The sequence below is a fragment of the Crocuta crocuta genome, unplaced genomic scaffold (assembly GCF_008692635.1).
Source record: "Crocuta crocuta isolate KB4526 unplaced genomic scaffold, BGI_CrCroc_1.0 scaffold433, whole genome shotgun sequence".
NCBI lineage: Eukaryota > Metazoa > Chordata > Mammalia > Carnivora > Hyaenidae > Crocuta > Crocuta crocuta.
The window spans coordinates 3,229,571-3,373,749 of NW_027530001.1; the positions used below are offsets into that span (position 1 = coordinate 3,229,571).

At 37.3% G+C, this 144,179-nt stretch overlaps 2 protein-coding genes across 2 annotated transcripts in view; one reads left to right on the forward strand and one right to left on the reverse strand.

Annotated features, from left to right (window-relative positions):
* NCEH1 (neutral cholesterol ester hydrolase 1) overlaps positions 1–12,187 on the reverse strand; it is a 53,871-nt gene extending 41,684 nt beyond the window's left edge. The window contains exon 1 of the mRNA XM_077763680.1: positions 11,976–12,187. Coding sequence (XP_077619806.1) covers positions 11,976–12,113 — 138 coding nt within the window. The 5' untranslated portion in view covers positions 12,114–12,187. The remainder of the gene's footprint in view (positions 1–11,975) is intronic.
* Positions 12,188–37,574: 25,387 nt separating this feature from the next.
* On the forward strand, positions 37,575–100,450 carry ECT2 (epithelial cell transforming 2). The gene is made up of 25 exons (XM_077763681.1): positions 37,575–37,688; positions 41,658–41,809; positions 43,501–43,580; positions 43,687–43,779; positions 45,325–45,507; positions 47,395–47,484; positions 48,386–48,493; positions 49,402–49,475; positions 51,468–51,598; positions 51,747–51,862; positions 52,725–52,787; positions 54,299–54,521; positions 58,508–58,644; positions 62,337–62,456; positions 66,831–66,899; positions 68,726–68,836; positions 69,790–69,886; positions 71,672–71,753; positions 77,284–77,362; positions 77,495–77,614; positions 80,562–80,700; positions 81,980–82,134; positions 93,919–94,026; positions 94,987–95,133; positions 98,334–100,450. The coding sequence occupies exons 2-25, from the start codon at positions 41,680–41,682 to the stop codon at positions 98,421–98,423; spliced, it is 2,745 nt and encodes a 914-aa protein (XP_077619807.1). The 5' UTR covers positions 37,575–37,688; positions 41,658–41,679; the 3' UTR covers positions 98,424–100,450.
* The last annotated feature ends 43,729 nt before the right edge of the window (positions 100,451–144,179 follow it).

Here is a 144,179-nt window from a genome sequence, read left to right on the forward strand (position 1 = left end):
TGGACTCACCTTTGCACGTACAGCCTGTCTTGCCCATATACTGTATATTCCTTCCTCAAAATACAGAAGGCTGAATGGCAGGGTTCCATCTACTACTGGAATTTCTTCTTCATCTCACAGCCAAACGCCTGTTCATCCTTCAGCATCCATCTCAAATGCCCCGGCCTGTGGCACCCTGCCTTACTCACCCCTCAGACAGTCACTCCTCCCTCCGTGCTCTCCAGGTCTTATTTCAAGCTTCTACTTATGATCCTTGTAGAAATGGATAGTGACAATAGAATACCTACCTCCTTCATCGTCGTTCTCCTAGGGCCGATGTACTATCTGGTACATCATTAGTGCACAAAAGAATTGTGAATGGATTACTATAGTGTAGGTTATGTTTCTCTTCATCGTTGCTTTTAAGTTCATGCCTTCTGAGAAGAGCAGGCAGCTTACCCCTTATCATTTTTCTACTTGGGCTCTTCATGGAAACGAACAGGACTCCGGGACAAAAGCAAGCACATTTTGCTGATCCTAGTGATGACACCTTATTTGAGAAGTGGGATGTATGGGGAAAACTTCCTGTCAGGACATTTTCACCACCCCCTCTTTACAGTAAAAGCTGCCCAGGAACTCTGGATCACTCAGCATTTATTACTCAGCAAATATGTGAGTGTTTAGTTCGTGCCAGGTACTTTTAGGAGTTGGGTACATGGTGATGAAACCCACAGACATGCTCCCTCCCCTCACAGAGCTTCCAGCTGGCCGGGAAGACACAGCTACTTAGGAGTAATTAAACAGGGCGCCTGGGTGGCTCAGTTGGTTAAGCATCTGACTTGGGCTCAGGTCATGATCTCATGGTCTGTGAGTTCGAGACTCACATCGGGCTCTGTGCTGACAGGGCACAGAGATTGCTTGGGGTTCTCGCCCCCTCTTCTCTCTCTGACCCTCTTTGGCTCCTGCTTTCTTTCTCTCTCTCAAAATAAATAAACTTTAAAAAATCCTTAAAAAGGAGTCATTAAACAAACAATTCCCAATAGCGTATGTTCTATGGAGGGAAAGAACAGGACGGAGCAAGACAGGGAAATAGGGAAGAGGGTGGTTAAAACAAGAGGTCTCTAAGCGTAGACGCACCTGCTTTGATGCACAGGAAGAAGTGTTTGTCTCAAGTAATGCACCACAGCTGTCAACAACTGCAGTGCTTGTTTTAAACTCTACACAAAGAAGAACTTTTCTGAAGCAGTGCACTGGGGACACGACAAGAAAGACTGATTTAAAGAAGTTTTTGTTTACGGGGCGCCTGGGTGGCTTAGTCGGTTAAGCATCTTTCACTTAGGTCATGACCTCGCGGTTCGTGGGTTCGAGCCCCGCGTCGGGCTCTGTGCTGACTGCCAGCTCAGAGCCTGGAGCCTGTTTCAGAGTCTGTGACTCCCTTTCTCTCTGACCCTCCCCTGCTCACCGCTGTCTCTCTCTCTCCTAGAAATAAAGAAAACATTAAAAAAAAAAAAAAGAAGTTTTTGTTTAAGACAAAAAAAAAACCTACTAAATCCACATAACAGTAGTAAAACAAATCATTTTCAATCAAATTATATATTTGGCTCCCCAAACTTAAATTTTGTCACAGAGAATATTTTTAGTAAGTAGTTTATAAAGCTTTTCTCACCAAGCAGTACTTATTCTTGAAAAACTCACACTTTTGTTATATGCTTTCATAATTCTACTATTAGCTTACCTGGAGTAAGCATCATTAAAACAGTGGAATATATCCTTACACAAGACTGGACCTGGTTCTACGTAAATTAAATATTAAATTAAATTAAATTAACAGTTCTATATAAATTACATAAATTACATTAATATCTCCTTCAAACTACTTATACCTTTCAGAAACAGCAAAGAAGGAACTCCCTGTGGGTGCCCCACTGCCTCACCTCAGAACAGTGCACCTGCTCTTTTCCTGGAATGCCCTTACTTCCCCACCTGTCTGGTGTGGTTCTTCATATCCTTGTTTTCAGCCTCAAAGATGGGTGGCAGAAGGGACGCCTGGGTGGCTTAGTCGGTTAAGCGTCCGACTTTCGCTTAGGTCATGATCTCGCGGNTTTTAAGGAGATGCCCAATTCCTTGCTAGAAACAGGCAGACAAATTCATTACAAATTCAAAAACAAGCATAAATCTGCAAAAATACTATGAGGAAGTTAGAAACCCAGAAAACAATGAGGCTTGCAAAAAAAAAAAAAGTTGCAAAGGGCAACAAAAATTGTTCTGGGGTAAGTTCAGAGTCACAGGCACATAAAAGCGTTAAGTCTGCCCTATGAGACAAATGATGTAACACAGAAGACTGAAAGAAAGCAGAACCAAGAATTCCTGTTTTCTCTATAACGAATGATCTTCAAACCACAAACTCTAAAACAAATAAAAGGGAAATTATGTCTAATATAGCTTAGAAAGGCTACAATATGGTGGGGAGCTTGTACATAAAGCAGCAACCTAAGGAAAGAAACACACAGGGAGGGACACACACACACACACACACACACACACAGAGAGAGAGAGAGAGAGAGAAATGCTAGCAGGGTGTTAAGGACAGAAAGATTAAGGCAGATTGGGGGAAAAGGTAAAGTTTTTGTAAGAGACCATTTCTCAGCAGGTGTTGAAAGATGAGTGGGGACCCCCTGGGCGGCTCAGTCGGTTGGGTGGCCGACTTCGGCTCAGGTCATGATCTCACGGTTTGTGGGTTCGAGCCCCATGTCGGGCTCTGTGCTGACAGCTAGCTCAGGGCCTGGAGCCTGTTTCAGATTGTGTCTCCCTCTCTCTCTGACCCTCCCCTGCTCATGCTGTCTCTCTCTCTCTCAGAAATAAATAAAACAAAACAAATTTTTTTAATTAAAAAAAAAAAGAAAGATGAGTGGAATGTTAGCCAAAGTCTGCATGTGGGAGGACATGAGAGGCAACAGTAACAGGAAGAAAGGTGTCATATATGAACATGCAGACTGTCATGGGAACGCAGACACTGGATTCATCAGTGTGGGACCAGGCTGTGGCAGGCTTTATGTGCCAATTAAGGAACGCAGTACTCTTATTCTGCCGCTATTGCAGGAGACAGGATGCCAGGGGTGGGGGAAGGGATGGGGGTGATGGGGTTCACTGGATGGCTAACAGTCAGGTTTGAGGAGAACGGGGAGTCCAGGAATCATTCTACAACTTTGACTTGATTATGCTGAATGTTGGCAAGCCAAATAAATGCAGACTGAGCATCTGTCCAGATTTGTCTGGGAATAATTCTGGTTTAAAACGGTTATCCAAGCGTGATTATTAACAGCAGCCTCTAGCACTCTCAAAAACGTCCTGGCTTGGACATAAGTTATAGGACTACCTAGATATATGTAACTTGGGGGACTATCTGTGTTTAATAGCAATAATAGTAAACTTGTATTCAAATAGTTACATCTGTAGAGAGGGGAGTTTCCCAATAGGTGTGACAGAAATGGATCACAGGTGGGCCATGGGCTACGAGACGCTGATACTGAAGTGTTTCATGGAGGTAAAAACTCAAAACCATTTTTCATAGCTATTCAAAATTTAGCAGAGTGCATATTCTGTTTGAGAATCATTTTATAATTTTCTATCTAAATCTTGTGAGTCCTAGCATTCAAGCCCATACAGACGGGTTCCCTCCTCGTTCTCCCCAGTTTCCTCTGGCATACTTGTACAAACATAATCAAGTCTATGGCAAGAAAACAGATTGGGAGACACTACTGTAGATTAATTTAACCGTGGGAGCTCAATAAAAGTCAGGATACCGTCAACCAGCATCAAGTTATCATGAACACTCCCACATGCATGGCCGCAGTCAGAAGGAGTTGGTCACACTGACAGAACCAGAGACAAAAAGGAGAAATCCATCACAGAGGACTTTGTTTTCAGGTCAGCCTGGCTCAGCTGTGAGAGTGTCAAAATAGGAGTTCAGGAAATTTGATTCCAGTCTCAGTTTAACTAATCATGTGATCTTGGGGGTGCCACGGACCCTTTCTGAGCCTCAGTTTCCTCACTTGATAAGTGGAAGTAATCTATGCCAGCCACTTATAAAAATAAAATGAGGGGTGAGGTAACTGTACTGGTTCAGTGGGTGGAACATATGACTCTTGATCTTGGGGCTGTGAGTTCAAACCCCACATTGGGCATCGATCCTACTTTAGGGAAAAAAAACTTAAAATACAGATTTTGTGGGCAAAAATGAGGCAACTGGAACCTTTAAAAAATCTAGACTGCCGGGGCGCCTCGGTGGCTTGGTCCGTTAAGCATCCAACTTCAGCTCAGGTCATGATTTCGGGGTTCATGGGTTCAAGCCCTGCACTGGGCTCTGTGCTGACAGCTCAGAGCCTGGACCCTGCCTCAGAATCTGTCTCCATCTCTCTCTGCCCACCCCTCTCTCCCTCCCCACCCCTCATCTCAAAAATAACTAAAAAAATTTGTTTTAAATTAAAAAAAGTCTAGCCTGCTATATAAATGTAAAATATAATAAAAAGTTATGTCTGTCACGATCTCATTTCTCCTAGGGCCGGCCTCCTCTTCCTGTTGCCACTGATGTCCCCTTGGGGTGTCCCCAGCAGGATCTATTACCTGGATTGCTTCCTAAGTGGATTCTTGCCTTCACCTGCTTTCTTTTCTTTTTTTTTAAATATTTTTATTTATTTCTAGGAAAGAGAGAGAGAGAGAGTGTGAGCAGGGGAGGGTCAGAGAGAGAGGGAGTCACAGACTGAAACAGGCTCCAGGCTCTGAGCTGGCAGTCAGCACAGAGCCTGACGCGGGGCTCGAACCCACGAACGATGAGATCATGACCTAAGCGAAAGTCGGACGCTCAACCGACTAAGCCACCCAGGTGCCCCACGCCTTCACCTGCTTTCTTAGACTCCCATGTCTCTACACTGCCACTGAGAAAGACTGTTCTAGAACACAGACTTGACTATAGGGTTTCAGTGGCTATTTTCTGGACCCACAGAGCCCTTCATTATCTGCCCTGTGCTTCCTTCCAGCCTTACCACTCTGAGGTCTAAGCGATTTTTAGTTCCTTAGCTCTATCATCCTCTTCCACTGGAATGTCCCTTCCGACTGGAATGCCCCTTCTTTCTCCCTCCTGTTCTCCTCCTCCACCTACTTCACTCAGGTCCTGTAGAAACGCAAGCTAGTGCAATGGTTATACTAGTGCAACAGCTGCTGGTGCAATGGTTCAGAGTGAGACAGGCAGGAGTTAAATCGTGATTCTGCCTCTTACAAATTATGTCATCTTGAGGAACTTACTTTTCTTTGCAAAGTTCCTTCCTTTGGAAGATAAGGAAGATAAGAATACCCACCTCAAAGAATCCTAGCACGGACTAAATGAATTGCATGCAAAGCACTTAGCACAGTATCTGGCACAGGGTGAATGCTCACTGTATGCTTAATAGAGGTTATTTTTACTGTTGACACACAACCTTGATGACTCAGATTAGATCCCCATGTGAAAGGGTCGTCAGTCACTGATCACCAGGTCTAAGTTACAGGTCCTTTTGAAGGCTCTTGCAGCAATCCACAAGGCCTCTCTCCTAACTCCATCATTCAATGCACACTCTGTAACTGCTCATCTCCCCTTCACCCCACTGGAAATTCCTCAAGATTAGGTGTGTGTCTTTCTCATTTTTGTTTTGCCAGTTGGTGTTTAGTCAATTTTTCTTCAATGAGTGATGACTTCCAAATGGTAGGATTTTAACTTTATATTGGAAATACTGAAAGGCAGACTGAAAATTTCCTAATATGACACAAATCAGTTAGAGAATATAGCTAGGTTTGCCACTTGGAAATTCATTTACATTTCTTAATTCTTTAAAAGCATAAAAAATGGAGAAAAAAGTAATACACATTTCCCACATCACTTCATTTGGCAATAATAATATATATTCAGTATTTTAAAAGAAGTAATTGTGTATTAACAGGTGCCTGGGTGGCTCAGTCAGTTGAGCATCTGACTTTGGTTCAGGCTATAATCTCAAGGTTCAGGAGTTTGAGCTCCAGATCAGGCTCCCTGCTATCAGCGTGTGGAACCTACTTCAATTCTCTGTCCCCCTCTCTCTGCACCTCCCCTGCTCACATGCGCTGTGCTCTCTCTCAAAAACATAAACAACAACAACAACAACAGACTGGTTAAGAACGATTACTGCACTTCTCCACCTCACAAAAATGTCTTTAGATCAAGCTCAAGACACGTTAGAAACAGAAGTCCCAATAAAATACAATAAAATAGCATTCCTGTGCTCAGGGCTATTTTGTAGGGTTCTCAGAAAAATAACAAGGAAAACTATAAATCAGGCATTATCTAACAAACCTGGTAGCTGACTCAGTCTGACTTTAATGTTTGTTTAGATCCACCAGAAGGTGTTGCCTACAGACCCCCAACTCAGACTGCTCACCTGTAAGGATTAATACCAATTAATATTATCTGCTGCTATGTGATTACAAAAATTCCATCAAGTCAACTAAACACTACTGAGTTGGTGAAATCTCTAATGTATATGAATAAATATGTATCACAGCAAGTCTAGAAAATGGCAGACAAAACTTAAATATTTATTAATGTTCTCGCATTAAATTTACCAGCCATTAGTAAACGTTCCAGTTCGTGAATGTCTATGGAAAAGGTTAACAAGTTGGAGTTCTACACAGCATGACAGTGGAGTGATCCTTTAAACCACGCTCACACAGCCCGAAGGTACATACATCGTGCACAGAACATCCAGGTGAAGTCACTTTGCATTCTGATGTTTGGGGACATTTTACAAGACGAAAAACCTTGTTCCACTTGTTCAAAAGCACTGTCATCCATAAGAAATAGAGGGAACATTAAGCAAAAATACCAATTTCAACAACCTGTTTTACATTATGTCATCAAAAAGATACATGCAGAACCAGCAAGCTGGGAGATGATCGAGGTAAGCCATGCTACGCCCCTGCTCTGAACTCCCTTCAGATACCTCATTGCCTTTAGCGGCCGTCTTTACCCTCCTCTAACCAGTATATAACCTCTCCCTCCTATGAGTTTCTGGAACTGTGCCTCTTTAGGAATGCCTGTCAACTCTTACCTTTTATTAGCTGCCTATTAACAGGTCTTCTCCATTCCACCACACCACAGGCTATACGTTCTTTTAGGTCATCTCCCGAGAACTGCACACAGTGGGCTTTCGATTGGTGTCACATCTAGCTGAGCACGAAGCATGGCACTGGGATAGCTATGTCAGCGGACCCAGGATGTTTTCTGTCAAGCAATTTGAATTTCTTACAGAACAGTTACTAAAATATTAATCACATTGGTATGTGTGTGCACATCAATTCCACTTTAGAAGTAGGAAACCTACTACAAATTTTTTTTAATAGTTTCTTATTACTACATGCTTATTGTAGAAAAACTAGAATATACAGATATGAAAATTGAAGCTATAACCTTACGGCCCAGAAAAAAAGAAACACATTTTAAATTAGATCCTTCTTCTCTTAGTTAGACAGATATACATAACTATGTTTTGGGATATAAATATTTCAAATGGGATAATGGCATGTATGCTGTTTAGTTGCTTTTTCCCACTTAACATACAGTACAAATCTTCTGTAGGTCATTGAACATTATTTTATAACCTACATGTTTTGAATGTATAGTATTCCAAATATATATGTACCATAATTAAGTAATCTCTTATATTTCTTGCTTTCATTCTTTTAAATAATGCTGCAAAAAAAAAAAAAGAAAAAGAAACACAAGTTGCTGAATGTTCCCCCATATTTCTCATAAAACAGCAGTGCTTTTTGACTAGTTGAACAAGGTTTTTGACTCTAAAATGTTTCCACCTCCACAGCTACAGTTTTGCCTATATCACTGATTACTTAAAAAAAATTCATACTGGGGCACTTGGGTGGCTCAGTTGGTTGAGCATCCTACAACTCTTGATCTCTGCTCAGGTTATAATCTCCCAAATGGGAGACTGAGCCCCACATCCAGCTGTGCTGACAGCACAAAGCCTGCTTGAGATTTGGTCTCTCTCCCTCTCTCTTTGCCACTTCCCCTCTCTTTAAATAAATAAACTTTAAAAAATTTTTTTAAATAAATCGATACTGAGAGACTGTTGCATCAAATAATAAATGTGCTTCCACTCCTTCCAATGAATTTGCCAAACTCAGCAATGTGAACTTCTCAGGATCTTCACCTTATCGGGAATACCATTTTAAAACACTTTTCCTTGGGGCACCCTTAAGCATCCAACTTCGGCTCAGGTCACGATCTCACAGTCCGTGGGTTTGAGCCCCCATGTCGGGCTCTGTGCTGACAGCTCAGAACCTGGAACCTGCTTCACATTCTGGGTCCCCCTCTCTCTGCCCCTCCCCTGCTTTCTGCCTCTCTCTGTCTCTCAAAATAAAATAAAGACATAAAAATTAAAACAAAACAAAACCCAAAAAAACCTTTCCTTGCACAGCATTCTGAGATCAGTCTCCAGAACCTGCCCAACTCCCTACTTGGTTCCTCTAGTCTCTTGCTGACCAATCTTCATCTACACTTCCCTCTCCCCTGCCTTTCCCAGACCTGTTGTTTGTGCTGGTCCGCTCACATCGTATGAAGGCTTTGCTGTAACACCGAAATCTGCCTAGTTAGTATTTTATCCCCTTAGATTCTTACAGCCAAAGTGTCAACCAACTAATCTGACAAGCTAATCCATGCTGATGTAAAAGGGTTCATCCCCCAGCAACATGTGCTCCGTATAAGGAATACATAGTATCTACATCTGCAATGCATTTTATTTACCTTAAAGAGCAGTGGTTCCCAAGTTTTACTGCATATTGAAATCACCTGGGGAGATTTTAAAACTACTGATGGCTGGGATGTACCTCCCAGAGATTCTGAAGAAATCTGGTATAGGATAGAACTTAAGCATCAGGATTTTTCAAAAAAAAATTTTTTTTTTAATGTTTATTTATGAGAGAGAGAGAGAGAAAGAGAGCAAGTGGGGGGCGGGGGGGGGCAGAGGGACAAGGAGACAGAATCTGAAGCAGGTTTCGAGCTGTCAGCAGAAAGCTCCTTGCAGGGCTAATGACCTGAACCACAGTCAGAAACTTGACAGACTGAGCCACCCAGGTGCCTCCAAGCATCAGGATTTTTAAAGCTCCCTAGGTGATTTTAAAGCAGCATCTGTGTTTGAGAAGATTTTAGAGAAAGATCTCCAGAGGCGCCTGGTGGCTCAGTTGGTTACGCGTCCGACTTCGGCTCAGGTCAGATCTCAGGGTTCATGGGCTAACAGCTCAGAGCCTGGAGCCTGTTTCAGATTCTGTGTCTTCCTCTCTCTCTACCCCTCCCCCACTCATGCTCTGTCTCTCTCTGTCTCAAAAATAAATAAACTAAAAAAAAAAAAAAGATTTCCAGTATCTTCTTCTTAGGTAATATTGGAGGACCCTCCCCCCCAGGAAAAAAAGTACAATGAACATAATCTCAATAATCTGACTCACCTGCACAGAGTAAAGGAGAGAAGAATGGGCATGAAGGGGTGAAGCATTTGCCAATGACACAGAATAAAAGTAGCATTCATATTTCTCGATGCTGGGCATATGCCTACTGTGTTAAGAAGTAGGCCACACTTCACTTCTGAAGTAGCTTCCATTGCTTTTGTAATTGAGCAAGTCAGCTCTAACTAAAATTATTTGGGTAACAAACTTCATGCCAAGCCATACACTGGTAGCTCACCAGGTTTCAATGAGATAAGTCACTTCCACTTCACATTTGCTTTATTGTTTCAACAAAGCTGGGCAATCCCACAGATTTTCGTAATCCACAGTGGGCCTCTCAAGCAGCTCTTAGAAGAAAACTACAAGTTCCAGGCACTTAAATGCATTGCTAAACCTCACAGCAACTTTGTAAGGTAGACATTAACCCTATTTTACAGGGAAAACTTGAGGACCAGTTAGTAAGGCCAGTAATAATTACCTGGCCTCGCTGCCAGTAAGTAGCCTGGCTGGGATGGGACTCTGGATGGGAGGCAGGACTCTACCTGTCATGCTCTTATTTGCTTACAATGTGTCAAGTCACATTGCCTTTTCCCCAGGACAATGTGAAGTGACGTTGGTAAAAGGCTTTACTGGGTAGAATCTGCTTCTGTGTGGTGTGAATGATCTTTCTAATATTTCACAATTTGGAAGAAAAGTGAGGACAGCCACTTCTGCGCAAACTCACGCTCAAGCCATAGTGTCAGGTGAGGATATTCAGTTACCTCATTTATCCTGTGACCTGGCTTTACACTCCTTATCATTCCCAAACACCAGCGAAGGGCACATTCTATATAGAGGACCATAGTGTCCAAAGGCCTTGCCCTTGATGTGGTGACAGCCTATAGTGGGGGAAGAAAGGCTTTTCTCCAAACCTGGCTTTTCCCAAATTATATTATGAGGAGGAAGACTTCTTTGGTGACCTGAAAACTAACCATCTCTGCAGGCAATATAACAGTTTTTCATGTTTTTCTTATTCTTCCTACTATTCTTATTGTTGAAGGCCATTATAACCCACCCAGCGTAAATGCCATTGTATACCAGGACCTTTGAAGGTTATCACTCCCAAATTACAGAATCTCTTAAGAGAGGGACTGTAGGGTTTCCTATGCGAAGACTGCCTCTCCTGAAACAAATGGTAGAGAAGGGGATGGTCGCTCTCCACCATGTCAACATTACAGCAGGCAGGCAGGCAGGCAGGGGATCTGTAACTGCAGAGACCATTCCTAAGGGACAACAGGGGACTCTGGGGTTGAAAACATGGCTGGATTTAAGAAAAACAAATCCCTGGTAGGAATGTGCTACCATACCCTACTTAAGGGGCTTTTTGATAGGACAAAGCCTCAGAGCCTCTGCGATCCTACACACAGAATTGACAGGGAGGAACATCAATCAGCCCTCTGTGGGGGGGGGGCGGGGGCGATAACCAATTTTTTTTCCCTCTTCCTTTAGTCACTCCTGAAAAAACGAGCTTACAAAAATAACCGGCGATTGAGGAAGGTTAGAATAATAAGGCTCAGCTTTGGCTGCGGATTGTGGTTCAGATTTTAGATTCTCTGGCACTGAAATGAATGTCTCTTACTAGAGAATAAACTACAGTTCTATTTTACGGTCTCTGGGGAAGAGATGCATCCCCACGATACAACAGACAGAAATGTGACCCACCAGGGTAAAGCAGGAGTATCCCGGCTCAGGCAAAGATTATGTCAACACCCTAGGACGTACAACAAATGCTGCAGGGCAGGCAGAAGAATGCATCGTGCAAGAACAGCGGCCGCCGCCCCCCTCCACCGCCTCTTCTCTAACCAGCCGGCCAGGCCTCCAGGCCTCCTTCTTGCGCTGAGCTGATAAGCACCAAGCTTGAAACGCGAGATCCCTGCGGTTACTCAGGTGCTTAGACGAGCCCAGCCTGGTGCCCTCGGGTACTGTGAGCTCCACTGACCGAGGCCGGCGGGAGGCCGCCCGTGCCCGCTTCTGCTTTTAAGGTGGCTGCATTACCAGAAAGCAGAGACTGTCCTTCCCACCCCCCACCCCANCCTTCCTAAAACATCTAACTCCCTCTCTCCTGGCCCCTACAAAAGAATGGAAATGGGGGAAGTGTGGTTTCTAAAATGCCCGTAAGGTGGTGTTTTGACGTTGCAAAGTAAGAAGGATGGGGACGCGTTCAGGACAGACGAAGGGTTAAACAGTTGTCAAATCCTATTCAAGAACTTCACCTTCTCGATCCCCAACGCAGGCGAGAAGACGCAGATCTAGCCCGCTGCTAGCGAGGAGGCTAATGCGACACCCTGAAAAAAAGCCCGACTGAACCACCTTAAAAATCGATCGCCTAAATGCTACAGAAAAATAGGCGTTCTCGTGGGACGCGGTCCGGAAATCTCGCTTCCCCCTCCAAATATTGCTTAAGAAGGAGAGAGAATCAGCCCGGGGCTGCGTCTCACCACTTGCTGTGCGCTCCGGAAAGTGGCGTCCAGCAGCATCAGCTTCCAGGGATCGGACACGGAGCTGGGCAGGGGGATGTAGATGTAATAGGCGGCCAGCGCCACCAGGGCGGTGAGCAGGACACAGGACGACCTCATCCTCCGCCGGCTCGGCTGGCCCGCGGGTGGACGAGGGAGGAAAGGTCTATGGCACCCGAACACCTCCAGCAAGTTTCTGCGAGGGTCAGCCGCTCATTCACCGGTTTCTTATACGCCCAGGAGCCAATCAGAGGCGGCGTAGGGAGGAAGTCGGAGCGCTGACGTGCCCCCTGTTGGGTGCCCTTGCACAGTTTTGCAGACGCTCCAGGTTGGAGAGAGCTCCGGGGCTGAGCTGGGCGAAGCATAGCGGGCTCTGGAGGACGCATGTCTGCACTGCACGCCTGTGACTAAGGGCTCCCTCCAGAAGGATCCCAAACTGAAAACGGGAATAGTTTCAGTGTGATGAGTCTCCTTGTGGGTGCAAAGCACGTGGGCTATTCTGACTCAAAATGGAGAGACTGAGAAAGAGAATAAAACCCCACGGTCTTCCAGAGCCACCCTTGCAACGGATACGTGATGAAAAAAGATAATACATTTCTGCAGCTCAGTGACAACCCTGCAGTACATCTAGCGTCCAAGTCTTGATTTCCAAATCTCATTCTCCAGTGAAAAGAACCACGACTCTGCTGGCTCTTTGGAGAAAGGCTGGGGCAGGTAAAGTACAAGATGAGTCTGTTGTGCTGGAAGATAAGGAAGGGCGCAAAAATGATGGAATTGGTCATAAGGGACACAAGCGATAGCTTGAAGGATCTCCCAATAGCTGGGTAATTTTAGCATCAAAATAAAATGATTAATGGATTATAAATAAGTGAATAAAATACAGGAGTCTATACTCATATACATGAACAAATGGGGAAATGCCACGTGAAAAAATTCTTTCATTGGGTCAAGGGTAACAGAAAATGCATTTGAATCCCGATTTCCAGTGGGGGAGAGGGTGGATATAGAATGGGGCAAAGAACTTCACCAGCAGAATTACAGCCAGAGATCCTGAAGCAAACGCTTCGGAAGAACTGTTTTAAGGAGATGCTAAGAGAACAACTTTATCCAAACTTATTGAAACTTAAATATCCATAAAACATCCCGTACATATAATTTTGCACCTTAATATAGTCTTTTAAATTGAATCTGATCCAAAGAAGCGATATAGTCATAAATTTGGGACTGATAATGAGACTATTAGGAGAAAATTTGTTTCTTGTTCAAAGTTGGAAGGAAACATTTATATAAAGGGAACACTTCGATAGTGTTTCAAGCATTCAAGTTTGAGATAAAGGTTTTGTGTCTTTTTTTTTTTTTCCTGTAGTTACTGGTTAAATAACTCCAAACAGAAAGAGATATATATGTTTGTGGGTGAAAATGTGTATATAAAGTTAGAAGCCAAGTCTTTATGGGTGATTAGAAATAATCCCAGAGATATGGATCAAACTGACTACTTACTTTCAGGCAATCTGTAAATTGACTCCAAGTTTTATCTCTCAGACTTCAATATTTTCTTCCTGGATTTTGATTGTGTTCATAAAACCATAGTTCTTAGAGCTGTTGACAAACCACAACCACCCTCCCCACATCTGACTCATCCTTCCATTGTCAGCAGTAGTAACGAGCTCAGTTTTAGAGATGAAACTCTCCAAGCCCAGGGCAGCTTGCCCATAGTCCTCTGGTGTGTAAGTGACGGAACCGATATTTACCTCTCCTGCCTCCTAGTGCTGTACAGCTTCCCTTAAGCAGTACACTAAGAGAACCCCGAAGGAACAGAGAAACTGCTATAAGTCTCAGTGCTTCTGTAAATCTCAGAGTTTTAAAAAATGAGACCAATCTGAGATAAACTTAAATGTCTTCGTTACTTGTATCCAGTACTTCATACATTCAACAAATATACCTGGCCCACCCTAGGAAGTAAAGGAGTGCGGCAGGGCAGGTGGTTCTCTATTCTTTTTGGTTTTACATGCTCGGTGGTGACAGCAGTGGTCTGGAGAATGTAAGGTACGGAAAGATGCTCTGCAATAAGATAGAAGTTGGGGTCTTGGACCAGAGGTAGTTATTGCTTAAAATCAGGAACATTCCATTTTCTAAAAACTTCTGTGCTCTCCAGGTAACTGAATGTTATTTTGGTATCCTTGGTAGATCTACCTACCAGAAAAGGTGTGGCCTATGCAGATAACTGGTCATACTTGTTGGTCCAGAGGTGTATTTGATGGAAAGTAGTGAACTGGTGGTAATCAGGGTTCCAGGCTGTGAATTTTAATGTCATCTTAAAATAAATTCCAAACTCCTTTCCAGACCTATCAACCTGGCTGGTTGCCTCTGCCTACCTCTGTAACTCTGGTCTTGGCCTCCCCAACTGTCTGCTATGCTGTAGCCGCACTGGCTTCTTTCCTATCAGATAAGCTAGGGCTTTCTGCCGCTGGGTCTTTATGCCTGTCATTTCAGGCTGTTTTGTCTGCCTGGCATTCTGCCTCCTACTTGGCTCACTCTTTTTTTTTTTTTAATGTTTTATTTATTTCTAGGAGAGAGAGAGAGAGACAGCGTGAGCAGGGGAGGGTCAGAGAGAGAGGGAGTGACAGACTGAAACAGGCTCCAGGCTCTGAGCTGGCAGTCAGCACAGAGCCCGACGCGGGGCTCGAACCCACGAACCGCGAGATCATGACCCAAGCGAAAGTCGGACGCTTAACCGACTAAGCCACCCAGGCGCCCCTACTTGGCTCACTCTTATTATTGGGATATCTGCTTAATGTCACTTCCTCAGAGTGACAGTATTTTATAAAGTTTAGCATGTAATTGGGCCCCAAAGCTTGTTAAGTGCCTTCTGTACCTGCTAACTGACGACCTAGCAATAGAATATTTGCCTGCTTAAAAGGCAATCTTTCGGGTGAGTTGTGGTTTAGTATCTTTTCTCCATTTTCCATTTTTTTTTTCAGATTTTCAAATGGAGTCAAATAAGTATGGGTACCATATTTAAGGTTTATATTCTTATAATCCCTGAGAAAGTGATTTCATAATTCTTGATATAAAATGGCTCCTTCCATTTTATGTGTGCATCCAAGAACCAGATATCTTTTCATGGTGTATGTATGAAACTATGTATCAAGGAATTGATAATATTCAAACTTATATACTATCACAATATGTTCTATTACCTTATCATCTTTGGGCATAGATGTCATTTATTTTCTAAAGTCTGCAGACATTTACCAATGACTTACTAAGTATTGAACATTGTATCATGCTCGGAGATAGGACAGTATCCCTGCATAGAAGGAGTTCTTAGCCTGGTAAGACAGAAGATAAATAGTAAACAAGAAAATTAAAGAAAACTTGCTAAGCGCTATAGTACAGGTATAAAAAGAATAGACTTCAAAGGTAAGTAGATGCATATTAGACAGACATGAGAAGAAAGGCATATGCTAGCATTCTGTGTAATCTAAGGTCTGGAGAATGTTCCATATACACTTGAGAAGAATGTGTATTCTGCTGTTGTTGGATGGAATGTTCTGTACATGTCTGTTAGGGCCATTGGTCTAAAGCATGGTTCAAATCCAATGGTTTTCGTATTGATTTTCTGTCTAGATGATCTATCCATTGTTGAAAGTGGGGTATTAAAGTCCCCAGCTATTTCTGTATTGTCTCTTTCTCCTTTCAGTCTGTTGGTATTTGCTTAATATATTTGAGTGCTCTGATGTTGGATCCATATATATATTTAGGATTATTACATCTTTTAAATGAATTGATCCCTTTATCATTAGGTATTAATATTACATTAGCACTGTTTTAGGATTTTTTTCCCCTGAAGTTTGTTACTCAGGTATGGAAATTTTATATACATAGTAAAAAAACAATATGGCAGAACTTTGATGCATTTAAATATTTTAAATATCTATTATTTAACATACCAATATAAAAATCCATTGACAAAAATAAATACAGTTTAACAATGTTCATGTTCATGAAGCAGAAAATACAGCTAGTAAAGAGATACATAGGAAAATGTTTAACCTTACAGAGTCAAGCAATGTAAAATAATTTTCAGGGTCCTGTTATTCCTCCAAAAAATTATGAAGATAGAATAGATCATAGATGAGAATAGATGTTATAAGAGGTAGGTAAATGCACAGTATCCAGCTTACTTTTATAAATGATGCCATGATATGAATCCTTATATAGAAAAAATTCCTTAATAAAGATTATTTAAAAAATAGTTATATATATTTAAAAATAAGTTTTTTCTACATATTAAAACAAGTAAATACTGTATCTAAATGTAAATAGAACACTTAGCTTTTAAAATAATATAGCGGTGCCTGGGTGGCTCAATTGGTTAAATGTACAACTTCATCTCAGGTCCTAATCTCACGGTTTGTGAGTTTGAGTCCCATGTCAGGCTCTGTGCTAACAGCTCAGAGCCTGGAACCTGCTTCAGATTCTGTGTCTCCCTCTCTCAGCCCCTCACCTGCTAGTGCTCTCCCTCTCTTTCTGTCAAAGAATAAACTTAAATTTAAAATAGTTTAAAAAGAAGATACTGCCACAAATGACTGCTTAGATTATAATAAGCAAATATGTATTCTGACAATAATTATGTTTAAAAAAATGCAAAAAAGCTTAAATACAACAACTGGAGGTAAATACACCTGAACCTCAGATGCATTTATGTTTATGTAGAACTATGAATAATTTTATTTTCTTTTTATTACTTTGAGTTTTTCAGTGTTCTTCATTCATTTCTGTAAAATAGTGTCTTAAAAATAACTTAGAAACGGGAGGTCACAAATGCCTAAGAAAATTGATACTTGGGGGACCCATCTTTTACCAGATAAACCTGAAATTTATTGAAAATTACATCTATTTACATTTATTTATCTAATTTAAAAATTGTATTTATAAAACTATCCTCTATGGTTATCTCAAACTGCCTGTCCTAACAAAGACATTTGGGTGAAGGTTCTTGACTCAGCTGTATGGTAGGCTGTTTATATGACCTTTGGAAAGTTCCCCATCATTCCTGACTCTTAGTTTCTTCATCTGTAGAATAATGGTTTGGATCCAGGATCTCTAAGATTCCTTCTAGCTCTAAGAGCTACCAGTTATATGAGAATGCAAATACAAGCTAAACATATTACAAAAGGCACTTTAAATTAAGGCTTTAGAAATATACTTTTATAAGAAAAATGTAAAAGCTACCATGAAAAAGTAATTTATGTGGAAAAAAGCAAGGAATGTTACAATATAGTTTTAGTTCAATAAATGATCATTGTCAAATCACAGAAATGTGTATTTGGCAAGAAATTCTATCATTGGGGAAAAAAAACATAGAGCATAATTAAACTCTTCTAGATTCATTGGCCTAAAGTTATTTGTCCTTTTCTTTGGTAAAATAATCATTCAGTTTTGTAACATTCATGACTAACTCATTACCAATTACTTTATAAATGGATATATGTATATATATATATATACACACATACATATCAATAGATACATATGTATATACTATTTATTGTATATGGTGGCCTATTTCTATTAACTGAAATTCCCATTGATTTTAGAAGTTATTTGATCAATTACTTCATAATAGCTGCATCTCACTAGCTTTTTAAAATTATTATTTGGGGTGCCTGGGTGGCTCAGTGGGTTAAATGCCTAACTCTTGATTTGAGCTTAGGTCACAATCTCACAGTTCATAGGATCGAGCTTTGCATCAGGCTCTGCACTGACAGTGGGGAGCCTGCTTGAGATTTTCTCTCTTCCTTTCTCCCTGCCCCACCCCTTCTCATGCCACCCATGTGTGAGCACGTGTGCACATGTGCTCTCTCTCTCTCTCTCTCTCTCAAAATTAATAAATAGTAAAATCTGTTAGGCTTTTCCAATTTTGTTGTTATAATATTTTTTCCTTTTCAACCGTTCTAGGTCCCTGTGTCTTGTTCTCAAGGCCTGAAATAGGTTGATATGAGTTGAGCTATTTCTCTAATTAAGTTCTGTTGTGGGGACTGTTGGCAATGCTGAAAGAAGACCCATTTCTACACATTATTTGCTGAGTAAAACACCTCCTGATTTTGTAGTCTAAGCTTTCATCAGGTCATAGATTGCCATAACTGCTAGAATTTGTGGCCAAGTGAAGAAACTTCTGGCAAAGTAAAGAAACTCAACACTAAAGTTATCTGAAGGCCAAACTGTCTGCCATGCTACAGAATTAATTACTGCTTGGGGTTTCGTACTTTTCTGTCCAGATTACTCAGTGATAAAATGAAGAAAGCAATGTCCCTTTCTTCACCTCGTTCAGTCACTAGTGCTACTGTTTTACTACTGTCTACATTCTGGAAATTGTAGAACTTTCACTGATCAAAGCTCTTTCATATGTGTGGGTTTTTCATTTAATTCATACAATTCTATAAAGTGATGGAATGAGCATTATTTGTTTACGCAGTCTTATAGATGTGAAAAACAAGGCTCATATAAGGTAAGTGATTTGCTTAATATCACAGAGTAAGTAGCATCAGGACTTAAATCCAATGTTCTAATAACAAATCCTATTTTCTATAAACATCATCATCCACTAAATCTCTTTTTGAAGTGATGTTGAGGAAGAAGGGAGGAAATTAGTAATCTGAATTATAAACAAAACAATTGTTTCATTTTTATTTTCTAATCAATAAGCATATACTTTTTTTCCTGTAAGCTTTCTCTCCTTAGGCTAGAATGAGTAACTCCTCTATTCTGCACTAATTAAAAATAATGTTTTCAAAATAGTTAAAACATTTTCTAGATTTTCAATCCTTCAAACCAGAAACACAGTTAGGATATTTAGTAGAAGAATATTTAGACATTGTACATTGTATGCAAAAAAGGGATGAGCATAGAGAAGTATTGTGGTTATCTCTGAAATTATATCTACCCCAACTAAAATTAAAGTCACCATCTTTATTGGAAATATCTATCCTAGTAATGTTAAGGTTGCAAATTTGTAACAACCTTAGGAAACAATGATATAATGTATTCTATTTTTTGGAGCTCAGTTTTTGTACAGAGTATAAAACATAATTTTCTAGTGAGGTTGGTTATTATATTATTGTCATTCCCAAGTATGATTTTTCTTGAGTTCATTCACATATTTATTCTTTTACTTATTTAAGCAATATTTACTAAGTTTGTATTTATGCTAGATTCTGGGATATAAAGGCAGAAAGGAAAAGAACTTACAATGTGGTTTGGGAGGTATGATCTAGTGATTAAAAAACATCATTCCTTCATTGATGTTAAAATCCATAATAATAAGCTTAGTTCTCCAATGCCTTTATTTCAGTTTTTAGATAAAGAATTTTGGGGTCTTTGTTGATGCCTTATCAGCCACTACATTCAAAGAATATTTACTCATTAAATCAAAAGTATGCAAATACTGATACATAAAGTATGCAAATACTGATACATATTATACATGCATTCATTTACATGTTGGTGACTAAAGGGATTTTGTAAACTCTTAAAATATTCCATTACTATTCACCAGTTTTCATTAGCACAATGATTTTTAAAAATGCTTTAAGGATTAGAAATACTTAACTTTGGAAAAATATTAAATTTAGCTTGTGCTCTATGTTCAAAAGACCTAGTTACAAACAGATAGTGTGACTGTAAAGCAATAATATTGATTTCACAAGCCACCTTCACATATTCAGCAGTAACAAATAAAAACCTCATATACTTCAAGATGTAATGTATTAAAGACACTAACCTGCAATTTGGTTAAATCCAGCAAAAATATACTAAATGGATACCATATTGCAGATATTATGCTGGAGGGCAGTGGAGGGGGATGGTGGGCAGGGACAGTAAGATTACAAAGATGTGACTTCCCTGAATTTTAGAGAGGACACCTCAGAATTAAACACTCTGGGCAGCAAAACACAAAAATAATACTATTTTTTAGTAGAAGCACTACTGCACTGCATGATTTGAGTCAAGTACTGCAGGAACACAGAGGTGGGAGCACTTTGTCAGCGGTTAGGTGGAAGAAGGCTCACAGAAATAGTAATATTTGCTTTGAACCTTAAGAAGCAAAAAGGATTTGGAGCACTTAGCTGGCTCATTCGGTAGAGTATGTGACTCTTGATCTCAGGGTCATGAGTTCAAGCCCCACATTGGATGTAGAGCTTACTTTAAAAATAATAAAAATTAAAATAAAAAGGGAATTATCTCACTTTGCATATGCCTGATAGTGAATATGTTTGGGGCATATGAATGGGACATTAGTCCAGAAAAAACCTGCATGAGCATCATCATGAGCATTTGGTATATTGTGAACTCCCAGAATCAATAAAAGAGACAGCATAAGCAGGGGAGGAGCAGAGAGAGAGGGAGACACAGAATCCAAAGCAGGCTCCAAGCTCTGAGCTGTCAGCACAGAGTCCGAAGCAGGGCTTGAGCCCACATGCTGCAAGATCATGACCTGAACCCAAGTCAGTGCTTAACCGACTGAACCACCTAGGCGCCCCTCCCAGAATCTTTTAAACACTCTTGATAACTATTGGTGATTTCCCACATTGTGAGTCCTACATCTGCAAGCTGAAGGCTATGTCTGTCACCCTCCTAGTTCCTCTCACATCTCAGACACCCAGCATGTGCCGTAGATTCTGCCATTAGCAGCACTCGTGGACTGCCTTGGACTCAAAAGAGCATCGTGAGGAAGGAAGTGTGGTGTAGAGTCTGGCTGCAAAGCACGGAGCTCCCAGTGGCATCGGGGTGAAGGTTGCTGGTAGTATCAGGACTTGTTCCCGGAGCACTGGAGACAGCCTGGTGGACGTTTTGGGTATTGCTGCAAACAGCTTTAGTCTCTGAGAATGACTGGCATTTTTTAAATTAAAACTAGCTAGACTGAGTTGGTTCTGTTGTTGCTAACTGAAAGCCCTAATCATCATTTACAGAGTATATTCACAATTATGGTGATTTTTAATAATTTGTAAACCCAGCTCATGAATATATGTGAATTCCTATAGCCAGTGAAGGCAGGAGCTAGGTGGTGGCACACCCATTGGGTACACTGGAGCTTAGTTGCATTTATTCTGCCCCTCTTTACCCCTTACCCTGTTCTATCTATCCACAAGTCCATACCACTGCATTTACAGAATTAATGAATGCACAAAATAAAAATATATACTGAACCTGATATGTATTATTTGCCCATGTTTTCCAAGAAGACAAAATAAATACCATACGGAAGCATCTCTAGGAACGTGTGGAATTGCAGAGTGGAGTGGTAAAAGGCAGTGAGGGGTATGAGAAAGAGCATTTGCGTCTGGTTCTCGTTCGTTTGTAGACCAACCATGTGATCTTTGGGCTTTTTGACCTAGTTTTCTTCTCTGTAAATGGTAGGATTGTGCTAATAATAATAGCTATTATTTATTGAGCACAGGCTTTGACAGTCACTGCTTTAAGAGAGATAAATTACTACCTCAGGCTAAGAGAGAAGATATGAAAGGTTAAGTAACTTACTGAAAGTCACGCAGTTAGGCAATGACAGAGCTGGACTGACGCAGACCTACTGTTAACTGAAGCTTTATGCCTTAACCTTCATTAGGTGTTTTCTTGTGTTTCTTTCAGCTGTAACTCTCTAAATCAATTTGTATTCTTTTGTAAATCTTGATAAAACTGCAAGGAAGGGAGGAGCTGACTTTCACAAACAAAACTACACATTTTAATTTTTAAGCAGCCAAAGGCAGTCCCACGTTTCTTGGTAGACTTAATATCCTTGTAACTCCCATTCGAGCTTACCCAGAAAGAGAACGAGCTATGAGGTTTGGCTGCCATGGGAGGAAATCCATGATGATTGATAAATGTGTGTTTGGAATGCCACAATGACAAGGCAGAGACCATGGGGCGGGGCCTACCCCAGCAGGTAGGGACCAGTAAGCTCAGTGGTTGCAAACAGTAGCAGCTTGGGAATAGAATGGAAATTCCTGACAGTTATAAACCAGCAAGAACAGAACTGGTGCCTGCATCATTGTCATTGACATCATGGCCACCACCATCATCATCATCATCATCATCGGGTGCACCTATTGAGTTTTTCTATGTATCAGGCAGTGTTCTAAGTATTGTAAATATATTATTTCATTTAATCTTTTTTTGGCTAATATATTTTGACTTTTACCAAAGGTAAATGTTTATTATAGCAGTCTCATACAATATTAAATTTTATCACCTGCTTTTATAACTTCATATAGTGTAAATACATTCTTTTCTTTTTGAAAACAGCTTCTTTTGTTTTTCTTACTACAAATCTTTTTTTTTTTACAAATAGTTTATTGTCAAATTAGTTTCCACATAACACCCAGTGCTCATCNAACAGCTTCTTAAGCTGTCTGTGAAAGACTAGGGTTTTTTTTTTCAATCCCTTCCAACCACTATTTTTGCTAAATTATTCTGATATGGCACTTGATGTCACAGCAATGTTAAATTGCTATTAAACTTTCTATATGATTATAAACTGGTTCTAATCTACAGATCACACTTTGAGTAGCACTGTTTTAAAACACCTCAAATGATTGCACCACATGAAGAAAAGCCAATTGGATAGCCAATCACGTGAGGAGATAAGAGAGCACTGTTCAACGACAGTCATTCTATTCAGTGGCTCTACTAATTTTACTGCCTTGAAAAATAAGGCAAGCTCTACTGTAAATGTGCTAAACCTGGTAGAAAATCAACTCCCCGTAGCATGTTACCTATTATAAAAAGTTGTACTTAGGAACTTTCTATTATCCTCATACATCTAACCTGTCACCAACAAGCCTTTAAATTTTGTTTACCTTGCTTGTCACATTAGTCTCCTTTTTAAAAAAAAAAAAAAAACACTCTGAAATGTTTTATTTATTTCTGAGAGAGAGAGACAGCGTGAGCAGGGGAAGGTCAGAGAGAGAGGGAGATACAGAATCTGAAGCAGGCCCCAGGCTCTGAGAGCCCAACGCGGGGCTCAAACCCATGAACCATGAGATCATGACCTGAGCCAAAGTTGGACGCTTAACCGACTGAGCCACCCAGATGCCCCACATTAGTCTTCTTTTTTATTGCCAGCATCCTTCATCATGAATGTAAAATCATGATTCCTAGAGTATTAAAAAGGAATCATAGTCCCCTTGCCACCATTATCTGATTTCTTTTTTTTCCTCATTTAGAAAAATGAAGTGAACAGAGACTGATTTTAAGGTGCTCATTAGCTCTGATAAATATTCCGTGATTTAGCCCCTACTGCTCTTATTGATTTTGACTCTTCTTTGCCCAAAATATACCTTATCCCAGATTTCGCATTAGAGTCTTTCCACAGAAAGTAAATATGAAAAGGAAGTATAGCCTGGAGATCAGTAACTAACATTTGAAGGGTAGAGCCAGGCCCAGTATGCTGACAATCTGGAATCTGTAACCTGGGCTGCCCTACATGGATGGTTTTGATGGTTTTATTTGGTATCATACCCCTCAAGGTAATTAATATTTCTGTGACCCTAGGAAAGCAACCCCTAAGAGGAATGAGGAATGAGGAATAATATTAGTATAGAAATAATGAAAAGCATAAATTTAAATCCATACTGTTAATATTTTCCTAACCACTTGAAGGATAAAAGTAGTAATAAGTTTTGTAATCAACATAATTTGTATTTAGTTTGATAAATGTGGATGTAATATATCAGAAAATCTGATATATCAGACTTGTGATTTTTAACTAATTATGAAATTTCTACTGTATGTTTCAGTGTTTCATTAAGTAAATAATCAATGTTTAAATTTAATTTGCTTTAATTTAGTATCTCATGACCCATGTTTAAATAATTAGTGTAGTAAATTAGCACTAAACAAAGTGCCTACAGGAGCAAGAGTTCCTTTCCATGAAAAGCTACAGGAATGGAAGATCCTATGAGCATTCTCCTGTTTGTCCTCGAGGAAGTAAGCCATTTTGTTTCAGAAGCACTGGAGGGAAGGAGAAGAGGGAAAAGATAGAGACAGTTCTTTGAGGTGAAGATGGATTCTGATTCCCAGTACATTGTTCCTGAACATGATAGAGGAAGTTCTAAGAGTGAGGAAGATCTCAGACCCACTTGTATGCAGCACTCCTGGAGAAGCAAGAAACAGAGGCAGCTGCTGAGCAGGGGCAGCTTGGGGATGCCTGGGGACTGAACACCAAGTGTCATGATTTGGGGAAATGAACGATACTCTTGTTCAAGAATAGCATAAAAGGAATAGAGGTGTCTGCCTGCAAATGATTTATTCAGGCATCAACAATTAACATTTCAAAGGTGATCAAAATGGACTGAAGACCAGAACCCTTTCCCCCATTTTTTCTGGAACATATATGATGACCTAGATTATTTATGATCTAGAGAGCAGGTGGAGCTCTTCTGCCCTATCTTCATTCTCCCATACAATCAGGTAAATAAGGTGGATTAAATTTCCCACCAATCCTGATATATAACAAGTGTAGGTAGATGTATCTAATTTAGAACACTAAAGAAAATAATGTTTTTTGGACCCATTACTTATAAAGTAGATTCACATCCCTTATAGAAGTAGTGGGGCCAGAGGTGCTTGGCTGACTCTATTGAAATAGCATGTGTATCTTGATCTTGGGATTGTGAGTTCAAGCCCTATGTTGGGTGTAGAGATTACTAGATAGATAGATAGATAGATAGATAGATAGATAGATAGATAGATAGACAGACAAACTTAAATAAAAAGAAAGTAGTGGGGCCAGTATACTTTGACCCAGCCTAAGCTATTCAGGACCTATGGGAAAGAGGCACCATTGTGGGATTCGTGGTTCCTGGCAGAATATGTCCACATTTGATAGGAGGTATAAAAAGCAGAACCAAGTGAAGCAGGCGGAAGTGAAGCCTAGTAATATGGTATAAGCCAAAGACAGTGAACTAGAACCTAGCTCCTCATTTGCATGGTCTAGGAAACAAAGCTTATGCTTAAATTCCCTTCTCCTTGTTCAAGAAGAACTGTGCCATAATAACAGATTTTTTCCTGTCTTGAGGAATTCTAAATTAAACTCAAGAAATCAAGCCAGAGCTTCCTAAGACAGTACAAAGTTGGTTTTACTAAAGAATCCCTTCCTTTTGATAATCTTGTGATAATGAAATACAATTGATTTTTTTTAGGGACCTAGGATAGTAAGATAGTAAATATATGCATTACAATTCTAACAATGTAATGAAATAGACTAATAGACTAGAAACTCAAGGTTTTTTTTATTTTTGTTTTTGAGATTTGTACTATTACTTGTGAAGTTTGTGGTTGGCTGATTTATTTAATTTCTCATTTAAAAATTTCAGATAAATATGTGAATTGTGTTTCCTACCTTAAGGTATTCTAAGAGATTCCAGGAAATGAGTCTTTTAATTTGTGTTTCTTATTTTCATAGCATGGGAACATATATGTTCTATCTGATATGGGGGGGAGTTGGTAAAAGACCTTGAATGATCATGGGAAAGTTGCTTGGATGTATGCTATTGATAATCAATAGAGAGTCCAGGGTTTGATAAAGAGAATGGCATTATTAGGGCTCTTTTGCTTCCCCAACTTTTAAGTTATAAAAGTAATCCATGTTCACAGTTTTAAAAATCAAGCAATATAGAAGTGCTGTCTAGAGGTATCTACTGTATGATAACATAACGGCTTTTAATTTCATATTGGTGTTCCCAAGACAGTGATTTAATGCATACAAGTTCCTTGGTCAGTCACATTGATGTGAAAAGAAAACAAATGAACAATATTTTAATTAGCAAAATGAAACAATGTAATTTTAAAATATTGATAAACATCTCAACTCAATATTATACTATACATAACAGCTTCATTTAATTTTCAAAAAGAGAAGCAGGCAAAATGTTAATGAAAAATTAAAGGAAATTATGCTTAATGAAGGAGAAAATAGCCTAATATTTTAATAGCCTCTATAAAATAAATTCAACTGTGTGTGAAAGAGAAGGTAAAAATAATGGGAGATAAAGCTTTAGGCTTTTTTATCACATCTGTGACGATATCAAGCATCACAACTTTCATGTGAGTGTACATTAGGGAAACATTTTTCTATTTTATACATATTACCATGAAATTACCTCTCTACCATGGATGGTTAGGATGTTGTATGGCCTTGTGAACTCCAGTTGTACAAAAAGGAGAGTAGTGGGCTGGGTTGGGGATTGTTGAGATAGACCTCACTGAACTCTGAGCTTTATGAAAGCAATGACTGCATCAACTTGTGTCATAGTTTTATCCCCAGTGCCCAGTGCCTGGGGATAAATAAGTACTCATATAATATATATAATAAGTACTCATAAATATTTTTCAGATAAATAATAATAGTAATAGCTAGCATTTAGTTAGTGTTTCAATGCACTGTTCTGAACATTAATATTATTTTATGCAATCCTCACATATGCTCACAAATATCTATTAGTGCAGAACTTAGAACATCATAATGCTTCTGAGAGTCATCCTTTTGGTTGCATGGAAATTGCTGAGTACATCCCAAATGTGGGATGTAGCTCTCTGTTTAAGCACTCACTAAAGATATATGTTTGCATTTTTTCCAGTTTTTTAGCAATTGGGAATAAAATTTCCTCAAACATTTTTATATATAGGAATGGGATTTGTGGGTTTTAAGGAATTGTATGTTTAACTTTGTAAGAAACACCCACACTAGCAATGTATGAAAGGTCCTATTTTCTACATCCTCACCAGACTTGGTACTATTTCTATTTAAACACTTCCTAAATTTTTTTTTTTATATTTTGAGAGAGAGAGAGAAAGCGCACACACATGCAAGTGAGAGAAGGGTAGAGGGAGAGGGAAGGAGAGAATCTCAACTCAAGCAGGCTCCATGCTTAGCACAGAGCCCTATGTGGGGCTCAATCTCACCACCATGAGATCATGACCTGAGCCAAAATCAAGAGTCAGATACTTAAATGACTGAGTGACCCAGGCACCCCTGACCACTTCTATTTTAAATTCTAGTCATTGTAACAGGAGTGTATTGGTATCTGAATGTAGCTTTATTTATTGATTTTTATTTTATGTATTTATGTATGTATGTATTTATTTGAATGTGGCTTTCAATGCACTTCTCTGAGGAATAATGATGTTTAAAATCTTTCGGGTTAAACATCTATTTGCCATTCACATCGCCTCTTTGGTGGGCATCTGTCTAATTCTTCTTTGTCCATTTTTTAAAAAAAAATTGGGTTGCTGTTTTCTGATTAAGTTGTGACTTTGTTTTTTTGAGAGTTCTTTAAATATTCTGTATATGAATCTTGAATCATGGAAGTATTTTGAAAATAACTTTTTCCAGTCTGTGCCTTATCTTTTCACTTAACTGTTAATATTTCTTAACAGTGCCTTTTGAAGGATGGTTTTTAATTTTGATGAAATATGATTTATGAATTTTTTCTTATATGGGTCTTGCTTTTGGTGTTCCATTTGATTGTTTTTTTATACTGTTCTCTGCTGAGATTTCCTGTTTTCATTCATTACAAGCACATGTTCCTTTATCTCATTCAGCATAGTTACAATAAAGGCTCTAAAGTCCTTGCATGTTAATTCCAACATCTGGATTATGGCCAAATTAGCCTCTGTTGGTTTATTTTCTCTTAGAGTGTGTCATATCTTTTTGTATGTTTGGCATAGAATTTTTTCTACAATTTTTTTTAAAGGAGGCTCCTTGCCGAAAGTGGGGCTCAAACTCAAGGGTCACATGCTCTACTGACTGAGTCAGCCAGGCACTCCTAGGATTTTTTTAAAGTAAGCTCCATTCCCAACATGGGGCTTAAACTCACAACCCCAAGACCAATAGTCAGATGTTTTACCGACTGAGCAGGTCTAGCACTCTTGTAGGACACAACATTTTAGATTATAACCTGGATGTGAAGGTTATGGCTTGGAGATTCTAGTTCTGTTTTATTCCTCAAAAAAATCTTGATATTTTTGTATTGTCAGGGAATTAACTTATTTGAACTTAAACTGAAAATTCTCTCGGCAGCAGCTAAAATCTCATTTCTTGGCTGGGCTACTTATAGCCCTCCTTGTATTTACAGGGTTAAAGATTCACTAGAGATGGTATGATTTATAAGCAGAATTTGGCACAGTCCTCTCAGGCTCTCTACAGGACTTGCTCCTTACTTTCTAGCAGCTGTAGTTGCCCCAACTCTATCCTCTGCTATTTATACCAAAATGACCGTTTGAGGCGCCTGGGAGGTTCCATCAATTAAGTGTCCTGACTCTTGGTTTTGGCTCAGGTCATGATCTCATGATTTGTGAGTTCAAGCCCCATGTTGGATTCTGCGCTATTTGGGATTCTCTGTCTCCTTCTCTCTCTACCCCTCCCCTGCTTGTGCCCCACCCCCCCCATGAAAATAAATAAACTTAAAACAAAAAGAAGACTGTTTGATTTTCCTCTTGGTTTTAGCCTCTGTTAAGATACCAAATGTAGAGTTTTCATATTCTAATAGTCATAAAGTTGTGAAACTTACCCCATGTCAGCCCAAGATTTTACTCCCCTGCAGAATCTTTTGATCACTGCTTTTTTTCCAGTGTTCAGAACCTTTTTTTGCACTTTCCTCAAAATGTATAGTTGTTATTTGCAAAAGAATTGGTTATTTAACAGTTTATTCAGATATGAGAGAAGCAGAAGGCCTATTCTCATAATCTTTTTTAAAGTTGGAATCATGATCCAAATAAAATCCATATATTGTGCTTGGTTATATGTCTCTTAAACCAAATCTATTGATTACCCCTTTCTTGTTCATTTTCTTCTTGCTATTTTTTTAAGAAACCAGGTTTTTCTTTGCAGAGTGTCTACAAGTCTAGATCTTGCTGATTGTATCCTAATGGTATAATTGATCATTTCTATTTCCTGTATTTACTAAAAAGAAAAATCAGATTTAGAGATTAATTAGGTTCAAATTAAAAAACAATTATCTTTTTTTACAAGATAACTTCATAAATGAACCCATGACTTTCTATTAGGAGTAAATCTTGGCTTCTTGTTCTAAAAGTTAAGGGTTTGATCCTTCAAATTCAGTGGTCAGTGGTTTTCAAATTTTGTGTTTTAGAAAAACTTACATTTCTGCAGAGTCTCGATGAAGTTATATCAGGATCTCTCTCCCCTATTTCAATTCAGCTTGGCTCTTATCTGTTTTATATGGAAGTTCATTGTGATGTTTCATTTGAAGAAATATTCAAAAAGTTTGAAAATCATGGGGTACCTAGGTGGCTCAATTGGTTAAGCTTTCTGACTCTTGATTTTGTCTCAGGTCATAATCTAATGGTCGTGGGATCAAGCCCTGCATCAGGCTCCAAACTGAGCATGGAGCTTGCTTGGGATTCTCTTTTTCCCTCTCTCTCTCTCTCTCTCTCTCTCTCTCTCTGCTCCTCCCCCACTCACAGTCACTCTCAAATAAAGATTTTTTTTGAAAAAACTTGAAAACTTAACTATAAAGAAGAAACTGATGATTACCAGAGGGACGGTGGCGGGGGGGGAGGGGGGTGGATAGGTGATGAGCATTAAGGAGGGAACTTGTTGTGATGAGCAGTGGGTGTTTATGGAAGTGTTAAACCACTAAATTGTACATCTGAAAATAATATTACACTGTGTGTTAACTAACTGGAATTTAAATAAAAACTTTTTTAAAAGAAACTTGAAAAGTTGATAAATGACTAAATTTTCATTATAACATGTAATCTTTAAAATTTTTTAAATCTTTCCTTTTTTCCTCCTTTTCATTTTTCATTCCTCATTTCTTCTGCTTATTCTTTTTTGAAAAAAAAAATTGAGTACATATAATGTGGCAGGTACTGATCTGGTCACTGGAATATATCAGGGAACAAAACAGACAAAACTCTCTGCCTTCATAGAGTTCACATTCTAGTATGGAGAGACAGATGATAAACAATAACATAATTGCAGGTAATAATGGTATTGAGGTGGAAATGTTTGGGTTTAGAGGCAATGGCCAAGAAAGAATTCTTGAGATGAGTTCAGTACAAAAAAGCAGTTTTATTAAAGAGTGGGGATAGGACCCCTAGGCTGAAAGAGCTGCACTGGGGTTGTGACAGGTGACTGATTATATATTTTCAAGTTAGAAGGAGGTTAGGGACAGAGCAAGTCTCCAAGGTATTTTGGAAACAAGGTTTCCAGAATCCTGAGGGGGCTAGCTATGGTTAGGAAAGGGTCATTTATTACTGTTTAGTAAAAACTCGGTCATAAGATCCTTCAGATGTATATCAGTGGGCCAAATGCTTAGAGAATGATTGCTAACATGTATCTTAAGGGGTAGAGATAAAGGAAGTTTCCAAAGGAATTTGTATATGTATGGTAGACTTACAGGATCCTGGAGGTCAGGATAATGTTAAGCTAAGATTGCTTTTTGCCCTTAGCAAAGTGTCATCGTTGAGGCAGTGGAGTTCCTAGAGGAATGTCATTTTGCCTGTCTCAGGGACTTGCCAGTGGGTTGTAAGTTCTAAGGAAATTTAATTTTTTTCTTTTGCCTTTGTTTCCCACATCAGGTATGAAATTAAAAAAAAAAAAAAAGTAAGGCAAAGGGGACCTGGGATGTTTGGGGAAGGGCTGCAGTTTTGGTTGGGGTAGCCACCTAGGTTGACTGAGATGGTTCATTTGAGTAAGAACTGAAGAAGAGGAAGCAAGTCATGCATAAAGGAGGGAAGAACATAAGAGCAGAGGAAGCAGCCTGTGTTAGGAGCATGTCCTCACACGAGGAGCAGCAAAGTGGTTGGTGTGGCTAGAAGTAAGTAAAACTGTGAAGGGGAGATGAGAAGGTGATGAACAGGAAGCAATTAAAGTTTCTGAGCACAGTGACAAGATCTGACTTCTGTTTTAACAGGAATGCTCTAGTTGCTTTACTGAGAATAGACAGTGAATGTTTAAGGGTGAAAATGGGGAGAGAAGTTAGGGGACTCTTGCGATAGTTTAGGTAAGAGAAGATGTTAGCCTAGAAAAGGGTAATGGAGGGGGGAAAACGGGTCTGTTTTCAATATATTTTGAAGGTAGAGCTGACAAAATTTGGATTTGTAAAAGCAACATATCTTGGCATTCTTGGTCACAAGCAATAGAAACCAATTTTAACTATATTAAAGGATAAAAAGCTTTTTTCCCCCCCACAATTAGTGTGAAGATCAACCTTGGGAAATAGGCAGGAGCTAGAGAGGAGTAGTAGGTAGTAGAAATACTAGCAAAGATTATTGGATCCAAAGACTCTGGTCTGCACACTGCTGTTGGCTATTGGAACACATATGATCCTTACTCCTTTCCGTATCTTTAGCACACGCTAAAAAACAAAGTCCTATGAAGATAGCATCTGATTGGCAGAGCTTTACTCATGGGAAGAACACAGCCCCATACATATCTGTGATAACAGAGAAGCATTACCTCTCACTAAAACCATATTCCATGAGGGATTCCTCAAAAGGGATACTGCAGTATTATTAGGAAGGAAGGGTTAAATGTTTAACAGCTGGAAAACAATTTTCCACTAAAACACTCATGATAAAATATTTGAGAAGTACCAAAAAACAAACAAACAAAAAAAATGGAGGGGTCCCTGGGTGGCTCAGTCAGTTTAGCATCCGACTTTGGCTCAAGTCATGATACCATGGTTTGTGAGTTCAAGCCATGTGTTGGGCTTTGTGCTGACAGTTCAGAGCCTGGACGCTGCTTCAGATTCTGTGTATCCCTCTCTCTCTGCCCCTCCACTGCTCATGCTCTGTCTCTCTCTCAAAAAAAAAAAAAAAAAAAGACATTGAAAAAAAAGGAAAGAGGGAGAAATAATCTCCTCAAATGATACTGGCCAGATACAGACACTAAGAACATTTACTGCATTTCTTCATAATTAATTTTCTCCACATAGGATTTATATATAGTTGCATGATGCACTTAAATATCACTTGCAACCCTATCTCAGGTTTTAGAAAGTTTTCCCAATGCATTATTATTATTTCTTACATGTAGTTTTTCCTTCATTATTAAACCCACAGTTAATCTGCTTATTGCAAATAGGCATATAATTGAGGTCAAGTATTCACCATTTTTTGATGACCTGTGTCCCATTTTTATTTTACCTGGACAATCCCATTTTTCCCCATTCATCTGAACAGCAGCAACAAAAAAATTGCTAAGTACAATCAAGGTATTCATATTGTTGTCATAGGAAATACTACTCTACAAGATAAAGCTGCTGTCAAAACTGGCAGACAATATTACTTTAGGATACCTCAGATATTTACAAATTAGTTGATAGTGTGAAAGAGGTAATTTATGAGTGTCAGTGTATAATGTATGAAAGTGCACGTTGTAGGAAAACCGAATTTTTGATATGGATAATTGCCTATGTTCATAAACTGTCAAGTCTTAACTGAATCTATTCAGTACCATTAACTCTCTTCCACTCATAGCTGGGACCAGCTGTGGTGCAAAAATCATTCAGTTCTTGGGTAATTTACTCAAATGTCAAAGGTGTAAGTTATTTTATCCTTGATGTAAATGTATTAATTTTGGAAACATGCCACTTAATTTTCCCTGAAAACCTGTCATTAATACTAGGTTAGATAAAAGTAAAAATAATGCAAACTTTCTTTAGTGTCTTTGGAAAAAGCATAACTGATATTATAATAAAAATAAGTTCATCCATTAATTCATTTACATGTTATTTCAACAAATATTTAATTGAATGCCTTCTATGTGTTAGGCACTGTGGCTAATATGGTTCTGATAGTGTGGGTAGTTAGGAAAGATCCTCCAAGGAGTGGTAAATTGAGCAAATCCTAAAGGATCAGTAGAAATTGATTCTCTAGGTGAAAGGAATATGGATCAGAGATTGGTAGACAGAAGAACAGGTGCAAAAATCCTTGAGAAGGCAGGTATAGAACTCAAAGAATGTGAACAAGGTACAAGATGAAGCTGGAAATGTTAAGCAGAGATCAGAGTTTGCAGACCCAGTAGGATAGAAGTGTTTTAAGGAGGTGCTATGATGAGTTTGGTTTTAAATAATGTCACCCTGAATGCAGGCAGGAGAATGGATTAGAAGAAGGCAATATGTATTCTTAGAGATCAATAACAACTTTTTCATGCAGCGACTTTAGAGAAGGTACTATCTGCCAGGAACTGTTGTGGGGTCTGAAGAAGGTGAAGAAGACCAACAAGGCTTTTATGGAACTGAAAGTATCTTATGGATAGTGGTAGTTTTATAAGTATGATGTAGAATATAAATATTAATATTAAAAAGAGAGATAGATTAATGAAAATAAAACTTGAAATCTTGATTTTGCCACTTAGTTATCTGACCTTGGTAAAGGAATAAAACCTCCATGATACTGGCATTGCTAAAAGTCATCTGTAAAATGAAGAATGAAGTGAACAAGCTGAATTTTTTTCCACATCTAAAATTTTACTAATCAAATTACATAATTATAAATAATGACCTTATCATATTTGGAAACCTCTTGCTCCATCAAACAAACTTAAGTCTCTTTGTCCAAGTGAAGCTTTGTGCTAAATTTGTATGGTCTTGCAAATCTATGTTAAGTGATTTATTCATAGGAAAAAAGCTACCATTCAAATCCTAATTGCTGGCTATTGAGGTATGTAAAATAGCTTCTTCTGACTCTCCGTGATGATAATTTCTAAAGCTTGTTTTACAGGTGGAGATGACAGGTTAAGAGTTGCTGCATTATAACAAACTTGGAAATAGGACATTTCCGTTGGAAAATGTTATTAATTCCAAGGAAGGACAGAATTCCAAGGCTATTCATTAAAATTTTTGAAATAAAATCTTATGTGGTAAGTACTTAGACTGAATCTTTGTATTTCCTGTGACATTATATATAGCTACGTACTTCAAAAACTCTGAGGAGGGGCACCTGGGTGGGTCAGTCAGTTAAGTGTCCAACTCTTGATTTTGGCTCAGGTCATGATATCATGGTTTGTGAGATGGAGCCCGGTGTAGGGCTTGGGATCCCTTGAGAATCCCTGCTTGGGATTCTTTTCTGACTGTCTGTCTGTCTCTCTCTCTCACACACACACGCACACACACACACACATACTTGCACTTGCATTCTGTCCCTCAAAAATGCTCTGGGGAGGTAAGGATGGTGATAGGAGGAGAAAAACAATTTCCTGAAATCTATGTGACATCATGATGTTATGATTTAGTTACAGTAAAACATTTAATCCTATAATAAAATATTTAAATTTACTGATAATGTAACATTTCACATTTTATTTATTTTATTTTTTATTTGAAAGAGAGAGAGCATGGGCAGGAGAGAGGTGGCAGTGGGAGAGAATCTTAAGCAGGCTCCATGCTCAGCACAGAGCCCAAGGAAGGACTCAATCTCATGACTCTGGAATTATGACCTGAGCTGAAATCAACAGTTGGAGCTCAACTGACTGAGCCACCCAACATTTCACATTTTAAAATAAAATCTAGAAGTTGTAATATATTTCATTACAATTTTAGGTAATAAAATCAAAGTCTAGTACAACAAATACTGCCCATTTATTGCAACAGATTTAATAATTTTTCAGATATACTGTTCTTATTAGGGAGGGTATGGAGTAGAGAAAGATATCCCATAACTCAAAAATAACTTTCCTAACTCCCCATTCTCTGCTGCTCTGAAGAAGCTGAAAGAAGATGGAGATGGAGAAGGGGATGGAGGAAAGAGGAACTATGAATAAGAGGGAATGAACTAGAAGGAGAAACAAGCATGAGATAGGAGTCAAGATGGGAGTCAAGAAAGGGAGTCCCAAGTGTCACCTGACTTGGAGATGGAGGTGGGAAAGCGGAGCCTCCACAGGGCGAATCTCAGTAGTTCTATCTTTCATCTTTCACATTTCATTTTCTCCACCTCCATCATTTTTACACCCCTCCCCCCCAGAAATTATTTTATTGCTTGGGGGCGAAATGTCACATACTTCAATATACTAAGTGCTTAAATTCAGTTAGATTTCTTCAGTATTTTATATCTGAAACCTGTTCATTCAGTATCTTGGAGTTGTTGGAGGACACATAAGAATGGTTTATTCTTTCACACTACTCCTCCTTTGATTTATCTATCTACCCCACACAAACAGTGGTTGACACATAATTTGGAGAACTGTATTTCCAGTGAAGGGGGCTAGAGAAAGAGGCTAACATTTAACACACAAAAAATCTTGGCTAGGACCTGCCTTGGAAGGGGACAGAAGCCTGGCCAAGGGCAACAGCAAGACAGCCGTGTCTTCCAGACCAGAGGAGGCACCTTGAGCGCAGCGGGACAGCAGGGTTTCTTCAAAGGAGAAAAGGAAGACTAGAATTGGTATAGAAGAAAAATGTCCTCCTTCTGCTAGGAAAAGAAAGCACTGGAAGTCTTGGCTGCTTCAAGCTTGAAGCTTGGGTGGGAAGGGGGTTAGTTTGTGGCTGGGGCAGGGTGGGGCAAAGGGACCCAAGCATGGGTGCCATTGTTGTGGTGGTCAGGGGTGAGGAGGTGGTGTAGAGAACTTCAGTCCCATCAGACAGTTACAGGGCCTTAGCTGAGACAACAGCAGTAGTGAAAGTCACAGAAATCTTAACTGCTAGCATGTATTAGATGTTTACCACATACAGAATATGTTTTAATTACCTATATTAACATATATTAACCATACAGAATGTTTGAATGTATATTAACTCTTTCACAATACTATGAAGTACTATTAAACCCTTTTATAGAAAGTAAAACTGAGGCACAGAGAACTTGCTTGAGGCTATATGGATAGGAAATGTAAAAGGAGGTTAACACGGTTATGAAATGGAAGAAGATTGTATTGCCCGTCTATTTGTTAGTCAAACTGCAATATATCCTGAAAGAAATCAAGAATAGCTTTTGCTAGCCTAGCACATATTTTGTGTGCTGATAACCACATAGTCACTAGATTTGGGTGCAGAGCAAGTTAAACAGTGACCCGGTGCACAGAGGAAATAGGCTGATTTCTTCACTAGCTTAATATATTTAAGTGATGAGAATTTTTGGAATGCTGGGCACACCCTGGTTTAAGTATGCAAGCACATTCCCAAGGAAGATTTCAAATACTATTTTTTTTTCTTTTGCCTTGTGACGGTTATCACAGCATTGCAATGAAGGCAGACTGCAAATAAAGAAGGAAATCAATAATTATCAGATTGTCACTCACTTTTTGGATTACCTTACGGAATTTTCAGGTGTTTTAAGTTGGCCTGACAAAATTAGGAAAACTTGTAAATTCTCACCTGTTTGTGATTTCGGAAGTCTTCCATTCCAAAGTACAAGTTTTCCTTCTTTTAATGGAATTTAAGATTTGGGCGGAGAATGCCCCTTCTTTTACTTAAATCTGTGATTAGGTGGGAACTATGCAAAACCTACCCTGGGTGGGGGAGTTTTTTTTTTTTTAAGAGGTAATATTTTAGGGTAATATATTTAGAAGTTGAAGAAAATAAAAGATTGTTTTTGCAATCGCAATAGTAATACAGGACAAACAATAAAATCTTGGCTAGACTTCACAGGAAAGAAAAGATCTCACGGTGCGGGGAGGGGGCAGCAGGAAGCAGTTCACTTTAGCTCCAGGCGATTCTAGAATCTCCTTAAGTATTTTTCCGTTTGTTAAAATGCAAGCTTATGTTAAAAAAAAAAAGTCCGAGAAACACTAAGGATTTATTCTAGTCACCCGTGAAATTTGCCAGACCAGAGAAGTGTCTACATACATCAGAATTTATTTATTTATTCTCTCTTTAATGTTTACTATTTTGAGAGACAGCGCGAGCAGGGAAGAGGCAGAGAGAGAGCTGGAGACACAGAAACCAAAGCAGCCTCAAGCCAGTTGTGAGGCTCAAACTCACGGAGCACGACACCATGACCAGAGCCTAAGTCTGGTGCTCAACTGACCGAACCACCCGGGTACCCATACATTCGAAATAAAAAAACCGGCTGCTGATTTGAAGTCTTCCTGGAGAGTCCCGGGATTCCCAAGTCCTAGCCCTGCCACACCAACAGGGTCAAAAACCTTTTAGCCAACTTTATATAACATTTCTAAAGCAGAAAGCATACAGGAGGAAAATCTTTCAGCGTCCAGCAACCAGTGGGAAAAGATTCAAACGTGGGGGCACAGATTTAGTTCAAAGGATTTAGTGACGCTTAGGAATAAATTGGCAGGGGAGAAGAATCCACTCAAACTTGACCCAAGAAATGGGATGTTTACTGAGTAAACAAGCGGTAGCCACAGACACACCTGACACTCCCAAAAAAGCCCAAGAGCTACCACTTCCACCTTCCGGTCGCATCCGGGCACTTCTCTACAGCCCCCTGACGTTCGGACGTCTGAGCCGTTGGATTTATTTGAAACGCACGCAGAACCAATCAAGCGGCGCCTGCGGGGAGGTGGGCGGAGAGCACCGGCCAATCACCGCCCCTCTGGAGACCCTAGCCTATGGGATAGAGGTTGACATAATGCACCAATCGGCATGGCTTTTAGAGAAAGCGACTCACTTTTTGAATTGTTTGTGGCTGACACCGGCGAGGAATGGCGGTAACAGTGAGGGGAGTCGGTGCTTGAAGAGGTGGACTTTCAAGGCGTTTTTTTTGACAGTGGTGAGGACTTTGTGGGTGTGTGGGTAGGGGAGGTGGGAGTGGGCCAAGCTCCCCGGAGCAGTGGACCCCTTCTATACCTACTGCCCCTCCCCGATGACCGCGAATTCCGGAGCATCCCTGCCCAAGCTTCCGGGCTCTGGAAGCTCCCCCACCGCACTCCCCACAGCGGCGCCGTGACACGCAGTGGGATCCCGAAGTCCCCCAGGTAGTTGGGCATCTTCACCGCTCACCTGGTTAGGTATTTCTTCCGAAAGAATGGCTGGGTGAAGGGAGGGAGTTGGGAAGAGTGCTCTAGACCAGCCGCATTGTCCTCTGCGGCTCTGGCGGCCGGCAGCTGCAGCCTTTGTGGGCTTATCTCAGTGCTTAGTGGTTTCATTCTAGGATTCTTCTTGGTGTCTTCTCTGTAGGAAGTTTAGTTTTTAGTTTATAAAACGCCAGCTTATTCCGGCCACCCCCAACCCCACCCCCCCGCATGCGCCTTCCTTCCTGGTACAGATTTGTTTGGCTTAGTGGTTAAAAGTGCAGCCTCTGGAATCAGCCTGGGTTTGAATCCCTGTTTTACTGACTTGGGTGGTTACTTAACTTTTCTTTTTTAGGCTTCTCTTGAGATGGAGACAGTAATAATAGTACCTGCCTCTTAGGATTGTTTTAAAAATTAGGTAAATACAAGTAAAAGATTTAGAGCAATGTCTGCCACATATTAAACATTAAGTCGTTATTACTTAACCAAAATTTTAATAATGTTAACACTAATGTTATTGTCAGTAATACCACCATCATCCCCAGTATTGTATTTAACTCCTCTGAAAGATGATTGCTTAAAAAAAAAAAGTAAAAGGAAACCTAAAGTGAGTGTTTAAATGACAGGTTTTCTGTTTGGGATGAAAAGAGGCATGTGTTACTGTTATTTACTCAAAAGCTGCTTGAGCATGTTCTTGGATGAGAAATAAACTTAGTATAGTTTTTGAACACTGATCCTCTTGTCTTTATTTAAAAAGCTTACAGGGGCCCCTGGGTGGCTTAATCCATTAAGTGTCTGACCTAAGCCCAGGTCATGATCTCGTAAGTTTGTGAGTTCGAGTTTCCAGCCCCGTGTTGGGCTGTGCTGACAGCTCAGAGACTGGAACATGCTTAGGATTCTGTGTCTCCCTCTTTCACTGCACCTTCCCTGCTCGTGCTCTGTGTCTCTGTCGCTCTCTCTCAAAAATAAACATTAAATTTCTTTTGAAAGCTTACATAATACATAAGTATGAAAATGTGATTAGTGTATTTCTATTTGTAATCAGAGTGTTGGATGTTGTCATCAACTTTCCATACAGCTCTTTTTTTTCCTCTAAAATTTGAAGCTATTTCAGCAATAAATTGATCATATACAGTGTTATCAGAGACAGTTTTAATTTCTCATTACCTATTTTGATGATCTTTAAACAGGCAAAGGAGAGGGGTGCCTGGGTGGCTTAGTCAGTTGAGCCTCCCACACTCACTCTCTTTTTTTAAGTTTATTTATTTATTGTTGAGAGAGAGGGAGACAGAGAATCCAGAACAAGCTCCAGTGTGGAGCCTGACCACAGGGCTTGAGCTCACCAGCTCTGAGATCATGACCTGAGTCAAAGTCAGACACTTAAGTGACTGAGCCATCCTGGTGCCCTAAGCCTCCCAACTCTTGATTTTGGCTCAGGTCATGATCCCAGGGTTGTGAGATTGAGCCCTGTGATTGGCTCTGTGGTGAGTGTGGAGCCTGCTTGAGATTCTCTGTCTCTGTGTTCCACCCCCTTCCCACTCCCCCTGTCCCCCTCTCCTGCTCGTGCATGTAGCTCTCTTTCTGTTCTCTCAAATTAAAAAAAAAAAAGTAATTCAAGTTAAAAAGATGCTGTGGGGGTGGGCCCAATATGTGCCCTAATCCAATATGTCTGGCGTCCTTATAAGAGGAGATTAGGATATCCCTTGCATATGTGCCCGTGTGTATGTGCTCTCTCTCAAAAGATAAATAAATAAATAAACGGGCATGAGAAAAATGTAAACTCATGATATTTTTGATTATTAAAAATCTCCCTTCTCCATCCCTTAAAGTACGTTAATGCATCTCTTGACTTTTTTTTAAGTTTCTTTTAAGGGAACTTTGAATGAAAGCCTTTTCTTTTTCACTGGTAACAATTAAATGTAAGAGACTTAAACAACAAAAAAATAAGGGCTGGTTAGAATTTGTCATTGATTCTAAATGAATACCCGTATTAACAACTCTTGGAACATTCCTTTGGAGAATCTTAGAATAATGATTGATATGGATGTATGGTAAGACCATAAAAAATGTTCACATTTTGAATATTATGAAAGGCAGTAGTTGTTGCTCATTTTAACATGTCATCTATTCAGTTTTTATCAGAACTAAATTTGAGTTTCTTTCACCGATGTGGAAAACTGAGTGAGGAGTTGAGATAGGCAGCTGAGTCGCCTGGCTTTGCAGTATGCACCTAACAATTATGCTCAGATCTGTGGTTGTTATTGGTTATTAGTGCACATCATCACTTCTGGATGTATCACCATCCAGAAATGATGCTAATGACACCTTACTGTTTCTCCACAGCATATAGTTTACTTAAACTACTACTTTGATAAAAACCAGGTGGATGATATTTGTATATTTTATTAATCTAAAAAAAGTGGGAAAGGATAAAAAAGATCAGGTATGTACCTCCAGATAAAGTTAGGGCCTCTTTTTAATATTTGTCCAATATTCTGGAAGTTAACTTAAAGATAATAAACTTACAGAGCAAACTTGATACGAATTGATGAAAATTCACTTAACTTTTACTTTTTTCCATGCTTGCCTGACTTTTCAACTCTTAAATCCTGGAAGTCTTAAAAAAAAAAAAAAAAAAGATTTTCTTGCATTGTCCAGAGTCATATTGGCACTAATCCATGCATAACTGTCTTGTTAAATCTTTTAAAGGAGAGATGATTGTAAAGTAATAAGAAAATACAGATAGAGAACAGTCCACTTATACATGAGATATACAGAGAAATCCACAAGAGAGTGAGTCAAGAGCAGTGGGTTGAGGGTTGAAAGATGTGCTAGGTGGAGAATTGAGCACTATTAAATGTAAGTAAGTGTGGAGTAAATTGTGATCTGTGTTTAAAAAATGTGAAGAAATACACTGTTTCTAGAGAATACAGTATATGTGGAATGTGGACATTGGACAGGAGATGAGGTTGAATAGGCAGGCTAGGACCAAACTGTAAACTTAATGGTGAATTTGGCCTTGGCCATATAGGGAGGAGTGCTCGTGGACATTCTTAAGCAGGGAGGTAATGGCGGTCACATTTGTTTTTAGGACTATACCCCAGGAAACCATGTGGAGAGTAACCTGAAGAAACTGATAAGTTGTTTGGGGCTGTTGTATTTGACCATTGTGGCATTGAGCACAAAGAAGAGGGGCCAGGTCTCAGCTTTTTTTCCCTAAGAAGCTGCTCTGGCAATAAAATGATAATCAGAGATACTTCCTCTGAGGTTCCAGAGTACCTGAGATGGGATTGATAGGGATTTGGGGGAAGACAAAGAAAGTAGAGGAAAAGGTAAGGATAGATCTGGTTTTTGACAGGGATTATTTGAGAGATGGTAATAATATAATGAACATAGGAAGAAGAATAGGTTGGTTGAGGGCAAAGGTGTCGGGGAGGGAGATAGAATATTTATGACTACCTTCTGAATTTTCATTAAATGGCAGGTAATGTTTTGAGTGCTTTACATACATTGTGATTTTTACTATATTCCTATGAGTCATGTATTAGTATCTTTATTTTACAGAAGAGGAAACTGAGACTCAGAGAAGTTGAATGACTTTTCTTTGGTTCAGTATTAAGAAAAATGAGTCATGATGCTTTTTATAGATTCTGGATATAAAAGTAGATCTTCTAATGCTTGTTTTTGCCCAATGATCATGTATTTTTATTCAAACTTTATTTTTTCAGTCAACGTAGAAGACTACAAACAATGGCTGACAATAGTGTATTAACATCCACTACTGGAAGGACAAGCTTGGCAGACTCCTCTATTTTTGATTCTAAAGTTACTGAAATTTCTAAGGAAAATGTGCTTATTGGATCTGCTTCATATGTTGAAGGTAAACCTGTTAATCAGCTTCAAAACACCTAATCCCTAAGCTTAACTGATTAGGGATTTAAGATTTAAATGTAATACTAACTGTTAAGCTAGAGTATAGCTATTCGCTAAATATTTGTTGAGAGCATCTCTCTATACTGTGTAAATCCTTTTAAAGTTATTATTTTAATTCCAGTTAGTTAACATACAGTGTTATATTAATTTCAGGTGTACAATATAGTAATTCCACACTTCCATACATCACTCTGTGCTCATAACCTCTTTAACCCATCCCTCCCATCCCCTTTCCTCTGGTAACCATCAGTTTATTCTCTATAACTCTTAATTATAGAGATTTCATCAAAAGGAAAGAAATCTTTCTATTTGCAACTACGTGGATGGAACCAGAGGGTATCATGCTAAGCGAAATAAGCCAGTCAGAGAAGGACAAATATCATATGACTTCACTCATATGAGGACTTTAAGATACAAAACAGATGAACATAAGGGAAGGGAAGCAGAAATAATATAAAAACAGGGAGGGGGACAAAAACATAAGAGACTTTTAAATATGGAGAACAAACAGGGTTTGTGGGAAGGGGGATGGGCTAAATGGGTAAGGGGCATGAAGGAATCTACTCTTGAAATAATTGTTGCACTATATGCTAACTTGGATGTAAATTTTAAAAATAATAATAAATATTAAAAACGGAGTCTCTTGCTTTGTCTTTCTCTTATTTTTTCCCTTTGCTTGTTTGTTTTGTTTCTTAAATTCCACATATGAGTGAAATCATAAGGTATTTGTCTTTCTCTGACTTACTTCTAGCATAGTACTCTCTAGCTCCATCCATGTCATTGCAAAGATTGCATTCTTTTTTTTTATGGCTGAATAATACTCCATTGTATTCATATATACCACATCTTTATCCATTCATCAATTGATGGATACTTGGCTTTCATAATTTGGCTATTTTAGATAATACTGCTATAAACATAGGGGGTACATGTATTCCTTTGAATTAGTATTTATCTTTGGGTAAACACCTAGTAGTGAGATTTCTGGATCATAGGGTAGGTCTATTTTTAACTTTATGAGGAAACTCCATACTGTTTTTCAGAGTGGCTGCACCAGTTTGCATTCCTACCAGCATCGTACAAGGTTTCTTTTTCTCCACATCCTCACTAACACCTGTTCTTTCTTGTTTTGTTGACTTTAGTCATTTATTTACACTGTAGATTTTTGATTATTGTTTGGAATAATGCTTCCCAACTTTGAAGGAGAAAGCATCTTATTGTTCAATATTGCTTTTTTGGTATGTGAGGGCAATGTAGCTGCAACATTGTTAGAATTTGTTCAGTTATGATGGATCAGGTGAAGAGCCACTTCTTCCCTTGAACCACTTTGTAAATGTCCTAAATGTCTGCAGCATCCGCTTTTGAAGAGGATGGCTGTGCAAGACTGTGAATGCTCTTTTGGTCAGGAGGGTGCTGATGTTTGTATACTCTGCTACAATGTGTTTTCTCTTTCTCTAAAGTGATGGATGGCCAAATTTGTAAAAATAAGCTGGGAATTAAGTCATTTTAATCTTAGAGAATGTTATAATCTTCTCAAAGATGGAAAACATGCCAGATATAGCCAAAAGCGGGATTGGAAACTGCTAATTTTGATGTTGTTACCCGATAAACATATTTAAACATTTTTAATCTTAATAGAAGAAATGCCTCAAATTGAAACGAGAGTAATATTGGCTCAAGAAGCTGGAAAACATGAAGAACTTATAAAAGCTTTAAAGGTATGGAGTTTTAGCTTTTTTTTTAATAAAAAGCTATTTTTCTTCCATCAGTGTTTAAATAATTTTATAGTTTTCTTAATCTTATACTTAAGTCTCTTTTCCACAGACTATTAAGATAATGGAAGTCCCTGTTATAAAGATAAGAGAAAGTTGTCCTGGAAAATCGGATGAAAAATTAATAAAAAGTGTTGTTAATATGGTAGGTCAAGCATTTCATTGCATGTGGCATGCTGCACTGCTCTTATTGTAGTCTTATATTCCACTTAATCACTTAATGGTGATTGGACCTTAATTAGGCACAAGATACATTTCATGCACTTCAAAGCTAGATAGATACATAGAAACTTTATATTTTAAAATTTGGGTATTTCTGAAACCCCAAACTATAGTGTATTTTGCAAATAACAAAATCCTTACTACTTTTGGCATTGTTAAATTTAAAAGCACATTGTATATTTACAAAGATCGGATGTTTTTCTTTAAACTCTTCACCTCCTGTTTTTTCCATTAATTTTATTCCACATTCTTGCTTTACTTCCAAATTATAAATCATAATAATTGACAGTCATTGGGAAATTCGTCTCAGCAAATGAAATATATCAAATTCTGTATTACCAGTTATATTAGTTTGTGAGGTCTGCCATAACAAAATACTGAGAGTGGGTGGCTTAAGCCACAGAAATGAAATGTATTTTCTCAAAGTTCTGGAGGCTAGAAGTCTAAGATCAAGATGTTGGCATCTTGATCTCTCTTGATCTCTCTCCTTGGGTTGCAGATGGCTGCTGTTTTTTACTGTGTCTTCACCTGGCCTTTCTGTGCATGCACATCCCTGATACCTCCTGTGTGTCCAAATTTCCTCTTATAAGTACCAATTAGACTGGATAAGGGCCCACCTACATCCTCTTATTTAATCTTAATTACCTCTTATAAGGCCCAACTCCAAATACAGTCTCATTTTGAGGTAAAGAGTTTAGGGCTTCAATGTGAATCTTGAGGATACACAATTCAGTTCATCACATCAGCCTAGCAAATAAAGCCAAAACAATTTACTGACCTTTCAGAATTTTCTTTTAAATGGTTCTGTTCTTTTTGCACAGGAGCCATGCAGGTACTTAAATACCTTCATTCTTTTTTGTAGATGTACATTATAAAATGTTCTGTTAAATAGTAACTTGACTTTTTATATCCTGCATTTGCTATGTGGGAACTGCCAACCTACTTCATATCTTTCTTATTTCTCTCATATCTACTGAAATGATTAAGTTAAACTGCACCCTTTTTGTAGATACTAAGTGCCATAGTATCTATTTTTCTGAAGATAATTTATGCAGGAAGAACTAAGTGTGGCATCATATTCTTGGTGAGAATAAAAAGCAATAGTGGATATCTTTCTAATGAATCTTATTGTCAAAATGTATGTACTTAAAAATCATTTTAGTTTTATGTGTGTTGTAGATGATTTATAATTACTACTAAGTCACATTAAAGTTGTGTCTTTATGATATTAATATTTAAAATTTAATGTCAATATGGATGGAGATATGTATGTGTAAAAATACAAGTAAGAAATAGGCTGTTCAGTATTAAGTATAATGCTCGTTGTGTGATTTTAAAGTTTACTACAAATACAAAAATAAAAATGTTGATATTGAATTGATTTTTAGATCTTATTTAGAGTTATATGAATTAATTTTATAATCTGAAATAATTTTTATTTCTAATAACCACCTGGAAAAAAATCAAGGAAATTAAAGTACCCTTTGTAAAGATGGAATCAGTGGAAGAATTTGAAAGTTTGGAATCTCCAGAATTTGAAAATGTATTCATAGTCATGGATTTCCAGGATTCTGTTTTTAATGACTTATACAAGGCTGATCAAAGAATTATTGGGCCACCAGTTATCTTAAACTGTGCCCAAAAAGGAGAGGTAAGAAAATATACATTTATCATGACTTTCACGGTTAAATCTTTATTAATTTTGTGAAAATTCATAAGCAGAAAAATCCTGTTAATTATTGGGAGTATGTAATATTTAAAATAGGAGGGATAGTAGTGACTATTCTATTATAGTCCTTTAAATCTTTCTATTATAACTTTCAGGAGTGAAAATCTAAGACTTTTGAAAGTTAATAATAACAACTAGATATTTGTCTGTATATATACCAGCAATGTCTTGGGAAGACATAATTTCTTAGAACTTGGCTTCCAGAAACATATACATGTATATAAATTTATTTTCTTCCATAAAACAGATGCACATTTCCATTTTTATTAGTTACTGCATTATTTAAAATTATTTTAGCCTTTTTTATTTTTTTTTTTAATTGGGTTGTAACTTTATTTGTTTTAAGTAATCTCTACACCCATATTTGTTTTAAGTAATCTCTACACCCAGCATGGGGCTTGAACTCCCTGCCCCAAGATCAGGTGTCATATGCTTTTCTGACTGAGCCGGTCAGGCACCCAGCTTTTTGTTTTTGTTTTTGTTTTAAAGTTTATTTTTGATGAGAGAGGGGCAGAGAGAGGGAGAGGGAATCCCAAGCAGGGTCTGCACTGTCAGAGCAGAGCCCTACCTGGGGCTCGATTATGTGAGAACCATGAGATCATGACCTATGAAATCAAGAATCAAGTGGCTTAGTGGACTGAGCCACACAGGTGTACCACTTCCCCCAACCCCCACCCATGGCTTTTTGTTTATAAATAACATTTTAATGCTAGAGTTGTAGTAGAGTTAGTCCCTATTCTTTGGTTTTATTGCAGGCTTTGCCAATCTTAAGCTCACCTTGTTAATTTAAAATTGTTTAAGACACTGTGTTCCTTTTGTTCTACATACTTAGTAAAGCACAATGATTATCTTTAATGCTCTATTTTGATTCAGAAGTGTTGCTTTGAGGAGCACCTGGGTGGCTGCTTTCAGGGGCACCGGGTGGCTCAGTTGGTTAATCGACTGACTCCTGATTTTGGCTCAGGTCATGATCTCATGGTTTTGTGAGATTGAGCCCTGTGTTGGGCTCTGTGCTGACAGTGGGGAGCCTGCTTGGGATTCTCTCCCTCCCTCTTTCTTTGCCTGCTCACTCTTCCTCTGTCATGTTCTCTCTCAAAATAAATAAGCTTAAAAAAAGTGCTTTTCAAAAATCAAACTTTTTAAAGACCAAAATTGTGAACTAATTTGCTTAATGGTGGGAATTATATATTTATACATTTTTAAAATAATTTTTTTAATGTTTATTTTTGAGAGACAGAGATACAGAGCACAGGTGGGGGAGGGGTAAAGAGAGAGAGACACACACAGAATCTGAAGCAGGCNACATATTTATATTTGTACATATAAATATAAATATATGTATATTTATACATATATATGTATAAATTATCTACTATTTTCATTTTTTAGCTCAAAAACTGGAATCATATTTGATTCAAATATATGTCATTTACATAGTGTTCATTATAAAATATGAACTATTTTAGCTTTAATTGGAAATATTTACAATAGTGGATGGAGGCTGAAATTCTTCCTAGTAGATGAGACTTTGAATATGTCAGAGTATATTTTAGAACTGGAGGTTTGCATACAAATATGTTTAATTTGCCATTACTGAAGAATTTAGATTATGTGTGTCAAATATGATTTTGGAATCCTGGGAAATTTTTTTATTGTAAAACTTGTAATGTGTTTTTTTGTTGCATATCAAAAAATGCAAGAAATTTTTGGATTGACAAAGTTGAGGGGGAAATATGTTTAGCTTGGGAAACGTGTTCTGTTCTCTACTATAAAGCAAGCTCACAGATTTAAAACTGTTGTGCCCTTCAGCCTTTGCCATTCTCATGTCGTCCACTCTACTGTACAAGCATGACGAACCTAGTACTGTGCTTTACTGGATTCAGGAAGAAAGAAGAACTAGTAAGTATTTTAAAACACTGTATTAAGGGAATATTTTTTCTAGCCGAATAAATTTAAACTGACATTTTTAATGGGTAGTTATATCATGGTTTTTAAAACATTGAAAGACAAGTTTTAAATTTTGTGAAGAAACATTCTGAAGAGCCTTGTAAAGAAACATTTTTTTTTAGGATGGCACGCATATGAATTAACAGAAAAACTTCATACTATCATCTTTAAATTGTCATTTTGTTAAGTATCATATCTGCCACATTATTTGAATGAAGTTTTTGTTTACAAATTACAATTTCTTTTTTTAATAATAATGTTTACATTTTTTTAAAAAAATGTTATTTTTGAGAGAAAGAGAGACAGAGCATGAGCAGGGGAGGGGAAGAGAGAGAGGGAGACACAGAATTCGAAGCAGGCCCTGGGCTCTGAGCTGTCAGCACAGAGCCGACATAGGGCTCGAACCCAGAGGCTGTGAGATCATGACCCGAGCTACCTAGGTGCCTCTACACATTGCGATTTCTTGTTATACAGGCCCAGCCCTAAAGTATATTTGTTGCCCTAGACAATTCACAAAACTTCCTTGACTCATAAAGTTTTTTTGGAGCTAATAGAATATTACTGTAATTTTGTGGCAAGATATAATCTGGTGTTAAAAAAAAAAAAACAAAACCAACATTCTGTTTGGGATGTATGAAAGCCAGTTGTTTAATTCACTATTTGTGTAATCCTCTTTACTAGTTTGTCTCTATGTATAATCTTGCCTATGCCAATAAGGCAAATTCATGTCTTTGTAAAATTCTTGCATGTACCTTATAAATAAAAATTATTCAGTATTAAATGACTTATAAATGTAATTTAAATTTTTTTCAAATTTCTTATAAAGTTAATGTTGCTTAATTTTTCTTTTGAGGTCAGATTGGTGACATTGGTTCATCACATGGGTGGAGTTATTCGAAAAGACTTTAATTCAAAAGTTACACATTTGGTGGCAAACTGTACACAAGGAGAAAAATTCAGGGTATGTAAACTTGGGTGGTTTTCAATATAGTATTTTTGGAGGTTGGATTAATAACAGCACTTTCAGCTTATCTGTTTCTCCCACAAGTAAAAATTTTAAATCGTAGGAGTGTGGTTCTTTCAATATTAAGGAAGAAATGGAACCTGAATTAGGTCTTGAAATAAGTAGGATTTGTGAATGAGTAGAATTGTGGAGGTTGGTAGATGGGTAACATTTCTGGCAGATGATTAATATTAGCAAAATTTACTAGGAGTGTTGGTGAATGAGGGTTGGGAAGTGTTGAGCAGATATTTCACTCTTGTCTAAATGGTCTTAGTAAGAGCAGCTATGGTCTTATAAAATGGTCCTAAGATTTAACTAGTGAAAACTAAAAAAACGGGAGAAGGTGCTTCTGTTAGAATTAAAATTTTAAGTTTACACTTGAGTATCTTAGGGAGAGTATATCACCTTGTTCCTACCCTCTATCAGTGTATTTATGTAACAAATGGTAATTTTGGGGTAATATTGAATTCTTGGGAGGTATACTTTTTAATTTATATCTTAGTTTTTAGTGTCTTAATCAGATATTTGCCTCTGTAGTGATGTCTTGGGGGTCAGTACTTACATAAAAGTAAATACAGAGGAGAAATAGAAATGTAGTAAAATAAAGATGAACTTAACTTCAGAGTTATATTTATTTAAAATAAGGAAATGATTTAGACATCATGGAACTTATTCTAAATTATTTTAACCTAAGTTGTACTATTGAAAGACAATTTTTTTGTTAATTTTTATTTATATTTTATCATAAAGCAGATGAATAATGATATAAAACTGCAAAAAAGTAGTATGTATAAAATTGCTTAGAACTTCTGTGAAGGCAGTTATTTAAAGTGAAAGTTTATGGTAATTAATGCTCATATTTTTAGATTGCTGTGAGTCTGGGCACTCCAATTATGAAGCCAGAATGGATTTATAAAGCTTGGGAAAGGCGGAATGAACAGTAAGTATTTAGAAATTCAGTAGTTTATTGTTAGAATTAAATGTGTTATCAAAGTAAACCTATGTGCCCCAAACCCTAAATTCATACCTAGTATAGTCAAAATGAACTTAGTCTTTGGATAGCCTAAGGAATACAGTCTAGGTGGAACAAAGTTATAAAAAAATTATAAAAAAATTGAAAATTGAAAGACGTCTGTTGTACCTTTTGATTTTACTTTGTGGAATAATTTTGATTATCATTAACATTCTTTTTTTTCTCCAAAGATTTTATTTATTTAACTTCACGTTAGATACCATATAGTGTAATAGTGGTTTTAGGAGTATTTAGTTATTCATTCACTTACATATATATATAACCCAGTACTCATCATGACAAGTGCCCTCCTTAATGCCCAGTATCCACTTAGTCCATCCCTCTACCAACCTCCCCTCCAGCAACCCTTTCTTTAGTTAAGAGTCTCTTATAGTTTGCCTCTGTTTTAATCTTATTAAATTTTCCTTTCTTTTTCCTTTGTTCGTGTTGTATTTCTTAAATCCCACATGAGTGAAATCATATGGTATTTGTCTTTCTGTGACTGACCTATTTCACTTAGCATTATACACTCTAGTTCCATCCACATCATTGCAAATGGCAAGATTTCATTCTTTTTGATGGGTAATAATGCTTTGTGTGTGTGTCTTTATCTGTTCATCAGTTTATGGACATATGGGCTCTTTCCATAATTTGCCTATTGTTGATAGTGCTGCTATAAGTATGGAGGTGAATATGCCCCTTCAGATCAGCTTTTTTATATCCTTTGGATAGATCCCTAGTAGTGCAATTCCTGGGTTGTAGGGTAGTTCTATTTTTAACTTTCTGAGGAACCTCCACACCCATTTTCCACAGTGGCTACACCAGTTTGCATTCCCACCAACAGCTTAGTAAGAAGGTTCCCCTTTCTCTGCATTTTTGCCAATATCTGTTGTTTCCTGAGTTGTTAATTTTAGCCATTCTTACAGATGTAAGGTTGTATTCAGTGTGGTTTTGATTTGTATTTTCCCGATGAGGAGTGTGTCTGTTAGCCATGTCTTTGGAGAAGTGCCTATTCATGTCTTTTGCCCATTTCTTAACTGGATTATTTATTTTTTGTGTGTTGAGTTAGATAATTTTTAAAAAATTTTTAATTTTTTTAATGTTTATTTTTGAGAGAGACAGATTGCGAGTGGGGGAGTGGCAGAGAGAGACAGAGACAGAGACAAAATCCGAAGCAGGCTCCAGGCTCTGAACTGTCAGCATAGAACTGGATATGGGGCTTGAACCCAGGAACTGCGAGATCATGACTTGAGCTGAAAGTGGACGCTTAACCCACTGAGCCACACAGGCGCCCTGATAAATTCTTTTTGTCCTTTATCAGATCTGTCATTTGTAAATATCTTCTCCCATTCTGTAGATTGCCTTTTAGTTTTGTTGATTATTTCCTTTGCTGTGCAGAAGCTTTTTATGTTGATAAAGTCCCAATAGTTCATTTTTGCTTTTGTTTCTCTTGATTATCATTAACATTCTAAAATTACCAGGTAATAGTTTCATGCATCTGGATATTTAGATCGTGTTATGTTTTTTATTATGTTTATCTGGTAACGTTCTAAGTGGTGATTGCACTTCATAACCTTGTTAAGCTATCTGACCTCATAATTCCTTGCTATTCTACATCATTACTTAACATTTCATGAAACTATAGTGAGTCCCTGGAACACATAGAAAATTTCATGTCCAAAGCAGAGATTTAAGTCTTGTAAAGACTACTCGTGATCAAATTTTGTCAGAAGTTACTCTGAGATGACTGAGAACACCTCAATTTGGGTGTTTTTTTTAACTGATGTTTTTATGGACATTTCAGGACCACATGTAAAATATTTTTGATAAATGGATTACACTAAAGCTTTAAGAATTATTATAGATATATAAATTCACATTTAAGTTAAGCTGTTTTAGAAGAGTATATTTTGTTTTTAGGGATTTCTGTGCATCAGTTGATGACTTTAGAAATGAATTTAAAGTTCCTCCATTTCAAGATTGCATTTTAAGTTTCCTGGGATTTTCAGATGAAGAAAAAACCAATATGGAAGAAATGACTGAAATGCAAGGTAGAATTTAGTATAATTTAAAAGTTATATTTTTATATTTTCTTCCCTACTCTTGCTTAATTCCCTGCTGGTGAATATGCCTCTTTAAAAATTCAGGTTTGGAGATAAATAGTTCAGCTTATTTATGCTTGTATGCATTTCTCTTTAGGAGGTAACTGTTTACCTGTTGGAGATGAAAGATGCACTCACCTTATAGTTGAAGAGAATATAGTAAAAGAACTTCCATTTGAACCTTCGAAGAAACTTTATGTTGTCATTCAGGAGGCNTAATAGAGTTTTATTTTAATTTAATATTTTTATTTTAAGTAGGCTCCATACCAGTGTGGGGTTTGAGCTCAGGGCCCTGAGATTAAGAGTTGCATGCTCTACCAACTGAGCCAGCTAGGTGCCCCAAGATTGGTTTTTAAAAAATAGTACTAATAGTTTTTCCTTTTTATTTAAATTATTTTTATAACGTTTATTTAGTTTTGAGATGGGCGGAGTGTGAGTTGGGGATGGGTAGAGAGAGAGGGAGACACAGAATCTGAAGGAGGCTCCACGCTTGGAGCTCAGGCTTCACCTGAGCCGAAGTCAGTTGCTTAGTCGACTGAGCCACCCAGGCAACCCACTCCCCCGCTTTTTATTTTAATGTTTTATTTATTTCTGAGAGAAAGAGAACTAGCAGGGGAGGGGCAGAGAGAAAGGGAGACACAGAATCCAAAGCAGGCTGTAGGCTCCAGGCTGTCAGCATAGAGCCAGACGCAGGGCTCAAACTTGTGAACCTCAGGATAATGACCCATGCCAAGTCAGATGCTTAACTGGCAGAGCCACCCAGGTGTCCCTCTTTTTTCTCTTTTTTTGTTTTTTTGTTTGTTTGTTTAGAGAGCTCAAGTGCGGGGAAGGAGAGAGAGAGAGAGAGAGATTGAGACAGAGAGAGAGTCACAAGCAGCTTCTGCACTGTTAGTGTGGAGCCTGACATGGGGCTCGCTTGATTTCACAAACTGTGAGATCATAACCTGAGCCAAAATCAAGAGCTGGTTGATTTAAGATGCTTAACCCACTCAGCCAGTCAGGTGCCCTACCTAATAGCTTCCCTGAGAAGGTAAAAATCTTAATTAAAAAAAAATTTTTTTTGTCTCTCACCTAGTGGTTCTGGGGAAGCATTCAAATGGATGCCCGAGCTGGAGAAACTATGTATTTATATGAAAAGGTATGCTTTTATTGTACCTTATTCATTTGATTGTATAAAGATAGTACCTCTGTCCAAAAAGAGCATGGTATAATTGACATACCAGTCATCTTTTACGTCATGTTCAGGAGTTTCAGAATAATTGGATAATTGGATATTCTGAGTAATAGCCTGTGTAGCTTTAAGTAAAACTATTCAATGCAGTAGATATATTTTAATCTAATCTATGTCATTCTGTGCTGCTACTTAGTGATACCATTATGAACAATAACAGTCCTATCTTTAGAAACGTAGAATCTTATTTAAAAAATTTTTTTTTAATGTTTTATTTATTTCTGAGAGAGATAGCGTGAGCAGGGGTGGGTCAGAGAGAGAGGGAGACACAATCTGAAGCAGGCTTCAGGCTCTCAGTTAGCTGTCAGCACAGAGCCTGAAGCGGGGCTCGAACCTACAGATACTGTGACCTGAGCTCAAGTCGGATGCTTAACCAACTGAGCCACCTAAGCGCCCCAGAAACATAGAATCTTAAGGGAAAGATGGCTATACATACAGTTTAAGTGCAGAATATGTGCTATAGTTGAGTAATTATTTTAACAAGCCTCACTCTGAGACTCAGGAGGGACTGAAAAGAACAAATAAGTGTTCAGTGAACTTACTAGACTAACCTTGTAAGGACATTCAAGTTAGACAGCAAGTACTTGAAAGTACATTGAAAAAGCAAGTAGTTTAGTGTGGCTTTAGAAAAGAGTGTGGGAACGGCCAACAAATATAGCTTATGATGTAGACAGAATCAAGGCAGTTTTCACATCTTAAAGAATTTGGGAAATATTGGAGGCCATTGAAGAATATCTAAGGGGAGAGATATCATTAAAAAATGACTCTAATAGTAGATTGTAGGCAAGAAAAATGCAGCCTTTGTCCTAGATTGGTGAAAAGTGGTATCATTCACCAAAACATGAAGGAAAGATTTTCTTTATTTGGAGATTTAGTTTGAATGGAATACTGAAGAGGTGGTACAGATTTATTATGATTCTATAAAATCTAAATAGGTACTATATTGTCTTCTGATTCTTCTGTTCTCAAAGTAAGGTTTTTAACATAAAGTTAAAATTTGTGCTTAAAATATCAGGAGAGAGTTTTTAAAGTCAAGTGTTATTTGGCAAATACTGGAGAGCAGTATGTCCAGGTGCTGTACTAAATGCTAAGGATATGGTGAACAAAATATGAATGGTCCCTGTCTTCCAGAGTTGATGGCCTAACAGGGGACTAGACAGTAAACAAGCTTACAGATGAATATATAATGGTGATAGAGCTATGAAGAAGCAGAATGAGGTGCTTGGGGTTAGGCAATTACAGTGGTCCCTTGACTATTATGTTTTATGAATCTTCTGAATTACCTGGCAGAGTGTATAGTTGTAAAATCATTGTGCAAAATCCAGATTTTGTCAAGTTTGCAAATACATTTTTCTTCTGTCCCCGTCTCTGTAGAGAACCAAGGAAGTAAAATTGAGCTTTTGTGCTTTTGATTGCAGGCTAATACTCCTGAGCTCAAGAAATCAGTGTCACTGCTTTCTCTAAATACCCCAAACAGCAATCGGAAAAGACGTCGTTTAAAAGAGACACTTGCTCAGCTTTCAAGAGAGACAGACATGTCACCTTTTCCTCCCCGTAAGCGCCCGTCAGCTGAACATTCCCTTTCTATAGGGTCACTCCTAGATATCTCCAACACACCAGAATCTAGCATTAACTATGGAGGTAATTCACATTTTAAAAAATTGATGATTGAAGTTTAGCAGAATGGATTAATTATTAGAATATAGGTAAATCACTGCTACAGTGAATATGAAAGATTCTGCCTTTTATTACCATTGTTCTTGCTGAGGAGAAAAGACACATAAAAGTGCTTCCATTTCATGATTGCTTACTATATGCTAAGTGCTTTCTATATTTTATTTGTGTATTACTCTAGAAAATGATAGAGCTGTTCAAAAAGCCAATTTTTAACTCTAGCAAGAAAAGATCACAGGAGTCACATGAATTATGGAGAAAATAGGTACATTTAAATCAGTGTAGGGTAAGTTTGGTTTGTTCTCAAATGATAGAGGAAGGCCCTAGAATTAACTCTTGTCTCTGGTCATCAATTTTTCCCTCCATTTTTGTTTTTTAATCTGCATATAAATATGTTGTGTTTTTTAGATTTAAGAAATAATCAAAACCTCCCCTTAACCCCATGACTCTCTCTACTTACTGTCTCAGTTTTCTCTTTCCTTTTACAGGAGTGTTCTTCAAAGATTTACTGTGATCTATTGTGTCACTTCCTTGGCTTTCATTGTCTTTTTAACCCATTTCAACTGAACTTTATTCCCTACTGCATGAAATTGCTCTTGCTTAGGAGACTGACCGTTTTTATGCAGTCAGCAACACTGAACATGTGAACAGCTCACTATCCCTGGAGATAGTTTTTTTCCATAGCTTTCGTACATCATTTCTTGTTCTCCTTTGCCTAAATTCTCCAGCTCTAACTATTGAAGGTTATTTCTGAGTCATTTCTTCTCTATTGTATCCTTCCTAAATGGTGTCATTTAATTCCATGGCTTTAAAAACATTCATGCTATTGACTTCCCAATTTGTTTCCTTCTCTTTCCAACTGCCTACATAAGACCTATTCCTACTTGTCCATGTCCAATATACTTCTTAAATTTAGCATAATAAAATTAGAACTTTTTGTTTTGATTCTCTCTACCACTCTGAACTCTATTACTTTGCCATCCTTTGTTATCAGCCTTTTCTATAAATTGGATCTCAGACGATTATTTTGGGCTTCTAAATGGTCTCTCTATATTCATTTTTGCCTTTCTTTTTATTTTTTATTATTATTGTTACTTTGTTAATGTTTATTTTTGAGAGAGAGAGAGAGGGAGGCACAAAGCGTGAGCAGGGGAGGAGCAGAGAGAGAGAGAGGGAGACACAGAATCTGAAGCAAGTTCCAGGCTTTGAGCTGTCAGCACAGAGTCCGATGCGGGGCTCAAACTCAACTTAAGTTGGATGCTTAAGCAACTGAGCCACTCAGGTGCCCCCTTACCTTTCTTTTTTCTTTTAAGTTAGTTTATTTATTTATCTAAGTAATCTCTACACCAACCTGGAGATTAAACACATGACCCTGAGATTAAGAGTTGTATGCTCTTCTAACTGAGCCAGTCAGGCATCCCCAATTTTGCCTTTCTACATGCAGCACTTAGGTCTCTAAAATACATATGCCTCTTCTCTACTGGTATTCATTCAGCAGCTTTGCATTACCATAGCTTTCAAGTTCGTACATGATCCTTTCTCAGCTATCTTCAACCTCATATGATATCATGCTCTCCTGTAATTTAAGCTTCCATCACACTAATTATCTTTGTTATTCTTCAGATATTCCCACTATATTCATACCTCAGGAACTTTATACTTGCCCTCTTTGCTTTAAAGAAATCTTCTTGGGTTTTCTGCAGTTAGATCCCTGTTTGAGTACTCCTCACCTACCCATTACCTGGTTGTTGTCTTTACTAGTAGTTATTACTGTTAGAAACTGTATTTTTTGTTAATTTTGTTTGCTTCACCAGAATGTAAGCTTTACAAAGACAAGAACAATGTCTAGTAGAGAGTAGGTACTCACTAAATATTCATGGAAAGAATTGAGTGTCAGTTTAGGATAGACCCAGAAAACTAAGGTGGAGTTGAGAAATAAGATGAGTAAGAATACAGATAACAGTATACAAATTTGCTGTTTGGGGAGTAGTGAATAGATTAGTTGACTTGTAGTATGGAGGAGTTATAGTTAAATTAGAAAGTTTAGTTGGGGCCTAATATTAGAGGACTTTAAAATCAGACTGGCATGTTTGAGCTGCATATAATCATTAATGAATTTTAAGAATCTATTGAGCAGTAGAGTAATTGGTTGAGTAGGTAATTTGTAGTGGATTATTCTGAAGAATGATTAAAAGGAAGGCAGTTTAGAGATGGCCAGACCATGAAGTAATCTGTAGTGGCTTAGGCCACAAGGTGATGAGGCCCTGAGTCAGGGTTGCTAATAGTTGGAAAGAAAAGTGGAGATAACTGATGGAATGGAGTGACAGGAAGGGAATAAGGGATGATGGCAAAGTATTAAAATAGGATGTTACCTTGGCAAAAATAGGAAGTCTGTATTTTAGAGGAAGATAGTGCAGTGTTAGAGAATATCCAGGTAAAATTGAGGTACAAATATCCGTTGGGTATTTGGAAAAATTGAACTTGGTGTTTGGGTAGAGGATTATGATTAGATACATAGGTCTGAGAATTTACTGGGTCCACAATCATGATGAACATACTGGGTATGGGATAGTAAGAGCTGATCATAAAGGACTGAAGCTTGAATATGCAGTTGAGGGAACAGAAGAAAATGAACCACGACAAAACTCAGACATGACAGTTGTACTAATATATAAGGTACTCTGTATAGTAGAATGCCCTGTTTGTAGATCACTGCCTAAGCACAGTAATTAAATTAGATCAATGTATGTCAGTTTCTTCCTCTTGAAATATGTAATGGCAGAAGCTCTTCGGTCTGTTGAGAGCAGCCTGAAATAACAAATGGCAAGTGGGAACATCTTTGAAGTCTACCAGCTTTGAAAAGCACTCAAAGTTCCATAGTACATATCATTGTTTTAATAATACTTAAGATTATCATTGACTAAAATTAATATACTGGGACTATGTATTGTTTTTTTCTATGTCATTCTATTGTATGTTATACATTAGTATTCTTATTGAAAAGCTTGCTATTAGGAGATTCTGTACATAATGTTAAAGTATTTTAATCATATTGATAGTAAGAAAGTATACTATATTAAGCTTTTATGAAATTTCATGTGTCCTCCCACTTTGTGTTGGACTGGGTGTTTTTATATTAAGAACTAACCAAGAATTTGCAGAAATGTTGGGTTGTTTTTTTTTTTNTTATGGAAAATTTTAAAATTTTATTTGAGCTTTTTATTTTGAAATATTTTCAGATTGCAAAAAGCCACAAAAATAGTACAAATATTCTAGTACTCTACTCAGATTTCCCAAATGGAAATACTCTGCCATGTTTTTGTTAGCATTTATTTATTCATTCATTCTCTCTCTTTTTCTGTATACACACATATTTTTTTATGTCTGCACTATTTGAGATTAAGTTGCAGATATTTCATGCTTTATTTCTAAATACTTAAATGTGTATTTCCCAAAATAGAGGGACATTTCTTGTACCACTGTAATACAGGTATTGTAATTAGGAAATTGACATTAATACCATGACCTACTCTTAATTTTTATTAGTTGTTCCACTTATATTCTTTTTAGGAAAAGAAAAAGTTTTGTGTTTTTTTTTTTCCTCCTGGTCTAAGACTCAATCCAGGGTCATAGAGAAAGTTGTTATCTCTCTCTAGTCTCTTCTAATCTGGAATAGTTCCTCAGCTTTCTTTGTTTTCGATCAATGACTTTAACATTTTTGAAGAGTACAGGCCAGCTATTTAGTATAATGTCTGTCATTTTGGAGTCACTGATACTTTGGACCATTATTTTTTTCTGGCTTTTTCTGATAAAGAAATTAAACTTTAGTGAAAATCTAAATGGGTATATTTGTAAGAGTGGATATCTTTCCCCCTTTTTTTGTTGTTAAATCTGCACAATATCTAGTCCTCTAGCTGACTTTCATTAAATATTTCCTCTTTTTCACCTTTTAGAAACACCAAAGTCTTGTACTAAGTCTTCTAAAAATTCCACTCCAGTTCCTTCAAAGCAGTCAGCCAGGTGGCAAGTTGCAAAAGAGCTTTATCAAACTGAAAGTAATTATGTAAATATATTGGCCACAATTATTCAGGTAAGAGTTTGGTGCAAAATGATCCCCATTCCTGTGTTTCTAACTAAAAAATCTGAGAGATGTTATTTCTTACAAGCAAATTATGTAAGCATAGAATTTGAACATAGATACTAAAAATGAAAATGTATGACAAAAGTCTGCTATTAGGGAAATACCATAAGTGTAATAGTAGCTTTTATTCATATAGAAATAGCACCACTTTTTATAGTGACTTCAAAAGAGAAGAATCCTCAATAGATGATCTTGGAGAGGACTAACTTTTATTCAATGAAGAACTTTTCATGTTCCCTGTCAGGATACTGCATTTATATTCATGCGGATATGGTAGATAACTTTTTCTGAAAGTGTGCATTCTAGGAGTCATTGCTTTATTTAGTATTGTATGTATGTGAAAATCAATAGCAATGAAGCATAACAGTATGGATGTAATTTTTTTCAGTAATCCTTTCATGAGTCAAGTTTCTTTAAAAAAATTTTTTTCAATGTTTAGTTATTTTTGAGAGACAGAGCACAAGTAGGGGAAGGGCAGAATCCGAAGCAGGCTTCAGGCTCTAGGCTCTGAGCTGTCAGCACGGAGCCTGACATGGGGCTCGAACTCCTGAGCTGTGAGATCATGACCAGAGCTGAAGTCAGATGCTTCACGGACTGAGACACTCAGCCACCCCTCATTTGTCAAGTTTCTTAAAGTATGCAGTGGTTAGTCATAAATATTAATTCCTTGCTAATCATTAAAATTTACTATGAAGTTATTGCTGAAGAAAAAAAAATTCTAATGGATCCTTTTAGGATGAGATTGAAAATGATATTAAAGAATAAACTGAAATTCAAGGTTCTGAAATGCAATAATAGGACGTTATATTGGCATCTGTAGAAAGAGGGAATATATTTGTTTTAGGTAATGAAGGAGATTGTCAGGAAAATAAAGTTGATACCATCAAGCTTGTCTTTGAATAAAAAAATAATAGGGAGCTTCTGATTGGGGTTAATTTTTAACTGACCTCTATTTGGATTTTTAATATAACTCATTAAGGTTCAATATGATAGTCTTTAGTTGCTTGTACCATGATAAAATGCATGGATAAGAAATGGAAAGACTTCTTTTCCTGCTATTCATGGAGAGGTTATTCTTCGCAGTTAATTTGTTTAGCAGCAGTCAAGGGTTTATGAGGCCCTCTGCTGTATTAAACTTTACTTGTTTTAAGTCAGCTTTGCTCTTCTTCCTCAAGGGAAATCATCCTGGATAAGTTTCTTGTTGAAGTTTTTATAGTCAGCCAAAATGTAGTCGAGTAGCAGAAAATCCCCTTGGCATATACTGTTCATGTACTTTAGTAGCATTTATTATCCAGAAATGTAAATCCTTTAAGGCCATGGTAAATGCACTGGAGTTTCAGAATTGTAATTTGCATATCAATTAAATTAGCTAAAATGCCGTAAAAAAAGCCCTTTGAATTATTAGACTTAGATCATTTCATACCACTGTGCTTACTATAAACTCACCTAAGATTTTATTTAAAAGATTGTGATCTAAAGTCATAATAATGTTCTCTTCAGTCTTTATTTTAGGACTGATGTTTTTCTTCCTGTTTTTGAAATTGGATATGGAATAATTAAATTTAGCCCCCAAATTAAATGGATCTCCAGAAGCTTCTTTATGTATTTCATATAATAACTTGGGTGCCTATTAATTATAAATTAGTGTCCCAAGTGTCAAAGAGGATTCCTATTTTAAAGGAGCTTAGACTGGAAGAGGAGATAAAACATACATACCTAATTATAATACCAAGTACAATGATATGAACATCATGAGGGAGGTTAGTTAAGGCATTTGGAGATTTGTGAGGTAAGAGTTTTACCTTTTCAAGCTTAGGGAAGGTGTTGGGTTGGAAGTTTCAGTGGGTTGAAGTTGGAAAAAGTATCAGAAAGAAGATAAAAACTGAAGTGAATTTTGAAGTAGGAGTATGATTAGTACATGTAAAGAATATGGGTAGGAAGTGTATTTGAAATTACACAAATAATATTGACAATTGAAGATGTATATCATTCAAGGTATAATGACTAGTCTAAGGTTTAGGTTTAAGGAAACTAAGCTGTAAGGGGGTAGGGTATGGATATAGTGAGAGTTGAGGTCAGGCTGTCTATGCCACACAGAGAAGGCTTTTGTGTAGTGTTATGCCATATCTAATATAGAGAAGAATTTTTGATGGGAAGGGGAAGATGGTATCTGACTAGCATTTTTTTGGAAGATACTTGGTTCACTTTGAAGGAGGTCCTGAAGAGGGGAAATTGTGGAGACAGGACTGATTTGGAGGTTATTTCAGCAGTTTCAGTTAGAGATTTTGAAGACTTGAACTTCTTTCAGTGAAAATGAAAATAGGATAAATTCGAGAAATGTTGGAAAGGTAGAATCAGAAGTGTTTGGCTGTCTAGTGTTTTATGGAGGCTTTAAAACAAGTACATGAGAACCGTTTTTGGATAGTTTAACATGTCTTAAGACTACTGGTAGGTTTTAAAGTAAAAAGTAAAATTTTAAAAAGTCAAATGACTAGTTAAAGTAAAAATAGTAATGTATTGTTGGGTCCTTAATATATGTGGAAGTAAAATGAGTGATAACAGCACAAATGCCATAATAAGCCAAAGTAAAAATAAGTAAATAGATGGATAGATAAGTAAGTAAATAAATAAATACAAGAAATAGAATAAATAAAAGATAAATAGTAAAGAACTACATGAAAATTATGGGGGCATCTGGCTGACTTAATTGCTAGAGCCTGTGACCTCTGATCTCAGGGTTTTGAGTTTGACCCCCATGTTGGAAGTAGATTGCTTAAAAATGAAATCTTTATTAAAAAACCAAAACACTTCACATGAAGATTTTGAATTGTTACTATTTTTAAGAATTACATTTCTGTGAATTTATTCATCCAAAATACTTATATATATAAATATAAATTAAATAAATACATTTTTCCAGGCCTTCCATTTCTGCAATTATGGTGAACCCTACCTGCTAAAAACAATTAAAAATACTGAAATCAGAAAAAAAGTCAAAAAGAAAACCTCTATTATACTAAATACATCAGTAAACTAATAATAAACTGAGGTATATTCAGAGGCCAAAATCTAAGTACAGTTGTGTGCTAAAAACAACTTTTACCCCAGCGACCCCAAGGCCTCAGTGGACACAGAAAACCACCACAAAAACTAGTTTCCACCCTACTGTCAAACTTCCAGTAAAGTTAAAAATGTGTATAACCTATGACCCAGAAATGCTAAATGTCTAAACATTTAGTAGTTATATTAAGTGTATGTCTGGAAATCATTGATTGCTTTGCTTTCTTACTTAGTAATTTGAATAAAAATCACAAATTACTCTTGTATTATACTAATAACCATTTTATATTATGAGATTCTAACATAACATTTTATGATAAGAATATATATATACACAGATGTAAAAATAAATAGGATAAAATAGGAAATGAAAAAAGGTCTCTTTTTGGAAGAAATATTTTTCTAAAATTTTTTTCTTTTCCATCAACATCTCCTCTCTTATCACTGTCTATATTATTTTTTTAATTTTTTAAATGTTTATTTTTGAGAGTGCGTGTGCGAGAGGGGGAGGGACAGAGAGAGAGGGAGACACAGAATCTGAAGCATCTATCTAAACTAGTCTTTTTTTTTTAACCGTTTAGTTATTTCAGGTACCATTGGAAGAGGAAGGACAACGTGGTGGGCCTATCCTTGCACCAGAAGAGATTAAGACTATTTTTGGTAGTATCCCTGATATCTTTGACGTGCACACTAAGATAAAGGTAAATTTGTATATGTTAGGTTGGTAGTAACTCTTTTCAGATTGTGTTTACATAATATAATTTTTTTTTCAGTTACTATTGATTGGGTAAATAAGTTTTATACCTAAAACTTATTCTCTCATTTATTCCTTTGAATCATTTATGCCCCTTTGCTCCAGTGCCCTATTAATATTTGTTGTTTGCCTGTTTTTTGATTTTGATTAATCCTGAAATAAGGAATTAAACCTTATGAAGTCTTTTCTATAGAGAAGTGATTGCTACTGGTATTTTTATTTTCCTGCTGTTCCTCTCAGGTTGTACGTTTTGCTTTGAGTTTGAAAAAGTGAAGCTGAAAGAGACCTAGAGACCATTTTGTTCATTTCTCTGTTAATAGATAAACAAACAAAAAAAACCCACATAAGACTGTTCTATCCTCTTCTTTATGGTTTTTCCTTTGATGAAGGGTCCATGATTTACTATCAGTCTGTCATAGTAAAGTAATTTTGGAACAGGTTTAGCCGATCTCTTAAGTGTTTAAGCTTTATTTCCTCTTACTTTTCCTGTGTAGTATTGAGCAAAATTGAGCAGTTTTCTCCTCCCATATTAAACAACCCATATTAATGGTTATTTCATATTCCAATAAAAAGATCAGTCTGAATTATAGAATGTTTCAAATAAGTACATTATATTACTTTTGATTTTACTGTACATTATAAACAAAAGTATAAAAGGTCTTTGTTAGTAAAAATTTAATTTATTAAATTCTTACATTTGTACTTTATCAAAATCCATGATCACATTTCACTTATTTCTAAATCTAAAGGGAACTCTGAAAGAATCTTTATTTTCTTAATAAGCTATAGAGTTTCAGCCTCGTTTAACCTTATTCTAGTTAAGTTTCTGAATATTCAAAAAGAATTTTTGTTATATTTTTTCTTTCATAGGAAACACAGAAGGGTAGAATGGGAAGGCTAGTAGGTTTTCATCTTGGTGTCCTAACTAATTTGTGGATCAATTTGAATTTGTGTCACTCATTTAGCTGGTCTAGGTGTGTAAGTGCTCTTCTAATATAAAATGTTATCCTTGTTATGTGTATAGGATCATAATCTCAGTAGAGAAAATCATGTTTTCTGATTCACGGGAGCTTTGAAAATGATTGCTACCCTTTAGTTTTCTCATACGAAACATAATTCTTTAAGCTTCTTCTATAAAGTTGGATTGTCAATATTTCAACTATTTGTTGTTTAGCTGATTTCAAGTTTGACACACATTTAAAAATTTCAAAGCCTGTGTCCTTTTCTACCACAAAACCAATCCAGGTTGTCAAACATTTGTAAGACCAGGAGTAAGGGAAAGAGGAGTAGAAAATACTCACAATCCTATCACCCATAATTTTAAATTTTGTTGTATTTTCTTATCTTTTTTATACATAGCGGGTTTTTTTCCCTTCTTTTAACTGTAGCCATCGAGTTACTGGCACATCTAGTGAACAGTACCACGAAGTTGGTATTATTGTCTACATTTTACAGATATGAAACTGCTACACACAGAAATTAAATAATTTTTCCAAAGTCAGTCACCTGGTAAATCCTGGATCTGGGATTTGAATACTTGTTTGTCTGACTTCAGAGTCTTTAAAGCCTTAAAGCCTAATGCTATCTTGCCTTTTTTTTTTTTGGAAATTGAGATATAATTGCCATATCATTGTATTAGTTTTAGAATACAAATAATACTTTGATAACTTTGATATGTGTATATATTATGAAGAGATCACCACAATAAATTTAATTAACATTTATCACCACATAGTTACAAATACTTTTTTCTATTCAAGTTTATTTATTTATTTTTTGAGAGAGATGGACAGTGCGAGCAGGGAAGGGGGAGAGGGAATCCTAAGCAGGCTTACTCTTCATCGTCAGCCCATGTGGAGCTTGAACCCACGAAATTGTTAGATCATGACCTGAGCCAAAACCCATAGCTAGATGCTTAACTGACTCAGCTACTCAGAAGCCCCACACATTCTTTTTTCTTTGTGATGAGAACTTTTGAGATCTAATTTCTTAGCAATTTTCAAATATGCAATACAGTATTGTTAACTACAGTCACCATGCTATACATTACATTCCCCGGACTCTGAGGGATGGCTCACAAACTGTGAGACCATACCTTAACCGACTGAGCCACCAAGTGCCTCGATTATATTGCTTTCTGATAGTAATGTTCTTATGTAAATATATACAGCCATCTTACAGTATTATAGTTTTTTATGCTTTTTTTTTTTTTTAAAGTAGGCACTACACCCAGTGGGGGAGTTTGATCTCAGAACCATGAGATCAGGAGTCACATGCTCTACTGACTGAGCCAGCCAGGCGTCCCCAGTTTTTAACACTTTAAAAGAGGACTACTAGATTATATTGGCAGAGCTTTAAGTTTTTCTCTTTTGTATCATAGTTTTCCAAATATCCTGTGTACTTGATATTAAATACATAGGTAAATAAAGTTAATAACTGCTTACTCAGTATTACAATCTGTTAAGGATCTTTTTTGGTTAAAATTTGACTTAGTTTTTTAAAATTTCTTTTAGAGAGGGTACAAGCTGGGGAGAGGGGTAGAGGGTGGCGGAGAGAGAGGGAGAGTTCCAAGCAAGTTCCATGCTTAGTGTGGAGTCTGACCTGGGGCTTGATCCCACAATCCTGGGATCATGACCTGAACTGAAATCAAGAGTCGGGATACTACCAACTGAGCCACCCAGATGCCCCTAAAGATTTTATTTTTAAGTAGTCTCTATACCCAGCATAGGGCTCAAACTTAAACCCCGAGATGAAGTCGCTTATTCCCCTGACTAAGCCAGCCAGGTTCCCATAAGGATTCTTCTAAGGGCTAATCAAGTATTAACTAATTTAATCCTTTGAGGTAGGAATTATTACTATCTTCATTTTTCAGAATAGGAAATTGAGGCACTCAGCGGTTAAATAATATGCCCAAGGGCACAGAACAAACTCTAGAGCCAGTTTTTTTTTTTTTTTAATTAGTTAATATGTAATGCAATATTGGTTTCAGGAATAGAACTGTGATTCATCGCTTGCATACAACACTCAGTGCTCATCACAAATGGGCTCCTTAGTACCCATCATCCATCTTGCCCCTCCCCATCACTTCCCTACGCCAACCCTAGTTTGTTCCATGTCCGAAAGTTAGAGCCAGTATTTAAAATAGCAAGTCAGTGTCAGAATCTACTATATTATATCGCCCTAAGGTTTGTCTGATTTATGAATTTTTCTTTTCTTTTGTTTTAAAGAACAACCTTTATGGAAAATAACTAATTTCCAAAGCAAAAATAGTAAGAAGAGTGACACTATTTTACATTTTTTCTGTGTTGCTTAAGAGAAGACTGTTTCTCATATCCATTTCTGAATTCAGTCTGTTGTATCTCATATCCTGTAGCCTCTAGAAAAGTCTCTTGTATACTTGTGAGAGAAGTAAGAGTGGAAAACACATAGGGAGCTTTAGTGTTGTGATGAAAATAGTTTGAATCTCATGAATTCCATTGCAAAGGTTTCCTGGGGGGCCTGTGGATGACACTTGGAGAACTTTTGGTTATAAGAATTTACTGATTAGTTTCTACTTTAAAGTCACTTTTAGAATTTCAGTTAGGGAATGTCATTTCTTGGCATCTCATTTTATCATCTGATTTGTGTTTTATTATCTTACAGTGCTTTTAAATGTCTTCAAAAATTTTTACAAATATTTAATATTTTAGGATGATGATAGAGGAGTTTTATGGGTCAGGAATTAGCAAACTATGGTTGATGGACCAAATCTAGTCAGATTAGGATTTTGGTAAAGTTTTGCTTGTTTTGCTAAAGAAAATTTTATTGAAACATAGCCATATTCAATTGTTTATGAATTATCTGTGATTGCTTACACACCACAAGGACAGAGTTGAGTACTTGTAACAGAAAACATATGGCCTGCAAGGCTTGAAATACTTACCTTCTTGCCCTTTAAGTAAAATTTGCTGACCTGTTAGAGATTACAGTTTCAAATGGGTGCTTTAGCAGCAAGATTGAAAGTAGTTTTCTAGAATTAATAATGGCAATCAGTTTTATAGTTAATAAGAAAAGATGTTGAACTGGCTTATCAATTTGGAAAGTTAGGCTTAGTCTTATTGACTTGACACTGTTTATATTTTCTTAATTATTTTTCAAAGGGTATTTTCCTTATAGTCAAAGAGTTAATTCCTTTTTTAGGAGAAAGAATGTGTTACTGTTTTGCACATCGAATTAAGATACTTTGTAAGGTACTTCTTTCAAATGAATATTTCAAAAATATAGGAAAATGTTTAAGGGACTGTCAAATTCAAGCTTAAATGTTTCATTTGTGCTCTTTCAGGATGATCTGGAAGACCTTATTGTTAATTGGGATGAGAGCAAAAGCATTGGTGACATCTTTCTTAAATATGTGAGTATTTCATTTTTAGGTTTTCAGGTTAAAGCATCATCTCATTAAGTACTCTCAGGGAGTGACAGTTACTTGTTTAAATGTGTGAGCTTTCAAAACTCTGACATAGTTGTGTTTATAAAATATATTCTTGTTTCTGAAATATATTTGCTGTATATAGTTTAACACTTTTCTTGATACCCCAAGGTCATCGTTGGGAACACCAATTGTCATCCTGTGCTATAAAGTTTTACTGTATATCAAGTTATTTGTCCTTCATAAATGGTCACAGACTAATGATCTTGTGAAATTTTCTGTAACTGAGTTTTTAATTTTCTCTTTTTAGTTGATATCATTTTTTAATCTCATTGTATCTGCCCCGCATAAAAGCTTCTAATGAACTGATTTCCTTTGCTAGGGTAAAACCACATAGCTTAAGTTTATCAAATAAAGTAAGTTCATTTTGAATGAGGTGCTATGAATAGGATTTCTAAGTGTCTTTCAGTCTCTGTGAATACAGTTTATAGGTTTCAGTGCCTTAGGTTCTGGCACATACACTTTTCTTTTCAGAGGCCTCCTCCTAACTTCCATTCTTACCATTTAGTCTTACATTTTTTTTCTGATTGGTTGAGAATTCCAAATATGCAAATTATTGTTACTTTTTTCTTTTCTTTTGGTCACATACTTTTCATTTTGATACCTGTTAGTCTCTTCAGTTAGCTGAGACATTTTCCTTTTATTGTTGCATTTTTGGGTAATATAATTGATGTTTTATTTTTAATGTTTATTTTGAGAGCGTGAGCATGCTTGCCAGTGGAGAGGAGCAGAGAGAGAGAGAGAAAGAGAGAGAGGGAAATAGAGTCCCAAGCAGGCACTCAGCACAGAGCCTGACAAGGGGCTCCATCTCACAACCATGAGAGCATCACTTGAGCAGAAATCAAGAGTTGGACGTTTAACCAGCTGAGCCACCGAGGTGCCCTTATAATTAATCTTTTAAGTAGTTGTTTGGGGGCACCTAGGTGATTCAGTTGGTTAAGCATCCAGTTCCTGGTTTTGGCTTTAGGGCATGATCTCACGGTTCATGAGTTCGAGCTCCACATTGGATTCCATGCTGGCGGAACCTGATTGGGATTCTCTCTCTCTCTTTGCCCCTCCCCAATTCATGTGCCCTTGCTTGCTCTTTCTCTGTCAAAAATAAATAAATGTTAATTTTTATTTATTTTTAGAAAATTTTTAAATATTTATTTTTGAAAGAGAGAGAGAGACAGAGTGCAAGCAGGGGAGAGGCAGAGAGAGAGGGAGACACAGAATCTGACTCAGGCTGTAGGCTCTGAGCTGTGAGCACAGAGCCTCATGACCTGGGGCTCAAATTCACGGATTGCAAGATCATGACCTGAGCCAAAGTCAGATGCTTAATTGACTGAGGAGCCACTAAGGAGCCCCTAAATAAATAAACTTTAAATGATGGTTTGGATTAATCAGTAAATAATAGTATGTCATAATAAGGGGTACTTATTACTTACTATATTCCGAAATTACAGAAATTTGAAAACTTTGTCATGTTTATGTCAATACAATAAGTATCGTATACTTTTGTTTCTTCCTGAGTTTTTGCTTGCTTTTTTAAGTTTTAGGCTTTGTGTATCAGTTGATGCATTTTGTTTAGCAATTGACTCATTAATGAGAAATGTGTAAAATTTTGTATTTAACTTGAGAGGAAGCTTATTACAAATTTTTCTTTTGTGTTCAGTATGTCAGATTTTGGCTATTGATTATTTGGCTTTAAATTTCATTATCTAATGGTAACATTCATAACAAATTAATACTTTTTTTCTTCTTCTCCCTAGTCAAAAGATTTGGTAAAAACATACCCTCCTTTTGTAAACTTCTTTGAAATGAGCAAGGAAACAATTATTAAATGTGAAAAACAGAAGCCAAGATTTCATGCTTTTCTCAAGGTAATGTGCATTTCTTTCAAATAAAAATTTGAGAATAATTTCTAAAGGAGTTCATTTAAATTATACTTTTAGTAAAAATTTGAGAATAATTTCTAAAGGAGTTCATTTAAATTATACTTTTAGTAAAAATATATCCATGTAAGAACACCTAACGTTAGCCATACCTGAGAGTGGCAGTGATGTTAAAGCTTCAGAAGATTTATTTATTTACTTATTTGTTTAATGTTTGTTTATTTTTGAGAGAGAGCATGCATGCAAGTGAGGGAGGGGCAGAGAGAGGAGGAGACACAGATCTGAATCAGGCTTCAGGCATTGAGCTGTCAGCACAGAGGGCTGTCAGCCCAGCACACAGGGCTCGAAGTCCCAGACCATGAGATTATGACCTGAGCCAAAGTGGAACGCTTCACTTACTGAGTCCCCCAGGCACCACAAAGCTTCAGAAGATTTAGATAGCAGAGGCCATGAGGGAACTGAGTGAAGGAGAATGCTGTCTGTAGTTATTCATATTTTTTAAAGTTATGCATGTTTTAGTTCTCAGACACCTAAAAATTTTTCAGTTTTATTTGGTTTTGCCTTTAAGGATTCTTTTTTTTTTTTTTTGCTTTACTAGGGTTTTATTTTGTTTATTCAATGGTTTCAGCATAATTAATACTTCAAAACTGTGTTTTTCTTGTGAATAGTGTAGGCTCAAGAGAAACTTAAGATATAATAGACAGGAGTAGGCAGAGAAACTCCCTTTGTGTTTAAGATATTAATCGTTGAGTGGCCAGGAGGTCATTTCAGGCTTTGGAAGATTATTCAGTCATAGTAATCTTTAAGAGAATAGTTCCCTTCCCATTCCTTCTATTAGTTCTTTTCAGGGCATTAGTGATAAGGCGTAATCTAATAAATGTAGGGCATTTAGTGTTTGCAAAAAACCCTTTTTTAAAAAATTTTTAATTTATTCCTTTCAGATAAACCAAGCTAAACCAGAATGTGGACGGCAAAGCCTTGTTGAACTTCTCATTCGACCAGTACAGAGGTTACCCAGTGTTGCGTTACTTTTAAATGGTACTCGTCTTTTCTATTTTCAGACTATTTTGGATGTTTTTTATGGAACTGTTTTGTTCTAAAAATTTTGAAATTCTTCTCATTTTCTGTTTTCTTAGATTTCAGCATTAAAGTTTATGTCTTGTATAGAAAATACCTTAATGGATAATCTTAATAATCACTGGTGCTACAATAATTCAGTCTCCTAAAATGCTTTATTTGTTACAGTATTAATTATACTATTTTTTCTTTCTCTACCGAAAGTCTTAAATTTCATGGTGTGTCATTAATTCAGTTAATTTACATACACTTAAACAAAATTCAGCCACAAAATCACAAGATGAGAGATGATTCACATGTTTCCAGTTATTTAGTCCTTTTCTGAATCTTCGTAAAGTTCTGTATACTTGCTCTAATGTTTACTTCTTTTTCTTAGATTGTGCAGAACACTCTTGAAGCATGCATCCATTTATCTGGAGCTTAAACTATACATATCAATGGAAGGGAGTTTTACAAAGTTATTTTTTATGAATAAATTTTGCCTATAGCAAAAGAAAAGCATATGTATATGCCTTTACATTTAGGTAAGGTAGTGAATATTTTTAGGAAATATTTTTTAAATTAAGTATGAAAATTAAATTACAAACAGGAATAAGTCTGTAATAAAGTATTTTGAGCCCCAAACCTTAAGCATAGTAGTATGGATAACAGATAAGGAGGCTACGTTTGTGACTGTTTAATCTATTTTTCTCTTTAAAATATTTTGAGTAGTATATGAATTATAGTAATAATTTAAAAAGTCTGTCATTTTTGGGTTTTTCTAAGGTTATCTGATGTAGTTTAGAATTGTCAGTTTCGAAGATTATTTCCCCAGTCTTTAAAAGCAGTCCTGGGGCGCCTGGGTGGCTTAGTCGGTTAAGCGTCCGACTTTCGCTTAGGTCATGATCTCGCGGTTCTTGGGTTCGAGCCCCGCGTCGGGCTCTGTGCTGACTGCCAGCTCGGAGACTGGAGCCTCTTTCAGAGTCTGTCACTCCCTCTCTCTCTGACCCTCCCCTGCTCACGCTGTCTCTCTCTCTCTCCTAGAAATAAATAAAACATTAAAAAAAATAAAAGCAGTCCTGTTTTTTAGATTATAAGGAGAATACATGAACAAATAGTGTGATTTAACGTTATAAAGCAGTGTGATTTTTATTATTATCTTCATTATTTTTTCATTAAGTACTTATATAAATCCATCAAATAGTTTCTAAGCCTTTCTTGTATCATTCCAGCTTCAAAGATTGGATAGGAAAAAAAAAAGATCGGGTGGGCGTGGTATTATGGAGCCATCAGATGGGATATGGCATAGGGAACTTAACCTGGATAAGAATAGTCCAAGTATAAGCATCTCACGAACCTCAAGGATAAATAAAACCTGCTCTCAAGGTCACTGACTATTCTCTGTGATAGAACCATGGGCTCCAACATGAAATATAATATATATAATAACTTCTCAGCTAATTGAGGATTATGTGTTTTCATTCGAGCACTATGGGGGGACCTTGAGGAACCTAGATGTGAGCAGTATAAGAAAATCTGTACATATTCTAAAAATTTAGTCAACACAAAATGTGGAAACCTTAACAAATGTGTAAGAAGAAAGCTCTTAAGGGAACATTGCATAAGAATTTTTTAAAACTAAAGTTTATTTAATATCTTTAAAAATGAATCCCTCCTACATCAAGATAGACAGCGTTCTAAAGACTTTGATAAAAAACCACTATATGTTTCTAATCACAGAAATGAAAAACCATTTTATCATAACAGATCTTAAGAAGCATACAGCTGAAGAAAACCCTGACAAAAGCACTCTAGAAAAAGCGATCGGATCACTAAAGGAAGTAATGACGTAAGTGCATTATTTCAATTTCTTATTGTTGCCTGGATTAAAATAGCATTGAGCAATTAAGAGTCCTAAATGGAGAGAAAAATATCAATAGTAAATTTTTATAAAGTGATATCTAAATTATTTTTCTAATAGTGTAGTTACATATTAAAATGATGAGAGTAAAGTATTGTAAGAATACAGTGATTAATCAAAAACATTTATTTCTGAACGTATTAAACTATTATACATAGAAAGTAACAATGATTTAGAAATTTGGTAATGTTATAAATGCACTTCTGGACATTTTCTTCATTTAAGTCCAGTCATAGCTTGTTCTTGTCTTCATTTAAACTACCAAGTGTAACTCAGGAAGTTGACTATGGTAAAATAAAAGTAAACATTTACAATACTTCTTTCACCTTTACTTTGGCTTTTCGTTTCTTACCTTGAATTTAATGGAATATAAATTGATGGGGTTGGTTGGAGATGCATTAAAAGTGTAAACTCCAGGGAATTGACTTGGGTACTTGATTGTTAAACTTAACGGTAATTACTCTAGGTCTAACTTGGAGACCCAGCTCTAATCAGAAATGATCTTTCTTGATTAGTATAATCAGAAATGAAAACTGTTGCTATTAATTGTTCTGGGTCATGGAGGGCAAGGGCACGTCAACTCTTTGGACTTTATGTTATCAACGTGTTTAATAGATTAGTGAAATGACTTCTGAGATTCCCTGAGGTGCTTCTTATGAAACAGAGTTTCTTAAAATACTTGCTATGGAGTTCTTAGAGACTTTGCTAGTTCTAGAGAGAGGGCCCAGCAGTAGAATAATGTTCAAATCCGTGAACACCAGCTCTGTTGCTGCCAAAACGGTTGTGTAATTTTTTAAATTCTATTTACATTTTATATGTTGATCAGCCAATCTTCATGCTTTTGCTTTGTTATTTTGAGGTCAGGATAATAGGGTTTTTTTCCCCCCAAACTTCATGGTTTAACATACTCTGCACATAATTGTATCCTTTCAACAAATTCTATGAAGTAGGCAGTCAACACCTTCTATTTTCACGAAAGAGAAAGCTGAAGGGGTTATTATTTGCCCAATTTATTTGTGTGGAATACTTTACCACTGATACTTGATGGTATCTTATAGTATTTGTTATTTTTGTATAATATGTTTTATAAACAAAGATTATAAAGTAGCCTAAATAGTGAATGGTCATTTGACCTGTTGGCTTTCTTAGAATAGTTATCAGTTGGCTACTACAGGGATAATGAGCCTTACTGATAAGACAAGTGATTAAAGATTTCTTTCTTTTTCAACATTACTTAAGTTTCTGAGACAGAATCTTGTCTAATATATCCTTATCCTAAATGCTGTGCTCATAATAAGTTTTCAATAAATGTTGAATTATAGGAGCTGTCATTTTATTTTTTATTTATTTTTTTACAAATAGTTTGTCAAATTAGTTTCCACATAACACCCAGTGCTCATCCCCACAAGTGTCCTCCTCCATGCCCATCCCCCCTTCCCCCCACATCCATCAGTCCTCAGTTTTTGTCAGCATTCAAGAGTCTCTCATGGTTTGCCTCTCTCCCTTTCCCCCACCATTTCCCCTCTTCTTCTCCCCCTTGTTCCTCAGTTAAGTTCCTCCTAATCCTCCTATACGTGCAAACATATGATATTTGTCCTTCTCTGCCTGACTTATTTCGCTCAGCATAACAAGGAGCTGTCATTTTTAATGTTGAATTATGATGCTGATTTATAAACTTGATAACAGTTTGACCATGTCTCAGTTCTTGATATTTTTGAATATTTAGCTTAGGGATTAAATGCTTATTGTAGTTGACTGAAACAACCATAGTTTTTCATGTAAAGGAAATAAAGAAATAGTGCCACTTAACTAGTCTTTGCCATTTAAGCAAACCAAAAAACCCTAAAATTAGATTCTTACAATAGTAGTTACATATGCTTAGCTTATATAGATTAATTTGTTATAGATATATGCTCTAGTTGCTTCAGTATGTATATTTATATATTTTTGTTTTTAGAAACTTTATATGTTTCAAATATACTTTGATTAATTTTGGTATATAAACACTCCCACAGAACCATCACTAGCATCAGGATAAGGAACATTTCTATCACTTCCAAAAATTTATTGATGCCTTTTGGTAATCCCTTTTCCTGCCTCTCCTAGTCCTTCCCATCCTAGGGCAACAACTGCTATTCCTTTGATTTGTATAATTAGCATTTTCTAGGATTTTATCTAAATAGAATCAGACAGTATGTTGTGTTTTGTCAGTCTTTTTTTTCACTCAGCTGATTATTTTGAGATTCATCCTTCTGTTGTTTTTATCAGTATTGCATCCCCTATTATTGTTTGCCATTGTATGGTTGTACCACAAGTGATTGATCCATTCATGTGTTGGACATTTTGATTGTTTCTCCAGGTCTGCCTCTTAGAAATAAAGCTACTATGAACATTTGTGAACTAGTCTTTGTTTGAACATATGCTTTTCTCTTGGATAAATACCTGGTGGTAGGAATGGCTAGGTCGTATAGTAGGTAATACGTATAACTTAAAAAAAATTGTCAAACTGTTTCCAAAGTAGTTGTACTATTTCACATTCCTACCAACAGTAAATGGTGAGTTTCAGTGTTTCCATGGCTTTACCAACTTTCAGATGGTTAGCTATTTTAATTTGTGAAATTTAGTAGTTGTGTAGTGATACTCATTGTAGTTTTGACTTGTGTTTTCCTTAATGATAAAATGATGAGTATTTTGTCATGTGCTTATTTGCCATCCATATCATCTTCTTTGGTGATATGCATGTCCAAATCTTTTTTCTGTTGTTGTTGTTGTTGTTGTTTTTAAATTGTGTTGTTTTCTTACTATTGAGTTTTGAGAGTTCTTTATTCTGGTTAAAAGTCTTTTGTCAGATATGTGATTTGCGAGTATTTTCTTGGAGTTTGTGGTTTCTTTTTTCTCTTAACAATTTCTTTCAAAAAACAGGAGTTCTAGATTTTTATGAAGTCCCATTTTTCAATTATTTTTTTATGGGTAGTACTTTTATCTAAACACTTTTGGTCAAACCCAAGGTCACAAAGATTTTTTCCTGTTTTCCTCAAGACATTTTGTGGTTTTAGTCATTAGGTAAAAATTGTTTAGGTCTATGATCCGTTTTGGGTTAACTTTTGTATGAGGAGCAAGGTTTGGATTGATGTTTATATTTGTATATGGAGCTCCCTTCTAGTACTATTTGTTGAAAAGACCATCCTTTCTACACTGAATTTCTTATGCATCTTTATTGAAAATCAATTGACCATAAATGTGAGGGCTTATTTCTGGACTACTCTTAATTCTTTTTCATTGATCTTTATGACTATGATTATTCTAGTACTATACAGTCCTGATTACTGTGCTTTGTATATTAAGTTTTAAAATGGGGAAATACGAGTCTGTCAACTTTATTCTTCCTTTTCAAGATTGTTTTGACCATTCTGGGTCCCTTGAATTTGTATTTGACTTTTAGAATCAGCTTGTCAATTTCTGGGTGGGGGAAGAGATAATGGGGGGAATTTGATAAGCATTTTATTGAATCTGTATATCTATTTGGGAAATAACAATATTAGGTCTTCTGATCCATGAATGTTTATTTCTATTCATTTATTTCTTTAATTTCTTTCAACAATGTTTTATGGTTTTCAGTGTAAAAAAAATCATAATTCTATTAAATTTATTCCTAAGTATTTTATTCCTGTTGATGTTTTAGTAAGTGGAATCACTTTCTTAATTTTGTTGTTGGATTGTATAATGTATAGAAAGGGAGTAGAATTTTATATGTTTATCTTGTGCTCTGCAACATTGCTGAATATATTTTAGTCCTAATAATTTTTTAGTGGATTCCTTAAGATTTTCTGTAAACAAGGTCATGTCATATTCAAATAGAGATAGTTTTATTTCTTCCTTTCCAATCTGGATGCCTTTTATTTCTTTTTTTTTTTTTTTTTTGACTAATTGCCCTGGCCAGAAACTCCACTACAATGTTAAGCAGAAGTGATGAGAGCGAACATCTTGTATTTGGCCTGTTAATGATTTTAGGGGGAAAGTATTCAGTTTTTCACTACCATGGTGGTAGCTTTCAGACTTTTCTAGATTCCTTGTACCAGATCAAGGAAGTCCTCATTTATTTCTAGTTTGTTGAGTGTTTTTATCATAAAAGGACATTGGATTTTGTCAAGTGCTTTTTCTGTTTCTATTTGAGTGATCATGTAGTGTTTGTCTTTATTCTAATGGTGTGGTTTGTTGATTTTTGCATGTTTACTCAAGCTTGGATTCCTGGGATAAAAATCTTCACTATGGTGCATAATCTTTTTTAAATGTTGTTGGAGTTGGCTTGATAGTATTTTGTTGAGGATTTTGGTGTCTGTATTCCTAAGGGATATTGGTCTACAATTTTCTAGTGGTGTCTTCTGGTTTTGGTATCAGGCTAATATTAGTCTTAACGAACACATTGGAAAATGTTTCCTCCTCTTCTGTTTTTTTGGAAGACCTTGGAAAGAACTGGTATTAAGTCTGTAGGTGTTTGGTAGAATTCATCAATGAAGTCACTTGGGCTTAAGAATCACTACTTGAATTTATTATTTTAGATCTATTCAGACTTACTATTTCTTCTCGAGTCAGTTTCTATAGTTTGTTTCTTTGTAGGAATAATTTCCCTATGATTTCTTCTTGACCTAGTTATTTAGGGGTGTGCTCTGTTTAATTCCTACATATTTGTGAATTTCCAAAGTTTCCTTTTGTTATTTCTAATTTTACTCCATTGTTGTGGGAGAAGATGCTTTGAATTATTTCAGTCCTCTCAGAATTTTTGAGGCCTGTTTTATGGCCTACCCTGGAAAATGGTCCATATACACTAGAGAAGAATGTGTATTTTGCTGTTGTTGAGTAGAGTATTTCTGTCATTTTACTTTCAGCCTATTTATGTCTTTGAATCTAAAGCTGATCTCTTATAGGCAGCATATAGTTAGATGGGCTTGCCTTATTTGTCTCTTGTTGTATAGGAATTGACTTCTCAGTGTCTTAATGACCCTTCTTTCTTTATATTTTGATGGTTTTTAGTTGCTTCAGGAAGAAAGTGTATCCTTTCCTTCTTATTTCATCTTGTATGGAAGTAGCAGTCTTAGTTTTTGTTTGACTGAAATGATTAACATATGACTTGGGAATGAGCTACATAAAACCTTAACTTTTAGAACTTCTGTTACCTTGAAGTTGTACTGGTTTAATGTATTTTAGGAAATGCATAGTGAGTATAGTAAAAAAAAGAATATAGAAAGAAGTAGAACACAATTTTCCGATGGATTCTATAGAATTTTTTTAATATAGTAGGATACTTTTAGGAAGTATTTTAACTGACTCAGTTGTCAAAATTAAGATAGACTTACATGGAAGATCTTTTTTTGTGACACGAGATACCTTTGAATGCAGTTTTAATATTTTAATTGTTTGAAAAGTTGAAGTTCTAAAACTAAATTTATTAATTTTTCAGCCATATTAATGAGGATAAGAGAAAAACAGAAGCCCAAAAGCAAATATTTGATGTTGTTTATGAAGTAGATGGATGCCCAGTAAGTATTCATTTTTGATATTTGTCAATTTATCTTCTTTTTTGTTACTTAGATTCTATAGTTTTAATATAAACAGAATCTAAAAGATTACTACCAAGTGATCTCTTTTACTGATATTTTCAATCTATACAGGCTAATCTTTTGTCTTCTCACCGAAGCTTAGTCCAGCGAGTTGAAACAATTTCTCTAGGTGAACATCCCTGTGATAGAGGAGAGCAAGTGACTCTCTTTCTCTTCAATGATTGCCTGGAGGTAAATTTGTACTTAATACAGTGTAATAATACTGCTGATCTGTGTGACTTGCCTGAATGTTTAAAGCCAAGCTTTGATTGAATTAAAATGTAGAAGTTAAAGTTAACTTAAATAATCACATGTTTTTAAATTGAGTCCAATTGTTGGTTCAGTAGTATTAATAGAATGCTTTTAGGAGAAGGCCTAAATACTAAGAAGTATGATAAATTTTCATGACTTAAAATCCAAGTCAAGATGAAAATTTAATTTATTTCCATGCTAATCAATGTTTAGGTCAAGAATTTTTTAAACTTACTGGCTCTATTAAGTATGTTTATATAAGATCTACAAAATAATTTGAAATTGAAGTAGATTTTTCAAGCAAAGAAGGAACCAATATTTTGTTGAAGAGTAATAACTTGATTATTGACTATTAAGAATATGATCCCCTAATGATTCCTTAAGACAAGATTTTTGAGTGAATGAGTGGTTAGTATATCAGATGGGCTACAGTGATTATAATTCTAAAATTCTCATATATTAAAAATTTTCTTTAAAGTCTATACCTCTTCCTTTTATCCTTTTCTACTACTCTTGAAGTATTGCCCTCTTATATACATTATTAGTTAAAGTATAAAATATAAAGGAATCTTAGCGAGCCAACCATATACAGCTATAGGCATAATAAAATCTCATCAAAAATTGACTTGTGTAGGGGTGTCTGGGTGGCTCAGTCAGTTAAGTGTCCGACTACGGCTCAGGTCATGATCTCATGGTTAGTGAGTTCAAGCCCTGCATCAGGCTCTGGGCTGTTAGTGATCTCTGGGCTGTTAGCCCAGAGCCTGGAGCCTGCATCAGATTCTGTGTCTTCCTCCCTATCTCTCCTCTTCCACTTGTACTCTGTGTCTCTTTCTCAAAAATAAACAAACATTAAAAAATAAAAATAAAAAATTGTGTAAAATGCATTTTCTTGTAGCGAGGTTAATGAAAAACTATATTTTTATTTGGTCAGTAATGTCACAAAATACAAAAGACACTGAAAATACTATACATAGTTGACCATACCCTAACTGAAAAAGTCAGGAGGCAGATAATTCTGAACTACTTGTTTCCTCCGTAAGGAGAACTTCAGCCTGCTTTCTTTGGCGAACAGGGGCTAGGTGAAGTCAGTTTCCAATGGGGTTTTACTTTACATAGTTGCTCAGTACTTCTACTTGTTTGCTTTTGCTTCTCTTTCTATTGAAGTGCTCAGGTCAACTGGGTCCATTCATCTTATAGGTTAGGTTGCTAATCCATCCTGGGTTTTATCCTCTTAATCCTGAGAGAGTTGTAGCTTACTTTAAATTTTTGATCTTACATCTTCATCAGATTCCGTGAAGTTTTCTATAACTAGTTCATTGACTTACCTGCCACTTTAATTCCTGTCATTGGTTATTCCCCATAGCTTTTGAGTGCATTATGTGATACCCTGGTTCCTCATTTCCTTTACCTTCTTAAATCCCCTGACTTTTGTCCTAGTTTTTCTTAAGCCTCCCTAACTCAGAATCACATTAATTGAAATAGCTCTATGTCTATTATTAAATTTGGACTTCAAGACTTATAATCCTAAACTTCTATTCTTTAGCTTATTAAAAAAAAAAATACCTTAGCAAATTTTGAGTGAAGAAAATGATAAAAGTTAGAAACATTTAAAATGGATAAAATCTATACTGACTTCTCTTAAACAGGACAGATGATATTTTACCAAATCTAAACTGAGGATTTATAGACATATTTTCCTTTTTATATTTCATCTATGTTTGAGTTTTTACCTTGATGTGCTAACATTTGTGTCATCAATATTGGCACTTGTCATTGTTTTACCTTTTTAAAAATAAACTTTATAATTATTTGCTTTGCTCAGCCAAATTGATTTAAAAGTATATTCAAATTTACAGTAGAAATTATTTCATCTTTATTGCCTATTTTTACTATACTCATAAATTAACATTTAATATTTGATATGTAACATATATTTGAGTCATATTTATGCTTCATTGTGAATATGATATTGACTGCCTTTTGATTTTTTCTGATAGCCAACACAGGGTAATGCGTTTTTAGCCATATTTTGTCATATTCATGATGATGACCAATCTCAATTCATCAAGTAACTTATCCCAAATCATTTTGTGTTAATGTGTTTTAGCTGATGATTATAACCTCAAAAGAGACGTTCTTTTAAAAAGGCAAAATAATACATTAGGCTTTCATGAAATAAGTATAATAAATTTAAAGACCCTATAAAATTCACAGAATTCAATACTTCATGAATCACAAGGTCCTTTCTGATTTTGCTTCAGTTACTTTACCTACTTCCTCCTTTTGCAGGAGTTCCCAGCTTAGGTCAAGTTATATCTTAACAATGCATCTTGAGTCATTTGTTTAATGTTACTTACTTTTTTACCCTATCGCTTTCTCAATGGTTTGTAAATATCATGATGCCAGAACCATTTCTATATTATTCACTCTTTTGTCCTCAGAGCCCTATACAGGATTTGAGATAATTGTGAATTCTGCTCTTCAACTAAAATCAGTTATCTTTTGAACCCAACACTGAGCTCCCAGAGCAGCTTTTCCATTTCTTGATTGAATTCAAGGCCTTTTACTGAAGATTCCTCTATCCTAAGATGTTATTCCTTCTCAAAATGCTTCTAAGTTCTTTCACATCTTTCAGACCCTTTGCTTAGGTCCTGTCCCTTGGTCTGTTTTCCTGACTTTTTAGCTCTTCTTATATATGCATGAACATTTCTGCTATACAGTTACATGTATGAATTGGTTACATGGTAACTCTGCTTCTTATTGCATAGTAATTCTGTGATGATTAATAGTCAAATGAATCGCACGTAGATTTATGTGATTAGTGTCGTTTTAAGTATTTAGTCTTTGTTTTCATTCATATCATTATTATTTTTTTTCCTGTAATCAGATAGCAAGAAAACGACATAAGGTGATTGGCACTTTTAGGAGTCCTCATGGCCATACCCGACCCCCAGCTTCTCTCAAGCATATTCATCTAATGCCTCTTTCTCAAATTAAGAAAGTGCTGGACATAAGAGAAACAGAAGGTATGCTCATTGGATAAATGTTGGCTAAATGAAAATAGTTTATATTCATTGTTGATTTGATTCACTCTCTTATGTTTTTTTTTTCCCTTAAAACTAGTAAATTATCTTTAAATATTGTTGGTTAGTTTTGGTAAAGTAATTTTTCTTAAATTTCTATCCCAAATCTTCTCTAAGAACCTACTTGATGTTTTATTTTCCTCAAATGAAAATGCTATCTCATTATGTGGGATATCTTCATCCCTTAAGGAACAAAGAGCTTTTAAATGGTTACATATCAAGGTAGTACCCTAACCTAGCCTCTTCCCACATCAGAACTTATTTTGTTCCTTCAGAATGCAAAAGAAATCACCAGTCTATTACACTGTGCTCTGCATCTTATTTCTTTCTTGTTGGCAATGACGGCATTGCTAGAAATATGTTTAGAATATGACCGGAAGACATGTGCATGAATAAGTATACCCAAAGTAACTCTGGTAGACTCAACATGGGTCCCGTGTGTATTAAGGATAGCTTTTATGCAACTTTGTTTAGTGCTAGGGAGAGTTCTCTGAAGGCCTGAAATTATAAAAAACAGTATCATCTGTTTATTTAATTGGCATTTAGTAATGTGTGTGCATGGCCATATTTTAGATGTTAGACATGTTTTTACAAGTAACCTGGTTCCATTACTGATTCATCCTCTAATGATGGAAGGATTTGAGATTATGAGAAACAATTAAACAAATAACAATTTATTGTGTTTATTTGGTTGTCAGATTCTGGTTGTATTCAGGGTTACCATAGTGCATTTATTTAAATCATCTCCATGTTTTTGGATTTGAATCATGGATTATTATTTAAAATAGGTTCTGTTTTAGTGTTTTGGTCCAAAAACATTTTGTAACGTTTTAATATTTGGACATTTTATTTCTTCCAACTGATTTAAGTTATCAAATTAGTCTTATAATGCCATTTTAATTTAAAATTTAAATTCTGGAATTCTAACAAATGATCTAATTCAAAACAACTTTCTCAGAAAGAAATTCCATAGAAAATACTGCTTACTTAATGTCAATAGATCATCATTGTTGGTTTTTCACATGGTACTTACTATTATAATTTTTATAAATGTTTCAGTGTGATATGATGTTCTTTACCTAGTTAAAAATACAAGGGATGGAAAGGGTGGGGAAGAGATAATTTCATTGGAATTTTGTTGTTCTGAGGGAACTAAACTTGCAAAAATCTATCATTTTCCAAGGAGTAACACTTAATGTTTATGATTATTCTGGAACCCTAGATTGCCATAATGCTTTTGCCTTGCTTGTGAGGCCACCAACAGAGCGGGCAAATGTATTGCTCAGTTTCCAGATGACATCAGAGGAACTTCCAAAAGAGAACTGGCTAAAGATGCTGTGTCGACATGTAGCCAATACCATATGTAAAGCAGATGCTGTAAGTTTTTAAACCACTATTATAATGAAAGGTTTAACTTCATTGCAGTACATTCAGACTAACCCTGTATATTTCTAATGACTTGGTCATAATTATGAAATTATGAGTGTAAGAAAGTTCTAGTTTATGTGTATTGAGGAAAACTGGTTTAATAAGTTGTTTTGGAAAAGAATTTTATAAGTTATAGGCACATGAGGGGCACCTGAGTGGCTCAGTTGGTTAAGCGTCTGACTTTGGCGCAGTTCATGATCTTGTGGTTAGTTGAGTTTGAGCCCCTCATCAGACTCTACTGACAGCTCAGCCTGTAGCCTACTTCAGATTCTGTGTCTCCCTCTCTCTCTGCCTTTCCCTCACTTGTGCTGTGTCTCTCTCTCTCTCAAAGATAAATAAGCATTAAAAAAAATTTTTTTTTAAGTTTAGACATAAGAGACATTTTGAGTACCTAGTTTACAGATAGGCCCTCAAAGTTCCTATGCCTCTGAGTTAGTGGGGCTTTTGGGACTTGTTCTGATATACCCTATGATTTTCGTTGGTGCTCTTTGATCTGGCTATTTGTAAAATAGAGGGCATTTTGTTCTATTGTTCTTTTACCTTTGTTGAAAGCAATAGGTGAGTTGTAACAAGTTTTTTTCTCTTAGGTAGGTTGCCAATCCAGTTTTCTCAGTCCACCTCTGAAAATCAAATACCCTATGAATATATAATTATCTTATACAGATTAAATGCAACTACATGAGAAAATAAAATTATTGAAGTTAAATGACTCACAAAAACCAGGTAGCCTATATAGTATATTGTGGATGAAATTTAGGTCCCTTTACAGATAACTTGATTTCTTCATTATATATGGGAGAGACATGTGATAGACAGGTATAGACCTTTTCATCTTTGGAGAAGTGACAGAGAAGAATGTAATGATAAGCAATCCTTTTCATTACAGTAGTACAATTGCCTTGGAAATTCCTGTTGGAAATAAATGTTTATTTTATCATAGTTAAATCTGACCTTGAAGGCTATTGAGGTATAATTATAGTGGTTTATAGAATAGGTAGTATTTGATTAAAACCTACCTAGGTGTTGAGAACAACCAACAGACTTTTTGAATTATTATTTTTTTAAGCAGGAGATTTCAATTTCTCTTTTTCAGTTAGTGACATGACAGGGAAAACCAAGGAATAAAATCCTGAAATTGACAATTTTGTCCTAATTGTCATAGAATGCTTCATCCAGCATTTTTAAAAAATTTCTGTGGGCCAACAATATATTGTTATAAATAAAAGATTATTCCACCAAAAGTTTTACAGAAGGGAATAAATACATCTAGTGCATACAATAAATGCTGGCTAGAAAAATGATGGAGACAGATGTTGTTTTAAACCTACAAAAGTGCTTATTGTTAAGAGGGATTTTTTTCATAGTTCTAGGTATCCATATAAAAAATAGATCCTTGCAGTGTAGTGACTGCTTATTGTAGAAATTAATCCTACATTTATCATGATGTCAGACTAGATTGCTTATGCAGTCCTTTCCAAATTTATAACCATAATATGGAGGAGTACACAGTTAATCGAAAAATTTCCTTAAAATACAATTTATTGAATTACTGGCCACAAGATGACTAATAATTCTAAAACCGATATATAAACTGCTAGAGAAAAAAATTTCATATAATCTAGCCACAAGATGGCAGCAAACGTTTAACTATGTCCTGATTAAACAGTAATGGTGAGAGTGGACATACCTGTCTTGTTCCAGATCATAGTGGAAAAGCTGTCCTTTTTTCCCTATTGAGGATGATATTAGCTGTGGGTATTTCATACATAGCCTTTATAATGTTGAGGTATGTTCCATCTATCCCTACTTTGTTGAGGGTTTTTATTAAGAATGTTTGCTATATTTTGTCAAATACTTTTTCTGCATCTAGTGAGAGGATCATGTGGTTCTTCTCCTTTCTTTTATTAATGTGGTGTATCACGTTGATTGCTTTGAGAATATTGAACTAGCCCTGCAGCCCAGGAATAAATCCCAGTTAATTGTGGTGAATAATTCTTTTCATATACTGTTGGATTTGATTTGCAGTATCTTGTTGAGAAGTTTTGTATCCATGTTCATCAGGTATATTGGCCTGTAATTCTCCTTTTTGGTTGTGGAATCAAGGTAATGCTGACCTTATATAATGAGTTTGGAAGGTTTCCTTCCTTTTCTATTTTTTGGAATAGTTTGAGAAGCATAGGTATTAACTCTTCTTTAAATGTCTAGTAGAATTCACCTGGGAAGCCATCTGACCCTGTACTTTTGTTTGTTGGGAGGTTTTTGATTACTGATTCAATTTCTTTGCTGGTTATGGGTCTGTTCAGATTTTCTGTTTCTTCCTCTTTCAGTTTTGGTAGTTTGTGGGTTTCTAGGAATTTGTCCATTTCTGCCAGATTGCCCAGTTTGTTGGCATTTAATTTTTCACAGTATTCTCTTATAATTGTATTCCTGTGGTGTTAGTTGTGATCACTCCTCTTTCATTCATGATTTCATTTATTTTGGTCCTTTCTCTTTTCTTTTTGATAACTCTGGCTAGGAGTTTATCAGTTTTATTAATTCTTTCACAGAACCAGCCCTAAGTTTCATTGATCTGCTCTATTAGGTTTTTTGTTTCTATATGATTTATTTCTGCTCTAAACATTATTATTTCCTTTCTCTGCTGGCTTTAGGCTTTATTTGCCGTTCCTCTTCCAGCTCCATTAGGTGTAAGGTTAGGGTGTGTATTTGAGACTTTCCTTGCTTTGTGAGGTAGGCCTGTATTTGTGTATACTTCCCTCTTTGGACTGCTTTTGCTGTATTCCAAAGGTTTTAGACTGTTATGTTTTCATTTTCATTTGCTTTCATGTACTTTTTTAATTTCTTCTTTAATTTGCTGGTTAACCCATCCATTTTTTAGTAGGATGTTTTTTAACCCCCGTGTATTTGAGGGCTTTCCAAATTTTTCTTGTGGTTGACTTCAAGTTTCATAGCGCTGTGATCTGAAAATATGCATAGTATGATCTCAGTCTTTTTGTACTTGTTGAGGGCTGATTTATGACCCAGTATGTGATCTATTCTGGAGAATGTTCCCTGTGTACTTGAAAAGAATATGTATTCTATTGCTTTAGGATGAAATATCCTAAATGTGTTTGTTAAGTCCATTTTGTCCAGTGTGTCATTCAAAGCCAGGGTTTCCTTGTTGATTTTCTGCTTAGATGGTCTGTCCATTGCTCTAACTGGGGTGTTAAAGTCCTGTACTATTACTGTATTATTTCCAATGAGTTTATGTTATTAATTGATTTATACATTTGGGTGCTTCCCAGTGGGGACATAAATATTTAGTCATTAGATCTTCTTGATGGATAGACTCCTTAATTATGATGTAATGCCTTTCTTCATCTCTTCTTCATGGTTTAAATTCTAGTTGTCTAGGGGTGCCTGGGTGGCTCAGTCAGTGAAGCGCCTGTCTTTGGCTCAGGTCATGATCTTGTGGTTCGTGGGTTCAAGCCCCATGTCGGGCTCTGTGCTGACAGCAAGCTCAGAACCTGGAGCCGGTTTCAGGTTCTGTATCTCCCTCTCTCTGACCCTCCCCTGCTCACGCTGTCTCTGTCTCTCTCTCAGAAATAAATAAAAACATTAAAAAGAAATAAATTCTAGTTTGTCTAATACAAGTATGGCTACTCTGGCTTTCTTTTGACATCCATTACTATGATAGATAGTTCTCCATCCCTTCACTTTCAATCTGCATGGGTCTTTGGGTCTAAAATGAGTCTCTTTCTTGTAGGCAGCATATAAATGGGTCTTGTTTTCCTTTTTCCTTTTTTTTTTTATCCATTTGGATACCCTATGTCTTTTAATTGGAGCATTTAGTCCATTTACATTCAGAGTGATTATTGACAGATATGAATTTAGTACCTTTGTGTTAGTATAATGTTGATGTTTTTAGTGATGTTATCTGTTCCTTTCTAGTTTTTGTTTCTTTTGGTTCTTTTTTCCCCAAAGAGTTCCCTTTGGTATTTCTTGCAGGGCAGGTTTAGTGGTCACAAACTCCTTTATTTTTTTTGTGGGGGCAGGGACCTCTTTATCTCTTCTTTATTATGAACAATAGCCTTGCTGTCTGAAGTATTCTTGGCTGCATATTTTTCCCAGTTAGCACGTTGACTATCTCCTACCACTGCCTCTGGCCTCTCTAGTTTCTGTGGACAGATCTGCTGCAAACTTGATCTGTCTTCCCTGGGAGGTTAAGGATGTTTTTTTAATATGTATATTAAAATAAAATAAATTTTAAAAAGTTGCCTTTTCTGCATCCCAGGTAAAAAAACACAAAGGAGGCTAGATCCTATTTCCCCTAGAGCTGAAGCTTTGTAGCACTCTGTGATCAGCTGACTTGGTGTGTGGGCGGGGTTTGTGCGGGTCTTCTGCGGGTGTGGCCTGCTGTGCTGATTCTCAGGTGGAGTTGCCCTAGTGGTGTAAGCGGCTCTGGCCTCCACTTGGTGGCACTAATTTGTTCACCAAAGTCAGTCAGTCCTGATAGGTGGGGTGAAAATGGAGTTGTCCTGCTGTCCTATCTCCAGAGCAGGGAGCTCAAGCCCGCTGCTGTTCATGAAGCCCTCACAGAAGAACAATCACCTGTCTTGTGTCCCCGTTTCCACCAGGTCCCCGCCTTCACCCTGCCTGCCTCTGAGCTGTCAGCACAGCACTCCTGTATTTTATCTCAGGTGAACGGGTAGGTTTCAGAACTCCAAATTTTGGAGACCCATGCTGAGCGTTTGGGGGAGGGTCTCACTGCGCTGCGGCTGGGTCCAGCTTGTTCAGAAATCGGTTGCGCCACCGCGCAGCAGTTTGGAGTTTATGGTAAAGCGCAACAGAAAGCTGGTTCCAAGGCTTGCCACCCTCAGTTAGCATTCTTGTTCCTATGTTAGTGAACTGGTCAGCTCCATGGTGCCTCCTGGGTCTTTTGTTCCCAGAGAGGCCATGCCACCTTCCCCAAATGGACTCCAGGCAGGGGAACTGCTTCTCCCTGTGCGACTCGGAATCTTCAGACCACTGTTGCCCACTCCTGGGTCTCTGACCTCCTTTCCCACTGGAACATTGCTAAATGTGCCAGGTGCAACATTGACAATGGTACAGACATCCAAAACTTTAGGCTCTGTGCTCCACTGTTTATGAAAAGTCAGAGTATTCAGCCCCTCTCTTTTTCCCAGTAAGTGGCTTTGGGGAAAAGTGTTTCTTGTGAAATTCCCTATGTACACATTCACTTTTTCTCTTTCTTTTTCTCTTGCTCCTCTCTCTCTGATCAGGTCTCCTCCTCATTGCAGTTCCGCAGCTCTTCTCTCCCCGCCCAGTTATCTCTCTACAGCTCCTACCTTTCTCGATGTGGCATTTTTTTCTCCTCTAGTTGTACATGTTTGCTCGCTGTCCTCAGATTGATTTCTTGGGTGTTTTGTTGTGTTGGAGGGTCAAGACAAGCCTCGTGTCTCCCTACTCCTTCCCCATCTTAACCGAAAGCCTCTACTACTTTCTAATCTTGAACTCCCCAGATCTGTTTTTAGAGCAAGACTTAGGTACATGTGGATTTGGGGCTCATTATTATGTTGACTAAATCATGAAATGTTATTAGAATTATGTTAGTATGTTATTAAAAATGAGGTTTTGTTATGGTATAATTTTATTTTATTTTGGAAATTTAGAAGACTAAAGGTTTTTTTGGAGAGGTTTCTTATTTTTACTGATACTTATTTTTTTTTAAATCTGGTATATAGTGATGCAGTATTTTCTTTATCCTATTAATAACTAATATTTGAGAGCATTTATAATATCAATGGAAATTAATCTAAGAGAAGTTCAACCTACTGTTTCTTACATTTCAACATTGGGTATTAATAAGATAGTCAAAGTAATTATGGGCAAAATTAATACATCAAAAACTTGATGAGAGAGAGTAAGCAGGGGAGGGGAGGGAGAGTAAGAGAGAGAGGGAGACAGAATCATAAGTAGGCCCCACGTTGTCAGTGTAGAGCTGGTTGCAGGGCTCCAACTCGCAAACCGTGAGATAATGACCTGAGCCAAAACCAAGAGTTGGATGTTTAACCGACTGAGCCACCCAGGTGCCCCATGGAATATCCCTTAATGCTGGGATGGCCTCTTCTTGATATTTCTTCTGCCGTTAGTGTTTAGCATAGTTATCTGTGATTGTATGAATGGAGTTGAGTGGAAAGGTACTCCTCATGTTTACTCCCAAGTAAGTGTACATAACCGATTACCATAGTAATGAAGAGGTAGATGGGCAGTGCAACTGTGCAATATTTTTGAGGCCAGTAGGTTAATAAGCCTAAGGTGTTTAGTCAAGATTCAGGAATAAAAGCCCGTATAAGATAGAGTATGAAACCAAATTGGGAGCTTAAGAAAAGAACAAAGCCACAAATCGCACTTTCTGGCAATAGCAATGGTGAATTTTCCATCATTTTCCCTGCGGCTTTAAACAGTCTCTTCCCCCAGTCCCCTGTGCAAGCGCTGTCTGGAAAGGCTCAGGGGAACAAGAAAGGAAAAACTGAGGGAAAGGCCAGATTGCAACGCTGCCCTTAGAATAAAATTTTTTAATATTTGGAAGAGAGAATGGGAACTATCGATAAGAAAAGGAGAGTAATAGAAAAAAGGCTAGAAATATTGAAAACAAGTTTCCCTATTTAGAGTTTTTGTCTGTGATTTGCCCTCTTTGTCTTCCTCTATGGAGAGAGAACTACAAGAAGTACTTCATTTTTACATCTTAGTAAACCGCTATATTGTCTTCTCAGCCACTAGAACTACCTAGATGTTTACCCTTTCAACCATTCTGAGCCTTCAAGAAATGTAAAAGACCTCATATCTCTGTACCCTCATCACATTAGAAGTAATTTATGTGTTCGTTGAGAGAAAAATATGAAGCCATCTGCTTTCTTTTCAGTTCATATGTGGTTATTATATACTTAATAATAGTTAAGATAGCAGCAGGAAAGATTGAGAGTCTCTTTTCTTTATTAGCAACTGCTTAGGGATTTAAATTTCAGGGGGTTTATTATTAAAAAATCATTTCATCAAAATTAAACACACTTGGAGTTGAATTTCTTTATATATACATTTTACATTTTGCATCTAAAAATTTTATTTATTGAGTAAATTAAAATTTACCTGTATTTAGTTTTGTATTCATATTATGAGTTTTACTAACAAATTGAAAAATAATATTTGTACATAAGAAAACATTAAATAGATGAAAGTATACTGCAGTAAAATGTAATGCACCTGTCCCGCTGTTCTTTTCAGCAATGCTAATTTTGATTCATCTCTCTTTCTAGAAAGACAAGTGTAGACACAAGCATTTCTTGTTAGATGTATTCCTAGGTGATTTTCTCTTTGTAATTCTATTCACAAATGAGATATTTTTGCTAAGTTGTTTTCTAGATGTTTTGTATATAGGTTAATCTTTGATATGTATCTTAGTTTTATAACCACTTTTATTAAATTAATTCCCTTATTGCTTCTAATTGTGTCCCACCAAATTCCATTGTATTTTTCAGCATTTAGTTCTTAAAAAATGTTTGAGGTTGACCAATTTAGCATGAGCATTGATGAATTACTTTGTGTTTTGAAACCAAAACACCATGACAAAACACCATGAAGGAAAATATATTTGTGTCAAAACATCCTTTTTCTGAATTTGTCTCTGTATCTAGGACATAAAAGACTTCTATCAAATAGGCTTTTAATATACATTTGTTGATTGAATGGAAGCCAATTTAAAGTGAAACTAAAATTGAAATGAAAACTAAATCAAGTTTATAAAACTAAAGTGACAAATGTGCTTAGTTTATGGTGTAATATGTACAGCAGTATAGGAATATGATCCCTCTACTATAAGATGTAGGAAATCTTAATAATGCAGAGCCTTGCAGGTGTATGTGAATGGGGATGAGGGAGACTCGGGGATAGGTAGAGCTTGGATCACAGTCCCAACTGCTTTGTTTCCCATAGATTCTCAAGAGATTTTACTATTCAGAGTTATTTTGCAAATTATTATCTAGATACTTAACAAGAACCAATTGAAAAGTATTAGAACTTATAAGTGTTTTTTAGTTTAAGTAACCAAATAAAAAATACATACATATGAATAATTTTTCTGTATGCTGGCAGTAACCAACTGTAAAGTGTAGGAAATGGAGAACCCCACTTCCCAATAAAGCTTGGTGTAGATTTAGGAAATTTTAGTATAAATCTAGGAATCGCCTTAAAAGAAATAAATGAACCCTATGTTAAGAAAATGATGTATGTAAAGATATTTCCTTATGGAGAAATCCATTATGTTCTTGAATGAGAATGCTGACTACCATAAAGATGTCAATTCATTATAATTCTTACAAAATCCTACAGGAAATTTCTAGATTTTGACAGAATGATTCCAAAGATAATTTTTAAAGAGAAAGCAACAGTAAGAAACATAGAGAACAAGGGTCAAGGGTACATGGGTGGCTCAGTTGTTAAGCATCTGACTTTGACTCAGGTCAAGATCTTGTAGTTTGTGAGTTTGAGTCCAGTATCAAGTGAGCTTGAGCCCCGCTTCAGGTGAGCCCTGCTTCTCTCTCTCTCTCTCTCTCCCTCTCTCTCATACCCTCGCTCACTTGTGCCTTCTCTCTTTCCTCTCTCTCTCTCTCAAAAAAAAAGAATAGTGCTTCTTTTATGAGATATTACATTGTATTTTTAAAGGTACAGTGATGCGAGCACAGCTGCACTATAAAGGTGTATCAATGGAAAGGATAAATGTCCCTGAAGTAAGACTTTATGATTAATGTAGAACTTTAACAACTTAATAAGATTGTTAACATAATGGTGCTAAGATAGTTGGTTAAATACTTGGGGAAAATTAGATGTATAACCTAACCTTGTATCCATCCACATAAGTTTATAGGTAGATTCAAGAGTTGAAAGTGAGACCATCTCAAAAACCTATAAGAAAATGGAGATGTAGGGTCACCTGCGTGGCTCAGTCGGTTAACCATCCGACTTCAGCTCAGGTCATGATCTTACAGTTCATGAGTTCAAGTCCTGCATCAGGCTCTGTGCTGACAGCTCAGAGCCTGGAGCCTGCTTCAGATTCTGTGTCTCCCTCTCTCTCTGCCCCTCCCCTGCTCGCGCTGTCTTTCTCTCTCTCTCTCAAAAATAAATAAACATCAAAAAAATAATTTAAAAAAATGGAGATGTAGGTGGTGAATGTTGAGTCTGGTTGTTGTTTTTTTTATGTTGAATTTTGGGCATTTTCTATATATTTTGGATACTACTCCCTTCTCAGATATGCCGGATATATGATTTACATTTTCTCCCATTCTTTGGGTTGCTGCCTACTTTATTGATGGAGTCTTGTGCATAACATTTAACAGTTTTTTATGAAATCCAATTTTTCTAGCCTTTGTTGTTGTTGTTGCCTCTGCCTGTGGTGTTGTGTTCAAGATACTGCTGCTAAATCCAATGTCTTAAGGCTTTTGACTTCTGTGTTCCTTGTTTTCTAAGAGTTTTGTAGTTCAGCTCTCATATTTAGATCTTTGAGCCATTATGAGTTAATTTTTGTATTTGGTGTAAGATAAGGATACAACTTCATTCTTTGGCTTGTGGAGTTTACCCAGCACCATTTATTGAAAAGACTGTCCTCCTATTGAATAGTCTTGATGCTCTTGTCCAGTCATTTGACCCTTATATGGGTTCTTTTCTGGGCTCTCTATTCTGTTTCATCCCATTCTATTTTATTTCTTATGCCAGTATCATATTGTTTTTATTACAGTAGTAGATTTTTAAACCAAGAAATTTAAGACTTCAAACTTTGTACTTTTTTCCCCCAAGATTGTTTTGGCTACTTGGGGTCCCTTGTAATTTCATATGAATATAGGAATGAAATTTTTTTTCTTTATAAAAATATTGGGATTTTTGTAGGGATTTCATTGAAGCTATAGATTGCTTTGGGTATTATTGACATCTTAATATTAAATCTTCCAGTTCATGAACACAGGATGTTTTTCCACTTATTCATGTCTTTTTTTCAGCAACGTTTTATAGTTTACAGTGTATGTCTTTCATCTCTTTGACTAACTTTATTCCTAAGTATTATATTTTTGATGTTATAATATTTATTTCTTAACGAGAAAGTAGAGGCACTTTTTGTTCAAAAATAATGTAATGGTAAAATTCTCATATAATTAGAAGAGACTTCTGTCATTTGTTCATTAATAGTAATTTCTTTGAGTATCTAATGATATAGAAAAAACCCATAGCATACAACTAACTTGAAAATACAAGATATAAAACTGAATAGAATTTTTTTCAGGTTAAGGTTTTGTTAAAATAAAACATTTTATGCATATAGAAAAATGTAAGAAGTATGTTTAAATGTAAAAAGCAAATGGTCAGTACATTTGTGGGTAATTTTTAAAAAATTTTTCTTTCAAATATTTTATAATGGATGTGATTTTTTTTCTTAGAAAAAAATTGTACGTTTAAAAAAGGATATTGATCATTATAAGTACTGTTACCTGGTTGGGATTAGATAAACTATGGACTCATTAGCAAGGAGGTGAAATGAAATGAGAGGGTCTGCAGCTGTCAGGGTGGATTTGCTTGTTTGTTTTAAGAAACGTTGGCAAAACCAAGCCTGTCTATGTGGATGTCAGTGGTGAGGAGCCAAAAAGCAAGCATTTATAATTGTAGAATATAATATTTAAGGCTATTTTGTTTGTAAAGGGGGTTAACATTTTATTTCAAAGGACTACTATGCATTATCTTGTTTTATGATTCCTGTGGGTTAATTACTAGATATTTACCTAGAAATACTAGATATTTTCTACATTTTATAGATGAAAACAGTTCCAGAAAAAACAATATTCACAGGGTTGTATAAAATTCTCTCTAGCCACAGAATGACAGTGCTGGCAGATAGTCTTAATAGTGCTAGACTAGCGGGGGAACTTGCCGATGGCCTAGATTTATAAATTTAAAGTGCAAATTGGTTATAGGAATATGCAAAATCATTTTGTCTAACCTGCTTTTTTTGAAAAGCCCAAATGTAAGTGATATTTTGAGTGATATTTTGGGTTACTTGGAGATTAGTTGTCTCATTTAAGGTTAATTTTGATCAGTGGTTCTTATATGAAATCCTATATGAAATCTTTGACTCCTTTTAGAATGAGCTATGAGCCCACTCCTCGGAAAAATGCCCTTTGCATTTATGTGTACACAGATTTGCACATGATTTCAGAGAGGTTGCATACCTCCTGATTTCTATCCATTGCTACTTCTAGAAGCTCTTGATCACAGGTTTAGAACCTCTAGTTTAGAATCCATCTAGGTACTGAGGAATAAAGGAAAAAGGAGAAAGTCTATGTTTTCATTTTAGATTATCTCAAGGAAATTGCTTGTGATATTGGTTTCATAGCAGGCTTTATACTTAGGCGTTATGTCCACTAAGTTTCTAATTGTTGGTTTTAGGATTTTGTACTGAGTTCTTTTTCTAGTTGCTTTGGTGTCCATGGTCCTTGCAATGAAGTTTTCATTGCGTGAATGCTAATTTTTTACTGTCCTTAAATTAGTACATTTCAGAGTAGAAATTATGTCAAACATATAAAAAGTCTTGAGTAACTTCATATATACTTTCATGTATATAGAAGTGCTTAAAGGTTTGGTTTTAGAAACAGTTGTGTATTTTTATTTTCTATTTTACTTATTTTAAAATAATAAAAAGTGTTATATTTTCAACAGGAGAATCTTATTTACAGTGCTGATCCAGAATCCTTTGAAGTAAATACTAAAGATATGGACAGTACATTGAGCAGAGCATCTAGAGCAATAAAAAAGACTTCAAAAAAGGTGAGTCAGAGGAAGCTTATTATTTAATATGTCTCCAAAATGTATTTTTCAGAGTATATTAAAATTATATTGGCACAAACATCAGTGTAAAGATAGTCTGTATAGCAGAGCTGTTTTCTTGGTTTTAGGAAATGGCCATAGAGGTAATAGTTTTATTGCAGCAAATTCTTTAGCTCTTGTTACCGCTCCCATTCATTGTGTTATTTCTGTGACCTGTGCTTCAGCAGAAATGTACTTATGGTGGCTTAGATGCAGATATGTGTGCACTCGTCTTAAATACTGCCTCAGATATTTTTCAGCAAAGGGCACATGACAGAGTCAGGAGACCTGGGATCTATTCCTGATCTTATGTATATTTCCATCTTCTTCTAATGATCAAGATCACTTCCCTTCTTACCAGAGTTGAGGACTATGTAAGAATGTTGGTAATGGGGCTTTTTAAAAGTAGAGCTAGCATTTTAATATTTTAAACAAAATTTGCTGCCATCATCTGCTAAATTTACAATTTTCTGTTATTTTCCTTGGTTTTAAGGGGAGGCCTTCTCCTTTATTTAACCATCCTGGGATCTCCAAGCATTTAATGTGATAAATAGTAAACATGCTGAATAATGTTTCAGTGAGCTCCTTCACTTTTTAATAAGTAAATTGAGGTTCAAGTGGCTTTGGATTAGAGATTTCACAAGTAAATTTTAGCAAAATCAGATAAAAACCCAGGCTTCTCCTCTCTCAGGCCCTGTTTTTCCTCCTGCCTTCTTTCTCGCATTGACTATGGTCCTTTATGAATGCAAAATGGAATAGTCTACAGTGTACTACTACGTTTTCTTGTTGTTTGTCCAAAGAGATTCTAATTCTGACAATATTAGTAGAAAATCTTCATGTGTATTTGGCTTTGTTTAATGTTCTTGCCAGTTGTATTAGATTTATCTAGGCTTAATTAATTGCAACTTGTTTTAACTGTAGGTTACAAGAGCATTCTCTTTCTCCAAAACTCCAAAAAGAGCTCTGCGAAGGGCCCTTATGACATCCCAAAGCTCAGTGGAGGGAAGAAGTCCTTCCAGCAATGACAAGCATGTAATGAGTCGTCTGTCTAGCACATCATCATTAGCAGTAAGTGACTTTGATCTAATGGGCTAAATGACTTACATTTATGGAGTTGGTATGGAATTTGTTAACTTTGTGAAGACGGAAATCTTAATACCTCCCCNCTGTAAACTTCTAATCTCTTTATTGGGTAAAAGGTAGCTGAGAAAAAGTTCACTTAATGAACTAGAGACATAAGAGTGTAGTTTGATAGGAAATTTTATTGGGATTGAAATATGTTAAAAAAATCTCTAAGAAAAAAAACCTGTTTTAATGATTCCCATCACTTTAATAAATCATGTGAATAATGATGGTTCTGTTTAGATAGATTGGCTCCAATAATATTGCAGGGATTGAGGGTTTTTTTTTAAAAACCTATTTCTGTGATAAGTAGAATATAACCTCTGAAGCTGAAGGATGATTCTAAATTCATGTGTGTATTTTTAAATGTTTCCTGAATAATTCAGATTCCTAGTGGTGTTAGATGTATTTGATATTTAATTAATATTGGGGACATTGCTAACATTCTAAGTGTGTGAGTCATATATCTGTTCTTTGTAAAATTGTTATTGATCTAAGCTAAGGTTAAAGCAAGTGACACTTTTAAAAAAAATTTTTTTATGTTTATTTTATTTTTTGAGAGAGAGAAAGAGGGAGAGAGCAAGCATGTGAGCGCAAGCATGGGAGGGGAATAGAGAGAGGGAGACACAGAATCTGAAGCAGGCTCCAGGCTCTGAGCTGTCAGCACAGAGCCCGATGCAGGGCTCAAACTCATGAACCTGTGAGATAATGATCTGAGCTGAAATTGGTGCTTAACTGACTGAGCCATCCAGACGTCCCAAGTGACTGTCACTTCTTAGTTGTGTGTCTTTCATCAATTTTTCTTATTCTCTTATCCCCTGAGAAAAAAAGTGGTTAATAGTACATAGCCATATAGTGTTATTATAAGGATTAAATGCACACACATACACACATGTATATGTATGATGTGATTATATAGGAGACGCAGTTTGAATAGTGGTTAAGAGCATGAACCCTGGAACTTACATGTTCAAATCATGCCTCAGATATTTCCGAGCTGTAGGACTTTTGGCAAGTTATTAAAGATCTCTCTGTTTCAGTTCACTATTAGTAAGATGAATTTAAAGTAGTAGTTGTAAAGATTACGTAAGTTAATATATGAGAAGTGCTTTGAACAGTACCTGGCACATCATGAATGGTCTAGTGTTTTGTGAGTAGCTACCTCTTATTATGAGTGGCTACCTCTTATTATATAAAATTTATAGATAAGGTACATAATATTCAATAACTTTTTTTTTAAAGCCAGTTAAGTCTTAGTTAATACATCAAAGACCTACAGTTGAATCTATGAGTATGTTTATAAATATTTTGGATGAAGGTTAACCTTCCAATGGGAGAGAAGTTGTGCCTGATAATATAAATATGTGCAAAGAAATTTGATAAATGAAAATGAATTAAAATGGACAAAATACAGTTAGGCCAAAGTACTGTCCCTTGTTTACTTTCTGCATCTATAGTAACTGTTATAAACATTGCTTTTCAAATGAAAGTAATTGGACTTTATGGAAAATTTTTAGAAAATTATGTATAGTTTTATTACTTTTATGTAGACAATATAAGAAGTACCTAAAATATCTTTAAGACATTCATGTCCTCTTCTCAATTGCTTATTTCTGTTCTAACAGATTACCCATTTTGTTTCCACAAGCAATACAGTTGGATTTACTAAGTATGTTTATGCACAGCGCTCAAACTCTACCGCTGGGCGCTCTCAAAACTCCTGGTTTCAATCTATACGTCATTCTGCCTCCCGAGCTAGCTTTTCAGAGATACTAGAAGGAACTATTGATTTTTCAAATTTCCAAAAAAATTCTATCCACATCATCTTTGACATTTGTGAAGAATTAGGAGATATGCCAGCCAGTAATGGAAACAAGCAAGCCTCATGAAGTTTAATGTGAGCCTATTAGCTATTTGAAATGTGTATTTGTGAAAAAAGAAAGTATTCTTTCTTCACTGAATCTTTATTAGGTGGGTGGGGACTTTTGAATTCACAACTTTATACCTTCTTTGAATTCACAGCAGTTAGGCTTCATAGAGTTTCTTTATGTATTGACACATAAAGATATTATTTGCTAGGTAATTTACTCTTAAGTCCAGAAAAAAAATCAATTCCATTAGAAATTTTCCTCTTTATGAAAATGATAATTTTTAAAGAATAGTAATAATTGTGATCTAAAATGGATTTTATTTCAAATAATTTTAGATTTATGGCACTTATATAAAATTTTGCTTTTTTAATATGGCAGATCATAAACGTTGCATCTGAAAATAAAGTAAGCTTTTATACTATCTACTTAAATCATCTTTGTTATCACTTGAATGGTAATACTTTACCGACCCAGCTCTTTAAGGACTATATTTTACCACCTTGTTGATGAGAACTTTCGGCCATGTACCTATGGGCTCTAAGTTTAGTATGGTTAGCCATTCATGAATGTTAAAATAAAGCAGTAGCTTTCTCTAGAACTCATTTTGATTTACAGCCACTCTGGGATTTTGGGTGTTCTTGTGCATGTTTTCTTGTTATTGAAAATTCTGAGGACATTTAACTTTGACCTCTGAAACAATAAATTTAGATAGCTTAGTAACTTCATCTCTATTATAAGAAGTGCTGCTATTTTGCTTAATTTGTATATGGAGCAAACTTGTACACACATACCCCTGTGTATGGGTTGCACACGTGATACAGAAACTCTCTAGGATCTAATGACCTTTCATCATAGAGACTTGTTTCTCATGAAGTAATTACACTCCTCTGAATTCTGCATTAAGATTTAGAAGAAACCACTAGGGTTTTTTTTTTTTCTCAAAAACTTAGTAATTTATAAATTTTTAAAATAATGTGAAGTAATCATTACTATCTCACAGAAGTACTTTCCTAGCAGTAAGCCAGTATCTACTCTGTTTGAGTTAATATGTAGTTAAGTAGTCCATTTGTGTTTTTTTTTCCAGAACACTAAAATAGTTTTAATTTTCTCCCTATCACCTTTCCTGTAATTTAGATTCTGTTATTTATTTGAAGAGTTTAGAATTTTCAGATATTAATTGTTGTGTTAATTTGAAAATAATATGCATAATGCTAAACTCTTATATTTTTTTAAAAGAAAAATTTTAAGTATAAAATATTTGTCTTGTTTTTACAGGGTATCCCATCTCCCTCCCTTGTCAGCCTGCCTTCCTTCTTTGAAAGGAGAAGTCATACTTTAAGTCGATCTACAACTCATTTGATATGAAGCTTAAAAAAATCTTAATTTAGAGCAACTTATAAACACTTCATACTTAAAAACTGACTTAAATGGTACTTGTCATTAGCACTTGGTGAAAGCTGGAAAGAATATAGGTAACACTAACTATGCCATGTGGTTTTCTTCTCAAAAGAGTAAGGTTAACCTCTTACATTTTTTGAGTAAATTCATGTAAAAAGTTATATTGATTTTGATGTAATTTTTCTTTTCCCTTGAGTCCTTCATTCAAAGACCATTAATTTAACTTATTCATGATATTAGTAGCTTTGCAACTTGGTAACAGTAAATAAATTTTATTGGTGGATGCGAAATACTGCTGTGAATCTCTTTGTATATACAGTGTCAATGAATGAATTTTTGGAAATACCTATTTGTGTATCTCAGTTTGTGAAGAAATTAAGTGATATCACAGTACTTACTAGACAAAAAGCCACAGATTCCTGATTAATAGTGGGGACTTGTTTCACGTGTCCTATTTGAAGTCGTGTGTAACTGTTCCTGTTGCAGTATATTTTATTCTTAAGTATTTTCAAGATCTAGAGTGGGGATTTTTAAAGATTTGCCCTTGTTAACAAGAATAATAATTAAAGGAGATTGTTCCAAAATACTTTTGCAAATTGAGATAAGGACAGAAAGACTAAAAAATAATGTTTATTTTTCCAGACACGATATTAGTGTATACTCATAACTTTTTCGGAGACCATATATTTTGGGTGATTTTAGCCACTAGCAAATCTTTATTTAGTTTGATAGTGTGTGGAATTTTATTTTGAAGGATAAGACCATGGGGAGAATTGTGGTATAGACTATACATTTTATGAAATAATTCTAAAGTTGGCATCAGTTTTACTAATCTGCTGTAAAATACATAGCTATGTGTATGGTCTACCTTTTACTTTGGTCCTATAATTAAATGTAAAATCAAAATACATTTATTTGCTATTATAAAATATTTTTCAAACCCTGATGTTAATTTTCACAATAGTCTTTTTTTATAGTCAGTGATAACAAAATAATCAAGTACCTATGAATAAATGCATTTTTAGTTCCTATCTGTAAGGAGTACTGCAAACATTTCTCTTTTAACAATTTCAGTCATACTCTTTAATAGTTTAACTGACTAAATATTTTTTTGTGTCACATATTTGCCATTTTTAAGTAGTAAAGTGACCATTGATTATTTTAAAAGCAGTGTATTAGTAAGAACTTTGTAAATAAATACTTAAAATTCAAGTATATTTTGTTTCATGTTTTAAACAATTCCTTTACACAGATTTTTAGGGGTCGATATGAATGCTTGCATCTACCTCTGCTCTCTTATTTGCTTGTATATTTATTTGCTTATTCCTTTCTCCATTAATGGTTTTGAGCATTACATATACTGAGCTTTATGTAGGATGGCAGCTTTTAATCTAGAATCTGTTTTGCAGAATGGGGGTAGTGAATCCTATGATAGTTTATATAAAATTTTGTGTTTATGTTCATGTATGCATTTTTCTGGCAGAAATTACAGAGCTTTTATCATTTTATTAGAAATGGAGCTGTGATTCCCTCCAAAAATATGGTTTTTCCAGGGAGAGAAAAGGACATGACATAAGACATGAAGTTGGAAACAAATTGGATGAACACTGGCAAAATATTAGCAGGTAGCTCATTTTAACTTTAAAGGGAATGCCTCTAGCTTTTCTCATGATGCCTACTCTAGAACTAGTATTTTTGTTATATCCCCACTATCAATTAAAGACTGTTTGTATGGAAGTGCCTGGGTCGCTCAATCAGTTAAGCATCCATTTTCAGCTCAGGTCATTATCTTATGATTCATGAGTTCGAGCCCCACATCAGGCTATCAGCACAGAGGCCCCTTCACATCCTCTGTCCCCTTCTCTTTCTGTCCCTGCTCATGTGCTCTCCTCTCTCAAAAATAGACAAACATTAAAAAATGTTTAAAACTGACTGTATCCTTTATCTGTTCAGATGCTTTATCATGTATGGATATTAAATATAATTAAGCTTTCCTTCTCTATTGAGAAAGTGTTTTATTTATTGATCTGTAATCTGTTGCATTACCACAATACATTTTGTAATGTTAACCTATTCTTGGCATTTGTAGGCTACACCATTTAATTCACACATGAGGTATTAAGTATAGAACCATAACAATAAAGAATCACATTTATGAAAGAAATGTAAGAAGATGTTAACTCCATAGCAAATTTGAAAATCTGGAGGACCTAGGCAAAGTATAGCCAAAATTGACTCAAATGGCCTAATAAATAGCACAAGTTAGAAAATTAAATATGCACTGTTAAAGATGCAAATTCCAAATGATTTTAAAGCTGAGTTCCAGCATTTAAAGACTACTTAATGTATAGTAATAGTCATACTTTGCAGAATTAAAAAAGAGTGGCAGGTATCCAGTTCATTTCGTGAAGTTAACATAAGCTTTTATCAACATTTTAAAACAATAATGTAAGAAAGAAAAGTACAGATTAATTTCAATTATGAATATAGAAGTACTCATTCTAAATAAATTACTAACAATTGAGTCTAGAAGTACAGTTAAGAAAATAACAATCTAACCAGATATATAACCATTGGACTGATTAATAAACATAGTAGATCTCAATTGACATAATCATCATGGTAAATGGAACATACTTTTCTTGACTGAAGGAAGAAGGATCAGTCGTGTGACACAGCATGATTACAGGACAATAGTGAATTACAGTAATTTGAAATCTGAATATATTCTCGTCTGTTACTTTGGTCTTGGACTAAAACAGTTTGATTCAAGTTTATATCTTAACTCAGTACCATTATGGAACCAAAATGGGAAGTCAGCTAACTAACCAAGCCAGCCAGGCTGAAATATAATTTAAAAATAATTTTAGTGTATAACTGAGGTTAAAAGAAAAATATAGTAATCACCAGATGTGTGAAATTGATAGAAATCTAAGCCAAGCAAAATACAAGTTTATGTTTGTGGTGTGTATGTAACATGACAAATTGTGTCCAGAACATATGTGGTTAAGAATAACCAGTCATTTGAAGGAGTGAGAGAACTTACTCTATCAGAAACAAGGTTTATTATAAAACTAGTAATCAGGGGCACCTTGATGGCTCATTTGGTTAAGCGTCCAACTCTTGGTTTCTGCTCAGATTTCACAGTTTGTGCGATCAAGCCCCACGTTGGGCGCTGTGCTGATAGAAGGAAACTGCTTGGGATTTTCTCTATCTGTCTGTCTGTCTCTGTCTCTCTCTCTATCTGTACCTCCCCCCTTCAAAATCAATAAACGTTTCAAAAAAATAGTAGTAGTGACAGTGAGGTATTGGATGTTTTGGTGCACTGAACAGAAATTAATAGATCATAATTGAAAACCAGTAAACAGACAAAAGTGACACTTTAAAACCGTGAAAACAGTCTATTCAATAAATGGCGCTGAGAAAAATAGGTATTTTTTTTTCTAATAGTTTGTCAAATTAGTTTCCACATAACACTCAGTGCTCATCCCCACAACTGTCCTCCTCCATGCCCATCCCCCCTCCCCCCCACATCCATCAGTCCTCAGTTTTTGTCAGCATTCANTTTTTAATCTGAAGGTATCTTCCCATCTAAAATGAATTTCTTGTAGACAGCATATAGATGGATTTTGCTTTTTAATCCATTCTGCTACCCNTATCCAAAATGAATTAGAATTAGGGAATTAGAGAAATCCTAAATATGAAAAGTTAAACTATAAAAATTTTCCTAGATAATATAGAGAATATCTTAACCTGTCTGGGGCTGGAAAATACTGCTTAAGTATGTCACTGTATTTAAGATAATTATAGTGGGAAGGATTGATCGATCTGCATTAAAATTAGGAATTTCTTGTCTTGAAAAGACATCATAAGAGCAAACGTCACAGAGTAGATGTTCACAATATACATAACTGATAAAGGACACATCTAGAATTGGATTGTAAAGAACTAAAAAGCCAAAAAATTAGACATCCCTGTAAAAAAAGAGCATTTCATAATTGAAAATATCAAAGTAGTTAATATTGCTGGATCATACGGTAGTTATATTTTTAATTTTCGAGGTGCTTCCATACTGCTTTCCACAGTGGCTGCACCAGTTTACATTTCCATCAACAAGAATTGGCTTTTCCCCACATTTTTATCTCTCTTGTTATCTTTTACCTTTCTGATAATAGCCAATTGTAACTGGTATGAGAGGATTATCTCATTGCATTTGAATTTGCATTTTCTTGATAATTAGTGATCTTGAGTACATTTTTATGTACCTGTTAGCCACCTGTATGTATTTGGAAAATGTCTATTCAGGTCCTCACTTTAAATTGGATTGTTTTTTTCTTACTATTGAGTTGTATGATTACTTTATATATTTTGGATATTAACTCCTTATCAGCTACATGTTTGCAGACATTTTCTTCTCTTCAGTGGATTGCCTTTTCATTTTGTTGATGGTTTCCTCAGCTGTGCAGAAGCTTTTTCGTTCAATATAGTCAAAGCTTGTGTATTTTTGCTTTTATTGGTTGCCTTTGCTTTTAGTATCAAATCCAAGCATTAACAAGACCAGTGTCAGGGAGCTTACCACCTATTGTTTTCTAGGAGTTTTATAGTTTCAGGTCTTACATTCAAGTCTTTAATCCATTTTGAGTTAATTTTTTGTGTATGTTGAAGATAGTAGTCTAGTTTGATTCTTTTGCACGTGGCTCTCCAGTTTTTCCCGCACTGTTTATTTGATGAACCTGTCCTTTCCTCACTGTATATTTTTACTTCCTGTATTGCAAATTAATTGACCACATATGTCTGATTTTATTTGTGGGCTCTTCATTTCTTCCACTGAACAATGTATGTGTTCTTATGCCAATACCATACTGTTTTGGTTCCTATAGCTTTGTAATAGTTTGAAATCAGGGAGTGTGATGGTTCTAGCTCCATTCTTTTTCAAGATTCCTTTGGCTATTTGGGTCTTCTGTGGTTCCATACAAATTTTAGGATTGTTTATTCTTTTCTTGTAAAAAAATGCCATTGGAATTTTGATAGGGACTGCATTGTGTCAAGTCTGCTTTGGGTAGAGTAGACATTTTAACAGTATTAATTCTTCCAGTCCATGAGGATGGACTATCTTTCCATTTATTTGAATCTTCTTTACTTTCTTTTATTAATGTCTTGTAGTTTCAGTGTACAGATCTTTTACCTCCTTGGTTAAATTTATTCCTAGGTATTTTATTCTTTTTGATGCACCATTCCCTCCTTTTATAAAGACTCTTTCCTCCTTTGGATTTTGTGTCACTACTTTTTTTCCTCCTCCCTGTTGAGCTACATCTCAACCTATCTCTTTGAGTGTATAAAATAATCTTTTCCCATCCTTTCTGTGTAGACGCTCCCCACATATCCATCTCTGGCCCTAATTTCTTTGCATCTATATAAACTCACAGTATACTACTTTATGTATGTATGTATGTATATCTCTATCTCTACATCTATATCCATATATATCTATAAAACTATAATACATCCCTGGATTTAAAACCATCTCACACTTTGTAGTTTCACATCTGAGGTCTCTTCCTCCTTCACCCCTGTGATACTGGTTTTTTCTGTTAGCATTACCATTCACACTATCACCTGAGCCAGACACCTAGGAATCATCATATGCTTTGGCTTGTCTCTCTTATTCTTCATAGTCAGCCAGCTGATCCCACATCCTTAGAGTCTTATAAATGAATCCATGCCCTCATCTCTATTCTAACTGCTATGCTTTATTTCAGGCACACACGACTTTTCTCCTGGATTTGTGTGGTAATCTAGTCTGAGCTGGAGATCCACAAAAGCACAATGGGGAATAAGGCTTGTGTTCAGGGTTGCTGTTGTTGAGGTGGTTTATCTTGGAGTGTAGCAATGAAGAAACAGAAGGGAAAGCCAACACAGTCTGCTTTACCAAGTTGGCCACCACCACAAGCCACCATTGCTCAGTCTTGTGGAAAAATTTTATTTGTTATGTGAAAGGGAGAAGCATTGACTTCTGTGCTTCCATCCTGTTTTTTTTAAGTTAGGTTTCCAGCAATTCCAGGCAGTGTGTGCATGAATGTCAAGCAATTTTGACAACCTCAAAGCCGCAGAAGTGAGAGGTAGGTAGCACATACTCCAGGAATGGCTTCAGTAAGACCGACAGGTTTTGAGGTAGATTAGGAGGTGTCTGATTTCCCTTCTCACTGATATTTTTCTTCCCCTTCTGCAGTCCATCCTTTAGAGCCAGAGTAATCTTCCGAAACCTCTTAAAAACGTTTTGATGTCTGCTAGAAATTTCCAGGAAGATCTAGGCTTCTTGGCATATTGTAATGGTCTTCCCCTTATGATCCGCCCCCATTCTACCTCCTTAGAGCCCTCACTCACCACTTCCCTATAGAAAACCTTCCCAGAACATTCCTCACTCTTATTTTAGCTCCTGATCTATAGAGTACCCTCTTCCTTGAATGCCCATCCTCTCCTTTTTTGCTGAACTCTTCTCTCCTTTAATTAGCCTTCCTTGTTACTCTACTCTGTCTCAGTCTAGGTTAGTTCCCCTTCTGCATGTTCTAGCAGCATTCTGTGTTTGTCTTCATCACGAGTACTTATATTTTGTTACTTTTCTGGGGTTGAATTTATCTGTCAAACTAGATTATCAGTTCCTAGCACAGAACCTGACAGGTAGCAGATGCTCACTAACTTGACATTGTCCCAGTGTGTTGAGGAAAGTGCACCAGCTATATTACTGAAGAATAACCACATTCAATGTACATCTAAATACCTTTGGGGTTTCAGTTCCTCTCAGCATGTATAAATTGAACATGTCCCTGTTAGATGTGCCATAGGAAAATGCGGATTGTAAACATCACATGGAAGAGTGTTAGGTAAAGAGAAGAGAAAGGTGGCGGCTCTGACATGCTGCAATGGTCCAAAGAGCAATCTTGTTCCTGACGGGAACAGTGCTTGGCCGATCGCCTGCCTGGAAGAAGTGTGAAAGCTGATAACCTTTGTAGCGATCCATCGGAGGGAGTGTTTCAGCCATGTGCACACACTGCCCCCACCCGCTGGAGCTAGAAGAGCAGCCACAGGAGCCTGGATGAAATCGGGCTGCGGGCCAGGATCATTTTTGTAGAGTTTGAAAATGTGACATAAGGCACTAATATGGTACCTCCCCAGGATTTGAGCCTCGCTGCCAAGAGGAGTGGCGTTGCTGGAAATAACCCTGGGAAAGTGTGGCAGAGACCTGGGAAAATATTGTAGGCTGTGAGATTATTTTTCATTTCCAAATAAATCTGCCAGGCTGAATTCATTTGCAAAAGAATAGATTAAGCTTGATTTGTTTGGCTTTTGTGGTTTCAACTTCCCTAGAATTAATTCATGCCAAATTTATTATAACTTTATTTTTTTAAGCAAAGAACTGTATAATTTTCTACTTGATTAAAAAATAATAAATGCTTATACTATTTCTGGTTTTAGTGTTTCTAATGGTTACTTCCTAAATTTTAAATAATACAAAACACTGCTGTTTCTTCAACTGTCAGCGTTAGGCATTATTTATCAGCTGAACTTCTGAGAGGCTGAAAAATACTTAGTCTACATAAGCCCCCACCTTCCACCTTACTTTAAAACAATTGTTATTTTTGTTTTATTTTTTATTCTACTAAGTGGAACAGCATCTCATAATTCCCAATGATTGTAGATAATATTAAATTTATGGAGTGCTTACTGTATACATGCCGGGACCCATTCTAAATACTTCATTAACTCACTTATCCTCACACTGGACCTAATAAATCATGATGATCCCCCCTGCCCCCATTTTCACACATGGAAACTGAGGCACAGGGCAGTTACATAACTTGCACAAGGTTACAGATTAATAAGTGGTAGTGCTGAGATGGCTCTAATATCTTTGCTATTAATTATGAAGCTCTACTGTGTCTCACAGAGGAGGCTCTTGGAATGCCTGCCTTCCTTCCACCCGGTCCGTCGTATCTACTGCCCCCCAGGCCTTATCGCTCTCTCCTCTCTCTCTTTTCTTTTTCCTTTTCATTCACCACACATCCCGTTGACCTTCCACAACGAGACATTAAGTTCTTTTTACTCTGCTTCCTCGGAGGAAGCCCTCTTACTCGAGCACGCGTGCGCGCGCCTGAGTTGCGGAAGTGAAAAGGCAGCTCCCCAAGGCCTGGGCACTGCAGGTGGGAGCAAGGCGGGGACGGTGGGCGTGCGCGCCGCGTGGGGCTTCCCCGGGACGGGTGCCCTGCGACACAGGACCTCACGGAGGACGCTGCGGGCCGGTGCTGAAGGGGGAGAGCGTTCAGCAGGCCGCGCTGAAGCTAACTGTATGAGGTCAACACGCCACATTCTGTTAACATTTTTAAGTTTTGCAGATGTGTTTCATAGGTGAATGCAAAGTTTGAACATTAATGCACAGCGGGTACTTCGTTAGGATGGAGTGAATACTATCCAGTGTAGATGCAGATGATGTTAGGATCATAAAGCCATGTTTTAGCCAATGAAAGCCAAATGATCCTCGTATCCGGTTCAAGTGGGTTTCCGTTTCTTCAGCAAGCCTTCTTCTAACTGTTCAAAATCATGCCGTACTTTAGTTTACATGCTTTGGGAGACATGCCTTTCTTGTGAGGCTGTTTCCCCGTGTGTTCCCCTCACCTGTCCCCACGCCCACAACCTCCCCGCTCCCATCTCCCAGAGTGTTGTTCAGTAGAAGAATTTTAACTAATCTCTCTTCAGCCTCCTATCTTCCCGCCTTCTTCCTTACCTGTGACCTTGAATTTGTAGTTCATACTATATAATCATATTTTAAGGCAATACAAGATCCCAAAGCATCTTTACAGGTATGAGAACAAAGTTAAATTATGTTCAAAATTAATTTTAATACAAATTATATTAAGCTAGGACTATAAACATTTGTAATAAATATATTTATTGCCCTACCACATTACAGAAAGGCTTTGAGGTGGTTTACATACAAACACAGTACACAAAAAGATAAAAGATAACAATGGCAAAAAGTTGAAATGTTAAGACAGGTTCGCCTGGGTGGCTCAGTTGGTTAAGCGTTTGACTTAGGCTCAGGTCATGATCTCATGATTCGTGGGTTCGAGCCCCGCATTGGGCTCTGTGCTGTCAGCTCAGAGCCTGGAGCTGTAAGGGACAAAGTTTAAAGGTAAAGAGAAGGTGTAGAAGGTCTGTGAAGGGAAATTTTTGGAAAGGAATTCTATGTGTGCTCAGGAAGGTTGAGATGAATGGAATTCAAAAAATACACTGGTATAAAGTTAAAACTCTACTTTTCTCTCCGGTCAAAAGACAAAGTTTTCTTGGATTGTAAATCTGCTCTTGATAAGACAATGTAAACAAAGGTTTTCTCCTTTTGCTGCCAAGAAAACCAAAGCTTTAGGTTTCATCTTTATCAGGTCTTTGATTGTATAGTTAAAACTTCTCAATGTTGAAGGAGCTACTCCAACCAATGTTGATTTCTAACTACTATATTATGTTATACATTTGCCTTTAAGATCTTTTATTGCCACTTTGGTTGAATAGAAGAAGTTTTAAGATTTGTAATCTGTAATCCTATTTAGGATATGCTTTATAGCTTTCTAAGGTCTTAACAAACTTCCCAGGATTTGAATAGTAAAAATGGGGTCTTTTGGCCAATTAGGACCTTTTATTTGAGATGCTAAGTTACTTGGAAAAGCACTGTGTACAAAAGTAAACCTTAGGTTGTAATGCATGGGTAGATGCTATAAGTGCCCAAATATATATGCACATCCTAAGGTTTTAATGTTTTGGTATAGGGTTATCATGTAATATTCTGATTAACAATGTCCATCTGAGATTTTGTCATTTGAATAGATTGCTTGAAAATTCCATTGCCCATTTACAAGAGTCCCTAACTTCACTGGCGGAAGTAGTACTTCAAAACAGAAGGGGACTAGACTTGTTATTCCTCCAACAAGGAGGACTCTGCGGCATTAAAAGAAGAATGCTGTTTCTACGCAGACCATTCGGGTGTAATAAAAGAATCTTTAGCTAAAGTTTGAAAGGGACCAACCAAACGAAAGCAGGAATGAGAACAAAACCAAGGATGGTTTGAATCATGGTTTAACAACTCGCCTTGGCTATCCAATATATAAAACAAAGATTAGGTACCCTTCAACTAATGGTCTTACGGGCCCAATATCAACCTTTAGACCAAAGTGATGGAGATATGACTGACCCAGGATTGGGTCAGTTACAAGACAGAGGGGGAAATGTAAGGCCACAAGTCTGAACGTCTAAACCAAACTGACTCCATAACAGGCTTTAAGTTTCCCCTCTGAACTACAAGGCTGGAGTTTCAGCTTTCCCGAAACTATCGGGCAGTTACACATTGCCCAAGGCAGGAGAAACCACCCTTGCAACACCCAATCAGGAAAGGCCAGCGACCACCCTCCACATTACTAAGGGAGAGGCCTGGAGATAGAAACTATGGTTAGGACCGTGTTACCTAATGTTAAAGTTAACCTGTTAGTCGCCGAACAAGACCCTAGGCTCGCTCTGTGATTGGTTGAATTTAAAGGTACTCTAAATGTTGTAATTGGATCCCGCCAAAAGTAACGAATACTCTAGACAATGTGTATGGTCAAACTCGCTGTCAGTGATGTTGAATAATTATGATTGGATCACTGTTCCCATGTCACAACTTCTGTAACTCGCCCGTCTCAAACCCCATAAAAGCCCTACTCTGCCCTAGTTTGGGGCTCTCAGCACGGACCCATGCGCTGGTGAAGTCTGTGAGCCCGAGCTTAAGCCCGTAATAAAGCCCTTTGCCTTTGCATGCGTGACTCGGTCTCCCTGGTGGTCTCTGGTCGGTGAGGATACTGTGATCTGGGTATAACAGAGCCTGCTTCAGATTCTGTCTCCTTCTCTCTCTGACCCTCCCCTGCTCATGCTGTCTCTCTCTCTCTCAGAAATAAATAAAACATTTAAAAAAATGGTAAGACAAATCTAGGATTGAGGTGGTACCTCAAAGTGCCTGCAAAGTGGACCATTTGTTACAAGGGCACCACACAGTTTATTCTGAACATCTTAACAGCTGAGCAGTAGCCAGTTTCACCACTAGCAGGACCATTTCCTTGAGTCAGTGAATGTAACATGAAAACAATTTGCTGTGGAGTGGACCTATTGCTGGAACAAATACTGGGGCAAGTTACTTCCTGTGGGCTCTCATAAGGAAGGTATGCTTCATGTTGGAGTATGATGTGTTGCCTAACTTATTTATCATAACGACAGCAATGCAATGCGATGCATATGGGAGTTGTAGAAATAGGAGCAAAGAGAACTTGATAGGCCACAATTAGGAGCGACTTCATTCTCCTGCTCCCCACACCACAATCGCTATCTATTTAATGCCTGTTGATTTCCCCCCCCCTTTTTTTTTTAAGTTTAGGACATGGTTCCTTGGGTTTTCTCATTATCCTCAGAAAATGAAATGGTGGTGGTTTTTTGTTTTTTTTTTTTTTTTTGGTTACTAGAATAGACTCCTTTTTGTCTAGTATGTTCTGTCCACTCGATAATTGGGAGGGAACTCACAAACCTGGAATTCTCCCTGGGGAGGAAAGAGTTTGAACCCCACATCAGACACCTTAACTTTTAAGACTCACACCTGAGAGACAACTTCCTTTAAAACTGAACTTTCCTCTTCCTTCCAAGTTGGGCTGGACATCGGTGGTGGTAAAGGAGGAACGACGTCTTATATCTTGCCCGTTTCCAGGTCCTGAAATATTCTTTCTCTCCTTTACTACACTCTGCCCCTCTACCCCCGTGACTAGGTTGTGGATTGCTCTGACCTGGGGAAGGGAGAAGAAGCTGGGGTCAGGAAGCACCTTACTTACCCAGCAGTGCTGTGACCGTGCAAGTGTGGGGAGTGCCCCCTGCAGCGTGGGCTTTCCATGGGCTCTTCTACCTCAGGTGGCAGATCCTTCAGGGTGTGTCGGGCGCCCGTCCTCTGTGCCCTCCACATTCCAGGAAACACATGTCAGGCTCCAAACGTCATCCTCACCCTTTTCCCAAGCTTGAGGTAAAGGAGAAACATCCTTTGTGCCAAAGGAGGGGTAAAAGAAAATCTCACAGCCCTGGTAGGTTTTCTTTATTCACCTTTTTTACAAAATCTTTTTTATCCCTTTTTTAAAAATGTTTACATATTTTTGAAAGAGAGAGACAAAGCACGGGCAAAGAGGGGGAGAGAAAGAGGGAGACACAGAATCTGAAACAGGCTCCAGGCTCTCACCTGTCAGCACAGAGCCCGACGTGGGGCTTGAACTCACGAATGGTGAGATCATGACCTGAGCCAAAGTCAGATGCTTAACTGACTGAGNAAAAAATGTTTACATATTTTTGAAAGAGAGAGAGACAAAGCACGGGCAAAGAGGGGGAGAGAAAGAGGGAGACACAGAATCTGAAACAGGCTCCAGGCTCTCACCTGGCAGCATAGAGCCCGACGTGGGGCTTGAACTCACGAATGGTGAGATCATGACCTGAGCCAAAGTCAGATGCTTAACTGACTGAGCCACCTAGGTGCCCCTATAAAACCTTTTTATACCTTTGATTCAGTGTTCATCTCATGGTTGGAAAATCCAGTTTTCTGACAACCTTCTTTGCAAGTCTCCTTTGTCACCTATTGTCTGGCTCTCAGCTTCTTGGTGGCCTCTGTTGAACCAGATTCAGAAGAGTCCCATTTTAATACCTTGTTACATTTTAAATAAAGTTCTGCAGTATAAGTGGATGAGAAATATAGTAAAGTTCCTTTTTACTTTGAGGACAAAGACAATGTGGTTCATGTGTAAGGTACTCTGCTGGCCCAGGTAGATGGCATCTTATTCTATAGATTTACCTCTTTTTCCCATTTAAACTACAAAAATGGATTCATATTCATTTTTGACAGATTAGAAGCATTACTGAACAAAAGGAAAATTTTAAAATGACTGTCCCATCTTTCAGAGATAGTTACTATTAACCTTGGTTTATATCCTTTCATATTCTTCTCATACTCTAATGGATATGTCTTGCCTCTGAATCTCACTATCCAAACCTTTGTTTAAATGACATAACTGTCCCCCGCCCAAATCCACTATCTGAAAAGAGAACTTGTTACAGCAAATCTACCTTATCACAGCCCCAAAACTGCTTGATTTGTGCACAAAACTGGAGGAGAAAACATAGAGCACACGGCAATGGTTCTCAGCTCTTGCTTTGATAATCCTGAATCCTGTGCTTGCACGGTTAAACCATGTTGTGCGTTATCTCATCAGATCCCCACGTTATTACATGAAACTGTCTTCTAAGAATGTGAAAAGCCCGACAAAGAAGGAGATGGGCCCATGAATTGCAGAAAACTATTGACCAAAGTGATTGAACCGCAAAGCCACTTTTTAATGTTGATGAAACCAGGCTGTTTTGGAAGTGAAGGCTACCTTGTACGTTCATTTCAGGGAAGGAGACAGAAGTGCCAGAACATAAACCATCCCAAATAGGCTAACGTTGCTTTAAAGTGGATATGATGATAAACCAAAACTTCGGCTGCTGAATCCCTTCAAAAGCCCCGCTGCATTTTAGGGACTATTGAAGAGTGAATTGCCTGTTATGTGGTACTCAGCTCCTAAAGACTGGGTGACCAAGTCTGTGTTCACTGATTACTTGAGGGGCTGACTGTCTTTATTCATCAGAGAGTACATAAGGATGGAAAACTTGCAAACAAGGCTCTTTTGATAATAGACAATGTTCCCAGATGTCCTTCAGTGTTGACAATTATGGAGATAATATCACAGTGGTCTTTTCCCTCCCAGCATTATGTCATTATTGTAGCCTCCAGACCTAAGGTTTGCTGCAGCCTTCAAGGCATATTGTTTACAGATGGCAATGCAGTCTGTGGTGCTTAGATGCTGATAAATGGTCTGATGATGCAGGCAACACTGCTCCGATTAAGGATTTATGGAAGGGTTTGACATTCAGAAGGTCTTCAAATTTATCAACTGGGTTTGGCATGTATCATAACAAACAATGAATGCAGTATGGGAGAAAGTAGTCCCGCAATTGTTGCTGACTTTCAAGGTTTGGAGGAAGTGATTAACGCAAAGCCAAAATCCTAAATCTTGTGAAGAAGGGTAGATTTAGTGAAGTGGCTGGTACAAAGAACTTACGACCAAGCCACTTGTTTAACTTGATGTTCATTCTAGGTCAAAGAAGAGAGAGAAGCAGAGCCATAAATACTTGTTGCTGCTCTTTAGGGAACTTGGAATTATGCAGATAAATGATTGTTCTTGCAAGTTTTGTTCTGTTGCCCCATGGTCATCTACCATTTTAGATAATGGCTCGCAGCCATCCACTTCTAGAGACACAAGTGCCAAAAAGAGACGACTGTCCACGAGAATCTTGGGCTTGAACACAGGTGAGCCACAGGTGTTTGCTCTTTCATTTGTGGTCCCAACTCACTCCCACTCACTGTCATGTCATCCTGAGCAGCATCCGTGCCTACCTAACTGCAGCCTCCCTCTGCCTTCCTCTCCTTAAACTACTCCTGATTCCATATGTAATCATTTAAAGACAATTTCCATGCTTGCTTAACTAACTGTTATTTATATTCATAATGTAACTTTAAAATATATAGTAGCTTTAAATTTACATTATAGTATGTGCTTGTTGCAGTACAGAAGGAAACTAATTTCTACTGCATTGTTGCATATTACATGAAGATATATCCACTAAAAAGCCCACTAAGTATTAAATAATTATGTAGTTGACATTTTATAGATTTATGCAGAAATCCTTGGCAATATTATCTTATGTAGGTGTTCAAGAATATTTAGTTAAATTTTGGAAAATTTGTTGGGGTTTTTGGATGGGCTTAAAACAGATTATAGTTTTTCCTATTTCAAATAGTGGAATATATATAGCTTACTCTCTCACTACTTCCAAATTTGATATCCAATGTATCAAACCAGGGAAAGATTAGATTCAAATAATAATGCCTATATACAAATGTATCTACTTTTTACAAAAAATTAGATACTAATCTTATTGATTTGAACCTGTTTTTGTGTTGTTGTTGTTGTTGTTGTTGTTGTTATTTTAAGAAATCTCTATGCCCAACATGGGGCTTAAATTTACAACCCCAAGATCAAGAGTTGTAAGCTCTACCAACTGAGCCAGCCAAGGGCACTTTGAATCTGCTTTTTTTTTTTTTTTTATGTTTACTTATTTTTGAGAGAGAGAGGGGCAGAGACAGAGGGAGACACAGAATTCAAAGCAGGCTCCAGGCTCAGAGATGTCAGCACAGAGCCCAACGTGGGGCCCACGTTCATGAACTGTGAGATCATGGCTTGAGCCAAAGTCGGAGGCTTAACCAACTGAGCCACCCAGGTGCCCCTGAATCTGCTCTTTTGCAATATGATGACCATATCTCTATGTAAATAATAGATATTGATTATAAACATGTATACATTTGCCCCGTTTGTAATGCATATGTGTGTGTGTGATGGATAAGCCACACCTCAGAATGCCTGCTGTACCCACAGCTCTGTGCTGAAGGCCTCCTGTCCATGACCTTCTGCTGAGGGAGCAGGAACATATTGTTTCTTACAAATGGGGAACTGTTTCTTATCGCCTGACTCCACCACTCTGGTCAGAAATGATTGGAGCGTAGGAGGGCAATTAGCCAGGATTTGCAAACTCAAAAGCCACTAGAGGGCCAGGCAAGTAAACAGACAGAAGCGTAAGACAATAGGGAGTTCACTGGAGACTGCAGAGAACCGAGGAGAGCGTGTCTTGTTTTAAGGGAGAGGACAATACTCTGGTTTTGCCAACTATTGTTATTAAGGCAATAAAGACTACGAATTGCCCAAACTTTTGGATATTTAAGAAGAGCTCAAAGTTTCTATTTTGAAATGAAATTCCCTGATCTTTCCACTGTGTGGCCAACACAGTTCGAACCAAACAGATCACATCTATAGATGAGATTTAGTCCACATGTGAGTTGTTTGCACCCTCTGCCCCTTCTAAGAACGATCAATGTGTGAATGTTCCAAAGGCCTAGGACCTAAGAAATGGCCCATCACCAAAGCTTGCTTAATCAGGGATGATGGCAATTGACACAATCAATCATATCCTTTTGAGAATTGTACAGTATATACAAGGATTGGGTCAGTGACAGAGCAGAAGGTAGATATCCTCATGGGAGAGGTTTGCAGGAGGAAAATAAAAAAGCAGGTGCCAAGAGTAAGAGAAAATTATTATTATTAGAAACTAATAATACAGAGGGTGAGGTGGTTGGTTAGTAGAAGCAGTTAGCAGCTGAGTCATGATACAATCTATAGCTGAGTCATGATACAGACTAGCAAACTCACAGTGACTAGTGGAGAAATACTCGGGGTTTCTTAGGGTGCTGTTTGCGGAATGAATCCTTCTCTTAATTTCATTCTCATCTTTGGCATTTTTTTTTTAAGTTTTATTCATTGAGAGAGAGAGAGAGAGCGCACCAGGGAGGGGCAGAGAGAAAGGGGCAGACAAAATCCCAAGCAGGCTCAGTGCCATTGGCATGGAGCCCAACATGGGGCTCGAACTCACCAACATGAGGTCATGACCTGATCTGAAATCAAGAATCAGATGTTTAACCTACTGAGCCACCCAAGTGCCCCTCATCTTTGGAAGGTCTTAACAGATAGTTAGGTTGATGATTCCTCTGAGAATATTTTTGGGTTCCACTGAAGCATGATAATGTGGATAAGATTCTCAACTTCATTTTGTGCCATTTACAATTTCAATAAATATTCACTTAAGGCAAATTGAACATGCCTCTCTTTTATAAGCAAAAAATCCTAGTAGTATTAATGTACCATAATTTATTTAATCAATTTCTCATTGTTGAACATTAAGATTATTTCCAACTTTATACACAATTTTGTCATGAATACCCTTGTACACTGATTATAATGTACTTGATATTTCTCAGGATAAATTCTTAGAAACAAAACTTCTCAAAGTATATATGGACATTCTAAGGATTTTTTTAAAAAGTTTATTTATTTATTTATTTTGAGAGAAAGAGAGCATGAGTGGGGGAGGGAAGAGCGAGAGGGAAACAGAAAATCCCAAGCCCACTCCTCACTGTCAGCGAGGAGCCTGATGCAAGATTCAAAGCCACGATCCATGAGATCATGACCTGAGCCAAAACCAAGAGTCAGACACTTAAGTGACTGAGCCACCCAGGTGCCCACATTCTAAGGGTTTTGATAAGCATTGCCAAATTGCCATCTAAAAAGATTTTACACACCAACAAACTACTGGCACACTATGGATAAATCTCACAAATGTGCTGAGAGAAGACAGACATCAAATAAAACATACTCTATAATTCCATATATATGTATAAAACGCTAAACACAGGAAATCAGCTGGAGGACAGAGGGAGTTGAGTGCAAGAGACATGAGGGAACTTTCTACAGGGATGGAAAATGTCCTGTATCTTGACTGTGGTGGTGGTTATACTGATGTATACATTTGTCAAAATTCACTGAACTATAGACTTCAAATGGGTGCATTTTATTGTATATGTATGTATCTGTATAGTAAAAAATTTTTGTTTTATTTTATTAAAAAACTTTTAACATTTATTTATTTTTGAGAGACAGAGACAGAGTGAGAGGCGGGGAGGGACAGAGAGAGAGAGAGGGAGACACAGAATCCAAAGCAGGCTCCAGGCTCTGAGCTGTCAGCACAGAGCCCAATGTGGGGCTCGAACCCATGAACCTTGAGATCATGACCTGAGCCAAAGTCAGACGCTTAGCCAACTGAGCCCCCCAGGTGCCCCTGTGTAGTAACAAATTTAAGTTTGTCTCCCAAAAATAAATAAATAAAAAGATTTAGCAGATTTACACCACCCGTCAGCAAAGGGGGGTGTAAGGGACTCATCCCTTCCCAGTTGTTGGTACTATTTTTCATTTTATTTTTTACTAATATTTTGGGTGAAAAATGCTGATTTTCTAGAGTTTTCTTTAGCTTATTAATACTAATAGCTATTATTAATTTAGAGCTATGTGTCATACATTAGGCTAAGAACTTTAAAAGTTGTATTTAATTTAATTCTTATAACAACCTAATGTGGTAGCTATTATTAGAGAATGGAAACTGAGTCAAGAGAGGTTTAATATGATCAAACATGAATATGTAATGATCTGGATTACCTAACTGTGAGGTAATTAACAGTTAACTGTCAACTGTTTGTTTGGGTCACATATGCTGTATCCCCCCCCCTCCGTGTTTACATCTAATTTTATTTATGTTGCTGTTTTGATTGATGCTAGAAGTTAAAATATATATTATTAGTATATTATATACATATATGAAACATATATTAATATATTTTTTCTTGTGGATTCTGTTTGCATTGTCATGCTTTAGAAAGACTTCCCCATCTCAAAAGTTAAAGAAAAACCTTCCACATTTTCTCCTAAATATAGATTTTATTATATGCAGGAGATGGAAAGGATTGTATACCTTAGGGATTATACTTCTAGATCCTGATTTTTACCCTCAATGAGAATTTTCGCTTATTTTTATGCATTCATCAAAAGCTTGATTTTAAATGTCTGCACAGTATTTCATTATGGCTGTACCATTAATTCTCTTACTGTTATTGAACTGGTAGATATTTAGTTTGTGTCTCAATTTTCACAACTACTCTGATACACATCTTTAATGTAACTTTTTGATTGTATCTTGAGTATTTCTTCAAGATCGATTTTTAGTAGTAAGATTATTGAACCAAAGGATCAGGACATCTTTGCCTTTTAAAAATTTTCTTTAAAACAGACTTCATGTTTTTTAGATTAGTTTTAGGTTCACTTCAAAATTGAGCAAAAATTATAGTTCTGCAGTATATACCACCTGCCCCCCACATGCCTATTATCAGCATCCTGCAGCGGACGGGTACACTTGTTACAATGAGCCTGCATTGGTATGTCATCACCCAAAGTCTGTAGTTTACATTAAGGTTCACTGTGTTTTACATTCTCTGGGATTTGACAACTTTGTAATGACATGTATCCACCATTTATAGTATTATACAGAATAGTTTCACTGCCCTAAAACTTCTCTATTTCACCTATTCATTCCTTCCTTCTCCCTAACCCCTGGCAACCACTGACATTTTTAACTGTCTCCATAGTTCTGCCTTTTCCTGAATGTCATAGAGTTAGAATTATACAGTACATAGGCTTCATCTTTTTTGAATCATGTTGCCACAATGCTTTCTAGCAAGTTTGTACCAATATGCAAGCCACGAGCAGCAATGTATGAGGTACCACCTCATACGTTATCATCGTTACCTTCATTAGCATTGGTTTAACTACAAAATCACAGTTCTGAGAAGTGAAAAGTCATTTTGTTTTTTTATTTTTATTTTAACAAATTATTTTTTTTAACATTTATTTATTTATTTTGAGAGAGAGAGAGAGCATGAGCTGGGGAGGAGCAGAGAGAGAGGGAGAGAGAGAAAATTCCAAGCAGGCTCCACACTGTCAGTGCAGAGCCCCACACAGGGATCAAACTCCTGAACCACGAAATTGTGACCTGAGCCGAAATCAAGAGTCAGACGCTCAATCGACTGAGCCGCCCAGGTGCCCTAGAGAAGTGAAAAATCATTTTAATTTGTATTTAATTTCTAGTTAGGTTAAATGTTTTTGGTAAGTAAATCAACTGAGTTGTTTATAATTATAGAGTAGCAAAGAGATTGAGGTTTTAATCTTAACAGGTCTTGTCTGGAGCCATTCTGTACTTCTAATGAAATGTGGAGACGTGAATTTTCACAGTCCCTGAGCAGGATCGGTGCCTGTAGCTGTGGAGAGTGTGGTCCAATTGGCCCAGAGAGGAGAGTTGGGACTGAAGTATTGTCTGTACTTATCAAGCTACCCTGGGATGGAGCTACATCAGGCCATTATGATTACAGGAATCTGTAATTTTTAGGCTGTTATTTCTAATAATTTCTTTGAGAGCATGGCTGCTCTAATGAGGACTGGATTTATTTAGTGGTGAGAGTATGGCTTTCCCCAACTCCCCCAACTCTTACAGCTAAATTATCTGAAGAAGGGGGCTTTTTAAAATTATTGTAGGGGCTTTAGGACCCTCAGGAATTCAGATAGATTTCCCACCTGGCTGTGAATTGGTATAGCAGAAACCACACCACTATCACTGGAATCCGTGTCTTGTATACCACAGGGACGTTGGGGTAAAATAGAAGTTGAAAACTAATGTCATAATGTATGGCAGTAGTAATTTTAGCCTTGAACATTATTATTTTGCCAGATATTTTGAAAATACCCACAACACCTCCTTTCCCAGACATATGAGGTTTTGGAACAGTCATGGGACACCCTTCAGAGAATCTCTATGAGTTCAAACTCTTCAGGGATGCCTTTCTCAGAACGTGGCACCATTTATCCCTCTTCCACTTGTGAAGGTTGAATTTGCTCCCATCTTATCCAGAACCCCAGTATTTCCCAAACAACAGGTACAGAAGCATGTCCATTTTGTGAAGTACACAATTTAAGATATTGCAGTAATTTAAATGGAGATGAAATATGTCACTGCCGACAAATGTTCCCTGCATGGAAAGAACATGTATTTAAGAATCTAAAGACCTGAATTCAAATCTCAGCTCTACCACATACTGGCTAAGATATCCTGGATAAGTTTCTTTTGTAATTTTATCTGTATCCTCATTTTATTTGTAAATGAGGGTAATGCTTTATTGTTTTGGTTGATGTTAAGAGTAATTACAATTAATGCATGTGAAGATAGTATCCCCCAAATGTTAATTCCATGCTCTCAAAGGTGTGATAAACTTTTCAATACCTTCAAATGGCAGCCAGCCTATAAAAACCTCATTGGTTGGGATCATAACCATGATCCACTAGAAATAAATATCAGGAGCCACAAAACAGTGGTAGGTACTTTCATGATATATTTTCATTTTTATTTAAATTCTCACTGAGGTCATTGTGGCATAAAGTCCTCTGGGGTCTCCAACCTGCAAAAATGTGCAGATTACCAATATGTAATTATTTTGTTTTTAAGAATAAGGAACAAGGCCCCTGGGTGGGATAGTTGGTTAAGTATCTGACTCTTAATTTTTTTTTCTTTCATTGTTTATTGTCAAGTTGGTTTCCATATAACACCCAGTGCTCATCCCAACAAGTGTCCTCCTCCATGCCATCACCCCCCTTCCCCTCTCCCCCATCCCCTTCTGCCCTTAGTTTGTTCTCAGTTTTCAAGAGTCTCTCATGGTTTGCCTCCCTCCCTTTCCCCAACTGTTTTTCCCCCCTCTCCTCCCCCATGGTCCTCTGTTAAGTTTCTCCTGTTCCACTTATAAGTGACAGCATATGGTATCTGTCTTTCTCTGCCTGACTTATTTTGCTCAGCATAACACCCTCGAGTTCCAGCTACAAATGGCCGGATTTCATTCTTTCTCATTGTCATTCCGTTGTATAGGTAAGCCGCATCTTCTTGATCCATTTGTCAGTTGATGGACACTTAGGCTCTTTCCATGATTTGGCTATTGTTGAGAGTGCTGCTTTTAACATTGGGGTACATGTGTCCCTGTGTATCAGCACTCCTGTANTGTCTCTCCACATCCTCACCAGCACCTATAGTCTCGTGATTTGTTCATTTTAGCCACTCTGACTGGCGTGAGGTGGAATCTCAGTGTGGTATTGATTTGGATTTCCCTGATGAGGAGTGACGCTGCTGACTCTTGATTTTGACTCAGGTCATGATCTCATGGTTCGTGGGTTTGAGATCCCCACCTCGGGCTCTGCATTGACAGTGCAGAGCCTGCTTGGGATTCTCTCTCTCCTCTCTCTGCCTTCTCCAACTTGTGTGCACACTCTCTTTCTTTCAATTAACAAAGAAAGAAACATTAAAAAAAAAAAAAAAAAAGAGTAAGGAACTTCTCAAATATTTCATTCTCACCAAATACCTAGAACAAAAAGGCATGGATAAGGCCAGAGGACTCATTTTATAGATGAGGAAATACAGTGATTTATCCGTATCACATCAAGTCTTTTTTTAATTAAATTTTTAAAAATGTTTTATTTATTTCTGAGAGAGAGAGACAGCGTGAGCAGGAGAGCGTCAGAGAGAGAGGGAGACACAGAATTCAAAACAGGCTCCAGGCTCTGAGCTAGCTGTCAGCACAGAGCCCGATGAGGGGCTTGAACCCATGAACCGTGAGATCATAACCTGAGCCAAAGTTGGACGCTTAACCTACTGAGCCACCCAGGTGCCCCATCATAAGTCTTCATAATATGTGCAGAAGGATATGGCTTTCAGCAGCTTGGCTAGAAGAGACTCTCCTAAGTTTGGGTTTTAGGTCAAAATTTTGATCAACATTGGTACTGTAAAGTTCTTTTCACATTACATTACAAATTAACACTAATGATACTCATTGGACAGAGTTCACCTTTCATTCTCAATATCAATTGTAGGGATTAAAAATAAAAATCTACATGATTACTCCGCATAATTCTTAGGACAACATTTTCCCCCCACAGATTTGAATAACTAAATTATTTGTTCTTTCTGAGCCTCATGGGAATAAAAGAGCTAACATAACCCACATTTACCCATTTTCTTTTCTCTAAGGGAATAGGTGGATGATTAATGAGATAATGAATGCGAGAAGAACTCCCTGGAGGAAACACATTTCATAAACACAAAAAGAAGACTTTGGCTGACTCACTGATTCCAACAGCTCACAGACATGGATAAATCTTTTGGTATGAATTCTAGCTACTTAGTCAATCCATCTCATGCCCATCTTAAAACTGGATTCTGAAGAGTTTTCTAAATATCAAACTGATCCTACTTATAACAAAATTCATCACCCAGTTTGTAATTAACACCAAGTGTTTTTGAAATTCAATGCTTCTGCAGGGTAGAAAGCAGAGCAGTGATTAGGACTAACATGGAATTGAATTGCCTATGTAATGTAGCCCGGCTTTCCATGGTCTTTCTGAATAAAAAGTCTTATCCCAGATCCACTCCCTTAAAAAACATGATATTTTCATTATCTGAAGAATAGAAATGAATTGGTAAAATTTTAAAAAGCCAAAAGCAAAAGCTAAAAACTCACAGCTGGAAAAATTAAATGAATACTATATCCAGCTGTTTCCCAAAGACCTAAAGTACTTCGAGAACATTAAGATGTTACTGTAGATGTGACTGGAAGCTCCCCATTATGCCTCTGGCTCTGTGGGCTGAAATGGAAAACAATTTCCCGAATAATAAAGAAATGGTTTTCCAACCCAACTTTTCTGTTAAATGAGACCCATAACATTTTGTTAGATTAGAAAATCAGTCAAGAGACACACTACAGTTATACACATTTAAGGTTGTTATGTATTCTTGGTGATTTTTTTTTTTTATCATTAGAAAATGTCCCTCCTCTGTATATATTCTTCTAGGCATGGCTTCTTTAGCTCACCTTCCTTTGCAGTGCTCTTCTTTCTGCTTTTTGTAATAAATACTTTTTGAAATTTCTTGCTTGTAGATAGTTCTCAGTTTCTTTATTGGCGTTGTTTTCGTAGTTTATTAGGTGGCATCTCTGATTACTGGGGGAGAGCTGGGCTTTTTAATAAAGGGTGCTAGACAAGTGAGTAGCCATTTGACAGAAGATGAAATTAGATCCATAACCAACTATACACAAGAATAAACTCCAAAAGGGTTAGGGATATATAAACAATAAAAGCACACAACATGTGAAGAAAACATAAGCAAATTCCCTTTTAACCTTATTAAAGGTGGAGGGAAAAGCTCTCTAGCCATGGCTCAAAATTGAGCAGCAATAAAAGCAAAGATTGAGACATCTAACTGCATTAAAAGATTATTTACAAGAAAACCCACATACAATAAGCAGCTCAAGGGAGGACTGACAAACTAGGGCACAAAGCTATAACATATACCCCAGACAAAGATATATATATATATATACACAGAGCTTGCAGAAATGGAGAAACAAAGGGCCAAGACCTATTAGAAAAATGGGAAAAAAAACATGAGCAAACACAAAAATATTTAAATAGCCCTCAAATATATGAAAAAAATGTTCAGATTCACTTATAAATAGAGAAATGCACATTAAAGAATACTGAAGCATAATTTCTTTCTATCAGAGTGACAAAAATCAGAAAGTACGTCAATTCATTTTGTTAGACTATGAGGACGCAGACATTCCATCATAAATTATTGGCGAGAATGTGCACTACTATAGCTTCTGGAGAGTAACAAAACTACGTATGCACTTGCTTTTTGACCCAGAAATCCCACTTCTAGGAATTTACCCTGAAGATATACTTCCAATAAACACAAAAACATATATGCCAATGTTATTTAGGATAGCATTGTTTGTAATTGCAAAATATTGAAACAACCTAAATCCCAACACATAGGGGAGTGGCTGAATAAATATAGCACTCCTACACAATGGATACTCTGCTATGAGAAAAAGACATGAGGAAGATCGCTATGAACTGTTACGGAGTGATTTCTGGGACATATTTACAAATAAGTGGAAAGGAAAATTACAAACAAGTGTACATGCTACATTTCATGTGTGAAAGAGGGGAAATAAGAAAATACATATCTACTTGCATATCTGTGCAAAAAATACAGGAAAGATAAATGAGAAACTAAAGAGACTGGTTCCCTGCAGGGAAAAATGCAGGAAGAAGGCATTGATGGGAACAGGTTAGTAGGGATGTAGAGGCAGAAACACTCTTCTGAGTACATGTGTGTATGCATATATAGACACACAAACATTATACTATATGTGTTTTAACATATAGGTGTGATTTCCAGAACCATAGCAATGTTTCATGTATGTGCCATCTCCTCGATAAATGAAGAGGAAGTGAATGAAATCCAAAATAGGTTGTAACCAGTAACAGATAAACCTAACTGTATTAAAAATGAAAGACCTAACTGTATTGAAGTGAATGGAGAAAAAAGAATTCACTTAAGTAGCTTTGATAAATGTTTTGACTGGATACTGTGAAGTTAAACATGATACGGACAATATACAAATGCTGTTATCTAGTTGGGAAGTGTTTCTTCTCGGGATATAGATGAGCAATAGTGTAACCACCTTTGGGGTAAACTAGTATTGAACAAATAAGTGATGTAGATAATGAGAGCTGGGTCTCTCTGGGGACAAAAGTTACAGAAAAAATAAAGGGAATGGGCTAGAATGAACCTCATGGTATTAGAATCAAGTCATAAGTATCAATATGAATTTACGGTTTTTAAGAAAATGCAGATAGATGTAGAAATAAATATAGATGTGTATATGTGTGGGTTAGTATTCATAATCTTTGTCCGCTGAGAGGGCACAGAAGTAATGATACTCTAGAAGCCATGAACTTACCCAGGGGCAAAATCTTGGCTTATAAATACGATTCTTAAATGAAAGAAATCAGAACTCCTTGAAAAATAATTGACTTCAGGGATGGGGCAGAGAAAATAGAAGATGAGACTGAAACATCTTGTGGTGTCAGGAAATAGGAGGTGCTCAAAAAAAAGGTTGATGGCATGTCATCAGGACACAAAAGGTAACCCAAAAGAGCTCTCAATGGCCAAAGATGGGACAATTTTAACAATTAAATATGTAACGGTTTTTAATCCATAAAATAAAGTAAGTATCCTTGAGTTACTACTTGATTATTTGATTAAATAGAAAATCAAATAAATACATGAAGGGAAGAGATAGCTCTGTCTTGCAGAAAAAATCCAATTTAAAAATGTAGAAGGAAAGGTGCCTGGGTGGCTCAATCAGTTAAGTGTCTGACTTCGGCTCAGGTCATATTCTCATGGTCTGTGAGTTCGAGACCCGCCTCGGGCTCTGTGCTGATAGCTCAGAGCCTGGAGCCTGCTTCGGATTCTGTGTGTCTGTGTCCTCTCTCTCTGTCTGCCCCTCTCCAGCTCGCACTCTGTCTCTCTCTCTCTGAAATAAATATTAAGTAAATATTTTTAAAAATGTTTTTTAAAAAGTGTAGAAGGAAATACAAAATCATTCCTAAGCAAATCCAGAAGGAAGATCCACTAAGTAAGATAGATGCTAAAATGATTGGGCAAAAGTTTGAGGAAACCCAGGATATTAGCACAATCTCAAACTATCTGTTAATTACAAAGGGGATCATAGGCTTTAGAAAGAAAAATCTTTGCGGATACCACCTTAGCCAACGATCAAGGCTAACATCACAACTAATAAGGCATGACCTTCCGATATGCACTGAGAAGGCCAAATAAGCAGTTAATGTCATGTTCTTGCCCCAAGGACTTAAGGTCAATCCAATCATAAGAAAACATGAGAAAAAACAAATTAAGCTCCATTCTACAAAATGACAGGCCAGTATCCTGTCAAGAACATGAAAAACAGGGAAAAAATGAGGAATTATCACAGATGATAAAGCAAACTAAGAAGAAAATCTGGGATTCTGATTAGATCCTGGAGCAGTAAAAAGACTTCAGGGGGAAAACTGATGGGATTTAAATATGTTTTCCAGTTTAGTTAATAGTATTGTTACAATGTTAATGTCCCAGTTTTGGTCATTAAACTATGTATACAGATTACATAAGTTACTAACATTAGAGGAAGAGTAAAGGGCATACATGAACTTTGAACTGTTTTTTTTCAGATTTTTTTTATGTCTAAAAATTTAAACCATTTATTAGCATTTAAATCTAGTCTCAGAAAGGATAGTAGGATATACTTTTTTTGCCATTTTGAAGTGAAAAAAGTATACATTTACTTTTTGTTAAATTCTTTTACTGTGGTAAAAGATAATATGATAAAATTTACCACCTTGCCCATTTTTTTTGCCCATTTTAAGGTTAAATTTTGTAGTGTTAAAACTTTGACACTGATGTGAAACAGATCTCCCACAACTTTTCATCTTCCAGAACTGAAACTCTGCACCTATGGGACAACTCCTCTCTGCTCTCTTCCCCCCATGCCTGGTAAACCATCATTCTGCTTTTGATGTTCATGATTTTGACTACTCTATGTACCTCATCTAAGTGAAATCACATAGTATTTGCGCTTATGTGACTTATTTCACTTAGCATAATCCTTAGGTTCATCCACATTGTAGCATGATGCAAGTTTCCCTTTTTTTTTTTTTTTTGAGAGAGAGGGAGCAACTGAGGGAGGGAAAGAGAGAATCCTATGAGGGGCAGAGAGAGAGAGAAAGAGAGAGAGAGAGAAGAGTGGTGCTCACCCAAAGTGGGGCTCATGTTGTTTTTACCCAATGCAGGGCTCATGCTCATCCAATGTGGGGCTCAGGCTTACCCAATGTGGGGTTCCAACTCACAAACCATGAGCTGATGTCAGATGCTTAATGACTGACCCACCCAGGTGCCCCAAGATTTCCTTTATAAGGCTGAATAATATTCTATTGTGTATATATAGTATATTTTGCTTATCTATTCATTTATCAATGGACATTTGGGTTGTTTCTACCTCTTAGCTATTGTGAATAGTGCTGCTATGACCATGGGTGTGCAAATATCTCTTTGAGACCCTGCTTTCAATATATCCTGCTTGGATATATACCTAGAAATAGAATCGCTGGATTGTTTTTACTGTGAAATGTAGCAAATACACTAAGAGTATACTATACAAATATATACACAACCACATGAACTAAAGATAAAATTTAAATAACACTCACTTCTTACCATCAAGCTTAAATACTACCAGCAACTCAGAAGTTCCTATGATCCTTTCTTTGATTTTATTCTCCATACTCTCCTATGAAAGGTTACCATGCTCTTTTTAGTGTGTTAATCATGTCTCTGGTTTTTTAATTGTATCATTCATATGCATTTTCCCCTAAATAGTGTATTGTTTAATCCATTAAATAGTGAATTCTATTATACAGCATAAAAGCTGACTCAAACTCTGCAAAGCTCTGCAAAGCTACTATCAAGGTGTGAGCCTTTCTACAGGGCAGTGCCCAGCATGGTAGCTGGCTTTCCTCAGAGCCAGCGAGAAAGAGGAAGAAAGCAAATAAGAAGAAAGCCATCTTTCAGCCACCAAATTTTGGAGGTACTTATCGCCACATTCCATTTGTTAGAAGCAGATCACTAGGTCTAGCACACGGTCAATGGGAGGGGATGACAGGCATGAACAGGAAGTGGGAGCCTTTGGGGGCTTATTGCAGAGAGTTCCTGCCACAAACAGCAAACAGCAGCAGCGAGGGTCTCAGGGAGAGCGGGCTTGGGTGCTGGAAGGGTAACCAGTTCTACTTACACCAGGAGAGTATGAAGTGCTGGTGAATTTGTCAGTGGGGATGTCCGCCTGGGAGTTTGGCGTTGAGCCTGAGGCTCAGGTACCGGATCAGAACAAGAGGTAGAGATTTGGGCATCTTTGGCCTGACAGTGGCACTTAAAACAATACAGTTAGAAACAAATAGAAATTCAAAGACAATGTGCAGCTGAAGCAGGAAGCACCGATATTCAGGACACATGCAGATAAAGAGAAGCTCACAGAAGAGAGCACAAACGGAGTGGCCAGAGAAGCAGGAGAATCAAGAGTGAAGTATCCCAGAAACCAAGGACGTGAGCCTTCCAAGAAGAAGGGAAGAGTCATCAGTGGCGACAACCGCCCGGAAGTCTGTTACAAGATGAGTATTGGGAAGTAGTCACGGAATTGGAAATTAAGAGGGCCCGGTGGCCTTGGCAGTGTGAGTTTAGATGCACTGGTGGTAAAGGAATGCTGATTTTGGAGACTGAATATGAGCTGAGGAAGTGGAGAAGCTGAATGCGTTTAGAGTCCCCCCTTGAGAAGCCAGGAAGGAACGCTCTTGTTGTGTGTATATTTGTATAGTGTTCCTTGTTCTTGGTTACACCCACATGGTGATGAGAAATTCCCATTCTGCTAACCACCATCCCTCCCCAAAAAAGGCCGAGTTTTAAAACATTTCCATTCTCCGTATATAAAAGATAAGTCTATATTTCTACATGTACTTGTTCCTATGCTCTTTAAAAATGGCAGACTATTTCCACAATTGCTGACCATATGAAGTGTCTTTCCCATCATCAGTCTCATAAATATTCAGTTATTGTACCTCTCCCCAAACAGCCAGAGATTTATTCATTATATTGAATTGCAATCTCACCCTTCCTTTCTGCTCTTTTGTAAAGAGAAAGATAATATTTCGGCATTTTTTGTAACACCTCAGCCTTGAGGGAATGTAAATATAAGCATAATTGATTTTCTGAACTTGCTTTTCCCCCACTATGTTCCAGTGCTTTATGCATTATAGGTGGAATGACTGACAAATCAGCCCTGATTGCTAATTAGAAAACAGAATATATTAGAAGCATAGCACATATATCCAATTTGCTCTCAGTGCACACCCTGGAAATGTAACGCTCCCCAATGCTCTAGTGCTTGCTGTCTAATTACCTGCTCTTTCGGTTTGACTTAACCATTCAGGAATTACACTATCTGTGTCTGGCAGGTCAGGGGTGATTGCTTATTAAATGGTGGAATTCACCTGCCTCACCCTGCCTCATCCCTCCTTCCCCCCCCCCCTCCAAAGTGACCCTCTTCCACAGAAAGCCTTTCTTCCCTTCACGCGTTGGCTGGATACTGAAAGCTGGTGCTCTTATCCCTGTTTGAAGCCCAAATTCTCAAGGTGATTTTACTTCAAGGATTGGTGAAATAGGAATTCCATCCTCCGCTCTCTCTCACTGCTGGTATAAAGAGGTCTTTTTGTGTCAGAGCCCTTAATGGCAAGGCAAGAACCCCCGGGGCTCCTATTCTTCCACGCATCACCTCAGCAATCAGCTAGTGGCCCTGAAAGGAGAGGCCACCTTTGCCTTTGTGTTTGAAATGAGAGTTCACTATTCACACCAGGAAATCTGTGGACACCTGCAGGCTGAAAAATAAGAATTGATTTCTTTTCACCCTCCCACTAATCTGAATGTCACCTCGGAAGTGCCCAGGATTTAATTGATCTGTGAGAACTTCAAGGCAGTCACAGCCCCCATTGAATGATTAAGAATATTAAGGAGGTTGGAGACACTCGCCAGAGGTAGGGATCTGCTTCTCCTCCTGGGACATCGGCTTTAGGCATTTGAAAAGAACTTGATTCTTACAAGTACTTTAAACTAGTTTCTCTTCATTTATTTGAAGGTGGCTTGGAAGCCTCATGGAAGACCCAATCATAGAAAATTGCCAATATTTGTGTGTTTTTCACCTTTAAAGATGACATTTTCATATGGTTTAACTTAGTATTAGCTACTTTCAGATAAATAGAAGGTTGAAGCCTAGATAGATAAAATGAATTTTGAGATCCTAACTCACGAATTAAGAAAGCCATTCATTTATTCATTAACAAAACATCTGTTGCCTCTCCATTTTTGTACTGATCATTGAGGCAAGGATGCTAAGGGTTTGGTATACATACTGGCACCACTTAATTATCCACCAGATAAACTATGCATGCATGTCAGGCCCCACAAATATGGCATTATATTTTCTGTAATTTAGTTCATTTTTTGAGAGAAAGAGAGAGAGCAGGAGAAGGGTAGAGACAGAAGGAGAGAGAATCCCAAGCAGAATCTGTGCTGTGAGCCCAGAGCCTGATGCAGGGCTCGATCTCACAAACCCTGAGATCATGACCTGAGCCAAAATCAAGAGTTGGACACTGAACCAGCTGAGCCACTCAGGTGCCCTTGTAATTTAGTTGAAAAGTATCCAGCTTATGGGATGCCTGGGTGACTCAGCTGGTTAAGGATCTGACTCTCAGTTTAAGCTCAAGTCATTAGCTCACGGTTCCTGAAATTGAACTGCACATTGGGCTCTATGCTGGCAGAATGGAGCCTGCTTGGGATTCTCTTTCTCTGTCTCTCTGTCTCTCTCTCTCTCTCTTTGCCCCTCCCACGTGCATACACAGTTAAAAAAAATTTCTATGTAAATAAATAAATAAAATAAAAATAAAGCCATTTGGCATAGAAAGTGTAGCACATGTGTGTCTTCAGTTAGTTTAACTTACTCCCAGAGGCAGCTTGCTAATATTTGAAGTAACTTAATCAGAAACATATACTCCAGGGGAAGTTTGTTAGCATTTGAAAGACTCTAACTAGGTAGCTACTGTAAATGTTTAAGTCTCAGCCATCTCAATTAGCACTAGAGGGTTTTTTAACTAGTTTGAGGGATGCTAGCAATAATTTTACACCAGTGAAAAAAGTACTACTCAAGATGGGTATATTACCTAGGAATATGGTGTAGGCACCACTCCTCTTGCATGAACTAAGTAGAAGAATCTAAAATGCTCTTCAGGCACCTGAGTGGCTCTGTTGGTTGAGTGTCCAACTTTGGCTCAGCTCATGATCTCGCAGTTCATGAGTTCTAGCCCCACATCGGCTCACTGCTGTCAGTCTGTCAGCACAGAACCTGCTTTAGTCCCTTTGTCCCCTTTCTCTGCCCCTCCCCTGCTTGCACTCTCCCAATAAATAAATAAATAAATATTTAAACAATAATCTAGGGTGCTCTTGACATAGTGCTCTGATTCCCATTAGAGAAGGTCAGCTAAATCCTGTTATAAGGGTATGGTTGCATTTACCTTCAGTGCCCCATTCATGAAATGTGCCTGTTGCAGTGCTTATAAGGAAAGAGAAAGGGCAAATTCATGGACTTTTAATACTGGATACATAGTTGCACATGATTTGGTTTGCTTTCAGAAAAAACACTCTGACAGCAATGTAGAGGATGCATGCAGGTGTTCAGAGAGTGAAGACTTAGACCAGTGAGAAAGGCCATGGTGGTTACATAATGATGAAGGCCTGAACTCAGGTAGTGGTGACATGAGTGGATGGAGTATAGAGGGTAGATCTGAAAGATTTGGAAGAGAAAAATAGGTGGATTTGATAAATAGTTGGATATGGGTAGAGGGTATGTGGATGAAGAGGATGTCCTAAAGATAACCTCCAGGGTATCTGATTTGCATGGTGCCATTTACTGAAAAAGAGAACCAAAAATAAGGAAGAGGTTGGGGGCCAGTTGAAAATAAGCTGCTTTTGGGTAAGATAAACGTGAGATCCCCATAGTCTAATAGGTAGACATATGATATGTATAGATACATGTACATATATACATATTGTCTGGGGCTCAAAAGGGAGACCTGGGCTGGAGATAGACATTTACTGCATTTGACAAATATCTGGTAACCATTTTTTATGCTCCAGGCCAAGATTAGGGTGATTCTTGCCCTTATTATGATTCTAGTGTTTGGCAGACACAGTTTAATGGGCACATTATAAGAATATTTTAAGAATAAGGCCACCTAAGGATAATGTAGTTAAAAACGCAGGAGCAAGATCTCATGAATGATTAACATTCAATATGCAGGAGGAAAAAGAATAATGAATGATATCAAATGAATGAAAATGGGAAGGAGGATTGGCCAAATAGGAGGAAAACAAGAGAAGAATGATACTAAGGAACTCAAAAGTTATGAAAGTTTTAGGGAGGGAATGGTGAATGGCCCCAGGTACTGCAAAGGTCAAGTAAATAAGGAATGGAACATCCATTCAACATGGCTTCTTGGAGGTGCATGAGTGAGCCCATTTTCCCCACAGTCAGGGAAACAGTGGATTGAAGGTTGAATATGGAAGAGAGAATGAGAAGCGATAGAATGGACATGAATCTTTATAAAGTTTGGCCATCGGGGGATACTAGAAATTATTGGGCAAGGGGTTTTGGAAAGACAGAGTTGGCTAGAGGTCTGCTTCCTGCTCTATATGATGTAGAGGCAGAACTCATCAAGGCGACTGGCACAGAAATGAAGTAGGGGTAAAATAATCCAAAATATGAAATGCCAAGGTAGTAAAGGAGACAAAGTAAGTTATTCATTTCAAACCCTGTTCATTTTAAAGAAAACCAGTGTTCCGGTAGCTACATATTTTAGAACACAGCCAGGGAAGTGATGGCTAAGAGGCAGATATATCACGTGAGCTGCAAGCAGCTAGGTGTCTCGTGAACACCTTTGCTGAAGTGAGTGGGAAGAGGTACCATGGTCACAGAGGCCCTTCCAGGTCTGCTCAAGCTGGGACAGGACACTTTATGTAGGACATAGTTCCAGGAACGATGCTCCATTACAAGTGAGTCAGCATTTCTGGGACTGTCACAGTTTTACTGGAAGTAGGTATCACCTTATCTTCCTGGGCAATTACTTTCAAGAAATATGATGAAAAAAAATTTCAAAGCCCTGACCTCTCCAGATGTACTCTTCATTTTTTCAAATTCTCTGTAGAGTTGCTCATAGCTAAAGAATTGTTTTCATCAGAAAGTACATATGGAGCCCATTGGCAATTAAAAGCAGCCAAATCTCACTCCAGGACCAAAGGTCAGACACTACCTGGTAGTCTGGAGCCAAAAATATGGCTTTGAGGTCAGATGTGCTTGGGCATAAGTCCCAACTCTGTAATTTATTAGCAGTGTGACCTAGGGCAAATCACTTAGCCTCTCTGAAACTTAGTTTCCTCAGCTGTATAATCAAGGATAATAAAAACAACTTTACAGGAATTTTGCAAGATAATATACATGAAGTGTTTTGGAAGAAATAGTTTGCTCAATAGTCTCTCTCTCTCTCTCTCTCTCTCTCTCCCTCTGTGTGTGTGTGTGTATTTATATTTATATTAATTTATATTAATCTGCTTGAGTGGTTAAATCTGAGCAACATTTGTTCAACATCTATGATAAGTGATGCACTCTGTCCACACACCGCAGAAAGGTAAGGTAAGGAATACCACTATAAAAAGATGGTCAATGACTCTTTTTCTACTCACACCAATCGGTCAAGAAAGAATGGAGGGATACTGATGCTGGGGGAATTTAGATTAAAGTGCAGCAGAATATAGTTCCAAAGTACAGTGAAATGCTATCATGCCATTAAAAAGAGAATCAATAAGAAACCTTTTGTGGAGATTTAAAAAAAAAGGGTAGTAACTGTAACTTTGAGATGATTTAAGTGCTAGAAAACAATGATGTCACTTCCATGGTTTAATGCTATCTTTAGCATTATTTTGAGACACCTAGTACATTCACAACAGAGAGATGCTAAAATAGGGTTAAAACCTGTGGAACATTAAAAAAATATGTGTGTCTGTAGGTATATCTATCTATGAACAATCAATTCTTTTAACACAAAAATATAATGCACTGTAAGTAGGTTTTCTTAGGACAAGACAGTCCTAAGATTTATAAAAATGTATTTCAAAGTCCACTCTAGGCACTATGAAGAACTTTCAGTCTTGCCAGTGTATTTTTGGAAAGATATCACAGCCTACATTTAACTGAACTATGTACATTGGCCTTTGTGCATGTGAGGTCTAGACCATGGCCTTTTGCCCTAAACTCTTAGTGATGGATTCTGACCGTACATCTGACAGCTCAATCCTTGGCATAACATAGATGCTCAAGAAAGGTCTGTTCAAATTATGAGAGAGTTCTTCTGCACTGCTTACCACCTAGAAAGCTTGCTAGAGATCTGAAACACGGGTGTGCTGCTAGATAGGGTATTAAGTTGAGATTCCACTCATTTTCCAAAGGGAAAACATACATTACCTACATTTGCTAGGCTTCTGCATGCTTTTTATGGGTGACTGCCTTTTAATCAGAAAGTTCTTGGTGCACAGCAGAAGAGGGGAAGGGGAAGATGGTGAGGGATGTGGACAAAGGAGCTTCTTCAGTTTGCTTGGGTTTTTACAGTTCACAGCACTTAAAGGTTTTGGATTTTTACAGAGCAATAAAGCACAAATGACCCAGCATCAACCTTGTAGTATGCTAATAGGAGAAGTCAATTCTATCAGCATCAGCATTGAGGCATTCCTAATTTCCCTAGAAATTAAGAGAAACCCATCTGTTTAAATGCAAGGCTTCTTTCTAATCTCAAATCCCTGTTCTTAATAATTCGAAGTTGTGCTAACTCCAGAGATACAGTTGCTATCTTTAGACTTCAAGTATTTAGGATAGACTTTGCCAACTGACCTCCTGCGAGATGCTTGCTGTTGTTGCTAGACCTCCTTCTCATCTCAATGTGATTCACTTCTGACATGGAGAAAAAAGGCAAAAGCATTTATATCCTTAAACTGATGCAGCTTAGCAGGCTCTGCTTGGAAGACCTCTGAGTCCTAAGGGCCTGGTTTTCCCATTCTAGATGGGATAATGCTGCTTCTGCTCATTCCCCCAAAGTAGGGAATAACTTTTTGCGGGTGCACTGGAGAGAAGGTGAAGGCAGGCTCCTTTAGTTTTGTTTTTTTTTAATGTTTTTTAATTTTATTTTTGAGAGAGAGAGACAGAGCATGAGTGGGGGAGGAGCAGAGAGAGAGGGAGACACAGGATCTGAAGCAGGCTCCAGGCTCTGAGCTGTCAGCACAGAGCTTGCCGCAGGGCTCGAACTCACAAATTAGGAGATCATGACCTGCGCTGAAGTTGGCACTCTACTGTCTGAGCTACCCCCATGCCCCAATGCTCCTTTCATTTTGAGTTTTTAAAAGACTCCTGTCTCCTTTATCCATGAGAATCTTTAAGTATTCCTGGGCACAAGACATAGGAAGAGCAGTTATACTGCTATGAGTAATAGTACTAAGCCCATTATAATTTTGGATTTAGAAGTTATCCAGGTACAAAAATCTTTGTATTTTAAAAATATGGCTAATCTACACATCGCCCTCCCTGAAAGTGAAAGAAAGCCAATGCCTTTCATTGAGGAAATTCAATTTAGTGAACATTGATTGAATGTTCAGTACATGTTTGATTCTACATTAGGATTTTGGCTGGACAGAATACAAAGATGATTCTAGATTATGATCTTTGTTCTTAGGCTCAAAATTGAAAAGTAGAAACAAACTTATTCCCAAATAATGGAGCCTAGCAAGTCCCAGGGACAAATCACTGTGTTGTGTCATCTTGCTGTCCCCAGCCCTCGCTCCCTTATTTCCTTCCCTCCCTTTGTTCCTTCGGTCACCATTTCCTATTTTGTGCTAGGCCCACGTCCAGGTGCTGCAGTTTGCAATCTCAGAAATTCCCCAGGTGAAATCTGAAACTACTGCCCTAACCTCACCCACTGTACACAGAGGTCAGGAAGAGACCAAAGAAAAAGGCAGACCACCCCAGATTGGTAAGTGGCAGGTTTAATAAACAAAGGAACTTACTTGCATATGAGGCTTGCCTTGGGCTGCTGTAAATCGAGGATATCTCTGCACCTGCTCGCTGGAATCTTAAAAAGAGGAAACGTGGGGACTCAAAATCCAGCTCCATAAGGAAGCTTCCATCAAAGGACTGTCAATATATTGTGAGACTAATGCTGAAGATGACTACTGCATATGTATTGCATTTGAAATACCAGTGGGCTCCCTTGAATCTATTTAATAAATGGAAGTTTATTACAACCTCAGGATAAAGTGGAAGAAGACGTGTTGTTGCCTCAAATCCAGCTATAATGTCTTCTTGATATCTTTGTCTGAAGTAGAAAGAGGTACCCCTTCCTCAAGACACCTCACTGCCTTTGTCTGGAAATTTTGATAATGAATGGAGATATCTATGATAAACAAGATATGAATATTGTCCCCTAGAGTAGTGCAATGCACAGTTTAGAGAACCATATGTTGTGGTCCTACAAGAATTATCCAAGGTGTCTAAAAAAATATGATGACAAAGAAGTGACCAGGGAGGGATGCACATTTAGTCAAATTAAAAAAAAGATTCTTTTTTAAGAGTTAAACAAGGGCACCTGGGTGACTCAGTCATTAAGCATCCAACTCTTTTTTTTTTTTTTTTCCAGGAGAGAGAGAGAGAGACAGCGTGAGCAGGGGAGGGTCAGAGAGAGAGGGAGATACAGACTCTGAAATAGGCTCCAGGCTCTGAGCTGGCAGTCAGCACAGAGCCCGACGCGGGGCTCGAATCCATGAACCGCGAGATCATGACCTAAGCAAAGTCAGACGCTTAACTGACTAAGCCACCCAGGCGCCCCATTAAGCATCCATCTCTTGATTTCTGCTCAGGTCATGATCTCACGGAGTAAGTTCGAACCCTGCATTGGGCTCTGTACTGACAGCGTGGAGACTGCTTGGGATTCTGTCTCCCTCTTTCTCTGCCCCTCCCCTGCTTGCTCTCTATATCTCTTAAATAAAAATAAACTTAAAAAAAAAAGATCCTTATCCAGAATCTGTAATAATCTCCTTGATGTTCTGAATCGCATGAAAAAGTTAAAATCTAATTAACCTTTAATGCACTAATCTGAAGATTATTATATCAATTTTAAATGAATCAAAATGAAGCAGACAGAGCACATGCCTGCCCCAAGGCTATTGAGTGAGTGACACAGGTAAGATTTAAATGGAAAGTTCCTTAGATTTTTGTTGGAAAGGATTATTTTTTTCTTCTTGTTCTTGTTTTTTCCCCCTAGTCTTCTAGAGGAGACTTCAAGCTTTGCTTTAAGATACAAGTGGAAAGTGGCAAAGGCTGAACATATAAATAGACTTGAAGAGGGTTAAGATAATTCATAGAAGAAAGACCCATAGTGGTAACCAAGGGAGATAAGACAGCCTGAGGAGCATCCCTAACTATTGCAAATAGGAGCAACACCAGCGATGCCTCTCCAGGGGACTGCAGACAGCATTGGGAAACTAGGTCAGGGGCTAGGGTGTCTGTTTCCTATTACCATAGACTACTCTAAAGTTTTAATGAATGCTCTTCTTCCCTCTCTCCTTCCCTCATGTCTTCCTTTTTTTCATTATCGATTTTAAAGTCCTGAAGACACAGGCTGTTGCTGCAAAAGAACAGAACTGGGGTTGTATTTCCACCTGCCTCACAACCATGGAATGTTCCATGGAAAGCTCTCTTCCTGTCTGTTTCTTGGAATTTCTACAATGGCCCTTGTTCTTACAGCTGGAGTCTGTTATTGGTAAAAGTAGAAGAAGTGGGCCTACTGAAGTCCCGCTTTTAATTTCAGCTTCCACATTTTTTCTTACTTCATTGATTGATTGTTCTATTGATTGAGTCATTTATCCACCAGGAGTAGCAAATAGCTTTGTGTGTAAAATATTTCACTAGGGTCTATAAAGACAAATAAGTCACAGTTCTCAGTCTAAAAGAATTGTATACTGATAATGACGGTGATGAAAGGCTAATAGAAACAACAATAACAACATTTGCTGAGGACTTATGTGTCAGGCACTGAACTAATTCCATTATAGGCTACAATTCTGTGAAATAGTTATTGTATTGTCTGTTTTTCATAGATCCAGAAACTGGAGCAGAAAAAGAGGAGATAACTTCCTCGTTACAAAGCTAGTGAGGAAGGGGATGAGACATAACAGCTATAAAACAAGGAAGAAAGTAAGGGGAACCCCAAGAGAGAAGTGGCACACTGTGAACCAGAAGTTCATGACAAGACAGGCTTCAAGATGAGGTCTAACTTAAGTCTTGAGGATGAGCAAGGAATGGTAGTTAGAGAATGAGCATCTGAGATGAAGATAATGTGGTGCAGATATTTGTTGCTTTTTGGTACTTATTTTGTTGACCACCTCCCTTCATTATTTGTTATTTTAGTAACAACACTCTGATTTGCTTTGGGGGGATTCTCTTCTCCCATTGGATAAAGCTTGCAAAATTATCTATCAAAGTGGTCTAATTTTTCCTAGCCAAAGCTAGGTCTACTGAATACTCTCTGGAACTGGAATCTAAGCAAAAGCAGAGTGGCAAACAAAACAATTCAGAAGGTTGGGGTGCATGTATTCACTTTGGCTCTGCCCTGAAGAGTTTGTCCACAGTTCCTGTTCCTGGGAAGCCCTCTCCCCTGAGTAAATCTGGTTCCCGTCCTTTCTGTGCCTTGCTCTTCAGATTCTGTGAACTTCCATACATCTTTTCAGCACATCCGTTTGTTTCCAAGGTAGTCCACATTGGTTTTTGTGGCTTGCAACAAAGAACTCAAAAATAGCAAGAGCAAAAGCATGTGTGGGGTACACTGCAGGGCGCCAAACCATCCGGACTGTTTGCAGTGCAGAATACATCCAGATACATCCAGAAAGGTAACTTGGAGCCAGGTTGTCTGAAGTGAAGTGACAGATTAAGGCGGTTGAATTTCACTGGATGAGAAGTGGAGAATTTTTGAAGCATCTAAGCTAAGATGGTATGAATGTATCTCTCCGTTAGATGTTAATCTGGCAGCAATGTGGTTGGTTATAAGGATTGGAGAACGTGGATACCAGAGATAGAGGTCCCAGTTAGGAAGCTCTTGCAATGGTCCAAGTAAGAAGTCATGAAGGCTTGGACTCATGGTGTAGAGGTGGCAATGAAAGGTTTGCATGGAGGAAAGAGCTTCTTGTTTTTCTGGATGGGAGCCAATTCTAGAGAATGCTAATTTGTAACAGAGCCGGGGAGGGGTGTGTGTGTGTGTGTGTGTGTGTGTGTGTGTGTGTGTGTGTGTGTGTGTGAGGCACATCCCATAGGCATAAAGAGCTGATGAATTCTGCTGCATTGCACCTTAGGTACCCCANATGTGTGTGTGTGTGTGTGTGTGTGTGTGTGTGTGTGAGGCACATCCCATAGGCATAAAGAGCTGATGAATTCTGCTGCATTGCACCTTAGGTACCCCAGAGGCTTGAGGTTGGGCTCATAAAGAGGAATGCAGAAACTCAGTCTGGGGAGCTAGTCAGTTGGACTTGGACCAAATTAATATCATGTTGTTGATGCTGAGGTTTCGACCACTCCCTTGGCGAATACTTTTTGGTTGAGGCAGCAGACAAGAGGCGTTCCCATTTGGAAGATTTGGTATTTCTGTGGTTTCTTTTTCAGAAAAAAATTAAATTGCTAGCCCCATTTTTTTTAGTGGTTCATAAAAAGTTACAAAAGGGAAAACATTATTGAGCAATAAAAGGTGTGTTTATGTGTATTCATAAGAAGTGGGCTAGAGGCCAGCTCTCATAAATGTGTTTGACTTATACCTCGGTACTGAACAATTACGAGAACCCTGGAGGCTCCTATTTCACTCAGTGGATGTAATAGAGGCAGCTTCTGCAGCCTTCCCAGGCTAATCAACTTGATAAAGACTGAATTGGGGAGCCTACCCCTTTAAGTGTTTGACAGTAAGCAAAATCGTGATATTAGCAAAGATGGCCTTTGGAGCCCAATTCTCTCTATTTTCCTCCTTGGCTTGGCAAACTACCTGTGTCTCTGTGTATCACCTTGTGTTTCCAGCCAGTATTGTTGGTTACAAGCCTGTCTCAATTGACGACATCCATCGCTTATCAGGTTTGGGGACACCGCTTTCAAATGACACTTTGTTGTCCAGGCACCATAGCAAGTGGTTTTCCATTGTGAAAACTGGACCCTTGAGAGCCACAGTTATAAGATTTCCTTACAGAAATCAGGGATGCTGCCCTATTTAACTGGCTGAGCTATTACTTTTCCATTTCTCAAGGCCCAGCAGGAAGGGAGAGGGACATTTTTGGGGAAGTAAATTGGGGGACCTCATCCTTTTCCATGAAATCATACCACCTTCCTTATTAAACTTCCTTCATATTTCCTTATTAAACTTTCTTTCCTTTCCCATAAATCTTGGATAGTTGAGTCTATTAGTTTCTTACTGCTTCTGTAACAAGCTTTTATCAATTTGGTGGCTTAAAACAATACACACTTATTATCTTACAGTTCAGGATGTCAGAATTGAGCTAAAAGCAAGGAATCAGAAGGGCTGCCTTCTTTTCTGGAAGCACTGGGGAATACCTGTTTTCTTGCCTTTTCCAGGTGCCAGAGGCTGCCCACATTGCATGGCTTGTGCCCCCTTTCATCTTCAGAGTCAGCAAAGGCTAGTAGAATTTTCCTCACGTGGTGTTGCTTTGACACTAGCTCTTCTACTTCCTGTTTTCACTGTCAGGGACCTTTGTGATTATACGGGTCCACCCGGATAATCCGGGAAACCCTTCCTATTTTATGGTCGGCTGATTAGCAACCTAATTCCATCTGCAACTTTAGTTCCCCCTTGCCACGTAACACAACATATTCACAGGTTCTGGGGATTAAGATTTAGACATCTTCGGGGCACCGTCATTCTGTCTATTGCAGTAAGGAAGGATCAAAAAATACGATCCCATCTCTTCTGTGTTCAGGTTACTCGTCAAACTTTTAAAAATTCTTAAAATATATTCAAACGAGCTCACAAGTTCAAAAATAGCATGCCAAAAAAATATTTTCAAATGACTTCAGGGTGCAAGGTCCTATGCTAGGGGCAACTGGAAGAACAGGAGAGAGCATGTGGGATTATACTGCCTTTAAGTAAATTTTACACACTCTTTAAGTAGATGAGCTAGACACACATGGACAGCAGAGCAGAGCAGGATTTGATAAATGCCGCAGACTGGTTCAGCCAATTGGTGCCACAGCAGTTCAGAAGAGGGAGCAACGCTATGAATCCCATTGACTGAACATTTCCCCTACCAACCTCTAGTCACTCCATCCAGTGGAGCATTCCAATAAAGTTTCACGGGAGCAAAATTCTCTCCATTATTTTTTATTACATCAGGTATCCTCGGGCACAGGGGATTGGGGGAGGGGATGGGGGGAACAAATGCCCGGTATCTGTGCAAGTTGGCCCCAGACAGCTGTGATTTACACGATCCTCCCCCTTTATACTACGCGATGCTGGAGAGATTTTTCCCTTTCCTTCTAAAGCAGCCAATTCCTTCAGACTGATAACAGGAGTCGCCAGGAATCTGAAAGCAAGAGCACAGCTCATTGGCGCAGCCACTGTATCAACAAGGAAACAACCACTGCATAAAGGGATGGGAGGGAAAGAAGAAGGATTTGCTAGAAACCCGGGAGCATTTTCAGATGTGACCACAGAAGAAGTAAGCAGCTATAGATAATTTCTACCACAAATGTTTCTGCCTTCATCCTTGAGCGTCTCCTGGGACTTGATGTATTTGGTGAGGAGCAATTTGAAGGGGATTGAATGAATGTAAGTGTCTGTGGGGAAAGCTTATGTAACCACTTGAAAATACAGTCTTGGGGCTAGCTTGTGTCCCTCCATTATTTGTAGAGCAATATCCCTAGCGATGCCAGAAACGTGTTATGGTGATCGCCAAGCATTACGGATGTGGTGGTGAAGGCAAGGACCCTCCTTGCCCCCAACCTGCCGTCGTTGGCTAGTTTTCTGCAGCAAGACCTTCTGTAGCAGGATACGGGCAATGCCTTCTGTCTTCCTGTCCCGGCGGCTCCCTCCTTAATCTACCCAAAGGGACAGCCTCTGGAGTGCAGACAGTCAGCCCTGCTAATAAACAACAAATGGTTGCACACATGTGGTTTTCGTTCAACATTAACAACATGTCACAGAGCGTCATTTTAATATGTGAGGATGGAATGATTTCTGAAAGGGAATTCTTTTTCATCCAGTGCTTGTGTTTGAGACTTTGTCATTCCTAGTAAATAAACCTGCCAAAGGATGAAAAAGAAGCCTTGGAGGCCTCACCTCCAGGTACTGTGGAGGGTAGTCGATAAGAATAAAGCAAGCAGGGGAGGTAATCTCATAGGTGATTCCTGTCCCACTGTGACCACCCAGCCTCATAAAGAACAGTGAAGGCTGAAGGGCTGCCTGCTGATTAATACCTGTGGTCCAGAGGGAGAGTCTGGTTTTAGGTCTGTTTGGAAATACAGAGTTAGCAGCAGGTCAGGTTACTGTCCCTTTGGCGTCCTTTGAATCTTTCACGACAGCTTCCTATGATAGTGCCCTGGTGATGCTTGAAGGCAAAAATTTATTTCTTTCATTATTCAGAGCACCAGTAAACTGTATTTAGGGAGTCAGGTGCCTTATCTAAACCATGGCTAGGCAATGATTTCCTTTTCTACAACTAGCAATGCTGCCCATTATAGCGCTGTCAGTCAAAGACCAATTAGAGAGTATAACTTGTTTTTGTCATAGAAAAGTAGGCCTGTAATCATAGACCTGCCCAGAGGGGAGGAAATTTAAAGTTACTGTTCTCTCTTTTAAAGAACATATTTCTTCCACATCCTGGACAGATCCAGTCTCTACTTGAATACTTTCTGTAATGGGAATCTCACAACCTCGTTAGCAGACCAGAAGTCAGCAAATCTCTTCTGTACAGGGCCAGAGAGTAAACATTTTAGGCTTTGCACGCCCAACGGTTTTCTTGTAACTACTCAATTCTGCCTCTGTGTGTGAAAACAGCTAAGGACAATATGTAAACAAATGGGTGTGGCTGAGTTACAATAAAACTTTATTTACAAAAATAGTCAGTGGGCTGGATTCAGCTCACTGACATAATTGGCCTACTTAGAGATAGACCCTTCTTTTGTGGAATGGCCCTGGTTGTTAGAAAAGTTCTGCTTTGAGCCCAAATCTGCCTCTTCTTAAATTAAGTATAACCTTTTATATCCTTTACCATGCGTTACTTTTCTTCAGAAATACTTGATTGGCCCCAACTCTGCCTTTTGTGTGTAAATTATCCGTAACACATAAATTCTTCAACCCAAATCATTTTCTTCTAAAAACAATATGATTAACTGATTGTTTTATTCATTTATCATCCCTCGGCATTTGAGTAGGTGCTGCGGATATAGAAATTAAAAAAAAAAACAAACCTCTTTGACTACTAAGAGTTAACAGTCTTGTGGGAGAAGAAAACATGGAAGTACATGGAAGAAAAAGCTGTGGTGGACATATTCACTGAGGTCTGTGAGAGCACATAAGAGTAACACCTACCCAGCAGGGTGGATAGTCGGAGGATGGGGAGGGTTCCCCAAGGAGGTTGCACTTGAGCTGAGTTTTGAGGCAGGTAGAAATTAGCAGTGCCTTCTGGGGATCTTATGTGCAAAGATGCGGGACTGAGACAGACTGCAGGTCTGTATGTTGGAACTGTAAGTAATTTTCCATGACTAGGGTGCAGGGCACTTGTACATGTGAATGTCCGAGTGGGGATGGAGATGCGGATGGAGGTGTAGGCAAGGGATGGAGCTTGCCTGCCAACTGAAAGTCAAGGGGAGTCAACGAGCGTAACTGTAATTCTGCTACTATCGCTGAAAATATTTTAACAAAAGTTATCTGAATTGGTACAGAATGTTCTATTTTATAAGCAAGACATCCTGCCCTTAAGCCCCGGGCCTTTGGTTTGAAAATACTTTAAGTTTGGGGTGCCTGGGTGGCTCAGTTGGTTAAGCGTCCGACTTTGGCTCAGGTCATGATCTCACTGTTCATGGATTCAAGCCCCGCGTTGGGTTCTGCGCTGACAGCTCAGAGCCGAGAGCCTGCTTCAGATTCTGCGTCTCCCTTGCTCTCTGCCCCTCCCCAACTCGTGCGCTGTGTCTCAAAAATAAATAAACGCTACAAAAAAAGAAAATACAGCAAGCTTAAGTAGCTATGACAGCACCTTACATTCATACCCAGAATATACATTTGCAGCATGATTTGTTGGGTTTTTAGTTTGGTTCTGGACTGTTAAGAACAGACATCTACTGTCCCCATCTAAAAACAAGTTGCAGGGATTTTGCTGGGAATTATCAAAAGACTCTAAACTACACACTGCCAGCTTGCAGGCTCCCCGGTTCCATGCCGTGCCAAAGGTGGCTGGGTATGCAACATAGACACAAATTTTCCTAACATATTCTCTGATATCCCTGGAACAGCCTTATTACAAATTTACCACCCTCCCTCCCCGTTAAAGCCTTTTATTTATTTAATTTAATTTAATTTTATCTTATATTATATATTGAAATATAATTGACACACAATGTTACATTAGCTTCAGGTGCACAGGATAGTAATTCAACTCCTCTATACTTTATGCTCTGCTCCCCCCAAGTGTAGTTACCACATGTTACTATATAACACTATTGCAAAACCATTGACTATATTCCCCAAGTTGTAGCTTTTATCCCTGTGACTTACTCATTTCATAAATCCCGTGACTTACTCATTTCATAAATCGAAGCCTGTACCTCCCACTCCCTGTCACCCATTTTGCTCTCTACCTTCTTCACCTTCCTCCCCTATGGTAACCATTTGCATCATTACTGTTTTATTGTTTCTCCTCAATGAGACTCTGAAAGCAGAGACCCAGCCTCATTTCATGTTCCCACACAAAGCACATAACCTGACATGTAATAATAGCTGCAGACCCAGTGTGAGGTAAGTGAAGAAATGAGTGAATGAATGAATGAACCAAGGATATTTACCATGTGTCTCTAGCTAGAGTTTTGATTAACCCTGACCAGTCTTTTGATTATTTGGGGATTACTACCAATGCAGAGTGGTGCAGGGAAGGGAGGACCGCAGATAGTTTCTTGGGTATAGACCTGTATCGTTCAAGACCACAGCCACCAGACACCCGTGGCTACGGGGCACTTGTAAATTGAGACGTGCTGTCAGTTGAAAATACACGCTGGATGTCAAAGACTTAGTACAAAAAAAAGTAAAGTATCTTGCTACTGCTTTAAAAGTATTGTTTATATTTTGGATAGATTAGAATAAATAAAATTTATTAAAATGAATTTCAGGATGCCTGGGAGGCTCAGTCGGTTAAGCATCCGACTTCGGCTCAGGTCATGATCTCGCGGTTCATGGGTTCGGGCCCCGTGTCAGGCTCTGTGCTCAG

What these genes read in the sequence shown, in the direction of transcription:
- ECT2 (XM_077763681.1), top strand. Translation starts at nt 41,680, where the DNA reads ATGGCTGACAATAGTGTATTAACATCCACTACTGGAAGGACAAGCTTG. An exon ending in ATCTAGCATTAACTATGGAG is followed by an intron (nt 54,522 to 58,507) that starts GTAATTCACATT and finishes TTCACCTTTTAG; the next exon opens with AAACACCAAAGTCTTGTACT. An exon ending in GTGACATCTTTCTTAAATAT is followed by an intron (nt 66,900 to 68,725) that starts GTGAGTATTTCA and finishes TCTTCTCCCTAG; the next exon opens with TCAAAAGATTTGGTAAAAAC.